Source organism: Castanea sativa, chromosome 5 (genome assembly GCF_040712315.1).
Source record: "Castanea sativa cultivar Marrone di Chiusa Pesio chromosome 5, ASM4071231v1".
Taxonomy (NCBI): domain Eukaryota; kingdom Viridiplantae; phylum Streptophyta; class Magnoliopsida; order Fagales; family Fagaceae; genus Castanea; species Castanea sativa.
Window position 1 is genome coordinate 27,961,735 of NC_134017.1, and position 129,778 is coordinate 28,091,512.

The 129,778-nt window shown below is 36.7% G+C and overlaps 3 protein-coding genes, 4 long non-coding RNA genes and 2 pseudogenes across 14 annotated transcripts; 8 read left to right on the top strand and 1 right to left on the bottom strand.

Annotated features, from left to right (window-relative positions):
- The first annotated feature begins 16,313 nt into the window (after nt 1-16,313).
- Nucleotides 16,314-18,660, top strand: LOC142634503 (topless-related protein 4-like). Of its 4 annotated transcripts, none has more exons than XR_012844193.1 (8): nt 16,314-16,454; nt 16,556-16,674; nt 16,777-16,941; nt 17,276-17,663; nt 17,772-17,829; nt 18,239-18,311; nt 18,442-18,537; nt 18,614-18,660. XR_012844193.1 is itself a non-coding variant. In XM_075808810.1 (8 exons), exons 4-7 carry the CDS (start codon nt 17,409-17,411, stop codon nt 18,509-18,511), a joined length of 468 nt encoding a protein of 155 aa, XP_075664925.1. In that variant the 5' UTR covers nt 16,314-16,454; nt 16,556-16,674; nt 16,777-16,941; nt 17,010-17,408; the 3' UTR covers nt 18,512-18,537; nt 18,614-18,660. The 4 variants fall into 4 exon arrangements, 2 of the variants coding, with proteins under 2 accessions (XP_075664925.1, XP_075664927.1); XM_075808810.1 differs by having other exon boundaries at nt 17,010-17,663; nt 17,772-17,841; XR_012844192.1 differs by lacking the exon at nt 16,314-16,454 and having other exon boundaries at nt 16,524-16,674; nt 17,772-17,841.
- A 1,297-nt stretch (nt 18,661-19,957) lies between these two features.
- On the top strand, nt 19,958-26,235 carry LOC142634506 (topless-related protein 4-like; annotated as a pseudogene).
- LOC142635020 (uncharacterized) lies at nt 21,726-53,087 on the bottom strand (annotated as a pseudogene).
- A 725-nt stretch (nt 53,088-53,812) lies between these two features.
- On the top strand, nt 53,813-56,461 carry LOC142635021 (toll/interleukin-1 receptor-like protein). Its single transcript, XM_075809240.1, has 2 exons — nt 53,813-54,306; nt 56,176-56,461. The coding sequence occupies exons 1-2, from the start codon at nt 53,813-53,815 to the stop codon at nt 56,459-56,461; spliced, it is 780 nt and encodes a 259-aa protein (XP_075665355.1).
- Nucleotides 56,462-56,887: 426 nt separating this feature from the next.
- LOC142634453 (uncharacterized) lies at nt 56,888-62,882 on the top strand. 2 transcript variants are annotated; one of them, XR_012844184.1, is made up of 5 exons: nt 56,888-57,031; nt 57,173-57,415; nt 59,555-59,681; nt 61,942-61,998; nt 62,448-62,882. It is a non-coding gene; the product is annotated as an uncharacterized LOC142634453 (long non-coding RNA). The 2 variants fall into 2 exon arrangements; XR_012844183.1 differs by having other exon boundaries at nt 57,173-57,396.
- Nucleotides 62,883-63,712: 830 nt separating this feature from the next.
- On the top strand, nt 63,713-68,745 carry LOC142634451 (uncharacterized). Its single transcript, XR_012844181.1, has 5 exons — nt 63,713-64,059; nt 64,141-64,909; nt 66,696-66,879; nt 67,808-67,902; nt 68,514-68,745. It is a non-coding gene; the product is annotated as an uncharacterized LOC142634451 (long non-coding RNA).
- An 84-nt stretch (nt 68,746-68,829) lies between these two features.
- On the top strand, nt 68,830-69,550 carry LOC142634452 (uncharacterized). Its single transcript, XR_012844182.1, has 2 exons — nt 68,830-68,994; nt 69,069-69,550. It is a non-coding gene; the product is annotated as an uncharacterized LOC142634452 (long non-coding RNA).
- Nucleotides 69,551-71,155: 1,605 nt separating this feature from the next.
- Nucleotides 71,156-79,581, top strand: LOC142637463 (uncharacterized). 3 transcript variants are annotated; one of them, XM_075811735.1, is made up of 11 exons: nt 71,156-71,545; nt 72,926-73,001; nt 73,079-73,164; nt 73,681-73,774; nt 73,871-73,947; nt 74,177-74,304; nt 75,454-75,525; nt 77,347-77,417; nt 77,522-77,597; nt 79,043-79,186; nt 79,269-79,581. In XM_075811735.1, exons 1-11 carry the CDS (start codon nt 71,240-71,242, stop codon nt 79,306-79,308), a joined length of 1,170 nt encoding a protein of 389 aa, XP_075667850.1. In that variant the 5' UTR covers nt 71,156-71,239; the 3' UTR covers nt 79,309-79,581. The 3 variants fall into 3 exon arrangements, with proteins under 3 accessions (XP_075667850.1, XP_075667851.1, XP_075667852.1); XM_075811737.1 differs by having other exon boundaries at nt 71,405-71,545; nt 72,926-72,984; XM_075811736.1 differs by lacking the exon at nt 75,454-75,525.
- Nucleotides 79,582-96,815: 17,234 nt separating this feature from the next.
- Nucleotides 96,816-99,201, top strand: LOC142633584 (uncharacterized). Of its 2 annotated transcripts, none has more exons than XR_012843936.1 (2): nt 96,816-97,193; nt 98,344-99,201. It is a non-coding gene; the product is annotated as an uncharacterized LOC142633584 (long non-coding RNA). The 2 variants fall into 2 exon arrangements; XR_012843937.1 differs by having other exon boundaries at nt 98,587-99,201.
- Nucleotides 99,202-129,778: the final 30,577 nt, after the last annotated feature.

Genomic DNA, 129,778 nt, shown 5'->3' on the forward strand with positions numbered 1-129,778 from the left:
CAGGTTAAGAGGAAATGTTAGAGTCATCATCCATTAGCTCTAGGGAAGAGTCTTCTAATACAATAATATGAGGAAAAAATTCAATGGTAACAGTTACATCATAACCATGAATAGTAAATGAATAGATAAACATTATGGGTTTCATGATAGCAAATAATGAGAAAAGCTTAACGTGAGATGAAGGGAGAGAGAGAGATCCCAGCTAGTGCAGCAAGGTCATTATGGTGCCAAAGCATGCTCTTAAGCGTAGTACATATAATGGGTAGAGAGAGACACGTGTGGGCAGCGGGCAAAAGTTTATAGTGAGCTGTTGGAACTCACTGCTGGGGAGGAGTTGAATGTTTTAAACTTGAGGTATGAGAGATGTTTTTAAGCTAGGAGTGAGGGAATTCTGTTTCCATGCATAAGAATGAGAGCTTTATGACTTAGAATCTTGCAGGGATTTTGAGAAGCTGATATGGAAAGGTTTTTGTGAGGGTTTTTCTCTATGAGTGTGTTTCTTGGCATCCTCCTTGTTCCCCGTTGAGGCATTAACAGAGGGTTCTATTTATAGTTGAGATTTCGGGGGCAATTGACAAATAACTCTTGCTAAATCTCCCCCAATCTTCAGAAAATCCTTAGGGATTCGTTTCTTGGAATGTTAGCTAAGAATGGTAAACTTGACCATTTGAAGATTCTTGCTATTTTTGATGTAATATCAACTAAGTTTCTGATCTTGCATTAATGCTGATTGGTCCTGACTTGCTGGGGTTAGAGCAGTCATTAAGCTAATGACCTTGGTTGTGCTGCTTACTAGATTCAGAGCTCCCAAAGGCAAGTTAAATCACCCCAAGCCAGGTGTCAACCTTGGAGCCTTTGCTGGGAACTCTGCTAGGCTTTCCTTGGTGCCCTCCAAACCACATTTCTCTAAGTTTCCCCATTAGGGGTTCATGTGCTTGGTCTATGAACCAGAAAATATGTATTTTTTAGCATGAAAAATGAGCTGATTTGAGCTTGCTTCAGGGCATTAATGGCTACCTTGGATGCTTGACCGAATATGTTGGAGAAGAAAGAGGGGGTGGTTGGCTGAAGTGCTTCCAGCCCCCTGTTGGGTCTTCTCAGCCTTTTGTTAAGTCCATTTCAGCTTTATGTCACCCAATGACTGATGATATTTCAGAAATATTTGACCCTTGATGGACATGTGTCTTGTTCAGACTTGATGGGACAGGCTGATGCCTGACAGCAGTGGGCTCCAGCTGCTGACTTGTGCTGGATTTTTGGCTGATTAGCTCACGTGAGCTTCTGCTGATGGTGCCTAGGTTTTGGGCTGATTTGGTCCAGTTGGGCCTCACGTTTGGGCTGCTTTGGGCCTAATTGTTCCCTCAAAATGAAGAATTTTGCCATGACACTCATGGGCTTTTATAAACTTTGCAAGAGAGGTGTTTTCTTGGAGGATAAATACTTATATCTCCCATGAGTAAGGGATTTTGTATATGTGAAATAATTGTTGAAATAATATTTAGGCTTTGTAAATACGTGCCAAAAATAGTATTTGGGCTTTTGGAAATAGTGCCAAAAATAATATTGGGTTTTTAGAAATAGTTGCCAAGATGACGTTGGGCTTTAGGAAATAGTTGCCAAAATAATATTGGGCTTTAGGAAATAGTGCCCAAAACAATATTTGGGCTTTATGAAATAGTGCCAAAACATTATTGAGCTTTATGAAATAGTTGCTAAAATAATATTGGGCTTTAGGAAATAGTTGCCAAAATAATATTGGGTTTTAGGAAATAGTTGCCAAGATGATGTTGGGCTTTATGAAATAGTGCCAAAACATTATTGGGTTTTATGAAATAGTTGCCAAAATGATATTTGGCTTTAGGAAATAGTGCCCAAAACAATATTGGGCTTTATGAAATAGTTGCCAAAATAATATTGGGTTTTGGAAATAGTTTGCCAAATTAATATTTGGGCTTTGCAAAATAGTTCCAAATTAATATTTGGGCTTTGGAAAATAGTTGCCAAATTAGTATTTGGGCTTTGGAAAATAGTTGCCAAATTAATATTTGGGTTTCGTAAAATAGTTTGCCAAATTAGTATTTGGGCTTCGTAAAATAGTTTGCCAAATTGGTATTTGGGCTTCGTAAAATAGTTTGCCAAATTGGTATTTGGGCATCGTAAAATAGTTTGCCAAATTGTAGAAAATATCGCCGTGTAGCAACGGGTTTTGAGGTGCCGTGTAGCAACGGGCTTTATAAGGTGTCGTATAACAACGGGCTTAGAGGTGACGTGTAGCGATAGGCTTTGTAAGGTGCCGTGTAGCAACGGGCTTAGAAAAGGTTTTGTTGGGCTTTTTGAGTCTTGTCAACAAGTTGAATGATTTTGGGCCTTTTGTGGAGGGAGTATAATTTTGTGGTCCAACGTTGATAGATGGGTATTTTTGCGAAAACCCATGTTGGATAATATGGGTTTTGTAGTGGGTAATATTTGTGAGATGGCCCAAGGTAATTTGTGGGGCTTATATATGTAGGAAATATTTGTGGGAGCCCAATAACATGGAGAATATATAAGTAATATGTGGGAAATATTTACGTGGGCTTCGAAATAATTATTGGGCTTGTGTGGGTATTTTTCTTTGCGTGAGCTAAAGAAGTTAGGGCCCGAAAATTTGTACCTCAACAATTGTCAAGTTTTTGAAACCATTTTGTAAGCTAAGTGTCTCAAGATACTAGATTAATTACAAAATAGTTTCAAAAACTTGACAACTAACAAAATTGTTTTGAAAATCTTGTTAAATGGCAAAAAAAATATTCGTTTGAGTTTGTTATTACTATTAGTCCTTCCATCTTTTACATCAGTTAACTATTAAAAGGCAATTTATAACTATAACAAATTATGAAAATTTATTTTTATTTTTAATGCAATATATAATAAAGAGGAATTATCAATTTATCATAGAGCATATGCCATAAATTGAAATTATATTCTATCTATAAAAAATATTTTTAAAAGTGCTACGTCCATAACATTTTTAAAACAAATCATAAGTAATTAGTTATTATTGGTTCTAGTTTGAATCTACCATTGAAATTATGTATTTGCCCCACCAATAACAACTCACAACCTGTAACAACTTAGAATTTATTGTAAGAGTATTGTGAAAATACTGTTGATATAGCATTTCTCTATATATACATTCTTGTAACATCTGTTTTTGGACTTTGATTGAATCAACAAGTGTCTCAAATGTTAATTAGTTATGAGGATAGGGTATGGGAGTTTTAAATAGCATATGGTGATTAAAAAAATGGTTTGCATACAATATGCTACAAGAAAATTTAATGTCTCATTGTATTTACAAGTAATCTATAATCAGAAAGGACTCCAACAAATTATAGTGGAATTCTTTTTGTGACCGTCAATTTATATAATTATTATATATCTTTAGGTTAGATTACAAAAAAAAACCTAGGTTTGAGGGAATGACACTCTACCTCAAAACTTAAGACAAATGATACTCTTGTTCCTTGAAGTACGAAAGAAATCCATATATTAGTCATTTCGTTAACAACGATAACACAATATTCTAAATTTTGAAAAGTTGGTGAACCGTGTTTGGTACTACAAGAATTGTAGAAGCCTAGAAGGTAAGGGAGAAATACTAGAGGTATTTGGTTTGCGAACCTGTAGACAAAGAGTTGCATTTGGAACTCTAAAGGGAAAAAGGAGAATTACCAAAATTAAGTAAAAACAATAATTAGGCCAAAATATGCTTTTGATTAATAATAAAGTATGATATGTAATTCTTTTAATGCAAAAAAAAAAATTATCACATGGACAAAAAAAAAAGCCACATCATTATTCCGTTAAATACATAAAGTATAGAATTAATAGAAGTTAAGAAAATCAGTATTGTTTAAACTTTAGAACTTAATAGCTCTCCCTTGAAATTTCATGGAGTAAAAGCATTTACTTAGCAAATTTTAAGGACCACGTTCTATTTCAACCTAAAAATATGTTGATGTAACTCAAAACATCAAAAACACAAATTGTTGTACACTATACAATAGTTGTTTTATTACAATTCTATTGGTAGAACTCACCCTTGAAAACCAGCATGCAAGGGGAGGGTGTCCAAGAACTTATAAACACATGGTAAAGCTTATACTTAATTCATGGGGGACACTAGGATCATAACATGTTTGTAGGGGTGTGCATCAAACCCATCAACTTGATGAAACTGACCCAACTCAACTCAACCTAAATCCTTAGGTTGGTCACCGTGGGTTGGTGGGTTAGGTTGATATTTTTTCAACCCATTTGACCTGACCCAATCCACTATGTACATAAATTTATAATTTTTTAGAGAAATATATATATATATATATATTTTAGAATATAACTTAAGAAAATTATATGTCTCATAATACATTATTGAATACAAATGTTTTAAATAATTCAAGAAAACTCAATTTTGACAAGGCATAAAATAGACAAGCACAACCCCTCCGATCTAATCCAACCCATGAGGGTTTGGTTGAGTTGGGTTCTACACTTGTGATGGGTTGGATTGAAAATTTCTCAAGTCGACAAGATTTGTTGGGTTGAAAAAATTCCCCAACTTGACCCGTGCACACAAGGTCAACTCTTCTACTAAGCCAATTAGACAATCGCTTAGCTAAGGCCCTCAACGGAGGAACAATATCACCATTTTTTTTTTTCAATAAGATGCCAAAATGGTGGATGATTGACTAATGTTCACAACATTTTCATAAAAATTCGAGGTGGTAATTTGCTATGGATAGTTAAAAAAATGATGATAATGGTGGATCCAAATTAAATAATAAATTACCAACTAGAATTTGTTGTGAAAATATTGTAAATATAAGACAAAAAAAGGGGAGAGGGGAATTAGCAAAGAGTAGGTGGATCACTGTCCAATAATTTCTTTGTTTGTTTTTTTTTTTTAATCTTTGTAGCTTTATATATATACTAGTAGTTTAAAAAAAATTTAAGTTTTGAGAAAAATTAATCAAGTCTTAAAATGATTCTCTAGATAATTTGTTACTAGCAAATGAACACAATATAATAATAATAATAATAATAATAATAATAATAATGTGCAATCTCAAAAAGGAAATAAAAATTTTTCAAAAAAAAAAAAAGGTTATAAAAAATGTAGATGAACACAAAGAACAAGAAATTTATTAAAAAAGAGCTAAAATTTTTTTTGCATCTAAACAAATTAGAAGAATAAAAAATATATTTTATTTAATAAAATTTAAATATATAAGAGGTCTCAATTTAAACATTGAGGGAGAGAATATATGAGTTGGTTGTCAAAAAGTGATCTAGTGCAAGGGAGTTTCAGTTCCAGCAGCGTCGATTTGAGTTCGATCATCAAATTCAACTGAAGGGGAATAAAAGTGAGCTTGACGGATCTACCTGGTAAATATGACGACATAAGGATGACGGTATTTAACATGGCTAAGGAGGACGGATCCATAGTGGACGGACGGGTATGATGCAGGGATCGTCCTTCCGAGATTATTTACAAGAAACCTTAAATAAGGATTCACGCTATATAATTAGGGCTGATGTGGCCTTGCTTGGTCTCCACGTGAACATGTATAAAAAGAATTCTTGCATCGCACGTTTAGCCCTAATGGGAGGTATCCAAAAGGAAAGAGTTCTAATCCTAGAAGGAAAGGACTTCATAATCAAGGTGTGGATGCTAACCCTACACCACTATAAATACGTTGAAACCCTCATAAATCAAGGTACACATAATTAATTCGACTCTGGAACTCTAAGGTGGTAAAAAGACTCTAACTTGACCTTCGGAGGGGTTTTGGCCAGCATTATACCGGTGCTCTCTGTTAGGTCTTCTTTTTTCTTTTTGCAGGTGTTGCTTCGATTTGGGAGTGCTTGTAGCTTACTGGTGATTTTTTTGGCATCATCAGTTGGCACCGTCTGTGGGAAGTAGATTATTTAGCCTTTGCTCTATTCCTGAGACAAAAAGTTGCATGGTACTCACTCGATCGATGGCAACAACCAACAATCAAGGTGACGAACCGCACGCCATAGCTCTAGAGAGGCAAGTCCAAACACTTGCGGCGGTGGTTGAGCGCCTCACCAAGCAGAATCATGATTTGGAAGAGCAACTGCGGCAAAGGAATGCACACCCAAGCGCACCAGAGGAAGACCAAGAAGGTGCTAGTCCAGAGGGGAGGAACGCGAAAGGGCCTGAGGGTAGCAACGCTCCGACTAGACCGGAGAGGCAGGAGACCAACTGGTCGTCCATCTCGGACACGTTACCAACTCACATAGCAGCTGAGATGCAGGAGATGAGGGAACGTATGGATGTGATGATGAACGCCCTCAGAGGACGAATCTCTAGCGACCTAGACGACCTAGTCCATAGAACAGATTCGCCTTTCACAGCGCTCGTGAGTTCATGCCCACTTCCTCCAAAGTTTCGCGTGCCTCAGGTGGAGAATTACGACGGATCCAAGGACCCATTGGATCAGTTGGAGTCCTTCAAGACCCTAATGCATCTACAGGGCGTACTGGATGAGATCATGTGTAGGGCTTTTCCCACCACTTTGAAAGGGCCTGCAAGGGACTGGTACAGTAGGCTGACACCTAATTCCATCAGCACTTTTAAGGAATTAGGCGCACAGTTCGTATCACACTTTATCGGGAGTCACTGGCATAAGAAGTCTACTGCGTGTCTGATGAACATTAGGCAACGAGAAGACGAGATTTTAAGATCATACATAGCCTGCTTTAACAAGGAAGCCCTCTCGATAGACGAGGCAGGTGACAAGATACTTGTAGCAGCATTCACGAACAGGCTGCAAAAGGGTAAGTTCTTGTTTTCTCTGTACAAGAATGACCCAAAGACTATGTCCGAAGTGTTTTACAGGGCAACGAAGTATATGAACGCAGAGGATGCCCTGCTAGCTAGAGAGGAAAAACCTAGAAAAAGGGAAAGGCAGGAGGATACACGACCGGACAAAGGACAAAAAATGCCTAGAACCAGAGAGCGACGAGAAGATCGACGACCCAAACCGCCTACGGGAAGATTCACGAACTTCACCCCCCTTACAGCCCCAATTGACCAAGTGTTAATGTAGATCTAAGATGAAGGAGCCCTGATGTTTCCTGGCAAGCTGAAGGGAAACCCGAATAAGAGGCCAAGAGACAGATACTGCCGTTTTCATGGCAATCATGGCCACGATACGACGGAATGTTATGACTTAAAACAACAAATTAAAGCCCTCATTAGGCAAGGAAGGTTGTAGAGGTTTGTGAGGAAGGAAAGGACGGATCAACTCTAGGAACAAAATCCTCGACGGGAGAACGAGCGTCCCAGACCACCTGTAGGAGATATACGGATGATTGTAGGGAGCACTACTTCTGCAGGGTTGTCTAAAAAGGCCAGAAAGACCTACTTGCGGATGGTTCAAAGTGTCCAGTTTACAGGTTCCTCACTAAAAGTGACACGACGAGACAACCCTAATATCGGGTTTTTGGAAGAAGATGCGCGACGCCTTCACCACCCACATGACGACGCGCTCGTCGTCATCATACGGGCAGGGGACTACAACATGCATCGAGTTTTGGTGGACAACGAAAGCTCAGCAGATATCCTCTACTACCCCGCGTTCCAGCAAATAGGGATTGCTAGAGAACGGCTGGTCCCAAAGAATGCACCCCTTGTTGGCTTCGGAGGGACAAGGGTCTATCCTTTGGGAGTTGTCACGTTGTCTGTGACGGTTGGGGATTATCCACAGCAAGTGACCAAGAATGTAGCTTTCCTTGTGGTCGACTGCTCCTCTGCTTATAACGCCATCCTTGGACGACCCACTCTCAATGCATGGAAGACCTACTTGCGGATGGTTCAAAGTGTCCAGTTTACAGGTTCCTCACTAAAAGTGACACGACAAGACAACCCCAAAATCGGGTTTTTGGAAGAAGATGCGCGACGCCTTCACCACCCACATGACGACGCGCTCGTCGTCATCATACGGGCAGGGGACTACAACATGCATCGAGTTTTGGTGGACAACGAAAGCTCAGCAGATATCCTCTACTACCCCGCGTTCCAGCAAATAGGGATTGCTAGAGAACGGCTGGTCCCAAAGAATGCACCCCTTGTTGGCTTCGGAGGGACAAGGGTCTATCCTTTGGGAGTTGTCACGTTGTCTGTGACGGTTGGGGATTATCCACAGCAAGTGACCAAGAATGTAGCTTTCCTTGTGGTCGACTGCTCCTCTGCTTATAACGCCATCCTTGGACGACCCACTCTCAATGCATGGAAGGCTGTTACCTCCACTTACCATCTAATGGTCAAATTCCCCATCGAATCCGGAGTTGGGGAACTGCGCGAAAATCAGGTGGCTGCCCGGGAGTGCTATATCGCCATGATGAAAATGGTTGACCACCTACAAGCAATGAGCATCGAGGAACAACGAACGGTGGCAGAACCGGTGGAAGGGTTAAAAGAAGTACACTTGGATGATTCTAGGCCTAAGCAGACCATGAGAATCGGCACCTTGGCCAGCCAAACAGTCCGACAAGCACTCACATTATTCCTCAAAGAAAACCAAGATATTTTTGCGTGGAGTCACGAGGACATGCCGAGGATAGACGCGTCAGTCATAGTTCACAGGTTGAACGTGTCACCCTCTTTCTCTCCTGTCAGACAGAAGAAATGGGTGTTCGCCCTTGAACGCGATCGAGCCATAGCAGAAGAAGTACGGAAGCTACAAGAAGCGAACTTCATATGCGAGGTGTACTACCTTGATTGGCTGGCGAACCTAGTAATGGTTAAAAAGGCGAGTGGGAAGTGGAGAATATGTGTTGACTTCATAGATTTGAATAAGGTCTACCCTAAGGATAATTACCCGCTCCCGCGTATTGACACCTTAGTAGACTCCACCGCGAGACATGAGCTCTTGAGCTTCATGGATGCCTTCTTCGGCTACAACCAAATTAAATTGGACGAGGTTGATCAGGAGAAAACCTCGTTCATCACAAGTCAGGGGCTTTTTTGCTACAAAGTGATGCCTTTTGGGCTTAAAAACGCAGGAGCCACATATCAGAAATTGATTAATAGGATGTTCACACACCAAATTGGCAAAAACGTGTAGGTTTACGTAGATGATATGTTGGTAAAGAGCGTGCGGGAATCCGATCACCTGAAGGACCTCCAGGAGACTTTCGATACTTTTCGATCATACAAAATGAAGCTGAATCCAAACAAATGCGCGTTCGGAGTAACCGCAGCAAAATTCTTAGGATTTATGGTATCCTAGAGAGGCATTGAAGTCAACCCTGAAAAGGTTAAGGCCATCATGGAATTATCTCCTCCAAGGACGGTAAAGGAAGTACAAAGCTTGACCGGGAAGATAGCAGCCTTGAACAAATTCGTATCAAGAGTGACGGACAAATGCCTCCCATTCTTCCGCACACTGAAGAGATCATTTGAATGGACCGATGAGTGCCAGAAGGCATTTGAAGAATTAAAGGTATACCTCTCCGCCCCGTCATTGCTCAGCCCATCTCTTCCGGGGGAAGAATTGTTCCTATACCTTGCTGTCTCCTCAGTTGCGGTCAGCGCTGCTCTTATCAGGAAGGAAAGGTACAAAAGCCCGTGTACTTTATAAGTCGGGCACTGAGAGGAGCAGAAGAAAGATACCCTCAGATGGAAAAACTCGCATTTGCTCTGGTAACCACAGCTCGGAAACTCAAACTATACTTTCAAGCGCATACCATAAGTATCCTGACAGATAAACCCTTACAAAGAGCAATGAGTAGTCCAGAAGCTGCTGGACGGACGGCGCTATGGGCAATCGAGCTGAGCGAGTTCGATATCCAGTATCAACCACGGGCGACAATGAAAGGACAGATATTGGCAGACTTCGTTGCTGAATTCACTACCACAAAGAATCAGGGGGCAGAGGAGACGCCCATATGGAGAGTTCATACAGAATAATCTTCCAATAAGTATGCCGGAGGTGTTGGAATTGTACTCCACATGCCAGAAGGAGACAAAATCGAATGCATGATCTGTCTGGACTTCCTTACTACCAACAACGAGGCGGAATACGAGACTTTGGTAGCAGGACTGGACCTTGCGATAGCGGCAGGAGCTAAGAGTGTGGTCGTCTACTCTGATTCTCAAGTCATGACCAGTCAGGTTAATGGGAGCTATTACTGCAAGAATGAAAGGATGAAAAGGTATCTTGAGGAAGTGAAGGGTTGTACGAATAACCTCCAACTCAAGGTGATTCAAATCCTAAGGGAGGAGAATTAAGAAGCCGACCGACTCGCAAGGGCAGCTTCGGCCAAACCCATGATCATCCCTAAACAGGTATTGTCCTTTATCCAACACTCATCATTATTAGACGATGTTTGCATGCAGGAGCTAAGCAATGAGAGTTGTTGGACGACTCCAATAGTGGCGTATCTCAAGGAAGGCAAGCTACCTGATGACAAATAAGGCACAAGGAAGTTAAAGGTTAAAGCATCCCAGTTCGTTTTCATTAAAGACGTCCTATACAAAAGAGGATTCTCTCGACCATATCTAAGGTGCCTCGGCCATGAGGAAGCGAACTATGTGATGAGGGAGGTCCATGAAGGAATTTGCGAAAACCATTCTAGATCAAGGTCTCTAGTGCACAAGCTACTCCGAGTAGGATACTACTGGCCAACAACGCAGAAGGATGCCCACACATATGTTAGAGCTTGCGACAAGTGTCAACGATTTGGAAATTTCATAAGGCAACCAACGGAAGAACTTACCCCTATAACGGCCCCATGATCGTTTGCACAATAGGGGTTAGACATCATGGATCTATTCCTAACAGCGGTGAGACAGCTGAAGTTCTTAGTGGTTGGTATTGACTACTTCACCAAATGGGTGGAAGCAGAGGCTCTGGCTACTATCACGGAAAAGAACATCCATAGTTTTGGGTAGAGAAGTATTATTTGCAAGTATGGAATTCCGAGAGTGCTCGTTTCAGACAACGAGAAAAAATTCGACAACGAGACATTCAGAGACTTTTGTTCTCAGCTTGGGATTAAAAATCACTACTCATCGCTCGCCCACCCGCAGGCCAACGGACAAGTTGAAGTCACGAACCAGTCCTTGCTGAAGATTATCAAGACCCGGCTCGAAGGGGCAAAGGGCATATGGCAGGACGAATAACCAAGTGTTTTATGGGCATACAGGACAACGACAAGAACACCAACAGGGGAAACACCGTTTCGATTGGCGTATGGTAGTGAGGCCCTCATACTGGCAGAGGTAGGATTAACAAGCTACCGTGTAGAAAGCTACGATGAGAGCAAGAATGACGAAGCTTTGCGTTTGCAACTCGACCTTGTAGACGAAGTCAGGGCAGTAGTTGCATAGAGACTAGCGCGATACCAAGACATGATGGCAAAGCATTACAACTCCAAGGTTAGGCACATGGATTTCCTGGTGAGAGATCTGGTCTTACGAAAAGTACTCGGTGCTATAAAGGATTCCTCCCAAGGAAAATTGGGTCCCGACTGGGAAGGACCGTACAGAATCATTTCATGGCGTAGGAAAGGAACATACTACTTAGAGACACTAGACGAAAGAAAGCTAAGCCATCCATGGAACACAGAGCACTTGAAGAAATACTACCATTAGACAAAGGGCAAAGATAACAGCAACATTTACCTACCTCCTCATTTCCAGTTTATTTTTAAATAGTCATAATTTTTACTTATTACAGCCAAAGTTTTTTATTTTTCATGAACAATATAGTCTACCAGTCAATCATAATAAGAGGAGTTTTATTTAAAACGTATGGAATGTGTTTTGCTCAAAATCTACCAAGTCCACATTGTGGATGGATCGTCCAAGATGGATGAGAATCTACAGTCCACATAGTAGTAGACGGATCATCCAAAATGGATGAAAATCTACGAAGTCCACATAGTGGACGGATCGTCCAAAATAGATGAAAAACCAAGTCCACACAATGGACGGATCATCCAAAATGGATTAATATCTACCAAGTCCACGTAGTGGACGGATCGTCCAAAATGAATGAAAATCTACCAAGTCCACATTGTGGACGGATCGTCCAAAATGGATGAGAATCTATAGTCACATAGTGGACGGATCATCCAAGATGGATGAAATCTACCGAGTCCACATAGTGGACGGATCGTCCAAAATGGATGAAAAACCAAGTCTACACAGTGGACGGATCATCCAAAATGGATTAAAATCTACCAAGTCCACGTAGTGGACGGATTGTCCAAAATGAATGAAAATCTACCAAGTTCACATTGTGGACGGATCGTCCAAAATGGATGAGAATCTACAGTCACATAGTGGACGGATCATCTAAGATGGATGAAATCTACCGAGTCCACATAGTGGACGGATCATCCAAAATGGATGAAAAACCAAGTCCACACAGTGGACGGATCATCCAAAATGGATGAAAATCTACCAAGTCCAAATAGTGGACGGCTTATCCAAAATAAATGTAAATTTATCCAGTCCACATAGTGGATGGATCATCCAAAATGGATGAAGAGTTATCAAGTCCACAAAGAGGACGGGTTATCAAAAAGAAAGATAAAAATACGCCAAGTCAACATAGTGGACGGGTTATGCAAAATGATAACTAAATATCAACAAGTCCACACAGTGGACGGATCATCCAAGAACTAATAGTAAAATCCACAAAATGAACGGATTGCACGATAAAAAATAAAAAACCAGCTGTTAACAAAATAAAGTTATCATCCAAGAGTCATACACTACCAAAATAAAGTTAAGAAAAGACAACGGTTGAAACCGAATAAATTGTTTTTGTTCACTACAAAATTTACATCAGTCCTGAACTACGACGGTCTCTTCGGTAGCATCAGGACATTCTGGCAATGGCTAGCGTGTATCGGCTTCGGCGGTTTCTTTTTCAGCTTTGGTGACTGTCATCACCAGGACCTTCACCAAAAAGCTCCTCTGTCCCTTCAGAGTTGACGGGGCGAGCAGGGATCTGGGCCTCGGTGTCGATATTGATGTGAGCTAGGTCCAGATGAGGAAATGAGACCTTCACTTGACGGAGACAGTTGTCAAACCCGTCACTAAAGGAGGAGCCAAGCTCGGCCAGGAGGGAGTCAGAGTCGCGGTATTCTCTTACAGCTTCAACTTTCGCTTGACGAATGTTGTCGTCGTTAGATTTTACCGTCTCCCTCAGCAACTCCACCTCTTTCTCCAAGTTCTCATGGGCCTGCTCGGATAGTTTCAACTCCACCTTTTTTGCCTTTGCCCTAACCCGCTCAAGAGCTCTTTCGTGGGCAAGACAACAGTCCATCATACCTTTGGCCATAAGCACCCCCTGAATCAATGTCAGTAAGTTAGATTAAGGTATAAAGGAACAAGACGGAGTAAATATATGACAGATAATGACTTGAGTTAAGCTGAACAAGCATGTTTCCCCCATAGCCTCGGTAGCATGATTTTCGAGATCTTCATAGTCTTCATCCGTTATTATAGACCCGATCCGACGGAGAGCATACTGGGGATCTTCCCGAAGCAAGACGGGTGGCTTCTCCTTGACGGGGTCGGGATTAGTCATTAAACCCTTACCCTTGCCTATTCCCAGCTTGGGAGGCAGCCTTACCACGTCGGACCCCTGACCGGCAGGTAACCCCGTCACTAGCTTCTGTTTTTTACTGTGACGGTCCCACTTTTCAGTGGAAGGTCTCTTTGTGGCAGGGTGAAACGGATCCGTCTTAGGATGAGCATCACCGCCTTACTTATTCTTGGCTGCTTGTTGTTTGATAATAGCCCTTCTCCTTGCATCGTCCATTTCTGCAAAAGAAGACAGTTAAAAAAGTTTCATAAGTGAAGTAACGACGGAAGGATTACAGAACTCACGTTTGCGTACTCCTGCGTCGTATCGACGAGCTGTAGTTGTGGGTTTAAGACCGTCACAATACCAGTGCAGCATGTCTAAGGTGACGAGCTTTGACCAAGTCCTCTCTAACAACTTAGTTTTTTGAAAGATTTTCTCCAAAAAGCCGAACTGCTCTGTCGTAATGGGTGGACGGTCCCTTGCTATAAAAAAAAAACGCTAAGTATAAATCAATAAAAAGAAGATGTGATGGTTAAGAATAAGATGGGCTCATACCAAACGGGGGCATTATTCCCCAAGTTTTATCTACTGGCATGAAGTCGTCATCACCTGGACGACTCATCCAATTATCTCTTCGAAGGAAGAAGTATCGACCTTTCCAGTTGCGATTGGAGTCTGGGGTCTCGGATACTAGCCTAAGTACCGGACTCCTCAACACAAAGCTATACATGCCTTTCGATTTGGTAATCTCAGACGGACGGTAACAATGAAAGAACTCTTCCACTGTTAATTGTCTTGCCCTATTGGACATCACACCGTACAAAATTTCAACACTCAGGAAAACCCTCCAAGCATTTGGTGATATCTGGGTGACAGCCAATCCTAGGTACTGAAGAAGTCGACGGTGTAAGGCACTCAGAGGAAAATGTAGGCTAGCTTTTAGCATCTGCTCGTAAACTCTGACGTCCTTAAGATCGTCGTAATAACATTTCTCTGATTTAAAGGGTAGACGAATTGGTATGGTGTCAGGTATTTGGTATTTTTGCCTTAGTGCGTTGAGGTGTGCTGGTTTGATGGAGGAAACGAAGTTGTTCACTGTCCACAAGGGGAGCAAGACGAATTCTCTAAATCCATCAGGGCCTATGACGGATTGGATCGGTGGATCGATACCATTTAGGTCGTCGTTCGAGTCATACTCTGACCTGTCCTCGTCCTGCCCTTCATCTTCCACATGGGAAGGAGAGTTGGCTGATGGTTCCCTCTCCTCGCTGGAGGTGTCTTGGTCTACTTAACCGGACGGGAACACCTCTTTGTAGCCCGCTCCCTCACGGACATAAGACTGACTACTTGACACCTCACTAGACATTTGACACCTACAGATGACGGGTAAAGAAAACCTAAGACTTTAGATCTGTACTGATGATGAACCAACAAGCAAAATCAAGAGCAGAAACTAAATAAAGAAGGTACTCACAGGTAGACAGTAGGTAAATGCGACAAATGAGCTCAGAGAACGCTGAATCTCTACCTCTAGATGCGACGGATCACACAATGTGGACGATTTCGCTCTGAACAGTAGAAAATTTTCTAAAGGGTAAAAATGAAAACGGTGGATAGTATATATAGAGGGAACGGCGCGGTAAACGAAGGGACGCATCAATTCCATCAAACAACCAGTAAAGTACCCCCACGTGTCCCTGGCGCATTTATGATAACATTCCAGCCTGTCCGTCAAAAACACACCTGTCAAGTGTCAAAAACACACCTGTCAAGTGTCAAAGCTAACCGTCATTCCATGAAACCGCAAAGGAAAGTTGACAGTCTCATGTAATGAGGGGGCAACTGAAGGGGAATAAAAGTGAGCTTGACGGATCTACCTGGTAAATATGACGACATAAGGATGATGGTATTTAACATGGCTAAGGAGGACGAATCCATAGTGGGTGGACGGGTATGATGCAGGTATCGTCCTTCCGAGATTATTTCCAAGAAATCTTAAATAAGGATTCACGCTATATAATTAGGGCTGATGTGGCCTTGCTTGGTCTCCACGTGAACATGCATAAAAAGAATTCTTGCATCGCACGTTTAGCCCTGATGGGGGTATCCAAAAGGAAAGAGTTCTAATCTTAGAAGGAAAGGACTTCATAATCAAGGTGTGGATGCTAATCCTACACCACTATAAATACGCTGAACCCTTATAAATCAAGGTATGCATAATTAGCTCGACTTTGGAACTCTAGGGTGGTAAAAAGATTCTAACTTGACCTTTGGAGGAGTTTTGGCCGGCTGCTCTTTGTTAGGTTTTTATTTTTTTATTTTTTTATTTTTTATTTTTTATAGGTGTTGTTTCGATTTGAGAGTACTTGTAACTTACTGGTGATTTTTTCGGTATCATCGTCAACAAAGCAGAGGAACTTCATTTTCATTTTGTGTAAGGCTGCTTCCATTTCCAAATACATTTAATATTATGAGTTACATCTGTAGTTAGTTGTGAACGATTGCTTTTCCAGAAATTAAGGTTGATCTTCTCTGTATTGATTCTTTGTAGTTATTATCTCTTGTCTCTGCCTTTTGATTTAGAGAACATTATTAATTCCCATTCCTTGTTTTAGTAATGCTTTCTTTTTCAGTTTTAGAAATTATCTTCTTCTTTTTTAAATATAAATAAAATAACCTAAAAGTTTGAAGGTTCTCTTGCTTCCAACAGTTCATCTATTCAGTAGACATTGATGGGAAAATTAAGGCTTGGTTAGGTGATCGCTTACGTCGACTACTTGACTGTCGTACATGGGGCCAATTTCGCAAGACCATGGCCTTCAGTGCTGACGGGAAAAGGTAGTAATGATGTTTTACTACTGATCTAACTGTTTATTTCTATCAAAAGTTCACAATGATCGTGCGATTGCTCATGTTTCTTTTATTGTGTGCATCTAAAGAAGGACCATCATACCTTTTGGAATTGGATGAACGTCAGGTTGTGCCATTTGATACAATGAAGAACCAGTTCCTGGCTACCGGTGACAATAGTTACCTCTTGACAACTACTGCTGCAGAGGTGGATTACCGATAATGCCCATGGACGCCCTTTTTCTAGATGTGCTTGGCAGTATTTTGAAGCTCTTATAATTTAACAGTCTTTACCTTGAATATCTTTTAGGCTGCTCCTTGCATTAGATTTAACAAGGAAGGGATACAGTTTGCTGTATCAACAAGTGAGAATGGAATCAAAATACTTGCAAATGCTGATTGTGTACGGCTTCTGCGTTCTATTGAAAATCAAGCTGTTGATACCTCTAGAGTGGCTCCTGCAACTATTGCAAAGGTACTACTTTCTTTTAACTTTTATAGGAACTTGTACATGCTTCTTAATTAACATTGCTTATTTTTCAGGGACCTATAATTAGCACCTTTAGTGCTTCCTGTTCAACTGCTGGAACGAGCACTTGATATTAGTTGAAGTCCACAGAAACACTAAAGCTTTTGATTTTCAGAAGAATATTCTTATCAAAATTTCTGAAGAATATTTCAGGAGCTAAAATTCTTATTTCTTGTGCCTATCATACATTTTTTTGGTAGTCTGAGATATTGATGTCTATGCGTATGCTTAGTACAGATTTCTCGATCATAATTTTAGTCTCTTTTATGTATAATTGCAGCCGCAGGCGTAGTTTGTGTTGAATTATTAAAAATAAATAATAAAGAAATAACTCAAACCCTTCACTTAATTGCTCCTTCCCTCAAATTTCCACTGAGAAGAAACATAGCTTGGAATCAGAAGCAACAGATTGAATGGAAAGGAGAGAGAAGCAGAGAATTGAAAGAGCAGAGACAGCAGAAAGGAGAGAGAGGCAGAGAAATTACACTGACGAGGATGACATTGGCATTAGCAATCTATCGGACTGTCTCCTTTGCCTCATCCTCTCCTTTCTCCCAATCTGGGACGCTATCGTCAAGAGCATTTTGTCATCCAGGCAGAGGCCTCTTTGGACTCTTGTCCCATACAACTCCTCCGATGACGTTGGAGAACGTTCAATGACCTTGCAGGTTTGAAAAATCTTACGCACGCTTATATATAAGCTTTGAAGTTGGACTATAACAATGTCCTCTAGGAAAACTTATGAGGCTAATAATCTCTATGTCACTTGATGATAGGTGTCGTTGGCGAATAATTATACTGCATCTGTAGACTGTGTGATCTGGAATCCTAATGGTGCGCTTTTTGGTATGCTACCTTGAGAGGATTTATTTATAACTAAAAACATGATTTAAAGTCACATTTATTGATTTGATTTTTTAACTTTTAATGGGAGGTAGAGTGGAAATAGGGTTTGAACTCAAAACCACTTCTCCCAAAACCTTAAGTTATGAGGAACGAGTGAAATTAATCATTTAAAATCTATTTTGACATCCAACAAATAAAAAATTCTGCAATTTATAACCAGATATAACAGATATGTGAATAATAACATATCGCATTTTTATTTTTAGCATTTTGAGTTTCCTTTTCAACAATAGGACATTTTGTAAGGCTATTTTACAATTATAAAACAAGGAAGAAAAGGAGTATATTCTTGAGAAAAAATTTGTGTCTCTGATGATCTTTCCTGCTTTCCATTCAGGTTTTGCATATTCGAAACATATAGTGCAGATATATTCCTATCAAGGGGTAACGATTTGCGTAACCACCTGGAGGTTTGTTTATGTGTGTGTGTGTGTGTTTGAATACTTATATAGTTTTTAGTTATTAGTAAAATATGATGCTAACTGGTTCTTTTAGCTCCTTTTGTTAATAATTGTGTGTCTGCCATGAAATTTTCTTCAGATTGACGCTCATGTCAGTATGGTTAGTGATATTGCCTTTTCACATTCAAGTAGACAACTATGCATCATAACTTCTGGAGAGGACAAGACTATTAAGGTTTACTTGGCATATTCTGAGTATAATGATGAGGCTGGACTACATTGTAAAAGACTGAAAGTTCATTTCTGTGCAGGGGTGGGATGCTGTCACTGGCAATAAGTTGTACACGTTTGTAGGGTATGAAGCACTAGTTTATTCTGTGTTCCCTCATCATAAGGAAAACATTCACGTATTCAGTTGTTTTATTTGCACTTTTTCTAGTCAACAGTTTTCTTTAACTTTTCTTGAGAGACATCCAATTCTTGTTTCTCATGCCTCACCTAGAGTTTTAGCAGCTTTACCTAAATATTTTGGTGCACTTATTATGCACCAAGGCAAAAGATTTCTTTTTTCTCTTTCTTTGTTGCTTTAGTTTTGTCAAATTACCATTTTTGCTTATTTCGCTTTCATTTATAATCCATATGGTTAATATATATATATATATATATATATATATATATATATATATATTGCTATTTTCATTGTACTACAAATGACACTATTCATTTCCACCTTTTTCCTTTCAACTCTTAATTGTGTTTTAAAAAAATGGGAAATGCGAATCTTAATTGTCACACCATAATAATCCATAGGGTTGCCACTTGGTCCCCCCCCCCCTTCCTTTTTCTCCTGCTGTGTGGATTTGGTTTAGATCATTAAAGATTTTTTTGCGTCCAATAGTTCATCTTTTCAACAGATACTGATGGGAAAATTAAGGTTTGGTTATATGATGACGTGAGTTGAAGAGCTGATTTTGACACTCTGGGCCAATCTTGCATGACAATGCCTACAGTGCTGACGGGACAAGGTAGTAATGTTTTACTAATGATCCAACTAAAATTCCTTAAAATTTTAACTATTGTTGGGAAATTGCTCGAGCTTTATATCATGTTTCTTTTTTATTGTGTTCATCATAGGCTATTCTCATGTGGGACTAGAGAAGGAGAACCATACCTTGTGGAATGGAATGAAAATGATGGGGCTAGCAAACGTGTATATAATGCTCTTTGGAAGCGGTCTGTGGGGGTTGTGCAATTTGATACAATGAAGAACCGGTTCCTGGCTACTGGTGATGAGTTTCAAATAAAATTTTGGGACATGAACAATGTTGACATCTTGACAACTACTTTTGCAAAGGGTGGATTATTGGTAATGCCTATGGGAGTCCTTTTCTTAATGTGCTTGGCAGTATTTTGATGCCCTTCTTATAATTAATCTTTACATTGAATATCTTTTGGGCTTGTCCTTGTATTCGATTTAATAAGGAAGGGATACCACTCGCTGTATCGACAAGAGAGAATGGAATCAAAATACTTGCAAATGCTGATGGTCAACGGCTTTTGCGTTCTATTGAAAATCATGCAGTTGGTACCACTAGAGGATAGAATACTTACAGTTCATGATGGGAGTTTCTTAGAAAGGTATGTTGTTTGTAAAGTTCATGAGGTTGAGGACGCATTTTCAAGCCCTTATTAGTTAGCAGATTGTAGAAATCAAGGACTTTGTTGACTTTATTATGCACTAAAGATTTTTATTATGTTGTGTTAATTATTTTCATGGAAAATAGTACCAACACGATGCTTGAGCAACAGCACTACAATGTTGTTAGATAGGGCATTCACATGGAGATTGATAATGATGTAAAGGGATAAAAAAATGGATAAATTTTTCTCCGTTATGGTTGTCATCTGCTTTGTGCCAAAACTTCAAAACTTGCTAGGTCCCAATCTATTGCTGTCACATTAATTAACAAGGTAATGTGACAACTATCTTCTCAAAAAAAAAAAAAAAGAAGGTAATGTGGCAACTATCTTCTTTCATTACACAATTATTTGTCCTCAAATATTGCTCTAGCCCTTTCAAAAGAAAAATGCCTCTAGCCAGCCATCAATTAATGAAAGAACATTTTTGGTACTATAGTGAAAAACACAAAAGGTTAGTACTACCACAAAAGCTTCATCAGACAACACTTACTGTCAGTATTACAAACTCACAAAAATTCCCTTGTCCAGCCATATAAACATGTAGGAGTTTTCTACTAAGGTTGCTAATGCACTGAATTCCCTGATTAGCTTTTGGTCAATGGTCTTGAAACATACGTTTTGCATTTCATACATAATTGACAACATCAGCAAAACAAATACTGCTGATACACCTATCCTCTAAGGTATAATGTTGGCCTCTCAAATCGCCAAGCAGGTTGTTATAGTCTTATCTTGTACATTCTAATTTAAACACCCGGCCAAACATTTATGCCCCTCTTTATTGCCTGCATCCTCTGCTTTTGGAGTGCCTTAAAATAATCTTCCTTCTTACACAGTATGCAAAACAAAGATCTCAATTTAATTCTCTTTGCAGGGTCCCTTACAATATTCCTTGCACAGTTTCCCCTATATAAGTTAGACTTAGTTAAAAGTTCAATGTGGACTAACACTGTGCATGAATTAAGTTACACCCATCATACACAACCCAAAGAATTTCAATAAATACAAAAATTAGATTGATGCAGGACAAGAAAGAATGTTGAAACAAGAAATTGAAGAACATGGAAAATCAAGATAAATAACCTAGGAGCCGATACATAGGCTTGCTTGAAATCAACATCAAGCGAAAGAAAACCACTAGGAGACCACCTACTGTTGGCTTAGGTCGGTATCAAACCTACTGTTGCCTAAATCTAATTGTTATAAGAGTCAACACCTATAGTTGGTTGGAGTAAACACATTATAGTTCTTTCATAGGCTAATAAACCCTAATAATTCTAATTGTTGTAAGAAACCCTCATTGAATTATTACAAAAATATCCTGACTTTAAATAAAAATACTAATAAACTATATTAAATACTATGGCCTAAAATAAAATACAGTTAAAATAAAATTTTCCCAATTAAATATATTTTCTTGTTGGATGATTTCACAACTACCATTATAAAGTTTAGGCACACCAAGCATCTGCTGGTTAGCATGGCTCATCTCAGATCTTGCAAGAGTCCGATCAGTGTTTGAAAAGACATTTAGCAAGGTACATGAAACCTAGGTTAGGAAAATGCAGTATACAATGAAAGCTTCCATTTACCATAAACCATCTCTCATGTGAAACTCCACAATAGACATTTTGACCTTTTTTTTGTTATCCACTCATATATCCCAAAGGATTTCTAGACCAAAATTTACAGGAAATAAAATTGACCAAAATTTTATCATCTTTAGCATTTAACAACCTTGTCCACATCCATAGTGTGTTCCTTCCCATTGCTATTGCTAGATGACCAATGATTAATTTTCCAATCATGTGATATGGTTGCTACGTAATGCTCATCTCCTACATTACATCTAAGGACGTACTTTTGCTTAATGTCCATTGAGTGTCTTCACAGGCGGACCAAATCTTAGTTGTCATGTCATTGGAAGCAGTTAGCAAGAAATATCCTTGTTGAGGCTCAAACTTTACTTGTGAAATCTGGTTGGAATGTGCTGGTATGGAATGCAAAGTATTTCTCTATATTAGATCCCAGATTCGACAGGTATTGTCCTCAACCCAGGTGGCTAAATGATAGCTATTGGGAGAGAAGCTAACACCCAGAATTGGTTGACATGGCCTTCCAAGGCAAGAAACTTTTCCCATTTGAAGGTCCAAATCACGAGCAATCACATCAAGTCCACAAGATGCAGCTAGTGATCCATCACGATGGAAATCTAGCCCAAAGACACTCCTACAGTAACCTTGAAGAATTAATTCCATCCCAGTTTTCACATCCCATAACCTCCAAGTCTTGTCGAAGCTAGTAGTGCCCAAGTACTTTCCTGATGGATGGAATGAAATGCATGCAAGGCAGTCCAAATGGCCCTCAAATGTCCGCAACAAAGATCCTTTAGTGCTCCACAAAACCTTGCAGTATAATCAGCAGAGGCAGTAGCTAGATGATCATGCACAGGAGAAAATGTGACATCAGTAGCATGCTATGTTTTCCCTTTAATGCAGAGACCATTTCAAAATCTTTGTGTTCCTTTGATGTAGAAACCAAACCTCTTTAACTTGCCTTGATCCCCAATAAAAATCCCTTGATGCTTCAGAGTCCAATCCAACTTTGCATTTATTTCCCTCTTCCTTTGCGCATGTGTAATATGCTTAGCTGCGCGCAGCACAAGGGAGTACTTGGCAAGGGTAAATTTTGTTACACAGTGTTTTCATAACTGAAGATGTCAATATGAAAGCTACGTGTGTAACAAGTAACAACCACCGCCCACTTTGCAACCCTGATCAAAAGTGCAAAGGCAGAGCTGATGTGATGACTACCGATTCGATCATCTCTAGTTAATCAAATTCACCAGACAGAGGAATTTCATTTTCATTTTATGTAAGGCTGCCTCCAATTCCATCTGTTGTTAGTTTAGTCTGCATGAGCACGATTGTTTCTATAGTCAACAATTTAAGGTTAATTTATTATTACTAAATTTCTGCTTTTCTTTGCTTAGCTTCCTCTTTGTCTGGATGCTTTTCTTTCTGCCTATTTTTTCTTGCACATCTCATCTCTACAAGTTTAATTATAGATGTTTGATTTCATTTTCCTTTTTCTCTGCCTGTTGATTTAGAGAATATTAATAATTTTTTTTTTAAAAATAATGCTTTCTTTCTAGTTTTAGAGAAGTGGGTTTGAAGTAATTATTAATCGTTCCACCATTTCTTTGCAAACTTCTTTCTTTCTTGTGTAACTATTGAATTATTGAAAGTAAATAAATAAAAAATTGAAACCCTTCACTCACAAATTTCCATTGAGAAGAAATAGAGCAGATTGAATGAAGAGGAGAGAGAAGCAGATAATTGAAAGAGCAGAGAGAGTGAAAAGGAGAGAGAGGCAGAGAAATTACAGTGACAAAGACGATGACTTTTTTGATTCTCTACCAGACTCTCTTCTCATCCACATCCTCTCCTATCTCCCAACTCGAGACTCCATCATCACAAGCACTTTGTCAAGAAGGTGGAGGCATCTCTGGACTCTCATCCCATTCGACTTCTTCAAGTCCAATGACCTGCCAACGGCTGTTGTTGTCAACTTGAATCAGGGTTCTGCTGTCAACACCATGGATTTTCATCCATCCCAACAAACTTTTCTTCTTGGTAAGCTCTTGCTGCTGCTCATGCTTATGCTCATACATCTTCAAGTTTTGTTCTATGAGGTAGTCAAGGGGGTTGTTGTTTAAGCTAAAATTTCTTCTATTATGTGTTTTATGTTCTATCAAATTTAGCTGGAACAAATATTGGTGATATCACAATTTGGGAAGTTGGAAGGAGGGAGAGGCTTGTTTCTCGAAACTTCAATGTTTGGGACGTTGAAGCATGTTCAATGGCCTTGCAGGTTTAACGGATATCTACCCAAACTTATTTTTTATTTTTTAAGTTGGACAATAAAAATTCACTCTAGGAAAACATATGAGGCTAATAATCTCTATGTCACTTGATGATAGGCATTCTTGGCCAGTGATTATACTGCATCTGTAAACCGTGTGATGTGGAGTCCTGATGGTGCACTTTTTGGTATGTTACTATGAGGGGATTTAGTTTAATTTTTAAATTACCTATTATCCCAAAAGTTTAAGATATTCTTGAGAAACATTTTGCATCTCTGATGATCTTTCTTGCTTTCCATTTCAGGTGTTGCATATTTGAAACATATAGTGCAAATATATTCCTATCATGGTGGTAATGATTTGCAGAACCACCTAGAGGTTTGTTTATATATATATGCATGCTCTTACACACTAGTGTGTATTTACATACATACATACATGTGTGTGTGTGTTCTTACATAGTTTTTAGTGATTGTTAAAATATAATACTTACTGGTTCTTTCAGCCCCTTTTGTTAATAATTGTGTATCTGCCATGAATATATATATATATATATATATATATATATATTTTTTTTTTTTCCTAGATTGACGTTCATGTCGGTAAGGTTAGTGATCTTGGCCTTTCACATCCAAACAGACAACTCTGCATCATAACTTGCGGAGAGGACAAGAATATTAAGGTTTACTTGGCAAATTATTTCAGTGTAATAATGAGGCTGAACTGTATTGTGAAAGACTGAAAGTTCATTTCTGCGCAGGTGTGGGATATTGTCACCGGTAATAGGCTGTACACGTTTGAAGGGCATGAAGCACCAGTTTACTCCGTGTGCCCTCATCATGAGGAAAACGTTCAGATATTTAGTTGTTTTATTTGCACTTTTTCTAGTTGACAGTTGACATCCTTTTATTTTTTTTTAATAAGTAACTTTTCTTCAGAGACATCCAAGTCTCATGCCTTAGCCAGAGTTTTAGCTTCAGGCTATTATTCATTGTTAAGCTTAGCAGCTCTACCTAAATATTTTGGTGCACTTATTATACACTAAGGCTATGCTTGCATAGGGGGCTCATGCATTAATCAGAACAAAGTTTTGCAAAAAGAGTTTGAGGAGAAAGATTTCTTTCTTCCCTTTGTTCATTTCCTTTTGTTTTTTCAAATTAACATTTGATCTTTCTTCTTTCCATCTGAAGTATTATGGTTAATATATACATTGCTATTTTCTTGGTACAAAAAATGGCACTATTCTTTTCCACTTTTTTCCTCACAACTCTAAATTGCTTTTGGAAAAAAATGGGAAATGTGAATCTTAATTGTCACACCCTAATTATCCATAGGGTTGCCACTTGCCCACACCTGCCCTTCCCCCAACCCTTCTGGTTTCTCCTGCTGTGTGGATCTGGTTTAGATCATTGAAGGTTTTCTTGCTTCCTACAGTTCATACTTTCAGTCAATATCAATGGGAAAATTAGGGCTTGGTTATATGATAATATGGGTTCAAGAGTTGTCTATGATGCTCCAGGCCAATCTTGCATGACAATGGCCTACAGTGCTGACAGGACAAGGTAGTAAGGATGTTTTATTACACATTACTTATCCAACTATTTATTTCCTTAAAATTTTCATTGTGGTTGGGCAATTGCTCAACTTCTCTTATTGTGTGCATCATAGGCTATTCTCATGTGGGACTAGTGAAGAAGGAGAATCATACCTTGCCGTATGGAATCAAAGTGAGGGGGCTATCAAGCATGTATATAATGGTCTTTGGAAACAGTCTATCGGGGTAGTGCAATTTGATACAATGAAGAACCGGTTCCTAGCTACCGGTGATGAGTTTCAGATAAAATTTTGGGACATGGACGATGTTACATCTTGACTACTATAGCTGCAGAGGGTGGATTACCGGTAATGCCCGTGGAATCCCTTTTTGATGTGCTTGGCAGTATTTTGAAGCCCTTCTTATAATTAAACAATCTTTTCCTTGAATATCTTTTGGGCTTGTCCTTGTATTCGATTTAACAAGGAAGGGATACCACTCGCTGTATCAACAAGAGAGAATGGAATCAAAATACTTGCAAATGCTGATGGTCAACGGCTTTTGCGTTCTATTGAAAATCATGCAGTTGGTAACTCCAGAGGATAGAAGACTTAGTTCATGGGGCTTTTATTGAAGTTATGTTTGATTGTAAAGGTCATGAGGTTGAGGACTCATTTTCAAGTTCTTGTTAGTTAGGAAATTCTAGAATTAAGGATTTTATTATGCACTAGGGATTTTTATTATGTTGTGTTAATTATTTTCATGGAAGAATAAAACTTAGGTACAGTACTTTAGGTTTTGTTTCTTAAGTTTCCCTCTTAAAATTCAGCCATGTGGCTACTTAACTAAAAAATACACTTCCATCTCATGAAGAAAAATCCACATAACAGAATCTTAAAAAGAGAACCTAAGGAACAACACTTTAGTATTATACCTAAGTCTTGCCTTTTATGGAATTTGAGACGACGTGTCTGTTAAATTCATTAAATTGAGTACTTAAATTCAAGTTCTCATACCAGGTGAGGCATTTAAGGCAATGTTGCATCAGTTTGGCCACATTAAGTCTTCATTTGCAAGTGATTGGCAGGGTGTGAGCAACAACTTAAACACTACAGTACCTTGATTTTTGGGTGTCAGGATTCTGTGTATTAAATTAGATCACTAGTAAAAGGAAGTTAAACATTTCATGCCTTGTTGATTATTCTATGGGCAACAGAAAACAAATTGCAAGTGTACTTGCAATGGATAGGGCATTCGCATGGAAATTGATAACGATGGAAGATAGAAGAAATTGATGACATTTTGGGAGAGTTGGAGGATGACATAGGTAAGGAAATGAAGTAAAAGTTGTGGATTGGGGGAATTAAAACAAATTGGTTGAAGAGTCCACTGGTCCACGTGGTTCTTCATCCCTCAACTTTTTAAATGAACTGTTTTTATCAAAAGACAGTATATTTTAGGTAAGGGAACTTGATGTGGGTTGTTATTATTGCTCCATGACTCCACCATATAGAAAGATCATCAAACAGAGTATATCTTATCTATGTTTGACTTGACAACGCATTAAATTGAAATTTAACAGTAATAGATGATAAAGAAAATTGAGGAACATTCTTTTATTTGTTTACAGAAATTCTCATGATTTTGGGTTCTCATAAAGGAATAATGAGAAAAATAAGGGGAAAAAAATGGTGAAGTAGAGATCATTGTCAAGAATTTTCAATGACTGAGACTTCTAAGTATCAGGATGAAGATCAATACTATTAAGGGGAAAAAAAAAACAAATAATGATTGTGCTAGTGAAAGAATCCACATAAATTACTATCTAACTACCTTTTGCTATTTGGGCAGGAAAAAAATTTTCTATAAAGCAGCTGATGGCTCCAAACATGGCCCATTGTGGATAGGCTTCTATATAAATGTTCTAAATAGAAGTCATAAGGAGATAAAATAGTTTCAATGCAAAGGCACACAAGTTACATTTGATTTGTGTTCACTAAGCTTGCGAGGAAGATGAGTCTGGACAGCCATGTCATAAGTAATAGTAGGCACACCCAGAGCTTTAACACAGCTTCATTATAAAGCTCTCTTTACTTTGTTGATGAAATTATGTTGCTTGAGGAACAATTAAAATAAAGATAGATAACCTAGATGTGGCACCTAGTGTTGTAAAAGTATATTCAAATACCAAGATTGATTGTCAAAATATGTTGGGCTTGAAAAAAATGGTGTATAGAAAATTTCACTTTGAAATTGGAGAATGCAAATAGAGTAGTACTTAGAAATTAGTATAGAAGGCGTTCTCAAATTCATTCACATTACATCAGATCTAAAGCACTATTAAATCTGTTCACATTACTAACACAATATTGTCTATGGCAGTTGAGTTTTTGCCTTATTGAGAATGCATTGAATAGAACGAAAGGCAGAAATAGAGACAAGAGTTTGGGTGGAGTGGATATGTCTCGGGTTGCTTGTTTTTTGATGATAAAGACTTGAAATAACACGGATAGCAAATGAATTGTATTTACTATTTTCTAGCCTTGAATTGAAACATAAAGTAAGTATATATAATACAACAATTAAAAATCAGAAAAAAAAGTTTTATCAATTAAATTTTTTTAGGAGCTGACACTATTTTTTGAATTAAAATGAGAGTTATATTCATTAGGAATTGGGGATGGAAAATGGAAAGATCCCTGGTAAATGTCTCACGTTGTATGGGCATGTGATTGAGGATGCTTGTAGACTAGGATCCACTTACAGTTTTGTAGTTTTCATCGTGTTAAAAGAGTGGTTAATTTGTTAGCACACTCTCTTGAATGTAGAGCAGTTTTAACTGCAGACACAGATGTTTGGGTAGAAGAACTACTTAGTGATTTGGATGATGTATTCCGGAATGATTTTGAGTTGGTTGAATAAAAATGTTATTACTTCTCCTCTAAAAAAAAAAAAAAAAAAGGAATTGGGGATGGACATTCGGATTCCACACAGAAAAGTAAGGAAGCTGCTGATTACTTAAAAAAATAGTATAACTGCTTAAAGTAATTTCTTCTTACTGTAAACATTGAATTAATTGGATAAGGATTTTGTTTCCTTAGACATTAATATTGTTTATTAACGTTACTCCTTGTACTTTTGTGAAAATTTTCTTGTTATTAAAAAAAAATGAAATTATTGTTAGCAATAAAAAAATGGGGTGTAAAAGGGCATGATAGAAAATTCATGGAAAATGGAAAGCTCTTAAATATGGGACCTTTGGGTACGAAGGAATATATTATCGAACAGTTCCATATAAGAAAGGAACAAGATCAAAATCATATTTATGTTTTGCGACTATCACCAGTTTTTTACACTTTGAAAAAGGAATTGTCAATTGAAAAACCCTCCTAAAATGAAAAGAATTACTAGCTTGTTGGATAAGATAGAAAGCCTATGACTCAAATTCCATTTAAAAAGAAAGAAAAATAAACAAAGACTCCCAACAGGCTTAGGAGCTTGGATTTAGCCTTAGGTCTAGTGTAATAGCCCTAGTTAGGGCTATTGCACCATACAATTATCTTGTGCTATGAGATGTAAAAGTTAGATGGGACTAAACGTGTATGTTGACTCGGCCACTCGGCAGCATGAGGAAACTATAAAAATAAGTAAAGCTCAAAATGGTCTTGTTAATAGGATGTTTTACTGGTGTGTCCCTTTTAAATACATAAAAGTTATCACATGAAAAAAAAAAAAAAAAAACCTCTTCGAGACCAACATTCTATTAGCGTGAAAATATATGGTTGTAGATTATTAAAAAAATGATTTTGTTAATGTGTGTCCTAAAAGCACATAATAATTAATTATTTTTTGAAATATTTTCTCAAGAATTAAAAACGTTTTCAATTCTCGAGAAGCACACATTAACCGGACCCTTAAAAAAAATCACTCAAGAGTGGTTTGTATCTCACCCAAAAAAAAAAAAAAAAAACTCAAAAGTCCCTTTAGTTGTCCGAGACAAAGAGAGTACACAAAAATTGGTGTACAGCATACAGTAGATGACAAACAAAACACAGAGTACACAGATTAAAGATTAAAGTCTGCGACCTTGACCTGAACCAGATAGAAAGTGCAAAGGCAGCGATCATCTCTAGTTAATCAAATTCACCAGATTTCATTTTCATTTTGTGTAAGGCTGCCTCCAATTCCATCTGTAGTTAGTTCAGTTTAGTTTAGTCTGCATGAGCATGATTGTTTCTTTATTCGACAATTTAAGGTTGATTTATTAAACTTCTGCTTTTGAGTTTTGACATTATATAGAACTTGAACATTTCATGCCTTGTTGACTATGCTATGGGCAACAGAAAACAAATTGCTAGTATACTTGCAATGGATAGGGCATTCATGTGGAAATTGATAATGATGGAAGGCAAAAAATGGATACAATTTTGATAGAGTTGATGGAGGATGATATAGGTAAGAAATTGAAGATAAAGGTTATGGATTGGGAAAAAAACAAATTGGTTGAAGAGTCCACTGGTCCATGTGGTTCATCATCCCTCAACTTTTTTAATGAACTGTTTTTATCAAAGGCAGTATATTTTAGGCAAGGAAACTTGACGTGGGTTGTTACTATTGCTCCATGACTCCATCATATAGAAAGATCATCAAACAGAGTATATCTTATCTATGTTTTACTTGACAATGCATTAAAATGAAATTTAACAGGAATAGATGATAAAAAAATTTATTTTGAGGCACATTCTTCTATTTGTTTACAGAAATTCTCATGATTTTGGGTTCTCATAAAGGATTAATGAGAAAAATTGGGGAAAAAATGGTGAAGTAAAGATCATTGTCAAGAATTTTCAATGACCGAAACTTCTAAGTATCAGGATGAAGATCAATACTATTTTTGAAATAAAAAATAAAATAAAAAATAATGATTGTGCTAGTGAAAGAATCCACATAATTTGCTAGCTAACTAACCATTTGCTACTTGGACAGGAAAAAGAAATTCTCTAAAGCAACTGATGGCTCTAAACATGACACAATGTAATGACAGAAGTAAAGATTTTTTGATACTATAGTCAAGAACACAAAAGGTTAGTAATATCACAAAAGCTTCAACGGACAACACCAGCTGTCAATATAACAGACTCACAAAATAGTTTGTTCGTCAACATTTGCTTTTGCAGCAAAACCACAGCCTCCTCCTCCTCCTCCTCCTCCTCATGAGAAGATTCATCAATACATGCCCTTCAGCACCCAATTTCCCATAATCGTTAGCGGCCTCTCATGTCTTTCCATCTCTTTTTCTCCAAAAAGAGTGATAGGTTCACCAAGCTTGCTGTTAGAGATGTATATTAGACATATTAGCCCAATGTAATAGGCCCAAACCTACTCCTGCTTGTAATAGTAGTTTAGGGTTTAGTCGTCTATATATACTCATGTTAGAGTTCATTGTAACAAAAGGTTATTGTACTACACTCTTACATAATAAAAATGTAGTCCTTAAGAGATTCCTCCGTGGATGTAAACCGACAAGGCTGAACCATGTAACCCTCGTGTTCTCGATGTTCCTATTCTATGTTTTTCCTGCCGCATCCACTCTAGCATATACAACATAATATAACACATCTATTGGACATTCATTCTAATCAATTATTTCCCCTCCACATGTGTTATTATTTTTTCCATCATTCCGAAACGCATTTAAGTCAACACAATTCCTTGAAACACTTCCATGAATCTCACTTGCAATTAAATCATCATCAATTTGTGCTATATTAAAACAAGAATTAAAAAAATCAATATCATGTTATACGTTAAATGAAATATGGATTACAAATAAAATAACAAATGATAGTACCTTCTTGTGGTAGTTCATTTAAGTCAAAGTAATTCATTGGAACAAGTTGATGAGTCTCACTTGCAACTAAATTGTCATCTATTTGTGCTACATTAAAACAAGAATAAAACAATCAATATTCAACATCATATTTTAGGATAAATGAAAAAAAATTATACAAATAAAATAAAATAATAGTTCATTCTTGAAGAAATTCATTTAAGTTAAAACAATTCTTTTTAACAACTTGATGAGTCTCACTTATAACTAAATTCCCATCCATTAGTGCTATACTAAAACAAGATTAAAACAATCCACATCATGTTTTAGGATAAATGAAAAAAAAAAAACATGATACAAATAAAATAAGATTAACCTCATATTCAAATATATTTTAAAAAATAAAATTATTGAACACTTGAACTTGATACATGATACAATAATTTTATTTTTTAAAATATATTTGAATATGAGGTTAATCTTATTTTATTTGTATCATTTTTTTTTTCATTTATCCTAAAACATGATGTGGATTATTTTAAAGTTCAAGTGTTCAATTATTGCTTAATCCTTCATTGAACACTTGAACTTTTCTTCATCTCTTTTTTTTTTTTTTGGAAGTGGGCTTGACAATGGTAAAGTGAAAGAAAGTGAGTTTGATATTGGTAAAGTAAAACAAGATGAAGAGTAAAATATTGATAAAGTGAAATTGGGTGGGAAATAAAAAGTAAAATGGAGGGAAATGTGTTAAAGGTGTGTTAAATGGGCATTTATGTCCTATAATTATTGAAGAAACCAAAGTGCACGTCTAACATAAACTCCAATTGAAAAGTAAAAGTTTGCTTATTTCCTATGCAGTTGAAAAGTACATGTCTAACATTCACAGGTGCTGGCTGGCACCTATTAACAAAGTCCATGAAGGAAACAAAGATTTTTTGGTTCTATAGTCAAGAACACGAAAGGTTAGTACTATCACGAAAGCTTCAACGGACAACACTTGCTATCAGTATTACATACTCACAAAATTTCCCTAGACCAGCTATATAAACATGTAGGAGTTTTCTACTAAGCACTAGATTCCCTGGAATATGGATTGAGATCAAGTGCAATTGGTATGGATGATTGAGATTTAAAGTTGCAAAAAGCAATTATAAATCTCAACCATTAAGTATAAAAAATGAAGAAAAGTAAAAAAATAAAGGTAAAAAAGTTAAAAAAAGTTTTAAAAAAAATTTGTGAAGGACTTGGGTGAATTGCACGTTGCAATTGCATTTAGCAACCCGATCCCAATCCCTTAAAACATACCTTTTGTGTCTTACTCTTTAGAAGCCCATATCAGAAACAATATCAGCCAACTAGGCTTCTTTGATTCCTGATAGATTGTAGCCACTTCTATATGGTATAATGATGGGCTCTCAAATCGCCAAACCGGCCAAACATCACTGCTGTTGGAGTGCCTTAAAATAATCTTCCATCTTACATGGTATGCAAAACACTGTGATCTCAATTTAATTCTCTTTGCAAGGTCCCTTACAAGATTTCTTGCACAACTTCCCCAATATAAGTGAGACATAGTTAAAAGTTCAATGTGGACTAACATTTCATATGCATTAAATGCAGAGATCATTTCAAGCTCTTTGTGTCCCTTTGATGTAGGAACCATTTTAACTTGATTTATGCTCCACAGCATAAAAACACCACTTAAAGAGCTGGTAGCCAAGAGAATTTTCCATGTCTTGAGAATGAACAACCAAAGAGTGGCTAGTGACCCTTCTTGCTTCATACCATAATCCAATTAAGATAATTTGAGCCTGGTTAATTAATTCAATTACCCAAATTGATTAATTAGGTTCAATTGCATGCAAATCGTGAAGACACCAACAAATCACCAAAAATACTAAATGCAGTAGTAAATAAATTTGACACAATGATTTGTTGACAAATGACGAAAACCTCACAAGGCAAAAACCCTACCAGGTGATTTTAAAGTCACCACTCCCAAGAATCTACTAATCAATAATCAAATAGTTACAAGTAAAAAGAATCTTACCACATCTCTGGCCTATCCCAAAATTCCAATCTACAGTTGAACCTTTGTTTCAATACCGAATTGAACTTGATCTTGTAGTAGCCTTCTTTCCCTTGATGCACAAATCTCCAATTTGCGACTAACCCTTTGCATGAATCTCAGTATGTGACTAATTCCAGCAACTTGAATAAATGTTGTTGACTGCAAAGTTCTTCATTTCATCAACAATAAAGATCTGAAAGCACTCGGTTTCAAAATCTTATGGCGTACAAATTCAATAGCTTCACAAATACCAATATACACAAACAAACAAACAAACAAAAATGCACACTGTTTTTGTATTATTCTAATTTGTTTCATTAAAAAAAACTTAAAACAAAACAAAAGCAAACAAACAAACAAATAAAGTATCAAAACTAGACTGACTCAAACCACAGCATGAACCATGCAAGAGATTAGAAAAGAGAAGAAATCACCTAGAGTCTTTTTCCTTCCAGATAGGAGAGCTGGATGGGGATCCTTTCTTTTGCTTGAACCTTTGTTCAGAAGGATAAGAATGAGAGTTGAAACCATTTAGGTTCGAGAGAAGCATGACCGCCTTAAGAAGTTCTCCAAGAGGGGCTAACAAAAGTTGGAGTTGATTTTGGTTCCCCAGAGATGAGATGACACACTATTGCTTTGTTCAGTGGCTAACCACTTATAGCAATTTGGACGAGTGTGCCCAGATACTCCACATTAGTGACGGAAGTGAGGCTTCTTTGGTTGAGGCTTCTTTGGTTGAGACTTCTTGTTGATGGAGCAATGATTATTTTGCTTAGTTTCTTTCTTGCCAACCTTAGGGAGTGCTTCTAGAATGGATTTTCCCTTATCGCTCCTATCTTCACTTACATTTTCGGTTTTAGGATCGGTTAACTCAAAGTTATCATTATTAGCAAGTGGAACAAAAATAACTCTATTTAAAGCATTAGAAGAGGTACTACTAGAGGAGAGAGAGAGAGAGAGGGTGATCATACCCGAGACCTATCTTATCAGATACAGAATTTTAGAAGTTTAGCATTTCATCTAGCTTGGAACTTGAAATCCTTTCCATCTGTGCTCTAACTTGAAATAGTTTAGCATCCAGTTTCTTGGTCATTTCAAGAAGAAGATTCTTCTTAAATCACAATGCTCGAATGGTCTGATTATGAGATACCGTGCCCCCGGCCCCCTTTTTTATAGGTGTTGGGCCAAACCCACGTGAATGGGTAGAGTCGTGTTATTGCCTCTCAAAATGAAGCTTCCATTAGTTATATTTTCCCCTTTAGATTAAGGGTTTTACAATGAAGTCGCCACTTATTTAACTATTGGGATAAATAAGAAAACCAAAATTAAAAAATTCCTCATTTTATTAATTTTCAATTGAATTTACATTGATCATAGGAAAACTACATCGCTTTGGTCCTAGATACAATCTAAGATAAAGTACATAACTTTGTTTCCTAGTTACAATTTAAAAATTAGAAATTATAAGGATAAACATTGGTCTATCAACCCTTACCTAAGTTCAGAGGCTATGTTACAAGGTGGGAAGGTGTTAGGCACCCACCTTGCCAGGTGAAACTGTTCTTTTAGACTATGGTAGCCAACATTCATATCACATCATCCAATATGCTATCAATTAATTTGCATGTTGAATTTAATGTGTGTGCATGTGATAGATCCTAATTCAATTTATTAAGCATTGCATTTGGATTGAAAAATAGATTCTAGTGAATGTATGTGGATGGTGATAATCTAGATTCAAGGATATGAAAGAATTATGAAACAAACATGTTTTTCATATTTTTGATGTGGATTTAAGATTAAAACTAGTGTTATGCATGAACATGTGATGAACGACCAAGAACATGTGAAGAACACATAATAACATTTAAGAATATTTAAACATATTCAAGGCAATTTAAATAGTTACTATCATGCTTTAATCCTAAATTCTCATCATGACAACACAAAAAACAAGTTAGGGAAATGGATTATACCTTCATGTAAGATCTATATGGTGGAGGAGATGACTCTTGGTAGAGGTTCTAAGGGTGGAGGAAAAGAAGAGTTAGGAGAAGAAGAGTGAGTCTCACTCAATACCTTGAGTCTCACTCAATACCTTGAGTCTCAAGGAGACCAAAATATGACAAGACTACTCAACTTTCTAGAACTCAAGAGAGGAGAACAGAGGGGGGTTTTTTTTTGTTTTTGTCTTGGAATGAAGAAGAGGAGAGGTTTATATAGTAGTGGTGAAATAAATATGAATGGAAGGTCATTAATGAGGATTGACAAAGAATCATAAACCTAGATCTCATTTTAGCCTTGGGGGAAATCTGGAGCATTAAATGTAAAGATTTGTGGGAGTGACGAGCATGCCAAAATTCGGTTTTCCCGTAACTGCTGTAATAACTTATAGAGCCAACTTCGAAAAATCATATATAAGTTCTTGTGCTCAAATTGAAGCCTCGGATGTCTAGTTTCTAGAAAAACTAACCTCATTCACCGATTCAAAATAGTCTGAGAGATATCAATGAAATAGTAAATAGAGGTCATTTGTTAGAAAATGGTTTCAGTACAATTAACATTAATAGGTTCCTAATTAGTTTCCAATTAACATTAATAGGCTCCAATCACTCCCATTTTAGACCTAATTAGTTTCAAATTTACCCTAGTTAAAAGACAATTGTACAAATTACTCATTGAATGGTTTAATGTTTAACTATCTAGTTAATTAGGTGTGTACAACCTTACCATAAAATGTAGTCCTAACCAATCAAATTATGACACATCATTGATCTCAAATTGATTATACATATAACCAATTGAAATTAATTATTTATAATTACATATGGTCGGACTCAATTTGTAATAATGCATCTAAGTCATTAAAACTTGATTTGATGATAACTTTCAATCTGGTGGTCCGATTAGAGCTTATGACCACTCAATTTGATTGTTACAACATCAAGATCATTTTGATGAAATGAGATTAAGGATCTAATGACTAGAATCAAGATACATAGTTTCAAGGCAAAATTACCCTTTTATCCTCTAGATGAGGTTAAATATGGGTTGCATAATGAGCTTAAAGAGCAAATGTCAATCTATGAAAAAGACACCTAACTTTGCAATCAGTATTTAACCATGGTAAATGTAGATAAGAATGCAAACCATCATATAGTGGATCAAAATATGGACTGAATCTCCAGGGAGATTGCCAACGTACCTCTGGGTGAGAGGATCAGGTCTAAACATAGTTCATACATGCAGCCTTTTTTTTTGTTGTTGTTTTTTGGGAAAAAAAAATGAGTACAAGACATGCTTACCAGTGGTCACAACAAAATGAGGATTTCAGTCATGATCTTGAATTTTGGACATGCTTCCCAAAGGTCCGATGAATTTGAAGTTTTGAGCGTGCTTCCCAGAGGACCGTGGATTGAAGTTTAGACGTGCTTTCTAGAGGTCTGATGGATTGAATTTTGGAGGCTTCCCAAAGGTCCGATGGATTTGAATTTGGACATGCTTCCCAGAGGTCCGATGGAATTGAATTTTGGACGTGCTTTCCAGAGGTCCGATGGATTGAAGTTTAGATGTGCTTCCTAGAGGTCCGATGGAATTGAAATTTTGGACCTGCTTCCCAGAGGTCCGATGGAATTGAATTTTTGGACGTGCTTACCAAAGGTCCGATGGAATCGAACTTTGGAAGTGCTTCCCAGAGATCCGATGGAATCGAATTTTGGACGTGCTTCCCAGAGGTTCGATAGAATTGAATTTTGGACATGCTTCCCAGAGGTCCGATAGAATTGAATTTGGATGTGCTTCCTAGAGGTCCGATGGATTTGAAGTTTTGGGCATGCTTCCCAGAGGTCTGATGGAATTGAATTTTGGACGTGCTTCCTCAAGGTTCAATGGATTGAATTTTGGACGTGCTTCCCAAAGGTCCGATAGATTTGAATTTGGACGTGCTTCCCAGATGTCCATTGAAATTGAATTTTGGACGTGCTTCCTAGAGGTCCGATGGATTGAATTTGGACTTGTTTCTTAGAGGTCCGATGGAATTGAATTTTGGACATGCTTCCTAGAGGTCCGATGAAATTTGGAAGGCATTATTCATGCCGATATTTGTGGGCCTTTTACCCTAGTACCTGCAAAATAAATATTTTCAATTAGTAACAAAGTTATTCATTGAAAAGACTTTGGCATACCTGGCGAATGCCCCTAGTTTGGGATATCTTCCATGCTTCGATGAATGCTAAGGGTGGACAATTGACTTGATCTTGCACCACTAGATAATATGGAAGAGGATCATAGATTTTTGTTCTTGAAAAAGAATTTAATGAAGATTTTTTTTTTGAAAGATTTGGAAATCCTATATTTTTTTGAAAGAATTGAAAATCTTGAATGATGCCTTTTTTTTCTTTTTTTTTTTGAAAGCCTAATTAGAAGTCTTGAAGTTTTTTGAAAAATTTTGGAAATCTTGAAAAAAAAATTTTTGAAGGAATTGAAAATTTTGATTGATGATTTTTTTTTTTTTGAAGGAATTGAAAACTTTGATTGATGATTTTTTTTTTTTGAAAAATTTGGAAATCTTGAATTTTTTGAAGGAATAGAAAATTTTGATTATTGAAATTTTTTTTTGAAAGCAACCTAAGAAGTATGAGCCCAATGCCCCTAGCCCTAAGGCTTTTTGAAAATTCTCTCTTTTCTTTTCTTCTTTTTTTTTTTTTGAAAGATATTTAAATCTTTTTTTTTCTTTTTTATATTGAAAATATTTTTTATTTTATTTTTATTTTTTTGAAAATTTTATCCTTTTTTTTTTTTTTGAGATTTGAAGATTTGTTCATTATCAAAAAATGAAGAAGATGAAGATGAAGATGGAGTAAAAGTGATGAAGATTTATTCATGATGATTTTTTTTTTTTTGAAAAACCTATCCTTTGAATGAGAATAACTTTGGCTAGAAGTTGATGCAAATTGCTGGATAAGTCCTTACTTAATTCCTGCCAAAAGATAATTTTAATTAGTAATAGATTTATTTATTGAAATGAATTGGAAGTACTTACCCAATGCCCCTAGTTTGGGGCATATTTTATGCTTAGATTGAAGCTGAATCCATTTAATGTTGTGACCATTAGGGAACATGAAAGAAGATCACGGTCCGCCATCCTTGGTTCCTGCAAAAAGGCTTCATTCTCTAGCTTGTTAGAAACCAATTATCATGAAATTTTTTTTTGCCAATGTCCTTAGTGTGGACATGCTTGCAAATAAATGGATTAATACCTCAAATGAAAACATTCTTCCATGCAAGAAGAACATATTTGCACACAATATAAATGGGCCATTGCTCCAAGTTTAAACATGCTTAATGCAAACAAATGGGCTTAACCTAACATGCACCCAAACAATTTTGTCACATTGTTTTGACTTTGTTTTCCAAGGTTGTTTGGGTGATTGGGACCGGGCCTCTGCAAGGCTGCCTACGTACCTTTTTTATAGAGAATCAGGTCAAGACGTAGTTCAAGAACTGGATTTTGAAAAAGAATGATTTTTTTTTTTTGTTGTGAAAATGAGATTTCTGTTTCTTCTTCTTTTTATTTTTTATTCTTATTTTTTATGAACAACCATCTTGGCAAATCAAAGTGTTTAAGAATCAAACAAATCTCTTCGATTATGAAATATCAAGATCATTAAACTCATGTAATCAAATTTGCTTCTTTCTTTTGAACATCATTAGATTGAGTCTCTAAAGGCAATCAAAAAATGAAATGTGATAATATTTAGGAATCACATTGTTAGGTGCAAACAAGGAGAGTGCTCCAAGTTTGAAAGTTCATTTGAGTCATTTGAGGATTTGAGAATTTTTCTCCTTGGACATATCATCCAGTGGGGTTTGACAATTTTAAGTATTTTTCCTTTTTAATTCAAGAGAAAATAATATGAGAGTTTAAGATGTGCCTACAACTAGTAAGACTTCAAGGAAGTCTTTACTCATAGGTTGTAATGTAGGCCAGGTTTGGGTTATAAAATAAAAGATATAAAAGACTCAAAATTCCCTATGATATTTCTCCCAAGTATGCATTACTCAAAAATCATGTATTGGAGGAGTTTTCCCATTTCTTCTTGGTCATCTTCTCACTTGTCTTCATTGGTCACTTGTATCAACATTTGTTTTTATGCTCATTCCTCTTGAATCATACCTCTAGACTTTCATCTTGTAAAATTTTTCCTTTTTTAGTTTGCATCCTCAAGTTTCCAACTTTGTAGGATTTTCCAATTTTCTTTTCTTTGGCCCTAATTTTTGCCTAGGCCGCCCTTACGAGTTTTCAACCTAGTGGGCTTTCTTTTCTTTTCTTTTCTTTTCTTCTTCTTCCTTCTTTTTTTTTTTTTTTTTTTTGGTCTTTCATCTCTTCATTGAGTGAACTTTTGGGGACCTTTCGCCCTCCTTATTTTTCTCAGCTTAATGATTTTTAGTCATTTTGATGCACTCTCTGGACTTCTTTCTTGCCTCGATGCACTTGCACCTTTTTTGTGCTGGATGAATCTTTTTATTTTTATTTTTTATGAAATCTCTTTTAGATGAATCTTGTATTCTTCTTGACATGATGCATTTTAGGCTCTTCAAACTTGATACACATTGGAATTTCATTTCTCTTTCCTTGATTGAAATGAAACCTCACTTTTCTTCGATGATCTCTTATCTTTAGCTTAATGAATCCTCTGCTTATCTTTCATGTCTTCTAGGAGAGCCTTATCAATTAGCTTCAAAGCTACCAGGTTGAGTCCTCTTCAACATGAGATTGAAGTATGCATATCTTGATTTTTCCCACCCCAGGTTTAGATTTTAATGGGTTCATGCAAAAAAAGGCTAAATGTTTGAAGGCTCAAATGGGCTAACAATGGATAATGAACATTCTAGATAAGAGGAAATAATTTGGCTTAACCAAAGATAGCCTCCTATCCCTCGTAATGCTTGCTTGTAAGCATAGTGACTTAAGCTCTTTTAATAAATTCATCTTAAAAGAAAAAGTATGAATGCTCCAATGTAGTGAAACAAAAGATCTTTGAAAATTGGATCGAGTACATGGATTCTTGGAATTTTTTGATGGATGGATTCTTTTTTATTGCCTTTTAAGACCATTTCTTCTTATATTCTAAGTCTAGTAGCAAAACTCTTTATATGGATCAAATGAAATTAATCATTCCTTGGTACAAGTTGATTGCTCAAACCTTTGAACATCAAGATTTAGAAAATGTTTTGTTCAAGGGATCCTCATGTACCATTTTGAAAAGGAGGCTTTTCTTTTCTTTTCTTTTTTAAATCTTGAAAGAAAAAAAATTGGGTCTTTTTGAAAAAGTCACTAGGAAGTTCAATGGCCCTAGTTCAAAGATTTTTTTTTTTAAATGACTTAAAGACCCAATGCCCCTAGTCCAAACACTTTCTTATTTGAAAATTTTTTTTGGAAAGATTTGGGAGTCTTGATTTTTTTTTTGAATTTTTTTCTATGTACATGAAAAAAGTACATCAAATGCTACATGAATTTTTAGAATTCAAAGAAACATGGAATAAAAAATAGACTTTAAGCTTAACCATGATGTTGCAAACCAAATGTAGAGTGAGGCAAAGTTGGGCCGCTTGCTTCTTCTTGGTCCATTTAGGATGCTTGAGACTTAGTATGCTTGAACCTTGATTATGATCTTTTGGTATTTGCTGGAAATGACTTGGGTTTGTACTTGGAAGGCTTAAACCTTGATTATGATATTTTGGAAGGCTTGAAATGGCTTGAACCTTGATTATAATCTTTTGGAAGGATTGAACCTTACACTTGGAAGACATGCATCTTGTGAGCTTTTGGCCTTTAATGTTGATCATGCGTATACATCTTTGATGGGCTCAAGTGGTGGGCTTAGAATGATTCAAGAAACAATTTTGGGTTTCCATACCAAGTAGAGTTCAATCATAGGCTTTTGGGCTTGAATTCATTCACAGCATATAAATTTCAAACAATTATGATGGGCTCAAGCGTTGGACTTGGACTCATCATGGTTCAAACAACGGCCAAACACATGTATAATGCAATGCAATTTACATGGACCGACCTAAGGTAGGTTCTATAGGTCGTTACAAAATAGGTAAAAGGTAGTTAAAGGTTCCCACAAGCTAGGACGTCGTACCTCCCAACTTGTAACGCCAAGAGCGCCGCGTTGGTTCGAATGGTACAATTTGTCCCTATGAACCACCATGGAATAACCATGATAATCTTTGTCGCAGTGGGTGGTAGGTTCATCGCTGGGTATGTGAGTCTTAGGAAGACCAAAATCCATGGCTAATACTACCAGACTTCCGAGCTAGCACACAAATAAAATAAATTTCATTCAAGCAAATGATGCATGACATACAATAAAATGACATATTAGACATATTATATACAAAAAGCAATAAACAAACAATGATATAGTTGGCCACCATAACCTAATTGAAGCTTAGCCCTTAATATCTCCAGTGGAGTCGCCACTGTGAAAGACCGCGCCCCCGGCCCCCTTTTTTTATAAGTGTTGGGCCAAATGCACGTGAATGGGTGGAGTCGTGTTATTGCCTTTCAAAATGGAAGTTTGACTAGTTATATTTTTCCCTTTAGATTAAGGGTTTTATAATGGAGTCGCCACTTATTTAATTATTGGGATAAATAAAAAAATCAAAATTGAAAAATTCCTCATTTTATTAATTTTCAATTGAATTTACATTGATCATAGGAAAACTACATGGTTTTGGTCCTAGATACAATCTAAGATAAAGTACATAACTTTGTTTTCCAGTTACAATGTAAAAATTGAAAATTACAAGCATAAAAATTGGTCTATCAACATTTATCTAAGTTCGGGGGCTATATTACAAGATGGGAAGGTGTTAAGCACCCACCTTGCCCGGTAAAACCGGTCTTTTAAACTATGGTGGTCAACATTCATATCACATCATCCAATATGTTATCAATTAATTTGCATGTTGAATTTAATGTGTGTGCATGTGATAGATCTTAATTCAATTTATTAAGCATTGCATTTGGATTGAAAAATAAATTCTAGTGAATGTTTGTGGATGGTGATAACCTATATTCAAGGATTTGAAAGAATTATGAAACAAACATGTTTTTCATATTTTTAATATGGATTTAAGATTAAAACTAGTGTTATGCATGACCATGTGATGAACGACTAAGAACATGTAATGAACGACTAAGAACATGTGATGAATGACCAAGAACATGTGAAGAACACATAAGAACATTTAAGAACATTCAAACATATTCAAGGGAATTTAAATAGTTACTATCATGCTTTAATCCTAAATTCTCATCATGACAACACAAAAAACAAGTTAGGGAAAGGGATTATACCTTCATGTAAGATCTATATAGTGGAGGGTGAGACTCTTGGTAGAGGTCCTAAGGGTGGAGGAAAAGAAAAGTTAGGAGAGGAAGAGTGAGTCGCACTCAATACCTTGAGTCTCAAGAAGACCAAGATATTACAAGACTACTCACCTTTCTATAACTCAAAAAAAGAGAAGAGAGGGGGTTTTTTTGTTTTTGTCTTGGAATGAAGGAGATGGGAGATTTATATAGGAGTGGTGGAGTAAATATGAATGGAAGGCCATTAATGAGGGTTGACAAAGAATCATAAACCTAGACCTCATTTTAGCCTTGAGGAAAATCTGGAGCATTAAATGTAGAGATTGGTGGGAGTGAGGATCAAGCCAAAATTCGGTTTTCCCGTAGCTGTTGTAACAGCTTGTAGAGCTAACTTCGAAAAATCATATCTGACTCAATTCTAATCGGAATTGCCTCGTTCTTATACTCAAATTGAAGCCCCAGATGTCTAGTTTTTAAGAAAATTAACCTCATTCATAGATTCAAAATAGTTTGAGAGATATCGATGAAATAGTGAGCAGAGGTCATTTGTTAGAAAATGGTTTCAGCGCAATTAACATTAATAGGTTCCTAATTAGTTTCCAATTAACATTAATAGACTCCAATCACTCCTATTTTAGATGTAATTAATTCTAAATTTACCCTAATTAAAATATAATTGCACAAATTACTCATTAAATGATTTAATGTTTAACTATCTAGTTAATTGGGTGTGTACAACCCTACCATAAAATGTAATCTTAACCAATCAAATTATGACAAATCATTGATCTCAAATTGATTATACATATAACCAATTGAAATCAATTGTTCATAATCACATATGGTCGGACTCAATTTGTGATAAAATTTGTGATAATGCATCTTAGTCATTATAATTTGATTTGATGATAACTTTCAATCTGGTAGTCTGATTAGGGCTTATAACTAGTCGATTTGATCGTTACAATATCAAAATCATTTTGGTGAAATGAGATTAAGGATCTAATGACTAGAATCAAGATACATATTTTCAAGGCAAAATTACCCTTTTACCCTCTAAGTGAGTTTAAATACGGGTTGCAAAATGAGGTGTCAACATTGATTAGCTTCATTAACCTTGGTGGAGAGTTCCTCACGTTCCAACTCCACTTCACTGAGCTTTCTCGTAGCCAACCCGTATATCTTCTCGTGCTTCTTAGAGACCTTGTACAACTTAGTGTAGGTAGTGTGGATACCGTCCTGATCATCCATCTTCTCAAACTTTGATTCCATCAGCTCTTCTTCCTCATCAATTAGGTTTACTACTTTCTTAGTAGACTCTACAATGGTTGTGAAAGCACTCACTATCTCATCTTGGTCACTTTCATTAGAATCTACTTCTGGTTACGTATCAATCAAGGTGATAGCTAAGGCTTTGCTTTTGCCAATGGATTTGAGATATGTGGGACACTCTTGCTTCATGTGTCCAAATCCTTGACACTCATAGCACTTTGGTCAAGCAAGAACATTGTTGCCTTAACCAGCATCCTTGAATTCTTTATTGCCTTCGTCTTGGGACTTGAATTGAGAGAATGCAAATTGTTTGCGATCCTTATCACCTGCTTTGACATTCGTTTTTTATAAACTTCTTGAATTGTCTGGTGATATAAGATTTTAACTTGGTATCCTCATCATCAGACGACTCATCATTATCATCATTCTTAGTCTTCAACGCCATGTTCTTGCCTTTGCCGCCCTTGCCAACCCTTACTAACCCTAGTTCATAGGTTTTCAAGTTTCCTATTAGCTTTGTCAAAGGAATAGAGTCAAGATCCTTTTATTCTTCAATGACAGTGATCTTGGCATGGAATCTCTCTAGAAGAAATCTGAGGATCTTTCTAACAATCTTGGGCTCTAAAATCTGTTCTTCAAGATTGAAGGTTGAATTCACTATGTCCTTGAGCTTGGCATAGAATTCATCGAACGACTCGTCCTCATCCATCCTTATTTCCTCAAAATTGGTAATAAGCCTTTAGAGCTTGGAGTTTTTAGCAGCTTTTGTGCCCTCATAGGTATTCTGAAGAATAGTCCAAGCTTTCTTGGCATTGTCAATGGAAGAGATCTTCTTGAATTCTTCATTGATCACAGCACTAAACAGAGCATTCAATGCTCTGCTGTTAAAGTTTGCAACTTTGATCTTGGTATCATCCCACATTGCAAGTGGCTCTTTAGGTTTCTTCCAACCTATTTCAACTGCAAGCCATACTTTCTCATCTAAAGACTACAAAAAGGCTTTCATGCGTATTTTCCAGTATGCATAGTTAGTACCATCAAATAAAGGAGGAATAATCAAGGATTGTCCACGATCCATAACAGCAGAGGTCAATGGATCACAAAATAAAGATTAAAATCTAATTAGAGTGTACTCGCTCTGATACCATTTATTGGGTTTAAAATAGCTTGACCTCGATTAGTTAATTCAATTACCCAAGTTGATTAATTAGGTTCAATTGCATACAAATCATGAAGGTACCAACAAATCATCAAAAATACTAAATGCAGCGAAAAATAAATTTGACATGGTGATTTGTTGACAAATGCGAAAAACCTCGAAATGCAAAAACCCTACTGGGTGATTTTAAGGTCATCACTCCCAAGAATCCACAAATCAATAATAAAGCAGTTACAGGTATAAGTAATCTTACCACTACCTTGGCCTATTCCAAAATACCAACCTACAGTTGAACCTTTGCTTCAATACCCAATTGAACTTGATCTTGTAATAGCCTTATTTTCCTTGATGCACAAATGTCCAATCTGTGACTAACCCTTTGCACGGATCTCAGTACGTAACTAACTTCAGCAACTTGAACAAATGTTGTTTGCTACAAAGTTCTTCATTTTATCAACAATGAAGATTTGGAAGCACTTAGTTATAAAACCCCATGGCGTACAAACACATTAGCTTCACACAGAGAAAATAAGTCTCTTGGTCTCTGTATCTGTGTGTGACAACTCTTAAAATGAGCATTATATATGTCTAAGGTTGTGAGAAAAGAAACTCTAAACAATTGCACAAGCTTGAGCCAAATTTCAGATTTGGAAAATTGAAAATTGTAAGTTTCAATAGATCAAGCTACTGTCGAGCTATCTATCAAGTTTTACATTAAGTCTCGATAGCAGACATCTATTGAGATATCTATTGAGACTTAATGAACAATTTTTTTTTCCACTTGTTTCTTGAACCAATCTTCATGTCTTTAAAGGTCTGTTTGGTTGGAGGAGTGGAAAAGTGCGAGGATAGAAAAGTGGGAGGATGGAAAATATTTAGTTTTCCCTCTTGTGGGTCCGGTTGGAAGGGTGGAAAATATAATTTATATAAATTGACTATTATACACTTGTTACATAATATGTAAGAAATAGATTTATTTGTACTCATTACATAATATAATATTTGTCACATCATATATATAAATTATTATTATTATTTTTATTATTATAATGTAAAAATTAGATTAGATCATGTTGAAAAAAAAACGTTCAGGTAATGTTGAAAAAAAAAAAAAAGAACATTCAAAAATGTTGAAGAAAAAAAAAAAGATGAGAAGAAGATGAGAAACATCAAGTGGGATGGGGGCTTTTTAGTAAAAGTGCAAAAGCCCCCATCCCAAGACACTTTTCTCCCCAATGTTTTCCTTCCAATTTAGGAGGAAAATATATGTGGGTCCGAGAGGAAAATTTTCCTCCCGGTTTTCCATTCTCCCTTTGTTTTCCATCCTCCTTATTTTCACTCCAAACGGACGGGACTTAATACTTGACTTGAACAACATGTTTCTTGAAATATTAAATTCATCTTAGATCTATCCAATTACAAATGAAGTGCATTTTGTTAAAAGATTAGTCAATTACAATAAAATATAACCCTAACACATATCTTCATTTAGATCGTCCCCTTTCCTTTGCGCAAGTGTAATACACGAAACTGCCAGCGAAACAGAGTACTTTGCAATATCAACTCTAGCATTCTTGAGAGCCAAAGTGCCTTGTTTTTAAAAGGGATATTAAATAGTTTCTTCCTCAACATTTGCTTTTGCAGCAAAAGCCACACCCTCTTCCTCCTTCTCATGAGGAGATTCATCAATAACTGCCCCTTAGCATCCAGTTTCCCATAATCTTCAGAAACCTTTATGCCTTTCCATATCCTTTTCTCCGAAAAGGATGATAGGTTCACCAAGCTTGCGAAGAAGATGAGTCTGGACAGCCATGTCATAAGTAATAGTAGGCACACCTAGAGCTTTAACACACAACTTCATCATAAAGCTCTCTTTCCTTTGTTGATGAAACTGTGCTGCTTGAGGAACAGTTAAAATAAAGATAGATAGCTTAGGAGTAGTACTATGTTCGGCTTGAGAAAGATGGTGTATAGAAAATTCCACTATGAAATTGGAGAACACAAATAGAGTAGTACTAAGAAATTGGTATTGAAGGCATTCTCAAATCCATTTTCATTACATCAGATCTAAAGCACTATCAAATCTGTTCACATTACTAACACAATAATGTCTTTGGCAGTTGAGTTTTTGCCTTATTGAGAATGCATTGAATCGAACGAATGGCACACTTTGAGTTTTTGCCTTATTGAGTTGTATTGACTAGAGACTATAGCTTTTCCTTAACAATGAACTTGACCACAATGTTGGTACTTTTCTAGCCTTGAATTGAAACATAAAGTAGGTATATATAATACACAAATTAAAAACCAGAAAATAAATAAATAAAATTTTTTATCAATTCAATTTTGTTTAAGAGCTCATAACTATTTTTTGAAGAAAAATAGGAGTTTTTATATTCACTAGTCACAGATCCGTGCGTTGCGCGTGATAATATTATTGTTTTAGTTATTATATATTAACAGTTGGTTTTTCATTATCTTTTTAAGTTAATAAAAACCATACATATACTTTTTCTTAAACCTTTATATATATATATATATATATATATTATTTACTTAATGTGAATGTTTACCTATATAAACTCTATATATTCCATTTCTCTATATACGGAAAACCATAGACTACTACTCCATAATGATAGTGGCTAATTAGTTTTATCATTTTTTATAATGCAATATGTTGAATAAAAAATATGAGAAGAAAAAAAAGTAAAAATAAAATATATTACAATGAACACCAAATTAGTTATCTCTATTAATTATATTACAATTTTATTTATTTGAATTTAAATGAAATATTATATGTTTAATTTTTAAAATAAAAAAAATAAGAAGACATAAATAATTTAATTATATGGAGGATGTGGCTTGGTTTAAATATTGAATAAAATAAGATGAAAAAAATGTAAAAAAAATATAATAATAAAAACCAAATTACCCAAATCATGTTATGTAATAGAATAATATATATTATATTCATATATATTATCTTTAATTTTTTATAATGTAATAGGATAACATTTAACAATCAAAGAGAACAAAAAAATTTAAAACACAAAACTAAATCGCATCAACCCAAAGTAGAGTTATAACGAACACAAAAATTTATCAACTTAAAGTAGAGATGCAGGAAAAAAAAAACTCTAAAAAATATTGTGTGTGTGTGAGAGAGAGAGAGGGAGAGAGAGAGGTAACCTTTTTGTGAGGGAAAACTATGCAAAGAATGGAAGAGAGAATGTCAAATTTATTGTAAGATGATGTGAATATGAAGAGACAGAATAAAGGAAGATGAAGGGAAATATGAATAGTGATATTAAGGTTGAGGGTAGTAGGGAGATGAAAAGGTAAGAGAGGGAAAGACGAAGGGAAATATGATGAGACAAAATAGAGAAAGGTGAAGGGAAAGATGAATAGTTATATTAAGCTTGAGGATAGTGGGGACTAGGGAGATGAAAACGTAAAAGAAGGAGAAAGGTTGGAAAAAGTATAATTATTAAAAAAAATTATAGAAAAAATTGAAAAGAAAAATATTAATGACATGGATGTTGATATAGCTCAATCTAAGCACAACAACAATAAATGCTACGCTTCAGTTTATATATATATATATATATATATATATATATATATATATATATATATATATATATATAGATTACTAATTGGGGATGGACATTCGTCATCCAAATAGAATTTATTGTTAATTAAACTTAGCTTCTTATATGAACTAAAAAATTACAAGATTTAAGAGTCAAAAGAAACTGACAACTATGAAAAAGCAAAGAAATTGTTGATTACTTTAAAAAAATAGTATGATTGCCTAAGGAAATTTCTTCTTACTAATGAATTGGATAAGGATTTTTTTCCTTAGACATAAATATTGTTTATTAACACTACTCCTTGTACTTTTGTGAAATTGTTCATGTTATTAAAAAAAATGAAATTATTGTTATAAAAAAAAAATTATTGAACAATTCCACATAATAAAGGGACAAGATCAAAATTATAATTATGTTTTGCGATTATCACCCGTTTTTCACACTTTGAAAAAGGAATAGTTAGTTGAAAAACCTTCCTAAAATGAAAATGATTAATAGCTTGTTGGATAAGACAGAAAGCCTATGACTCAAATTCCATTTAAAAAGAAAGAAAAATAAACAAAGACTCCCAACAGGCTTAGGAGCTTGGATTTAGCCTTAGGTAAGTGTAATAGCCATAGTTAAGGCTATTGCAGAATGCAATTATCTTATGTTGTGAGATGTAAAAGTTAAAAAGATAATGAAAATATAAAAAGTTTTTTTTTCTTTTACCATCTTTAACCTATATATCTCACACCAATCAAGGGATAATTGCATGTCCAATAGAACATATCTACTCAGGTACTCATACTCTATTCTACTACTTAATGATGCCTCAAAAAAAATAGTGGTTGTGGCAGCTTTGTTGACTTTATTGCCCAAAGAAACGTACACAAGAAAAAAGAGAATTTCATATCTTCACAATTTCCTTTTTCAATATATCACTTTAGCGCCTTTACTCTTTTCTTTTGAGAGTGTGGGATGGTGGGTGGTGGAAGTGGGAAATAAAGGTACGAATGTTGACTCGGTCACTCCATTGCTTGTGGAAACATAATAATAATTAAGGGTCCATTTGAATATAATTGAAAATTAAAAATATTGTAGTAAAATAATTTTTAAATATGTAAATAATACCATAAGACACATTTTTAATCAAAAAGTGGTTGAAAAGTGCGTGAACAGTAACTTTGTCCCCTAAAGCTGAAACGCGTGTGCAGGAAAAAAAGAGAGAGGCTAAAACGCGTCTTGACCAAAACGCGGACGCAATAATTTTTATCCAAACATTACCTAAGTTTGTGTTTCTTTAGCATTTGTGTTGAAGTTGGTGTCTGCGTTTTTTGGCTAGTCTCATGGCGCTATTTATGGACCAATCAAAATACAAAAATGCGAGAATAGTAGCAAGTGAACAGTGTTTTACTTTTTTAAAAATATTTTGTTACAGTGTTTTCAATAATAAATTTTCAATTTTCAACAAATAAGCGATATCCAAATAGATCCTAAAGCTCAAAATAGCTTAATTAATAGGTATCTTCAGACATTTATTAATAGACCATTTTAAAAAGTTATGATATCATTTTTATGGCAAATATAAAAATTTATAAAAAAAAACTTAATAATTTTTATCTTTTTCTATAAAAGTTTCTAAATACATCTATGTTTGGTTTGCAAAAGTAGAGAAATGAAAAAAAGAAAACGTGTTATTTACTTTAATACCCTCATTAATTGGAAAAGTGAGTAAAAGGCCAAATAGGCAAAATTGGGAGAAAATTGGCCTTTGCCCCTTTCACGCAAAAAATCCAGCATTTTGCCTCATTTCCCAAACTAATTAGGGAAATGCCCCTTTTTTGAAACTCGATTTTCTCAAAATCGATTTAAAAAAAAAAAAAAATCTGGAATCCTATAGTGGCGTTTTAAGGAGCCTATAGTGACGTTTTAAGGACCTATAGTGGCATTTTGGAACTCGAGCTCCATGAACTCGGGTTCCATGCATGTTTTTCTTTTCTTTTTTTTACCTATAACTCGAGTTCTTGGAGCTCGAGTTCCAAAACGCCACTATAGGCTCCTTAAAACGTCACTATAGGCTCCTTAAAACGCCACTATAGGGCTTAACTCGATTTTGAGAAAATCTAGTTTCAAAAAAGGTGATTTCCCTAATTAATTTGGAAAAGGGGGCAACATACTAATTATTTTGCACAAAATGGGTAAAAGCCCATTTTTGCCAGTAAAATTGTAATTTTGGAAGAGATAAAAAGCCAAAAAATGCGGTTGCATTTCCCTATTCCACCTTTCTCTCCATTTCTGCCCAATTTGGGCGGATTGGAAAAGGTGGGCAGAAATACTATCCCTTCTCTCCAATTTTTTTCCCCTCCCTCCTCTTCCTACCATTCCAAGCACAGCACGAGAGAGAAAAGAAAAAGCGCTTGGAATTAGACAATCAAATCAAGTACAAATACAATAATTTTTTTTGTATTTTTTATTTTCTAAAGAAGTTTTACACTATCATTATCTTGGTATAGCAGATTTTCACCATGCTTAGAAATTATCTAGAGCACGCTTTGATTATTTAATTAATTTTCTTTTCTTAATCTATCGATCACAAGGTGATAAGATTCTTCATATCGCTTCACATGCTTGGTAGGAGTTGAATGGTTCTAACAGTGGCTTTGTAACAAATTTGTTGTGCCCATGCATAATGATAGTCCCATTAAGACTCTAGTGGTACAGTGGTGACTCTAAGAATTTATTTTAGGATAGTTACTAAGAAACGTAAATTATACAAAATATAATAAATGGTTAATTTGAATATATTGTTGTCGGGGGTGAAAAAGTTTTTCCTTCTGACAAATAAGATTTGTGTTAGGTTGGGGGCCTAAACTGAAACTCGACAACGGGCTTGAGGCACGGCCCAAAGGCTATTCGTGAAGATCCAAAGAACTCACTTTATTTTACGCCTTGGGCTTAGGTTGAGACTGACAAGAATGACCCATAACAATTCCTACAGCAGACACGTCAGCATGAGTAAAAAGCATACTATAAGAAATAGTAGAGCAATAAAATGCTTCTGCAGAAAATAGTCCAGCGGTAAAATGAGACAAAACAGAATAAACCTCCAACTGTTAGCTATTTCACAGATTAAGGAAAATATCTACATTTTCAAACTCATCATCCGTTAGCTCTGGAGAAGAGTCTTCTAATACAACAATGTGAGGGAAAAATTCTATAGTAGCAATTACATCATAACCTTCAATAGTAAATGAATAAGTAAATATCATGAGTTCCATTATCACAAATAATGAGGAAAACTTAGTGTGAGATGAAGGGAGAGAGGGAGAAAGAGAGATTCTAGGTAGTGCAGCAAGATCATTATGGTGCCCAGGTATGCTCATGGATATGGTATGAGTAGTGAGTAATGAGTAATGAGGGACATTTCAGGTAGTATAAGCAGTGAGAGAGAGTGTTTAGTGAAGCTGCTGGGACTTTCTGCTGGGAGTAGCTGAGTGTTTTTAAGTAGAGGTATAAGGGGGTATTTTTGAGCTAGGAGCTGGAGACCTTAGTTTCTAAGCTTGAAACTAAAAACTTAGAGCTTTGCCAAAGCTTAGAGAAGGCTAGATAGAGAGGTTAAGGAAGACTTCTACTCTCTTGGTGTATATCTTAGTGTGGTGGTGAAACATTAATGGAGAGTTCCATTTATTGTTGGGTTTTAGGGGGTAATTAGCAAATAATCTTTGCTAAATCTTCCTCAGTCTCTAGAAAATCCTTAGAAAATCGTTCCTAGGATCTTGGCCAAGAGTAGTAAGCTCAGCTTTTAGAATGTTTTTGTTGTTTTGGGTAATAACAGCTGGGGTTCTGGCTTAGCATTAAATGCTGATTTGGACTTAGCTGATGGGATTAAAGCATGTATTAAGCTAATGATCTTGGTTTTGTTGCTGCTAGAATCAGAGTTCCCTAGGAAAGATTATCACCCTAAACTAGGTGTCAATCTTGGAGCCCTATGCTGGGAACTCTGCTGGGATCCCTTTGGTGCCCTCCAAACCACATTTCCCTAAACTTGACCCGATAGAAATTGGGTTTGGCTGCCTGAAACCCGATCTGACCCGACCAGGGAAAATGGTTCTTTAATCGGATCGATTTACTAGGTCTCGAGTCGGGTCTCGGGTTGATAAAAAAAAAAAAAAAAAAAAGAGAGAACCCCAATAAACAAAACAAAAAGAAAACTTCCAGCAAGCCAAACCCACATACCTTCCTTCCAAGCCATCTGAAGCACCCATTTTACTTCATAACTCAATAGTGCATAAACACAAACACAAGCACAAGCACAAGACAAAGCAAAGAGTAGTATAACCCAGGAAACACTCAATTCCTCTCTTTTCACACAAACAAACTCCAATTCCATTCCAAACCCACAACTCAAATAAACCCCAAAAAACATCACAAAACAAAGAAATGCCAGAAACAGATAATATTAGCTCCTCAAAACCCCTCACAAATCTCTGAAAGGTTCACAAAATTAGCTCAGGCTTTCAAGTCCAAGACCTTCGAATTCTTCACAGAAATTGAACCCATCGACGATTCTGACAGGTACTTACTCCTTGACTCAGTCGAAGAAGTCATCACAGACCAGAAAATCATGGTAATCAAGCCTAACCCAATTCATCAAGCTCCCTATTTTGTGATAGAGCCAACACCGCTACCATCAGCGATAACAAGGCAATGGAGGTAGACCTAGATGAAAATAGTGGATACCTAGGTGAGCCAAACACAGATTTCGTTTATGTGACCTGCCACCATCAACCATTCTCTGAAGGAGGCGTAGAGCTGAGGGAGGCGGAGAAAGAACAAAGAGTAGGGTTTTTTCCAAAAAAAAAATCGGGTTGAAGTAGTATATTTATAGGACCCGCGCCGACCCGAACCCGAAAATAACCCGAAATTAAGGCTCGAAACCCGACCCGAATATTTTCAGACCCGTCCAAAAGCTATTGGGTAGGGTCGGGTCGGGTTTCTAGGTGTGCCAGGTCCCTTGTTTAGTCCTATTTACAAGTGAACTACTTGCATATGATAATATAGCTCTAACCAAAGCCACAACTGTTATCACACACTCTGAAGCTTTGTAAGTTTCCAATGGCTTCCATAACCTCTAAAATAGCTTCTTCTTCTTCATTGCCCAAATGGGAGTATAATGTTTTCCTCAGTTTCAGAGGTGAGGACACCCGCAATAACTTCACAGACCATCTATATGCTGCCTTGGATCGAAAAGGAATTTGGACTTTTAGAGATGATGAAAGACTTGAGAGAGGAAAACCCATTTCCCCGGAGCTCTTGAATGCTATAGAAAAGTCGAAGTTCGCAATCATTGTTCTATCGAGAAACTATGCATCTTCGTCTTGGTGCTTGGATGAACTTGTAAAGATTGTTGAGTGCAAAGAAAAGACTAGGCTAACAGTTTTGCTTGTTTTTTATGGTGTGGATCCCTCTGATGTACGAAATCAAAGGGGCAGTTTTGCAGAGGTCTTTGCTAAACATGAACAATTTATCAAGAACAAAGAGAAATTGCGATTGTGGAGAGCTGCTTTGACTCAAGTTGCCAATTTCTCTGGATGGGATACACGGAATAAGTAAGAATTTCTTTTGCACACTTTCAGAATATATGTATTATACATCATTGCTTTGTTTCACTTGGCGAAATAAATTTTTTCAAGTTATGTTATTTAATATAGTTACTCAGCCAGATAGAAAATAAATATAATCATGGATCGCTGAATTCAATACTTACGTTGTGTCCATTACTCAAATATTAGCTACTTGATTAGTTACTAGTGTCTTACTCAAAAAAAAAAAAAAAAATTACTAGTGGTTTCTCCAAAAGAATAAAGAAAAAAAGTTACTTTATTATATTAATACGGAGCCTAAGCAAGCTTAATTTCTTTTTTGAAATGATTGATTTTATCTTTTAATACAACTGATGAATTGAACAAATAATAGATCAAGACAAGCAGCTTAACCTGTACACACGAAGCACGGTCTTAAGCAGCAGTTAGTAACTTAAATAGCATAATTCCTGGAACTCTTATTTTCCTGTGTGCGTCTCCCCTTAACATTTTTTGCAAGAGGCGAATCCAAATTTTATATCATTCTTCATGGCTTTGAATATGGCTTCTTCACCTTTAAAATTCGCAGCATGAAATCTATGATTTGTTTTGTAGTTTATATATAATAGAAATTAGCAGCTTAGGCAACTACTAGAAGTGTAGTCCAAAGCTGCTGCCTTGTATAAACCATCTGAATTCTGCTTCCCAATAATCAATATGTCAGCATAATGATCAACAATTCAAGTCAAGTTTCCAAATGTCTTGTGAATTGTAGGCATAAAAAATGAGAATAGCGTTTCCATTCTTTCCTCACTGAACTTGTTACTTGTGTATTGATCTTTTTTCCTTTTTTTTTATTAGATAATAATCTAAGCTATAAATGAATGCTTAAGCATTTGAAAACCAAATATTTTTCCACTAATCTAAAATTGAATGAGACTATCTGATAGCTTCATAAGTAGCTGAGCAATTGAATTTGTCAGTATTGAAAGAGTCCAATTGACCAAATATATATATTAATATATTTGAACCTTTTTCCATTTCCACTAATCACAACTAAAATCTCTGATTCCATATAAGTCCATAGAACATGCCCTCAATGCCTCACCATTCTCTATATGACTCCTCAAGAATGCATTGTTACTGACCTCAGTCTTGAAACTTTATTCCATTCCCAATTACACTCAGAAAGTACAGGAATTGCACAAAGGCTCCTACCTCCAAGCAGGCAAGCTCCTTTCTTTGAAAGCAAGAACCTATATTCATTCTGTGGAAACAATAATTTAAACTAAATTCGTTTGGGATCACAGGCATCTTTTCTTTATTTTTCTATTTTATTCTAAGTCAAGCAATGAAAGCCCGAAGAGATCAAAAGATGAATTGGAAATATAGTCAAGATACAATATAACATGACATGCAAGTTGTAATGAAGAATAGTTACAACAAATGAAGAATCATGTAAAATTGAAACGTTTGTTTTTTGAAGTTTTATTGAAAGTTGTTAATTCCAGATTTAAAAGGCAATAGCTACCTTCCAACTCTTCCCGAATCCCGACCAAGACCACTATACGTGCACTTTAATTTTAATGGGAAGGTACCACTACACAGATGACTTCCACCCAATGATGATCTTTTTTTTTTCCCTCTTAAACAATGGCTTACTATTTTATGTTTTCTTCAGCAACCCAAATATGTAGTACACTTTTTTTTTTTGAAAATCTATGTAGTACAAAATTTGTTTTGTCAATTTCACAAAATTTATTCTCTTTTTCATATTATGGAACTAAGAGTTCCATTTTCTATAATGAACGAATCTAAAATAGTACACTTGTTGAGCCTTCTATCTTGTTATGGCCTATCTTGACTCAAAAAATTATTGTTCTATATTCTTGGCAGGAAGGAGTCAACAATTATCAAAGAGATTGCCAGAAGATTAATTGGTGATTTGCATTGTTCATACTCAGATGAGCATGGGGATCTCGTTGGAATGGAATCTCGTCTGGAGGAAATGGAGAATTTATATTTAAGCATGGGGTTGAATGATGTTCACCAGGGATTTGGGGAATGGGTGGAATTGGTAAAACAACTATTGCAAAAGTCCTATATGATAGAATCCGTTATCATTTTGCTGGCAGCAGTTTTCTTGCAAATGTCAGAGAAAAAAGTGGAAATGGTGGTCTAGTTACTTTACAGAAACTTCTTTCTAATGTCTTCACTACAAAAAACGTGGGTCTTAGGCTGCGTTTTCAAAAATGCGGCTGTAGACAGGATAAAACATGATAATCCTTTCCTGCACATGTTTAGAAGAGAGAAGCACCAACTTGACATGATTTCATACAGACACTGATACTACCACACAGGCACAGCTACTTCATTTTGGTAACAAATAAAAGAAGAAAAATATTAACAATAGAATAAATCAGTGGCATCTCAAAATCCTAATTAACTTTTTGGGGGGTTGGATTAATGATAATGAGTGTTACAGTTGATTAATTATAGGGGTATGCTGATACCTAAATTAAAACACACGCTGATACCTAACTTAGCACACGTAACATTGTAAGGTATGCTGATACCTAAATTAAAACACACGCAACATACATTGTATAAATAGCAGAGTAAAAACCTTCCAACCTCTCCCATCGCACGTCATCAGCCTCCTTCGCTCAAGCTAGCCCTCACCCTCCAAGCCTCCATCTCTCAAGCTAGCCCTCACCCTCCACCTGTCCGATCTCGAATCGGCTTTCCCAAGGTTCGTTACTGATCTTCAGCGATCAAGCTATTTTGGTTTCTATTTGTGTGTATTTGTGTTTCTTTGATCGATCTGCATTTTTGAATGGGAGATCTTTATATTTATTGTTTTGGGTTTCTGATTTGGTTGTTTGGCCGGTAGAATCGTTGAAAACGACGAAGCAGTACCCAACCGTGAGCGCTGAGTACCAGAAGACCATCAAGAAGGCGAGGAGGAAGCTAAGGAGGATCTGAAGAGCTTCCATGGCTGAGTGATCCTCCCTCCGCCGCCGCTGATGAAGCGGAACCTCGCCGTGCTCGCCTCCACCAAGCCGCTGTTCGTCCCTCCTGACGATTACCACCGCTTCTCCTCTGTCGTCGCCGATCGTGAGTTTGTTATAATATTGTTTTTTATTATTATTTTTTAATTTTTGTTCCTCTTTTATTTGAGTTTATGTTTAGGCGCTTTGCTTGGCATATAATAGCGTAATTGTTGGCTGATAATCTGAAATAAATTATTTGTAAAATTGCTTTGATTTTGAATCTGATTTTTGGTGGCTGATAGTGATTGCAACAAATTCAAGCTTGTTTGGCGCGTTTCTCGCACTATGGGACACTGTCAAACTTTTAGAGCGAGACTTGATTTTTTTTTTTTTAAATTTGATTTTAATTTTTGCTATGATCTAGTGCTATATGGAAAATTTGAATTTGGAGTGGACTATTGTAGTTGAATTTAGTTTGGCAGCTTGAAGGGTTTGCTATTAATTCTTCAACAATTTAGTCAAATTTTATGGTGAGAATTTGTCACTAGGGGATTGTAAAGCTGTCTTTATACTATGTTGAAGAATTTGTTTGGATATGTAAGTCAAACAAATGGGAAGGTTTAAAAAGATATTTCTAATAGAATTGATGGGTACACGAAGTACTGTCTTTTTTAACATCAGGGCGTGTAACTAAAGGCTCGTTTTGAATGTTAACGTTTGCCATGGAAGATAATGGGGCTGTTGTTTTTAAGAAGCTGCTAATATTGTCACATTTTGTGAAACCCATAATTTGTGAAAAGCTTTAAGGTGGATGAATAAATGGAACATTAAGTAGCATGTGGTGGTGACTGCATGTAGGTGTGTATTGCTATTATGTATGTGGTGTTTTAGATTGATTCTGATGACTGCGTCCTAGTTGTTTGGCATGGGGTGAGTGGCTGCCTGTTTGTGTTGGGCGGGCTGCTGGTTCAAGCAAAAGTTGCCACTGACCTCTAGAAGTTGTTGTGGATATATTGTTTTCACTCATCGACAATATGAAGAAAGCTCAAATGTTCATGATAGTTCTATATTGTTCACTACAAACATACAGTTCCTAGAATTGATTTGTTAGAATATGTTAGGGACTCAAATCAATTCTTAGCAATGAGTTAGAATTGATAAGCTAGGGATTTATTGCTGAGAAGCACTGACAATTAATGTCAAGTCTGGAGGATAATAATCTAGGATTTTTTTTAATACGTATAATTTAGGATTTTTTAAATTTATTTATAAGTATAATAATCTAGGAAGTTAAATAAAAGGGGCAAAAAAAGAAGAAGTAAAAAGGTTGTCTCCATACGATGTATATGATTAAAGCTTGCATGCATTTATTTTGTTTTTAATATGTTACATTGTGTGGGCAAAGGTGCAATGAAACCAGAAATTTTGTCATCTTTGAAGGCTACTGCATGTGAGTTTACCTTCTTTGTCAGGCTCTTGGAGCCCATCAAAGAAGGGAAACTCACATGCAGTAGCCGATTTCTACCAGGTACTCCTTATTTTTTTTATATAATTTAAATTTTTAGATTTTTAATTAATCTTAATTGGGTTTTAATTAATTAATTAATTATTTTTTGTCAAAGAATTATCCCTCCTTTTAAAAGCAAGTACCAGTAGTTTCTTGAATACCAAGGGCCAGTGGTCTAGATTGGGCCTTCTTAGAAAAAAAGGATGCTTGAAAGGTTGAAGTTTATGATATCTATGTCTTAAATGTGTCATGTTACCATCCAAGTTGTGAATCCACATGGTTTGTTGCGTAGTGATAAATACATGACTCACCGTAAATGTCCTTTAGGTTTTTATTAATTTGATTCATCAGCAGTGGGAGCACAAGTGCCTATGAAAGGCCGTGACACTCTAGAGAGAAAGAACAGCAAACTATTTAGCCTATGGATCAAACTTAAACAGTTTTGGACATGCTTGAACCTTGCATGAGAAAAAACGAGTACATCTATTTGCAATTGGATTTGACATGCATCCTTCAGTCATTCTATGAAAATTTAGAAAATTTTCCTCTAGTGCAACAAAATTGGCATATTTCATATGTTCACTGAATCAAAATAAACTCAAATCATATGCTATGTAAAAAAGAATAGAACAATATTCTATGTAATAAGGATTTAAATTGTCTTTCAGCCAAAGAGAACTCCAGCCAAAAATGTAGATCTATTAAAATGAGACATGAATGTATTTAAGTTTATCTCTTATATTGAAGAATTTTTTCTTCTCTTTGGATGTTGCAGTTATATATTAAAAAGCATCAGCTCGGTGTTTGCATCATGCGTGCTCTTTTGAGCTGCTCCAGCTTGAAGAAGAATGAGCAAAAACCTCAGTATCAGGAGGCTATCATTCTTGCTTCTGAAACATCTTGTAAGTAGCAAATTTGAGCTGACTTGATCAAATTTGACTTACAAATGAAATAATCAGATCAAGGATAGACAGCTTTAAGTTATCAAATTTATTTCTTTTATATATCCTAATTAGGTCCTGCTTCAGTTTTTCTTCTTTGTGGCCTTAAGTTCTATACTTGCTCTCAGCTACACAAACAAGTGGAAATATGAAACTGAAACAGAAAGCATATTTATTCAGAGTAATGAAGTCTATATTCTAGCGTATCTAGGAAAAGATTTTTCAACTAGCTTTTTATTCGCTATGCTATCAAGTGTCTTGGTAGTTATTCTCAGCTGCCTGTAGGATACATCTCCTTTTATTAGTTAGTTAACCTGCAAGGCTAGGACAGCCACATATGCCATGCAATGCCCCGCATTGCATCGGCCAATCAGTCAATGCATTTTGAATCAATGCTACTTTACTTGATAATGGTTGGTCCATGTTAGTGCCAGCTAAAAGCTTAGCTCACTTGATTTTTTTTAAGTACTTAGCTCACTTGATAGGTTTCTCAACCTCATTCCCTGCCATTCCTTCACAATGGCCTTCTTGAATACTAATTTGTGTGGGATATAACTATGGTCCATGGAAATGTGCATATGTAACCAACTGGCTATTGTGTCAATGTACACTAGCATTGTGCTTATGGATATTTCTCCTCAAGCTATACTGATGCCATTATCAACATGGTGTTGCCTGTATTGCACCCACAATTCAAGTAGAGAAAAACTCCCTTATGCCTCTAAAGTAGATTGAACCAGGTTGTTAGTAGGAACATCAAGTTTGTTCATGCCTTTACTTTTTACCTAATACAAGTCTGCCAGTAAGTTGATTATAGGTCTACTGCTTAATGCAGCATGCTTGTTTCCATGCTGCACATGCTAGGGTGTTTCTCTCCTCTGTCTTCGAAATTGCCCTTGCATGGGTGTAGCCTTGGTGTTAGTTGATGCAAGCATTGTTGTTTAGCTCATTTTCCACTTTTCTTGCCAATATCTTGACTCCCTTGCACATTGTGTGTTGGTTTTGGCATAGGTGCAAGGTGACACCATCTACTTCTATGTCCGTCCACCAAGGGAATAACACATCTCTAGTTGAACGTGTTACAGTACATGTACTTCTAACCTACCTATAGGGAGTAAATGTTATTTCATCATAATTTTTAGAATCTATATGTTAATTTTTTAGAAGTTTTTTAGGTGAAAAAACCATTTGCTAAGATCAAAGTTCTGTTAGTAGGCATCTAGTGGGGGGGGGGGGGGGGAGAGGATCTACCCCTTAAGGCATAAGAAAAATCTGGTTTTCCTTATAAGGAACTTGTAGAGGCAATGCCGAGAGCTGTTAGGGCAGAACAAATTTTCTTCAAAGAGACTATTTGTAATGCTCATTCACTCTCTCTTGCTCTCTCACACTCTCTCATTAGCTCTTTTGTTTTATGTACAGGTTGCAACTGATTTTGGAAATCTCAGCTTAGATAAAGTTTTTGAATTTAAAATGGAAGGTGAAAATTTGCCTTCTTAACCCCCCCCCCTCCCCACAACACACACACAAAACTACTTATCTTTGCGTAACTTGAAAAAGGAAAAAGAAAAATATTCCATCAGCACCACACGCACGCCTCATCAGCCTTGGAACTTTGTCGTGAATTTTTTAGAAGTTTCTCTAGCATGTTACATCCGGTGAGGTGAGGTTTTCTGTCCTTTTTTTTTTTGTTTAGTTTAGTAAACTTTAGTCTTAAGCATGGAAATTTTCCAATTAGAAGGATTTTTTTATTTATATTTGGCATATAATTTTTCGAATCCCTTCAATTTATCAATAAATGAAAGTGTTTATTATTTTGAAATTTATCTACATAATATACCTTCTCGTAGTCAAGAAGTTTTCCTCATTCATTGGTCAACATTTGCCCTTGGTGACCTTGGGAATTTTTTTAAAGGTGAAAGATCTCTAAAGTTGTATCAAGGTTGTTAGTTGCTGCCCATCTCATTCTTATCAATAAAAAAAATGAGCAGATCTCTTACTCCAATGTAAAGTGGATGAGTTTGAAAGAACAAGTGCATTGATTGGATTTTGTTGCTTCTGTACCTTGGGCAATTAATATATATAACTTGTTATTTTAGTTATTTAGTCTCTTAGTATTCCTTGCTCATTATATGTTAATTATTTCCTTGTCCTAGGCAACTAGTCCTTAGACAGGTGGTCAACAAACTATAGGATTTACTTTGACCTCTCATTTATTTTACAGCTTGGGTACACCAACAAGCAAGAGGAAAGACATTTTCGTGGAGTCATCACTTTGGAGGTAAGGATAACAGTTGATACTGTTATATTGTCAGATCTGTGATTATTGGCTTTCAGTGTTGATTGGAATTACCTTTATATTTGTTGGAATTACCTTAAATATCACTTGTCTTATTGTTGAGATAGATGCCAAAGTGATTGTGGATGTCTTCCAAAATCCTGCCTATAAAAATAATAATAGATACAAAAGAACTCAAGTTGCCTCTCATATAGAGTTGATGAGTTATGCTAGGTTTGGTTCATTGGGAGGCTTTTTGCCTTCACAAAAATAGCATTATTGTTGTGATGTAGGCAAATAAATTTTTGGAATTTCAGTGTATAGATGCTTTGTGGAAACTAGAAAGTTCCTCTATTTTTTGACATATTGTTGTTATTATGATTGTCATATCCTGCTGTTTGAACTGTGGGCATCAATTTTGTGTAATTGTGTTCCTTTCAATCTTCTTGAAGGCAAGAGAGAAGCTGAACAACAGCTAGAGAAGCAAGTTGCCAAAAAGTAGAAGGGGGATGAGGGTGTAGAGCAGGCTGTTGTGAAGTATTCAGGGGTTATAGCTGCATTTAAAACGCGGCTATAGTTGTGGGCTAAAGCCACGTTTTTAAAACGTGGCCATTTTGATGGGCTGAAGCCGCGTTTTAAGAACGCGGCTTTAAATTTAAAGGATATCCAAGCCAATTCATAAGACGTAACTCACTTGAAAGAAAACTGAGGCCTTCAAGAAGGTGCACATTACCAATTTTAAGCAATCTTAAGTTTCTCATCTTTGAGAAGGCTTCAAAATTGACTTTAACATTATCCTCTTTATTTGGAGATGAGTTGAGGAAGATGCCTTCAACCTTTTCTGTTCCCTAGTACCCAACAACAAAAAGTAAGCACATTAAAAGTTGTTAAGAGAGAGAGAGAGAGAGAGAGAGAGAGATTACAATCCTGCATAATCAACTTAGTGCACTATCTATTAGTACATGAAGAATATCCTCCTTCAACCACAACCTACTGCGTCCACCAGGCTCGGCAGGAGATTCACGATGAACAATTTCCTTACCCAATTCTTGTATTAAATCATGCATCCACAATGTTCCATTTGAGATCATTATAAGAAATTTTTCCACAAGAACATCTATATCTATGATTGGCCTATAATGGGGAGTTTGTAGTATGTTTGCTACACGATCTTTAGTCATTCCTTTGAAGAAAAAAGCAATATCTAAAAATATTTTTTTCTCTGTTATCTTTAGGCCATCAAAACTTATTTGGAGCACCTTTATGATATCCCCTTCAGGAGTTTCTTTTAGTCAATCTCTAGTTGTTATATCCCCTTCATGACTGATTTATAGATGTTGATCTCTAGTTGTTATAATGATCACACTCCCTCGACCAAACCAACTTTGCTTGCCTGCTAATGCTTCTAATTGTTCAGGTTGATCCACATCATCAAGAATGACAAGAACCCTTTTATGACATAAACCCTTTGTTTAGTGGGGAATCAATTTGATTAGGAATAGGTATTGCTTTTTTCTTCAAAGGAATGACTAAAGATTGTGTAGCAAACATACTACGAACTCTCCATTATAGGCCAATCATTGATATAGATGTTCTTGTGGAAAAATCTCTTATAATGATCTCAAATGGAACATTGTGGATGCATGATTTAATACAAGAATTGGGTAAGGAAATTGTTCGTTGCGAATCTCCTGACGAGCCTGGTGGATGCAGTAGGTTGTGGTTGAAGGAGGATATCCTTCAAGGCCTTCCTTTAGCACTCAAAGTTTTAGGCTCCTTCATTCGTGACAGAAATCTAGATGCATGGGAATCTGATCTTGCATGGAAGGCTTTCAAGACATTTGCAATTGTTCAAATCCAACAAAATAAGATGTTTGAGATCTCCAAGGGATGTGTGAATCATAGACATTTTGGGCAAATGGATGTACCTCATTGGAATCTTTACTACCACTTAAAATGAACGATGATTCAGGAGGGTCTTTGTATCTTCTCAATTGTTTCGAATTTGTTGAAAATCAAGGCCGCTGTGACTTGTTCACTACAATGCTAAGAGAATATTTTCAGGTCTCTCTCTCAACCAGCTTTAAAGATCATGGTTTTTTTTCTTTTGTTTTTTGAGATTCATGGTTGGTTTTTATGTTTCAGGAATTGCGCTATCGAGAATCAACTAATAAAGGAATTTTTGAAGTTTTTCTTCCTGGAAGTGAAGTTCCGAACTGGTTTAGGCATCAAAGTGTGGGGGCTTCAATAAATCTGGAACTGCCTTCATATTAATTAGAGGAATTGCTCTCTGCGCTATTTTTCGACACCACCAGCATCGTGGTTATGACTGTTACTCCCTTTTGTATCTCATTAAACCCGATGGAAAGGACTTTTGTCTTTATCAACAATATTTTTTAGGGGAGTTTGATACGTTTTAATCGGATCATTGTTGGTTCATTTATTTATGTCCTAGTTTTTTCAATTTATACTTAGTATTCAGCTGTCAACTTAAGATTGAATTCATACTCTACGGCGTACGCATGATTGAGACAAAGAAATGTGGGTCCCATAAGATATACCAGGGAGAAATTGAGGAATGTAACAGGATAGAGACAAAAAAATGTGGGGCCCATGTGGTATACGAGGAAGAAATGGAAGATCTGATACGCAGCATGGGTCAGAGTGAGTGCAGCAGCAGCATCATTCCTTATAATGAGGGTGTGAAGGTGTTGATCATTTTGAAGAGGATATCAAAAGTAAGCGAAGTCGTGATGATGAGAATGGAGGTAATGGAGAAGGTAGCTCTGCTCACATACCACACCCTAAGACTTAAGAGAGTACGACCCTCTAATGGTGAGTGAGGACTCTCAGTGACCCTTAGAAATCAAATGGTGGCTTTCAGGAATCTGGACCCCCTTTTTTTGAACTCTTTGTAAGTCACCAACTCTCCCTCTTACAGATTTTTTTTTTTTTTTTGGTATCATATATCTTTCTTTTTAATAAAACTACTACACAAATGCCATTTTCAGGAATTTATTGTGGTACTCATTATTGAACAGTATGGACATTTAAGAACTTTTTTTTTTTTTTTTTTTTTGTTGAGAAACAACATTAAGAACTCAATTGGACTTTATGACTTTTGCTTATTACTATTGCTTAAAATAAAAAATCTAATCAATAATTTAATTTTATTACTATTGCTTATTGTGTTTACCTTTATGGTTATGATGTGGAGTAAGTATTTATGCCATTCTTGTATAGTATTTATACAAAAATGAGTTGTAATTAACTAATTATTTAAATTATTTTGTAGTCATATCTGATATAGTTTACTTATATATATAATATTATTTTACATTTTTTTTATACAAGATAGTCTAATTTAAGTATATATGTGTGTGAAACTCCCTTATCAAGACTTGAACCCCCCCCCCCCCCCCCCCAACAAGTGACCACCTGACCAGGGTGCGCGGTGGTAATATTATTTTACATTTAAAATCCTTTACAACCATAATAGTTGCAGTGCTTTTTTTGTACATTTAAAATCCTATTCAACCTATTTCTCACGGTTTTTGGGTAAATGTTGCAATGACTTTTAATATATTAAACTGAACTTTGGTCTTGATGGATGTGTTGATGATACAAAATCACCCTTTTTTTTTTTTTTTTTTTTTTTTTTTTTTTTGGGGGGGTGCAAATAAATGCTCTTATATTAAAACAACTAAAAGGAAATAAGGCAAATCCTCTCAGAGAATCTGCCCATACAATCAAAATACTACAAAAACTTAATACCTGAAGGGGAACATCAAAAGCATAAAATCTAGCTGCTGCAAGACGATCTGCACACTGGTTAGCTTCCCTAAAGCAATGCTTAATCTTTACTCTTCGAATCATTGTCCCAGTAAGTTCCTGCAATCCGAAATGAGAGCAGAATGAGAAATGTTCACAAGAGAAGGATCAGACATCCACTCCACCACAACTTTTCCATCCAGTTCTACTTCTATTCTATATTCTTGGCTATAATCTAATTTAGAAGTATGTTTGATTTTAACGGACTTAATAGAGACAATATCTTATAAGACAGAAGATAAACCTTAATAGGCTGATCTTCTCAAAATAGTATATATACCAAAGTTATGGTTACAATGATAGTGATTTTGTCATCATCCTGACCTTTTTGTTAAAATCAAGCTCCACTTATTGTTTGCCTACCAATGTGAATGTTTAGTTCCCTATAAAAATTTTCCTAGTTGTTTGTGAGAAGTAGTGACAGTTCTTAATGACCAAGCTTTCAATTAAACCTGGTGACTTGACCAATATTATTGGTGAAATATAGGTACTGAGATATGTGAAAAGTATTTTTTGCTTTATAACTAAATTAATGATTAAGGTTTACTAAGTTAAGGCTAGTTTAGATTTCGATTTGGTCAATAAACCTGTATTCTTGCATATTTAAGATAATTGAAAACCTCCAACACTTCTAGTCTATGTCAAATCCATATTTATCATGATAGTAAGACTTAAGGATAGGGGTTTCATTATTTTATCAAAGAATTTTGTCTAGGCTTTGCCAAAGCTTAGTACTTGAATACTTCTAATAAATGTTCCAGTTTCATGTTTGTATTGCTAAAATAAAGCATACGCAGTGCCACTTCTGTTTTTAATATTTTCTAATTCCATGTTGTGTCTTTATATGACAATGATATTGACATTATCAGCAGTCTACCGGACTGTCTCCTCTGCCACATTATCACAAGCATTTTGTCAAGAAGCTGGGGGCCTCTATAGACTCTCATCCCATCTGAGTCCTCCAATGTCCTGCTGTTATCATTGTCAACTTGAATCAGGGCTCTGCTGTCGACACCATAAATTTTCATCCATTGCAACAAGCCTTGCTTCTTGGTAAGCTCTTGCTGCGTCTGCTGTTGGTACTATACATCTTCAAATTTCTGTACTATGAGGTAGTCAAGGGGTAGTTGTTTTAGCTAAAATTCTGTTCTATTATATGTTTTATGTTCTATCAAATTCAGCTGGAATGAATATTGGTGATATCACAATTTGGGAAGTAGGTAGGAGGGAGAGGCTTGTTTCTCAAAACTTCAATGTTTGGGACATTTGAACCTGTTCAATGGCCTTGGAAGTTTGACAATTATCTACAACGTAACTAGTATATAATTTTTTAAGTTGGAGAATATGTGCTAGGAAAATTTATGAGGCTGACTTATCAAAAAAAAAAAATTTATGAGGCTAATAACCTCTATTTCACTAGATGATAGGCGTTGTTGGCCAATAATTATGATTATATGTAAACCATGTGATGTAAATTCCTGATGGTGCTGTTTTTGGTATGTTACTTTGAGGGGATTTATTTATTGGTTTTTTATTATTAAATTACCATTTGTCTCAAAAGTTTAAAGTATTAGGAAAGTGTGAATTCAATCATTTGACCATTGTTCTAACACTCTCTCTCATGTGGATTAAACCATTGTTCTAAAATTTAAAACTTTCCATATCAGGCGTTGTATATTCGAAAGACATAGTGCAAATATGTTCCTATGATAGTGGTGATGATTTGCGGTACCATCTATGATGCTAACTGGTTTGTTTAGCCCCTTTTGTTAATAATTGTATATTTGCCATGGAATTTTTTTTTCTCAGATTGATGCACATCTCGGTAAGGTTAATGATCTCGCCTTTTCAAATCAAAACAGAAAACTATGCATCATAACTTGTGGAGAGGACAAGACTGTTAAGGTTTACTTTACTTGGCATATTCTTTCGGTATAAAAACAATCTTGGACTACATTTTTGAAAGTTCATTTCTGTGCAGGTGTGGAATGCTGTCGCTAGTAATAAGCTGTATACTTTTGAAGGGCATAAAGCACCAGCTTACTCCATGTGCCACATAATAAGGAAAACCTTCATGTATGCAGTTGTTTTATTTGCAATTTTGCTAGTTGACATTTTTTTTTATTTCATTTCAAGAGAGACTTCCAGTTCCTGTTTCTCATGCCTCAGCCAAAGTTTTAGGCTCAGGCTATTATTCATAATTAAGCAGCTTCACCTAAATATTCAGGTGCATTTACGTTATATCAAGGCTATGCTTGCAGAGGGGGGCAAGGGGCTCATGCATTAATTGGTACATTAATAAGAGGCGATAGATTTCTTCATTGCTTTCGTTTTGTCAAAAAAGCTTTCTTCTTTCCATCTGATTTATTTTCCTTGCTTTCATTAATAACCCGTATGGTTAATATATATTGCAATTTTCATGGTACTAAAAATGGAAAATTTGAAGCTTAATTGTCACACTTTAAGGATAGGGTTGCCACTTGGTCCCCCTTCTCCCTTTCCCCTCTCCTGTTGAGTGGATTTGGTTTATTATTATTGAGAGTAATAGTGGCAGTGAAGCAGGATTCATGGTCTGAGCTTCCAAATGGGAAATGCAAACTTTTACTACTGATCCAACTGTTTTTTTCCTTCAAATTTTCACAATGATTGGGTGATTGCTCATTTTTCTTTTATTGTGTGAATCAAAGGCTATTCATATGTGAGACCAGTAAAGGACAACCATACCTTGTGGAATTGGATGAACGTTAGACAGCTATCAAGCTTGTATATCATGGTTTTTGGAAGTAGTCTGTGGTGGTTGTGCCATTTGATACAATGAAGAACCGGTCCCTAGCTACTAGGTTTGCATTCAAATTAAAATTTGGGGACATGGACAATGTTTACCTCTTGACAATTACTGCCGCATAGGGTAGATAACCGGTAATGGCCATGGAAGCCCTTTTCTTGATAGTAATTTGAAGAAGCTCCTATAATTAAACAATCTTTACTTTGAATATCCTATAGGCTGCTCCTTGCATTCAATTTTACAAGGAAGGGATACTGATTGCTGTATCAACAAGTGAAAATGGAATCAAAATACTTGCAAATGCTGAAGGTGTATGGCTTCTACGTTCTATTGAAAATCAAGCTGTTCATACCTCCAGAGTGGATCCTGCAACTATTGCAAAGGTACTGCTTTCTTTTAACTTTTATAAGAACTTCAAATGTGTACATGCTTCTTAATTACATAGCTCATTTCTCAGGGACCGGTAATTAGCTCCTTTGGAGCTTCCTATTCAACTGCTAGAACAAGCACTTGATATCAGGCAAAGTCAGAAACACTAAAGCTTTTGATTTTCCAAAGAATTTTCTTATCAAAATTTTCAGAAGAATATTTCAGGAGCTAAAATTTGTATTGACGTCTATGCCTATGTTCAGTTGACATGTCTAAATCTGGGGGAAAAGATGCCTTCCGTGGAAGATCTTGCTTAGGTCTAAAGCATGTCTGTTATGTAAATGTCTTTTCGTGTGCTCTCTATCATACTTTTTTTTTTTGGTAGTCTCAAATATTGTTAGCAATGGCATCTATGCTACAAATTCTCAATCAGTTTTGAATCTCTCTTATGTATCATTGCAACGGCATTCTGTGCTTCAAACAAAAAGAGCAAAGTGCTGAAAGTAGCAATTTGTTGGACTTTTACTTCCAACCAAAAAAAGGGAACGCCCATGTTACCAAAGAGTTGTATGACTATTTTTCCTAAACACTAATGCCAAAACCCAAGCCCAAATCTGCGCATCCAGGTCCACTCCCTTTTTTAGGTTGCTCAGTCAAATTTATTTAGCTTAAAATTGCAATCTCAATTGTGCATTCAACCTGGGAAATGAATGTGCAAATACCTTAAGTCAATCATAGAAGGGGAAAAGGCCAGACCCATAAATCTTTATAGTGCTTGCAACCTAATGGCAACAGTTTTTAATCTAAAAAAATATTTGGTCTTTAAATAGAAAAACACATTAATAGAAGAAGACAACAACTAAGACAAAAGGTAGAAAATGAATACGAATAGTCTCACTGGTGTAAGATTTTTTCCCCTATTTTACACGCGAAGATTAAATAAAAGAAAAAAAAACACGATTAGAAACACATTACACTCAAACACAAAAAAAAAAAAATTGATACATGTTTCAAATATTGCACAAATCTCCTCTCCATTTAGTAGGGGTGTGCATGGGTCTGGTTGAGAGAATTTTTTAACCCAACCTACCATGGTGGGTCAAAAAAAAATTCGACCCATCACATATGTTCAACCCAACCCAACCCACATGGGTCGGGTTGGGTCGGGTTGAACCCATGAATTGGACATTTTTTTAAAATTATTATTACTAAATTGAACCCATTTTTTTTATTAATTATATAATATATTTAAGTATATATTAAAGAAAGTAATAAGATTTTATATTATATATGTTTGTAGGATTTTATATTATATATTACATATGGGTTTTAACTTTAAAAAAATATTTATTAAATATATATTAAAATATGGGTGAGTCGGGTCGGGTTTGTAATTTTATGACCTAAACCCAACCCGACCCGCTTAAACGACATGTTTTAGAGCAAATATACCACCCAAAATAAAAGGATGGTAAGTGTTAAGACTTGAGAGTTGAGATTCAACCTTACATTTTTTAAAAAAGTTTTTTAGATGGTATAAATGTATATTTTTGTTGCTGAGATTAGACAATTGTACATATTCTTTGTTGAGGCAAGAGCAAGAACATATATCTTATTATTATTATTATTTGAATTGGACTTCATATCTTCCTTGATTGTTTCCTTACTTGCAAACAAAGAAAAAGCAGGAAAAAAAATTGTTTGAAAAAGGGCTTTTGACATTGATGACAGCATGGCCAAATAGGAGCATAGTAATATTAAATGTTTGAGACTATAGTAATATTAAATGTTAGCTTTCATTTTTAACATAAAAATTAAATATTTTAATAATATAATTAGAATTAAATAATACAAAATAACAAATAGAAATAAACAACTATATTTACTTCATGTTATATTGTGAATGCAATTATCTAAACAAGTTATACTGTGAAAACAAATTAAAGCTTTATTATATAGGATATGACATTAATAATTTAATATAAATAATTATGGACAAAAATAAAAATTATATCTTTTAATTCGGGCAATTGTTATTTTCATCATATAAATTTGAGAAGACCATAAATATATATCTTAATAAATAAAATAAAATGAGAGAGAAGTTTGGGATGAAAAAGTTGTGGCCTTGATAGACAATAGTCCTCATCCACGGGAATATGGAAAGTGAGAAGCAAGTGGCTCATGTTACATGTTACATGCGTTAACTTTCAACAGCTCTCTCTCTCTCTGTCTCTCTCTCCACCTTAGACACCCATAATGGCTTGGGCTCTAGTCTCTCCATCTCTCAACCTCTCACTCCCTCACACCACCAAGACCAACTTCAACCGAACACAGTGGTTCACCACTAAAACAAGTATAGCAGTAACAACAACCACTAAAACAACAAGAACAACCAGTATCAGAGCCAATGCTGCTGACCAAAAACAACCCAAAGACAAAGACGAAGACACTACTTCTGGTTTCAGTCCCTTTGCCTTTGTAACCGATAACCCATCAAGCCGCGAAGCCATTCAGCTCCCAGAGAGCCCTGCTGAAGATGGCAATGTCGGAGAAATGCTTTATGTATGTGTTCTTACTCTCACTCACCATTTTCTTCAACTGGGTATCTCTCAAACACTGTTATCGCTTATCATGCATATATAGTTTCAATCATTTATATTCATGGGAATTTTTACTTTTTATTAGAGGGTATGTTTGTTCAGTTCATGTTGTTGGGTTGGGTACTAATTTTAATTCCTTTTATCTGTTAGCAAATTCTTAAAATTAAGGACTTTGTGGACTTTAATTAGGATTTAGAGATTTTTATTCTATTATGTTATTTATTTTCTTGGAATTTTGAGAGGATGTTTATTTTGAATTCATTAAATTTTGTACTTAAACTCAACCTCTCAATTGATATTGTTCAGATTCTTGCTTATTGGTATTATCCTTGATGATTGTGTGGTTAAAATTAAGTGTTATTGTTATTTTTTGCTTTCTTCCAGGAATTTATTGTTTTCTAATTCACCAAATTCTGAGATCCAATTCTTCAGTTCCTTAAAAATTCAATCAATATTACCAATATTTGGGCAAAACTAGTTATAGTAATTGACTATTTCTCAATCTTCATATGCGTTACTTATTTTATTCTACCAAATGTTGTTAAATGCTGTAACTGTCTAATCAATAGTCCCAAAGATTTGGCTGCCCTGTGAAAGAAAGACTGAATTCAATCAGCCCTTTCTTGTAAATGATGGAATGGCCAAAACCACACTTAGAGATACTGGCGACTTTCTTGTGGTAGTAATTGTGGATGTGCAAGTAAGGGGCAGCAACTAAATAGGTAGCGAGACTGCCCTTAATTAAAAGCTTATATCTTCGAATTCCTTTAGAATGAAGTAGCTATGAAGCCCCTACTATGTTCTTTGTTTGATTGAAAAGGCCCCATATGTGTAACACTTCATGTAGCTTCCTGTTTGAGCTATTTTTTTTATGAGCACCGTTGGTTACACATGTGTTTATACATGTGTTTTATAACTAAAACACATGATTTCATGTTTGAAATCATGGGTTAAACCCATGTTTTTAGTTAAAAAACACGTGTGTATACACACCTATGTAATAAGTTTTAGCCTTATTTGATATGGGTGAAATTGTTTGATTGACCTCTAACTCAATTATGTTGATTAAGGTTTGGAAGTTGGTTTAACTTGCATTCATTGGTTTGCTACTTGCATACAATTTTCTTTTTCATTGACAATCTCAATGAAACACCATAAATGTGGTGGATGGATATTGTATTTAGTTAGGGCATCAATCAATTGAATTAAGTTCTTATTTTCTTTTTCCAAATTGGTGCCTTTGGTAAACTTTTAATGCTATCTGGTTTGTGATTTGTTGAAAGGTTTTGAATACATGTCATATCCATTGGTATCATACAACTTTCTTGGTTTCCAATTCTAGAGGATAGAAGACAAGGGAAAGGAATATGGCTCATACATCAAATCTGGAGAGTTTATATGGTTTGTAAGAGAAACTGGTAAATTTCTCTGCAGCAACATTAGTTTCTTTTATTTATCAACTTGGATTTATGAAAAATTGATTCCATCCTTGCAGGTTCTGCTGAGAGCCAACGTGGAACAATTGTTTTCCTTCACGGGGCTCCAACACAATCTTACAGCTATCGAGTTGTTATGTCTGAGGTTGTAAGGCTGAATTTTCTTTTAGATCTTACAGTATACCTCTATTCTATAAATTATTTACTATAAGTTTCCTCCTCTTGTTTACACATACAGTTCTTCCATAAACATATCAATTCTTATATTCTGGTTCAAGAAAGAATATTAAAGTCTGACACAAACTTATGATCTAGGACATGGCTTGCTGACTACTCAAAAGCTGGTAAACTATTGCCAGTAAACCAGCAAGGCGGACTCCACCAAGTTTATTTTTCCTGGTTTACTTTTCTTAGTTGTCTTGTAATAGCAGCACAAGCAAATATAGTTAAGGACCTTAAGGTTGTCTACACTTTTGTCTTTAGAACATCAACATGCCTTCAGATGTTTCTATAAGATGTTGCTATTAACCACATCTTGAATATGCCATTTTCCTATCCTTTCAGTTTGTCCATCCATTTATTGTGATTTTTTTTCCACTCTTAGCTGCCCTCAAGTGACTTCATGCTAAATGATGTTTAACATTGCTATCATCTTGTCTAGATGTCAGATTATGGGTTCCACTGTTTTGCGCCTGATTGGATAGGATTTGGTTTTAGTGACAAGCCACAGCCAGGATATGGTTTTGATTACACAGGTTTCTATATTTCATTAATAAGATCATTACCATATAATATCTGTCTTGCTCTATAATGGTCATGATTCTAAATGTTTTATGTTTACACTGTTACAGAAAAGGAGTTTCATGAGGAATTTGATAAATTACTTGATGTGCTGGGGGTCAAATCTCCTTTTTTCCTCGTTGTTCAGGTTTGAAAAATCTTGCAAAGGAAAATCCATAAGAATGGGATTTATGATGAACTGTAAACATTATATTATTTATGTTATAGAACATACAAAGGTATCCTAAATTTTCAGAGGAATATGCTGCTGGGGAAGACTTATTAAACATCTAGTCAAGTTATGAATTCAATGATCTTATGGTTTCCTTTGCAATTAAATTTTTCATCTAATGTGTTCTCTCACATTCTCCATGAAGGGGTTTCTTGTAGGTTCATTTGGATTAACATGGGCCTTGAAGAACCCTAGCAAGATTTTGAAGCTCGCAATTTTAAACAGTCCGTTGACAGTTTCATCTCCTATCCCTGGACTGTTTCAAAAGCTAAGGTTCAGTTCTTATATTAACCATCGGTGGGATACTTATATTTCACTCATCATCTTGCTGACAGAATTAGCTATGTGAATTTCTTATATTTGATTCATAGTCTTGCTGCTTATATGTGCTTCGCTCTTCATTATGGCTACCTTCACAGTAATGAAAAAGTGCAGGCTTAAGCTCTTTACTGCTAATGTAAATAGGAAAATTACCATGACAATATATATAATCTGTTCTAGACCTTTTGGTTTAATCAATTTGTCCTTAAAACTTTGGCCTGGTGAAATCATTGCATGACAATTGGGACCATGTCCTGCATAAAGGTAGTATTACTTAGCGCCCTAATGAAGTAATCAGGTCACCTGGACTGCTAATACGTCTCAAATGTCAAGCGTTAAAAACTGCATCCTTTCTATTCTTTTTCTAGAATTCCATTGTTATGTCAGCCGCCTAAGTTTCTTTCTTGTCCTTCAGCTCTATGTTTATCCATTTTTTTGGGTACTCTTTATGTATAATCTGTTCTAGACCTTTTGGTTTAATCAATTTGTCCTTAAAACTTTGGCCTGGTGAAATCATTGCATGACAATTGGGACCATGTCCTGCATAAATGTAGTATTACTTAGCGCCCTAATGGAGTAATTAGGTCACCTGGACTGCTATTATGTCTCAAATGTCAAGCATTAAAAACTGCATCCTTTCTATTCTTTTTCTATAATTCCATTGTTACGTCAGCCGCCTAAGTTTCTTTCTTGTCCTTCAGCTCTATGTTTATCCATTTTTTTTGGTACTCTTCATGTTCATGTTCCCTTAATATAGAATCCTAGCGTGTGGTTGTACTAACGTATAATAATTATATATGTCATGCCTGGAATTTTTTCAAAAAAGAAAAGTTATTTCATAAATTAATGTTTATTCTTCAAACTTTTGCTTCGATAATTGTGTTGTGTTGGAAAATACTATAAAGGTAGTTTATAAGTCATGTGCCTTAAAATGTCTGGCACAGTTTTTTTTCCTGTTATGTAACAATGAGCATTAGATTGAAGCTCTGCTCCTACTCCTTTTTTTTCATCCATTGTAACTTATCAATAAAATTACAGTTTCTTAATTTTTTTTTTCATAATTACATGTTCTCATTCCCACTTCCTTTTTTTCTTTCTTAGAATCCCTCTTTATGGTGAATTTACATGCCAGAATGCTATTATGGCTGAGCGCTTTATTGAAGCAGGTAGCCCGTACGTATCCAAAGTGTATCCAGTTCTTTGAGATACTACTTAACTTCTGATTCCTGTCGGTAATATCTTCTGTTTCATATATGCTAGGGGTTTTATATTAGAGCTTCAGTAAAGTTTTTTAGTTGATCTATTTTTTAATTTCATATATGAACTTCTGCGCAGTGTGTTTGAGCTGGACTACCTAGTCCAGAATCTAGTCCACCCTTGTTTAATTTTGTGTATTGCTTCCTTCTGTATTTAAGACTGAAACAGACTTGCATGTATTAGAAAAAATGAGAGTACCCATCAGGAACAGTGTATCACATCACTCACAGTTTTTTTAGTAGTTAAAAAGAATAGTTATCAAAACCATACCGGAGGTTAAGTCGGCCGAAAAATTGATTCATTGGTTAAATTTGTTGATTTATTAATTAATTAAATATATATTTTATAATTTTTAAAGCAACTTAAATGAAATAAAAATACTCTATTTAGGTAAATTAATAAATTATAACAATAAAAAAATTACATCATATGACATAAAGTTAGAGAGTATAAAAAAATAAACACGCCATTCACATAAATCATCTAATAACCAAGTTATATAGTCCAAAAGTCTTGAAACAACATATCTCATTAAAATTCAAAATAAATTTTTAGCTTAATCATTAAACCCTAGAGCTTAACAAAATTATTTAAATCTCCAAATACAACTCATGACTTCAAAGTCCAGTGACTTCATTGTCTTTTTGAGTTTTTTCACAGATACACATGGTATTTTTTTTTTCTTTTTTCCACAGGTTAAAAAGATTAACTGTGCAATCCATCGGTTTACATGGTTTGATAATGGGTTATTGCATATCCAGTATTTTATACCAAACCATTCTAGATAATGCTTTGGTTCACGGGTTTCACGGTTTAACCAGTGGTTTGGTACGAATTTAATTTTATTAATGTTTTGGGACCCGAAACTTCCTAAGCATTTCACTTAATTTTGTATAATGCTTCTAGAGTCCAAAAGAAGAGGAGCATATGTTGATAAATGGTAATATCATGCATTGAGTTCCCCAAGGTTTTTTTATTATCCAAAAATGAAATTAGGAAAGAAGTGTGTATACAATTTCAAATGGAACATGTAAATATAATGTTTGTCAAAAGTCATATGCTTTCACAAGATCTTAGGGTTTCTAGATTCAAAGAACAGAAGAATATGCCAGCATGCTATTGAAATGAACTTTTCTCATAGTGCAAAATGTAGTCATTCATGTGTATCCTGCCTACTATTCAACTAAGTGAGTAAGAATACATCATTTTTCATTTGGAGAACTGTAGATTTCATAGTTAAAATATTAGTAAATCCCATGTTGAATGTTTGAAACAGACAAAAATTAAGCCTCAAAATTTAGTGAGTGGTCCTTTTCTGATATCAAAGAAAACCTCACTGCTACTAATCAATTAACCAGAGAAACAGGAATGCTGATTTTGGAGACATCACTTACCATTGAACTTGCTACCTAAAACAATGAGAGAGAGAGAGAGAGAGAGAGAGAGCGAGAGAGAGAAGATCTAACTAATGTGTAATGTTAAGGACGTTACAGTCCTGATTCTTACAGGATACAGGTCTTGTTAGATTTATTGTTTGGGCACATTTGACATTTACTTTGGGCTTAGACATTGATACCTGTGCCTACTTCACAGGTAATATGATCCTGGCCCACTGGATTATACCAACATTATTCTTAAGAAGCTATTATATCCTTAGCATGTAACATTTATGTTATAGAATGAGAACTGATACTTGTGTGTTTATTGCTCTTACAAAAGAATCTATGCTTTTGGCAGTTATGTCTTGAAGCTGGAAAAGGCTGATGTGTATCGGTTACCATATTTGTCAAGTGGTGGACCTGGGTTTGGTGAGTGGTCCACTTATGCTTTTGAAAATATTTGACCCTGAAAATTGTAGTTATTTAAGTTTTCTTTGCCAGTGTTATTTAAGTTTTCTATGTTGGTGTTTCAGCTCTGCTTGAAGCTGCAAGAAAGGTTAATTTTAGAGATATCTTAAGCCAAATAGCAGAAGGCTTTGCATCTGGAAGGTATAATTTTTTTTTCTTTTTCTCTCTGTGGGATGTGTACATTTTTATGCGTTGGTTCATCTTTATATGTTTATGTTACAAGTTCTTATGCTTTAAGGTAAAAGAAAGTGATGCATGTTCTGAAATGTAATTTCTAGTTCAATACTCTTTTAGACAAAAGAACTAGAAACTCTCTCTTTATTTTTCTTCTTTTTCCTACAATATTTTAGATCCATATTTTAACCTTTTTTCTTGAGCCAATGATTGCATTCTAATGCTTAACCCGATTAAAATTTGATTAATATGATATGATGTAATACTGAAACCTGAATTAAATGAAATGTTGTTGAACTAGAGAAGAGCAATCAATCTCTGCAATTAAATGGTCTAATAAGTACTAAGCTGCTGGTTTAGCTTTTAGTTATTCTTTTATGTATCTAATATGATAGAAAACTACATGCCCAACACTTGATTTCTAAATGCCCAGGGTTGTCATCATTTAACATTCAGCTGGTTGCGAAAAGGAGATAGCATCTTTTTCTATTTTATCTTTTTCCAGGTTCCTGCAAATACAAAAGAGGCACAAGACAAGTACTCAAAGAAGTATAGAAAGGGGATCACCATAAAATAAAGATGATAAAAAGGAAAGTAAAAAATAGAATCAAATTCTGAATTTTAGGGCATCTGTAGAACCAAAAAGAGCTCAAAGAAGCTAGTAGAGGATGCCCATTTTGACCCTGCGCTTAAATGACTTCAGACCATTTTAGTATTTAGAAACCACATATTAATAATCTCCCCTTGTGCTTAAATGCCTTTTTTTTTTCCTTTATAACCAAATACTCTATATCAACATCAAACAAGTAGACATTGTTCTATGAGCAAACCGCTTCAGCTCCAAGCTTAAGTGTCTGCCTTTTGGTCAAAGTGATGTTCATAGTCTTGCATTCTAGTTCTTGATTCATGTATGTACAAGAGATTCAATATGTCCTTTCCTATTCAATGATAGACAATTCTATAACTTTTTATGGGTGACTTAATGGTAGAAAATTTCCACATTTTCTGTCCCCTGCACGATGCTAAATCTTTTTAAATTTTCATTTGAAGATGACTTGCGATGTGTCTGAAACTTAAGTTATTTAGTCTAGTAGGCATCTTAAGTTTTGCTTCATACCTTTGCAAGCTTGACTAAAATAAAATTGGGGCTTGACTTCAAAGCAGTAGTGTCAACTATGCAAACTGAAGCCAAGAACAATTGTGGTACATGCATATGCAATGTTGTAGTTACCTTATCACACCCATGGCTATATTCAATAGCAATTGTGGATGGTCTTATGAAGTTGACAATGGTCATATTTCCTTAGTTCAAACAAATGTAGTTGTGTATCTTACTAACTCTGTTTGTGTTACTAATATGGTGTTCAACTTTCTGCTTACTAATTGTGAATTAATGGATTCTGGACTTATAGATGGGATAAACCGATACTGCTAGTTTGGGGAATATCGGACAAGTATCTGCCTCAATCTATTGCAGAAGAGTTTCAGGAAGGAAATCCAACTGCCATTAAGCTTAAGTTAATAGAAGGTGCTGGTCATATGCCACAAGAGGACTGGTAAGGATTTTAGTTATAAATTAATGAGCATTACAAGTTCATCCTTTTTAACAAAATCTTGAAACTTATCTTACTTTGACAGGCCCGAGAAAGTTATAGAAGCTTTGAGAGTATATTTCTAAATCCACTGCCTAAATAAAAAAATGCAACCCAAAGATTGGCCTCTTGCAAGTGTTTATATTCAAATGTACTACCATTTGTTTTTTTTACCTATGAAGGATCTTCTCTGTAAATGTATCTCAATTTGAAGTATTCCATATTAGGTGATGAATATTGATGTAATCAATTTGTGTAACGGTCAAATTGTGTATTCGTCAAATTATTAGAAAAATTGATGTAATCTCTACGAAATTAATTTAACGAGCCAAGATGCCTCCCAACCTATTCCACGCCATTATGGTCGAAACTATAGTGATTACACAAACCTTGATATACCGAGAGTAATGACTGATGCTTATTAATTTGAACAATGTATATTTTAATTCTTTTGAGACGTTGGAGATATGGACATTTGTTCTAATTTTGAAGAAGTCTATGGTGATAACCATGGTTGTCAAAATCGCGATTCGGATCGTAAAATCGCACAATTTTACGATCCTACCTCACCAAAAAGTTTAAAATCGTAGCAGGATCGCAAAAATCTTAGGATCGTAGGTAGGATCGTGTAGGATCGTATAGGATTGTAGGATCGTATGGGATCCTACCGATCCTACCATATGGCTTGAATTTATTTTTTATTTTATTTTATTTTTTAAGTGGGATTCATTTGGGTAAACCTAAACCCACAAGTCCAACAGGTTTTAGAAGCCCAATAATGAATTGAAGTCCCAAATTTACCCCTATGTCAACATAAAATCTCAAAAAAATCTATGGTATAAATTTAACGTTTTCAAAAACAAAACCTAAACTATTTAGAAACACAAAGCTCCAGCACACACTTCTGTCCCGTGCCTCCTCAACCCTCTGTCAAAAACCAAGCACCTCTCAGCCCTGTTAATGGTGAGCCATCACTGCTTTGAAGCTTTCTTAACTTAAGTTTAATGTTTTTTTTTTTTTTTTAAAAACCCAGTCAAAAACCCAGCACCTCAATCCCACGCCTCCTCCCTCCTCTGTCAAAAATCCAGCACCTCTCAGCCTTCTCAATGATGTTGTCGTGAGTCATCGTTGCCTTTAAGTTTTCTGGTAATTTGTTTTGGTAGTTAGTACTTAGTAGTTTATCATTTATTTGTACTTTGGTAGTTTGATTCCATATTGTTGTGTTGTGTATATGATTTTGACAAAGCTTTTAAGGTTTTTATTTTTCTATTTTGTTAACTAAATTAAGTCAAATTTGAAAAATTATGAAACATGATCTTCAGTATTTGAATCTTTGAGAAATATCAGTAAACACAATTAGTAGTTTAGAATTGCACACAACCTGTTTAATGAATTCTTTGTGTGATTTTTTGAGCATGCTCTGTATCTTGGTGTCTTTTTTTTTTGCAGCTCTAGTACAAATATACAATGTCTACTTTGGCTAGAAAGAAAATTAAGTGAATTTTCCATTTGTATAGATTATACTTTGGTACTTAGTTCTAATTAAACATGTACTGAACTTTTTAGATACATTATCTCAAAAGTTAAATATATTTTGCATCATTAGAATGACATAAGAACGATGTAGTGCATGCAAATTACATTTTATGATGCAATTTTTTTTTTAATGGATGGATTCATATTTTAAGTGATTATATAACATATAAAGTCACTATCAATATGTTTTTTGCTTAAAATCTGAAAATAGGTAGAATCTTACGATCCACGATTCGATCCTACGATTTCCGATCCTACCTACCTTCCACGATCCTACGTAGGATCCCGATTTTGACAACCTTGGTGATAACGCTATTAAATATAACATGTTTGATTTTGGGGTTGATTGTGATTCTGTGTGCATGTGGCTGGTTTATTATTAGGGAAATGTTAACAAATACTTTAAGGGTATTCGTTTAGAAACTATTTTTAAAAACATTTTATAGGAAAATGATAAAGCAATTAATTTTTTTGTAGCTTTTTATTATTTTCATGAAAGTAGTATCAAAACTTTTCTAATATTGTTTATTAATAATTACCCTAAGGGCACCTGTTAACATGACCCTTATTATTAATAGGCTCGAATAAGTTTTGCATTACTTTTATCTTGAAAAAACCACTTGATCCCTCCACTAAGCATGCATGTTAAAACCATAACATGCCTTGTTTTTAGAATATGCACAACATTTTCACTTTTTTTTTTTTTTAACAAATAAAAGCCATAGTCCCCAAAGGGATCTTTTTTGTTTAATAAAATTAGTTTTTTTACATCAAAAGCAATGCTTTCAAATCTATAACAAATGAAAAGAAAACAGCGGATAATAACTTATCCATTTACTCATAAATACCAAAATAAATGTGAATTTAAAAGGGATAATTGCCTACTAGAAACTCCAACCGACGATTTTAGATGTCTACCCATCAATTAAAACTAAATACAAAATTTGCTGTGTAAACCATATCTCTAATTAGTGGAATTGTAAGAATTTCCCTTTTTAAACTTTGATGGTCAAGTGAGCCAATTCGAACCCCAATATCAGGCGAAATTTTTTAAATAACTATAAAATCTAAACTATATTATTAGTTAGCCAATGTTTGAAACTATTTTAGTTTCTAACAAATCAAGTCCATTGAACTGATTTCACTGTAGCAAATGAAGTTTTAAAGACTTGATTTCCATGAGTGCGTAGCTGACGTGGATCCACGTGGAAATTGAGTCTCTAAGACTTGAGTTCCCTCACAAAAAACCCAGAACACCCAAGCAGAAATCACCCAACCCAGAACAGCAGAAATCACCAACGCAGAAAATGAAGAACTCGCCATGTCCTCCGATCACCGCCCCCAAGCTCCTTTATCGAAACCGAGTGAAGAACTCATCGACGAGTCCGATTTCAAAAACATCATCTCTTCTGATGGCCTCGTCTCCATCTGTGGCTTTGGTTCCCTCCTTTCCGGTACAATTGATCAAACTGCATTTTCAATCACGATCTTCACCATCACGCTTTGTTTTTTTGAATTTTGATCCTACGGTCAATATTTCTTTGGCAAACCAGAAACCCAGAACAGCAACCCAGAAAACACAAATAGACCAACCAAAAATGAAAAAAAACCCAGAACATCAACCAAGAAAAAATGGAAAATGAATCAAGAGACAAACCAAACCAGAAAACATAGAAAACGAACCTTCGGTGCTGAGATCAACAAACCCAAGCCGCTCTGGTGCCGAGATCGTCAAACCCATGGCGCTTCGGTGCTGAGATCGTGAATTTAGGGTTTGGGTTTTTGCTCCGATTTTGAGATCATAATTTTTGGGTTTGGAATTTTGATAAAAGGGTTTGGATGTTTGAGGAAGGAGAAGAAGGAAGAGGAAGAACTGTCTTGGGATAGAAGATGGAGAAAGAACAAAAAAAAAAAAAAAGGAGAAAAAGAACGGAGGAGGAAGATGGGAATTCTGCGTTGGCTTTTTTCTGAGGGAACTCGAGTCTTAGAGACTCGATTTCCACGTGGATTTTTTTACTTGACGTCAGCAACGCACCTCATGGAAATCGAGTCTTTAAAACTCGATTTGCTACAGTAAAATCGAGTCTAACGGACTCGATTTGTTAGAAACTAAATAGTTTCAAACATTGGCTAACTAATAATATAGTTTAGATTTTATAGTTATTTAAAAAATTTGGCCCCAATATCGCTAGTCTTCTTAATAAGTTCACCATTAACTGGGTAGCCAAGGAACCTAGCATTTTTTTTTTTTCCCATTGGTACACTCAATTGAGTCCAGGACTCAGACACACCATACTCCTTCATCACCCATATGTGGCACATTCCACTCTTGTCAAGCATAGAATAAGAGAAAGTAATCAAAGCCAACGATCCCTTGAACAATGCAAGACATTTAAAAAAAAATAATTGTGTAAAATTTTTTGAGGCAGCATTAAACCATGAAATCTCTCGTCATCGACATTAAAGGACAAAATGAATTTGTAGTTCCCCTCATAAGTTGCTATAGAGTGCAGAGCTCCATTAAAAAACAAACAAGGTGATAGATGAATATCAATAATAGATGACTCATTTAATGAATCCAATAATATTTCAATCTTTCTCCACAAATCCATAGTCAATGTGTAATCCTCGACCTCAAAGGGCCCTCCAAAAAAAAGGCTCGAGTTCGAGAATCTTGAAGTCATTGATTTGAAGCAAATCCAATAACAAATTTAGCAACCGACAAGTATTGAAGGAAACAAGGAGCAGCTACCATCTTTAGCTTTCTAATGCTTGGGTTCCACAAATATATTTTGAGATTAGAAATGAGATGAGTCCGTTTCTATTACAATAAAAGGCCCAATAGCCAGACTGTGGGCAACGCAATTGTCATCCCAGCGAACAATCGAAATCAGCACAACCATTCACGGTAAAAGAAACGAAAAATATCATCAACCTCAACCTCTATAATATGGAGAGTCGCTTCCTTTTGACTTTGAGCATGTGCAGAATGTGCAACTACCTGCTTCTGATGACATTCTCTAACGCAAAACTGCTTCAATGGCGAGAAATAAATTAATTTTGAACTGAAAAATTATTCATTATTTTTTGACTTCTAACTTCTAGCCCAAATTCAAGGTTGAATTACAATTCGTTTCTTTTTTTTTGAAATGAGTTATAATTCATTTCAAGTAATAATTATATAGAGAAAATTACATATTTGGTCCATAATCTTTTCTCCGCATGTTAATTTGGTTTCAAACATTTTAAATGTATCAATTTAGTTTATAATCTTTTACCACCGCACACTTTTAGTGCGATGGTAGGGGGTAAGGGTCGGGGTTCAAGTCTCCAAGATGGAGTTTTATACACATATACACTTAGATTAGGCTAAAGTAGAATTCTATCTTTTATATAAAAAAAAAAAAATTAGTTTATAATCTTTTAGTGTTGTGTCAAAATGAGCATTGTCATTATAAATAGAAAAAGGAAATACTGACATGACTCACTGCGTAAATAAAAAAATTATTTTCATCATTTAGAGCATGCACTTGTTAAAAAAAAAAAAAAAAAATCCATGTGTACACAATTCTTTCAATCTCATTTTTCTTCTCTTGTATATCTTCTCTCGGGAAAAATGGGCCATTAGCCATAATTGCTCAAGAATATAGTTAATAGGTATTGTTTCGAAAGTAAATATAATACTAACATCTCGAGTCTAAGAAAATCGATTTTGGGGGCCAAAATCGAGTCTCAAAGACTCGATTTCCATGATCTATCACGTCTGACGTGGCATTTTATCCACGTGGTGTCCATCTGGAAATCGAGTCTTAGAGACTCGATTTATAAACCAAAAAAATTTCAAGTCTCTCCAAAAAAAAAAAAAAAATTAAAAAATCCCATAAACTTGGGTTGTGACCTGGGTCTCGCAACCTGGGTCGCGCGAACTGGGTCGCGCACCTGGGTCTCGACCTGGGTCTCGTGGCTTGGGTCGCGTGCCTGGGTCGCGACTGGGGTCGCGCGCTTGGGTCTCACAGCTTGGGTCGCGCGCTTGGGTCTCGCGCCTGGGTCGCACGGCCTGGGTTATGCGCCTGGGTCGGCAGCAATGGGCCTGTGGTGGTTGAGCTTGTGCAGGAAGCAGATGGAGAGGTAGTGAGGAGAGAGACATGGAGAACAGATGCACAGAGGAAATGAAACTCAGAAAAGAAGAAGGAGAAGGAAAATAAGAAAAAACAAAGTGAAAGATATAAATCGAGTGTCAGATACTCAATTTCCAAGTGGAGTCCACGTGGAAAAAATAACACATCAGACTTGATCCAACCATAAAAGTCGAGTCTTTGAGACTCGATTTATAGGCCCAAAATCGAGAGACTCGAGATGTTAGTAAAAAATATAGTTTATAAACAGTACCTACTAATTATAATGTTTAAAAATTAATGTTAAATTCTCATTTTGGCCCCTTCTCTCTGTACTTTCTTTGGAAACAAACACTTGCAAAAAGAAACTCAACCAAAATTAAGCTCCTGCTGCCAAGAAAAGAAAACATCTCAATTTCTTGGCATCCATACCAAGGAAGTTAATACCGTACCGGATGCTGTACTGGTTTGGCCACCGGTACGATATATTTCGGATACCGGTCAATACCGGTGTACCGTTTTGGGTTTACCGCTATTTTTTTTATATATATATATACACACACACACACACACATACACACACCAAAATCTCTAGAACCATGTTTATAAACATATAATATTTCACTTATATTATAGTAAATATATACATCTCAATTTCTTGGCATTCATACCAAATAAGTCAATACCGTACCGGATGCTGTATCAGTTTGACCACCAGTACGATATATTTCGGATACCGGTTAATACCGGTATACCGTTTCGGGTTTACCGCTATTTTATACACACACACACACACACACACCAAAATCTCTAGAATCATGTTTATAAACATATAATATTTCACTTATATTATAGTAAATATAAAAGTTTATCATAAAATATTACCTCAATTCAGAACAAATTATTCATAGTTTTAGATTTTAGTATCAATTAAAAGAAAAAAAAACACTATATAAAAAATAGAAAGCTTAGTTGTTTATTACATACTAAGAAAAAAAATAATACTAATAAGTTAATGTAAATAAGTTATCATTATGCCTTTACAAAAATTCAAAAATTACAAAACTAAAAAAAAAAAAAAAAGCTTTTTTTCTATATTGGCCGGTATTGCCTGAAATTGGCTGGTATGGCCGGTACGCGGTCGGTACGGCCGGTATTTTTTTCGGTACAATATAAAAGTGTACCGGTATCGGTGCACTGGCCGGTACCGGTACGGTATCGACCAACTTGATCCATACAGAATCCAAACAAACTAGAAGCACTAACACTTCTCTTTGCGTTGTAGTTTGTGTGAAACCCCACTAGAGAGGAGAGAAGTTGCTGCCTTCACTCGGGAGAAGTTGAATTGCTTCCTAAAATGCTAGTTCCAGAGACGATGGAGCCTTCGGGCACCTCAACGCTTTCTAGCCCTACCACTCGGTTTAGAATGGCCTCATCCCCCTCGACGAGATCCACCTCGTCCTCAATTGCCTCAACATGAAGTGCTCCCTCGACTTCAGATCTGCTATGTTGACTTTGACGACGAAAAAAATCCTTTCTCATGGAAGACTGACCAAGTGTTTGCCTTTTTCATATTCTCATAGTGTTCAGACTTTAGATGACAAAGTTTTTTTATTTTTTATTTTTTTATTAATGAACTCAAAATTAGCAAAGCATCTATTTTGGTTATTTATTTGTTTGTTTTCTTCGTAAAGATTGAATTATACTGGTATATAATGGTGTGTTTTACAGTTAGGCACTATACCTTGCTTTGAAAAAAAAAATTAAAATCAAATGGCCTGTTTTGGGTTCTTGGCTTTTATTTGGATGTCAAGAAAAAAGAGATGTTTTTTTTCTTAGTGGCTGGGGTTTACTTTTTTATTCTAAGTTGTTTTTTTAAGTGATCATTTCCAGAGAAATTTAATTGGAAAAATGAAAAAGTACAAAGAGAAAATGAGATAGAAGATATGTGTTGATTACACACGGATTGGTTTCTTTTTTTTTCTTTTTCTTTTTTTAAGTTTAGGACACATGGCAGTCCACATGGCAACATAGGTGGCATTAGAATGGAGTCCAAATCTTTTGTCTCACTCTTCCTGCTCCATTATATATTCCATAAATAAAAATATGTCACATGTCCATCTAATTTATTAAATGCTAAATTTATGTCTTATATTATTTCAATTTAATGTAAGTAAGGTTATTGTCGATTGCATTTGATTCGGCAAAGCAACACAAGCAGAAGGTTCAGGGCATTCAAGTTCCACTGTTACCCACTGAAAATATTTGCACTGGCCAGTGGCCACACGAGGATCGAGGAATTATTTAAATATATGTCAAAAAATTACAATAATTAAATATTCGGCATCTTTAAGATGAACCTATAGATATTAACAATTATCTCAACAAATAAAAGGGGGAACAAATTCTAATTTTCATCCCAACATTTTAGAACTTACTTGTACCATAGCAATAGAAAGATTAAAAGGTCAAAGGCTTTGTTGATTTGCTGCACCACCAAGTCCATCACACAATTGTAGGACATTTTGCTCACAGTCTCTCTATCTCTCTCCCCGTTTACCTTCTTCTTTCTTTTCTTTTTTTCTTTCGGTTCTTTCCTTTAGGATGCATTGCTATAGTTTTGTGATTTGCAATGTAAAAAGTAAAAACTAACAAAGCTTTTGTGTGATTAGACTAAACAAGACAAGCTTGAAGCTTCTGTGTAGGCCCTTTATTCTTGTGCCCTTGATCGTCTAAGCCCCCCTCTTTTTTTTTACCGCTTTCCCAATTCCTAAGTATTTTACTTTACTTTTCATTTGTTTTCTTTTCATTTTCCTTAGAATATATTATTTTTTATTATAATAATAAGTATTTATATACCATATGACATTATAAGTGTGCGTTTGCCAATAGCATTTTTGCGTTTTAAATCCTGGGTCCCACGGCACGTTCACGAACTAGCCAACTTGTGAAAAACGCAACAATAAGTTTGCTACAGTGTTTTGCGTTTTAAAAATTATTTTGCTATAATGTTTTCAGCAATAAGTTTTCAGTTTCAGCAAAATAAACGGTATCCAAATAGACCCTAAATGTACTTGATTAAAATATGCTACTATATATACATGTATTTAGTTATTGTTAATTATATTTTTTTATGCATTGAAATTTGGTAAATTTCAGTTGTTCTATTTAATAGGTGATAATTTAATTTAATAAATCTAGGTTCATGGGAAAATTTAGGACTATTGACTCATTCTTCAAATAAATAAAAAACAATGAAGATGGTAATTCAAAAAATAGTACACTTTTGGATTCTAAATATGGTCTTCTAAAGATAAATTCCTGACTTTGCCACTGGCCTGGGCCCAATAACAGAGCCACGTTGAGACCGAAGGGAGTCGTAGCCCCCCCCCCCCCCCAAATTTTTATGAATTCACAAGAACGTTATGAGCTTGATTATTTCTTGTCTCAGTTTTGTTTTTGGGAAAATTTTTCTTATTTGGTCTAACTTGTTTTCTAAAGCCCTTTGTACTTTACAGACTTTGAAGAACCCTAGCAAGATTATTGGGGGTTTATCTGTACTAGGTGTCCCTTATGATGAATTCATCCCCACCAATGAATCCTTGATAAAAGGAGTGGCAATTATTCTACACTAGTGGAAATTTTAAGGATTCATGCAAATTTATGTATTTTACTTGGAGACTCAAAAGTTAGTTGGTTTCAGTGGGTTTACTTTTTTTATCAGGGAGAAATAATTTACGTTGGCTTAGGGGAAAACTTTACGTTTTCTTACAAGAAATCATGGGCTTAATCATATTGCCCTTACCCAAAGGGCCCTAGTATGGCTAATCCAAATTTTCCCATACATCATGGTCTTGGTTGGCTGGGAGAATATATGTCCACATTGTGCCGTCGGAGGGTAGCTCATGAGTTTCCAGTGGAATATCCTTTTCTTGTAGGATATTCTAGCGTGAAAGCAAAGGAGTTTTTGGTAGCCTAAGCGGCTAAGCCCGTATGGTCTTTAGAAGTTTCAAAAGCATTATTCAACGCCCATTTGTATTTAATAAAAACACACAGAAGGGATTAATGTTATGGATTTTTCTAATACTCTAGATGAACACTTTGAATTGTTGGTGTTTATTCGCTCTGGGTATTACCAGTTTGAGTGGGTCAAGAATTGTGGTTAGAGCCATTTTATCCATATAGGTTTGCTCGACAGCTTGGATTTGATCAAGGTGTCCCTACTAATGTATCTTTTACCACCTTTTTCTGAACTGGAAGTTGGTAGTATTGAACAACTAGCTAGAGGACTGATAAGGCATTTTGTCTAGGCCCATGAAACCTGCTGCCCTTCAGGATGTACGGACTCCCCCAGTGGGTCCCATAAGGTCATGGACCCGTCTGTCTACATGGGATATATCCTACAAGGCCGTAGACCCATCGGACTACATAGGATGGTTCTCAACGAGTGGGTCTTCCTTCAGAAACCCTACTAGGCTACTATTCATGTAACTAACGAACCAGAAGGGCTAAACTTATACTAACGGATGGAAGTAGGACCACACCAACGGATAATGAGAAACCCCACAAATAGGACAGGCAAAGACCGACGAATGAAACATTAGCCCGACGGTTGATCCGTGGGTCCCACAGGCCCTTGTGTTTTCACCACTCATAAATCCCTACATGAAAATAATTTGCACGTTATGCCCAAAGACCCTGTTCCACATTTATGCCTTCCCAATATAGGAAGAAAGGCCCTAGATCTTTGAGCATTAACTCCGTATCTTACATACAAGGAAAAATCATACGTTCATAGGATCTTGGTTAGCCCTTTGCCATTATAAAAGCACCAAGCCTTCTCATACCTAAGGTGCAAAGAAAATCCCTAGCTCTCACACTATTGAGTTCTTGGTGATTATTCTTTCACTGACTTAATCTTCAGAAGGTCTTTGATCGGTACCCCACCAGTGCTCTCTACTGGTTCTTGGTTTTCTTGTTTCTCAATCACCCCATTGGAGTGCTCATAGGCAATCAGCTCACTAACAATTTTTATGCATCATCAAAGACAAAGGATGTTTTTGCGGCGTGACACTGGCATGTGTTTTTTTCCCCTAAGTATGTACATACATAAGAATGTTCTTTCTGGTATTGTCGATATTGGGTCAAGTGCTCTGCACCTTATCGAGGCCTTTCAATCCATTGTGTTCATTACTTGACTAAACATAATAATCGTAAAGGGGATCCAGTATTTGTCATTGAAAACATACGAGCAAACACTTCAGATATTAGAGGATCTATTCGATTATCAGAAATTGATTCTGACCCCACAGTGAGTAATAAAAATGCCCATCTTATGCGCAAGAATAAAGTCAAGGTTGGTAGACAACGTTCCCCATCTAATGATGATGTGAATTTTAAAAGAGTTTGTTATAAAATGTCAGAGGGATCAGATGGCACCAATGTTGGCGTGAGCTGTTAGTGATTGGAGAAATCGTAGGCCAGTTTGTTTAGAATCCCTTCTCATAAGGGTCAACCGTTATAGTAGCTGTAATTTGTGTGTAGCCTAGTTTAGCTTCTAGATCCTTCTCTTTGTATTGCTATATAACCATACTTGTCTCTGTAAAGAAAGATATGAAATATATGAGCAATCTTTTTGACATGGTATTAGAGAAAAATCCTAGGACTTGCTCTACAACCAAATCCAACCCTAAACACTGATCTGCAGCCATGGTGAATCCAACTGATGTGGTACAAACTGGCGGCAATTCCACAGACTCTATCCTAGAAGATTTGACTGCAAGAATGACTGAAGTCTTGACCAAAAATCAAACCCAAACCCACCTACTGACCTATGATGCTTCCGCTACACAAATCGGCATTAATTTGGATGACACCAACTATGCCCTCTAGTCCCAAGTTGTTGAGATGTATATCTCTGGCAAAGAAAAATTGGGATATATCAATGGTGACTTTTTGCAACCTGAACCTATAGATTCGACTTTCCGACAATGGCAAACTAAGAATGCAATTGCAAAGGGTGGCTAATCAATTCTATGGACCCGCTCTTGATTAGCAATTTCATTCGCTTCCCAACTGGTATGGGATTCTATTGCTACTACTTATTTTGATGGAACTGATACTTCACAAGTATATGATCTAAAAAGATAGGTGACTAAAATGAGACAAGCCGGAGGATCCATTGAAAAATATTACAATGACCTTCAAGGCTTGTGGAGAGATTGATTTTCGACGTCCTAACCTAATGAACCGTGCTACTGATATACAAAAATATAATGCAATCCTACAAGAAATAGAGTCTATATCTTTCTTGATGGATTGGACAATTGGGTGGACAAGATTCGAAGTGATGTGCTACAGATACGTCATTTCCCTACCGTAGAATAGGCCTATGCTCATGTTCGACGGGAGGAGATCCAGCAGGCGGTGATGCTTACGGGTACAAACACAACTGGACCTATTATGGCATATAAAGGAGTCAAGATAGGACAACAACAACCACCCTCTCTTCAGCTATCCAAAAATGGTTCTCTTTCTACGGGTGGTGGGAAACTGAATACCAACACCAGAGCCAAGGTTCAATCGGAAGGAGGAGGCTATACTCATCGTGGGAACATGAAACATAATCGTGAAACTTGTTTCAAGATACATGGGTACCCAGACTAGTGGAATGAGTACAAGGCTCGGATAAATCGTGATGCTGCCTTTAATGAAGGACCTGGTCGGGCTGCCCTGGTAACTGCAACACCTCAGTTAACTCTTACCTCACAAATAGAATCTTCAAGTGATGAAACTACTCTCAATGATCAAGGTAATTGTGGTTATGCCTTACTTAGTTCTATCCAGAATGGTGACAATGGTTGGATAATTGACTCCAGGGCCACGGATTATATGACATTCAATTTAGATTATTTTATTGAAGTTACCCAACCAAGGCGAACTGATATTGCGAATGCTAATGGGGTTACATATCCAGTTACAGGGGCTGGAACTGTTGCCTTATCACCATCTCTTTCTTTATCTAATACTTTATTAGTTCCATCCCTCTCAAATAAATTGATGTCTATAGGACAAGTTATTGAGGAACTAAATTGTGTTGCACTAATGTATCCTACCTTTTGTCTTCTTTAGGATATTCTCACCAAGGAGATCATTGGGCGTAGTACTAAGAAGGGGGGGTTATATTTCATTGATGATTTCAGCTCTGGTCGAGCTCATTGTAAGCACCACACAAGCATTAAGGAGAGACAGATTTGGCTATGGCATCGACGCTTGGGGCATCCGTCATCTAGCTATATGAAATACGTATTTCCAAATTTATTTTCCAAATTACTTGACTCTGGCTATAAATGTGATACTTGCATTCTAGCCAAATGTCATCGTGTTTCTTATTCCACAAGTTTGAATAAAAGTGATATTCCTTTTGCCTTAATTCATTAAGATGTTTTGGGACCTTCTCCAATTACCATTTCTTCTGGCATTCGCTGGTTTGTGACATTTATCATTGATTGCACTCGCATGACTTGGCTATATCTATTGAAACATAAGGATGATGTGTTTAGTGTGTTTCAATCTTTTCATACAATGATTCAAACTCAATTTTTAGCTAAAATTCAGATTCTTCGCTCTAACAATGGTGGTGAATATGTCAATATGAAATTTTAGGATTACTTTGCGACCTATGGCCTTCTTCATGAAATGTCATGTGCTCAAACACCCCAACAAAATGGGGTTGCCGAAAGGAAGAATCGGCTTATCTTAAAAACAGCTCGTGCTCTCTTGCTTGTGGCACATGTGCCGAGTAGATATTGGGATGATGCTATTGCCACGGTAGTACATCTATTGAACCGTATGGCTTCGAAAGTGTTGCAGTTTAAGACCCCATTGTAGGTTCTTCCTGAACATGTTCCCTTACCTACTATTTTGCTACTTCCACCACAAATCTTAGGTTGTGTCGCTTTCGTCCATCTCCATAAAAATCAACGAACCAAGCTTGATTTGTGTGCCATTCGTTGTATTTTTTTTTGGGCTATGCTACATACCAAAAGGGATATCATTGCTACCATTCTGCCACCAAGTGCACCTACATCACTATGGATTTTACTTTCTTAGAATCAGAAACTTTCTTCCCTTCATCGGTATCTACTTCATCTCATCAGGGGGAAATATGAGATGAAGAGCTAAATTGGTGGAATTGGCCAGGCTTTAAAGACAACCCAATACAGATGAGTGATAGTAATGAGGCAGTGGTTAGTGAAGAAAAAAGGGATAATCCTAATATTATTCAGGAAGCTGAATCCGAGTCATCTAAACCTAAAAATGAAGAACCCCACTCCTCAATACCTGAAGTCCCTTCTCCTGAGAATACTCCTGAGGTAAGCTCTCCCATCACACTTATTAATGACTCGAATAACTCTGCTGCTTATATTTTACCTTTGAGACACAATCGTGGCAAGCCACCACATCAGTACTCTCTAGATTCTGAGGAAAGAAGATCAAGATATCCGATTGCAAATTATGTGTCTACTCAGAGATTACCAGAACCGCTCAAGGAGTTTGTGCTTAAGCTGTCCTCACACCATGTTCCTAGCAGAGTACAAGAAGCCTTATTAGATCCAAAGCGGTCTCAAGCCATAAAAGCAGAAATGGAAGCTCTGGAGAAGAGTAAATCATGGGCTGTTGTTCCACCACCGAAAGGAAAGAAGACCATGAGGTGCAGATGGGTTTTCTCCATTAAACACAAGGCATATGGATCCATTGAACAGTACAAGGTGAGGCTTGTGGCAAAGGGATATACACAAAAATTCCATAGACTACCAAGAAACCTTCTCGCTTGTGGCAAGCTGAATACGATCAGAGTCTTGTTATCTCTTGCAGCAAATTTGAATTGGCCGTTACATTAGTTTGATGTAAAGAATGCCTTTCTTCATGGTGATCTAGAGGAGGAAGTTTACATGGATATTCCACCAGGATACATGAAATCTTCAAAGACTGAGGTTGTGTGTAAGTTACAAAAAGCACTGTACGAGCTAAAACAATCACCCTATGCATGGTTTGGTCGGTTTAGCTTGGCTATGAGAAAGTATGGTTTTAGCCAAAGCAATTTAGATCATACTCTATTCTTGAAACACCGACTAGGAAAGGTAACAACTCTAATTATATATGTAGATGACATGATTATTACAGGAGATGACACCGAAGAGATCTCTAGACTTCAAAGGCAACTAGCAATAGAATTTGAACCTCAGAGGACTCAAATATTTTTTAGGAATTGAGGTAACCAGATCGAAACAAGGTATATTTCTTTCTCAAAGGAAATATGTGTTAGATTTGTTGTCTGAAGTGGGACTACTAGACTGTAAACCAGCTGATACCCCAATTGTTTAGAATTATAAACTTGGAGAGTATTCAGATCATGTGCCAACGAATAAAGAGAGATATCAAAGATTAGTGGGCAAGCTAATCTATTTATCTCATACTCACCCAGATATAGCTTATGCTGTAAGCGTAGTGAGTCAATTTATGCATTGTCCTAGGGAAGATCATATGGATGCAGTAATTCAGATTCTTCGCTATCTAAAGTCCTCTCCTGGAAAAAGGGCTTATGTTCTCAAAAAATAATCATCTAGACATTGAGGGTTATACAGATGCAGATTGGGCGGGAAATGTTTCTGACAGGAAATCCACGTTACGCTACTTTACTTTCGTAGGAGGAAATCTTGTTACATGGAGAAGCTAGAAGCAAAAGGTGGTGGCATTATCCAGTGCTGAAGCTGAGTTCAGAGGAATGGCCAAGGGACTCTATGAACTTCTTTGGCTTAGAAGGTTGCTATCCGAGATTGGCTTTGCTCCTAGTTTCGAAATGGACCTGTTTTGTGACAACAAAGCAGCCATTGATATTGCCCATAATCCAATCCAACATGACCGTACTAAACATGTTAAAGTAAATAGAAATTTCATCAAACAGAATCTCGAAGAAAGATAATTTGATTTCCATTTGGTAGGTCTGAAGATCAACTGGAAGACATTCTTACAAAGATTGTTTCAAGCAAAGTCTTTTACAGCTCACTTGACAAGTTGCGCATGAAAGATATATATGCATCAACTTGAGGGGGAGTGTTGGCGTGAGCTGTTAGTGATTGGAGAAATCATAGGCCAGTCTTTGTTTAAAATACCTTCTCTTAAGGGTCGACCATTATAGTAGCCGTAATTTGTGTATAGCCTAGTTTAACTTCTAGATCCTTCTCTTTGTATTGCTATATAACTGTACTTGTCTCTGTAAAGAAAGATATGTAATATACGAGCAAAATTTTTTACAACCAATAGTGGGGACACAACACATGCATCTTATCATGACTTGTCAATCTCAAAAGTAGTTGACACTTCACACGAGATGGAATCTCAAGCACTAATCAATACACCAGAAGATGAAACTTTCATGGAATACCTTGTGGACTACGATAGTCCTAATAATCTTGCAAAGGGGGATGGCGCAAGTTTCTCCATTGGGAGTTCCGATAGTACGGTTCCCGAGCTTCAACAACTTTCTTTGCTAATTGAACATGCAGATAATGTACCTAATCGTTTGACAAGAAAGTTCATCTTGGATACCATAAACCAGGTTTCAAGTTACTTTACTATATGTCAAACACATTCTGCGACGTCTTGCGTCATCGTGATTTAATTAACAAGTCTTTGTCCAGATTATAAGGTACTGTATCCAGTGATGATTTTGGGAAGGCTATTGTAGAATGGTTTTCTGAGCTTATCCATCGTGTTTTGGGCATGGTTGCAATGATAGAGTCAGAAGACAAATCTTTAAAGGATGATCCAAAGTTTGACCTAATACCGATTAACTGAATTAACTAAGGCTCATGAAGATGTCCTTAAAAAGCAAAGATCCCTAACTTATACTTTGGATGAACTTAATGAGAAATTTGAGAAATTAATTAGTTTCTTTTTTTTTCCATAATTTGTATCTTATTATCAAAGAAATATTATTGTCATGTCTTTTTCTTTCCATCATATTAAGAACGATAATACTAAAATTTTATATATCCTAGTATTTTTTTTTTTAAATAATATGCATTTTAGTAAAAAGAGTTTTTAATGTAGCAAAAATATTGTCTCAAATTTTATATAATAATCTTTCGAGTGTTATGTAAATAATGTTAATATATTGATAAGATTTTTGTGGACGTTTTATGTAATATCATTCACTCAAGTAACATAAATAAAGTTTTATTCATTTTTTTTACTAATATTGTCTATTGATTAGCAATGATTGGAAGCAAAAACAATAATTATTTTTCCTTGATTATGATTATATTTTTGTTAAATTGTTACTTCTACCCAATATTTTAAATAAAAATACTTATGAGTTTCCATGCATCACAATAATAATAATGCTAATTTTTTTTAAAATAAACATTAAAAAAAATGCACAAGCCTATTACTAGCGGATATTAAAATTTATTTCCATCTATTCATGTCTTTTTGTACCCACTAATGACCCTTTCATACTTTGAGTACTTTGAGGACATTCTTTTAGAGACTCTCTTACTTGAACTATACAAATCTACTTTTGTCTTGAAACTTTACAATATTAAATTATTGATCAGTATCTCTAATTTGGTTAATTATTAAGCTTTGCAAGCAAAGAAGATACAACTATGATTCAGTGTACAAAATTAGATGTCTTAACATCCTACTTTTCTCTTATAAGAGCATTAGTATCCAAAGTTGAAAAACTCTAGAAATCCTATTTTACAACCCCAACTCACAAAAACCAAGCATTATCTGAGTTTCTATTTCCTAAATCTTTTACAATCTTGCTACGGTAAAGTTCTACTAATACAACTTACTATGTTAAATTAATTTTCTCTTTCTCTTTTATTGATTTTTAGGGCTTGTTTGGTATGAACATAACTCAGTTTTCACAACTTAGTACTCATAGCCCACCTCACTGACACTACACAGTGAGTTTATTGTTACTACCCGCGTCCATTTTTTTCTCTACTCTTTCTTTCATATTCTCTTGTCACACAACCTTGAAAACAGAGCTGCCCATAAGCCAAAAGCAGACCTTTCACCTCCCACTTCGATGCACTCGCACAACTAGTCCAAAGGTTCTCATCTTCTTTCAATTTCTATTTCATTTTCCCTTCATCAATACCCATTTAACGTCTCCCTTCCCAGAAACCCATTTCACGTCTCTCCCTCGTCTGAACTCAAATTGTTGCTTGTTTGGATTTGGCTTTCTTCGTTGTCTGAACTCAGATCGTCGCCTGTTTGGATCGTCCTAGAAACCACCATAAAAGGTAATTTTTTGGTGTGGCCTTAGCTCCGTCTCTGTTGCTCTGTTTGGATTTGATTTTGAATAAACCTAAGGAATGGATTTACTCTAATTTGCCTCTGAAAATATTAGGAGATTTGGGTATGTATTGTTTAACCCCATTCCCCACAACAATATGAATTAAGCTATCAATTGGTTTTGTTGGGTTTGGGTTTGGGTTCAATGTTATGTATGCTATTTGGGTTAGATAAATTCGAATGAGTACGTTGGTTGTTTGAGTTTGGGTGTATGCCTATGAATACATACATTCTTCACTCTTAAACGGGGGTTGGTCACAGTTTAGACTTCTATAATATTTAACAAGTTGTGTTCACTTATCAATTTTCAGTCGTAAGCTCTGGGTTCCTTGTAATCTTTATAATCTAATCATCATTAAAGTGTACAAAAACTTGTGCTATATATGCTGAGTACTGAGTTTGAAAGCAAAGCTAAATTATGTTATATTTCCTTTCTTCCATGCTTGTATGTTTCTTTTGATGCCTCTACTCTATGCTTTCAAGTGATGCATACAACTGCATCAATCAACAGGGTTATAAGCAAAGCTATCAAATAATTCCTCAATATGCTTCACTGATATGATTAATAACATTAGCAAGAACAAAGAATTAGTTTGCATAATTTAACACAGTTTTATCAAAATATGCATTTCGGAAATAATAATGTGTGTGGAATAGGTAACAAAAATAAGTGTATAGTCTCAGACTTTTCTTGTTAAATCTGCTTTACATGAAATAATTATATGACCACCTCCACATTACTTACATGGATATTTCCAAACTTGGACTTGCTTAAATTGGCATTAGACTGTAACAAGGCTTTCTTCTAGAATTTTTTTATGATGTCCAAGCACTCCAATAAATGAAACTTGCAGCACTTTATGTGCACAAGTGAAACTTGATTAAGCTGAAGAGTAAATTTAATAATCTGAGCATCATCTTTTATCTTATACCCTGCATATATGTGTGTGTATGAAGGTATGTGTGTATTATTTTTTATGTAATATGAAAAAAGTTTCATTAAAGAGCATCTATACTCAGATTGAAGCTATTATGCAGCCAGCTAGATATTGCACTTCTAAGAAGTCTTAAGTATTCTGGTTTTGGCAATGGGTATAGGGGCAAGTTCCTACCAATGTTGGACACAAGTAATTATTACTCCAGTATTAGTGGGCATATGTGTGACCTTGACCATTGCACCCTTAAGACGTCCCTAGAACTTCATATTTTTGGTAGGAGGTTTTATGGCTATCATTATTGGTCACTAGTGAGTACCATATCCAGTTATAGAAAAATTTACGTTTGTACAATAAGTCACCAATTTATTGTATTGCTATCTAAGTGCTCTATTTTAATAAACAGGATGATGACTGGCATGTAAGTTCTTCAAATGGTTGGACACCAACACTTGTACACGTGGCACAACAACAACACCTATTGTTATAGGAAAATTCAGGCGGTTGGAGCTTGAGCTGGAAGTTGCTAATGAAGAGTTAACGCAAGCTCGTGCCATGGAAGAAGCAGCATTAAAATGGGAACAAGTTGCAAAACGAAGGGCTGAAAGAGCCAAGGTTGCACACAATATTGAGAAAGAGAAAGCAGAGAAGTTTAAGAGAGCTCTAGTAATATCATGGGTGATGTTTGGGGTATTGCTTTTGTTCTCTACTAGGTTTGGAGAAGTTGGAATGAGGCAAAGGTGTTTGCCATAATGAGTTGCGTATGTGCATAATAATACACACTTGTATTATTACATTGGAGATCATTTGTATTGTAATTGTACAACTTAATGTTTTCTTTTGTATTGTAAGTATAAAAATTTATGATATGTATGATGTTGTACTTCTATTATATGTTGAGAGTGTTCAACTTTATTCAAAATGGACTTGTAAACTATGGGCATTTGGCACACAAATGGCGTCCCATAACATGTGGCTGGGACTATTAATGAATATATGGGAGTTGTGGTTGCTTTGAGCATTTTAATTGTAATTATATTAGCTATGGTACGCCAATATGGACCCCTAAAACTAACTTTTGAGGGGAATATATTTTGTTTTTCTTGGATGAATGACTAGAGGGGAATGAGTATTAATATCAACTCTGAAACTGTGAAGCTTGTTAGAATAGAAAGGATGCAATGGCTACTTAAAGGCATTTTGCTAGTGGATGACATTTTGTTGTACATCTTCCAATCTTCTTAAACAAAAAGAGTGGCATATCAAATCCATAATATCAGCATATCACATACACAATATCACAAGAATATGAGCATGTCCACCTGTAAGCATATCACATACACGTTTATATGGTTGTTGATAAATACTTCATTGCGAAAAGGTATTACATACAATTGCATATAAGCATGTCCACACGTACTTATATTACCAATAGGTATTACATACACCTAGTTTTACATTTCCAAAAGGAATTGCATCAGAAATGTCAATAGGTTATTGACATTAATCCATTAAATGTCAATAGGATGCATCACAATGTCCAAAAGAATGCATCATGTATCATGCTAAGTGACATCCAGTTACAATACATAAATGTCATAAGTGGAGGTAATAACTTTATACAAAAGTCCCAATAAAAAGCGATGAATCCTTATACGTCTCCACAATCAACCTTGAAGTCGCACGTACTCCTCCCACATGCAGTCAGTCATATCATCCCTAAACTCACCCATTGCTCTCTTCACCGCATCAGACATCTCCCTCACATGCCTCCTTTCGGCACTTGCACTTGCACTTGACTCAGGAGAATTCCCATTGTTTCTAGTTTGTGCATCATCACTATCAACGTCAAGGTTCTTCCATGTGTTAAACAGTACATCTCTTCGATTATTGATACGTGTAAACTTGTGTAACACACAACATGCAAAAACAACCAAATGTTAACGATATTGCATATAGTTTGTCATGCAACTTAATATGGGAAAGCAAGCCTTTAGGACTCCAAAACACCTCTCAATTACCATGCACAATGAAGAGTGCCTATAGTTAAACAACTCTTTCTCCAATGCCGGTTGCCTATTACTCCTTCTGAATTCTTAAGCATGATATTGGGTGGCCTTGTGTGGTGAAAGAAACGATGCACCAATGGGGTACCCCAAATCAACCAAGTAATTGGAACCTACAAGAATAGCATATCTCAATCAGTAATAATAATCTACAAAAATTTTCTAAGAACTATTAATGAACTAAGTTCCAAACATACTAATTGCATCTTCAATTAAGTACACTCAAAATAAAACACCAGGTTATGTATAACAGCTACTCAATAAATTGTCGAGCCCCTTTTAACATGCACAAAAAACGACAATAGTTCTTAGGCCCTTTTCCAAACATAGGTGTTACTCAAAACATATCCATTTTCTATTGCACAGGATTTCTAAGAAATCTAATACGCATGACTGCAGAATATAGTATCAATCAAAGGCAATAATTCAAGGTAACAGTCAGTCAATCACCAAATGATACCATCAAGATTCAAGGTGGAGGCCTTTTGTATCTTCAGTTCAGCAAAAAAAAAAAAATTCAATCACCAATAAGATACCATCAATAGTACTGGTGTATAAAACTCTTGTGCTTATGATTCAAAATCAAAGATCAGTTTTATAATTGCAGAAGACAATAAACCCACACTTACAAAGAATAAATCAGAATAGAAGTAGATAAATACTATAAACTTCTAGGTCTAAATGCAAAATACTAATAGCTAATTATAATAAAATCAAATATTTTGAACACACAGTCTCTCAAATTCACTAGGATTTTTATAGCCGTTGCTTGCTTGTAGCAGTGAAAATCTAATATTGCATTACATATGAGACAAAATTTAATATTGGAATACATAAGAGCTATATAGTACATGTAATATTGCAATAAATATTAAATTGAAAACTAATAATTTAATTTATTCCAGTTGTTTAAGTTTAAGTCACAGGATTATATGAGGCAGAATTTAAGTTAAAGACGCATACATTTTGGTGGCCATGGGAATCCATGCTTCGGGTCTTTAATAGCTTCTTCGAACACCCTTGAGTCGTTGGCACTTCCCTCCCAACCAAAATGAACATACGTAAACCGCATGTCATGGTCACATATGCACATAACGTTGGTTGTAACAGTGCTCTTGCGATTCCTATGAGGCTGGGCTCTTTCCACTAGAGGCCAAGCACTAATATGTGTTCCATCCATAGCTCCTTCGCTTTTCTACGTTGAAGAGAGCCAATTAGTTGTACACAACATCTCTATATGTGAATGAAGGAATACCATACAATAATATGTGGGAACAACCATTTTGGAAGAACTTATATTATGAAAGGATTTACCTCAAACCAAGGGTAGTACTTGTTGTTTCCCCACAGATGCTCTGGAAGGCCTACCACATTCGGATCGAGCTTGATTAAATGTTGATCATATGTGTGGACAGCCCGCAACACCCTACGGAACTTGTGGTCTATAGTTTCAGTGGAACGTTGAAATCTATCTGCCACAAGTCGCATCTGAGTATTATGGCCAGCGGTGTACAAGAATATGGCCACTGACTCCTGCACGTCAACATGCCTCTTCCCTTCCTTCAAGTACCCATGATGTTTCAGCCCATCAACCAAGTGATAGAACAAATCTAAAGTCATGTGGAACATGTCATGACAATTGGTAGGATTGTCATCTCTCACTTCAGCCATATAATATTTTTCACTCAAAATGCTAGTACGCATTGAGCGCTTGTCATAATGCCACTGGAAATATGCCACCATCTCGTCAACTAGTGGAAATACAAACCAAAACATTTCCTTCTCGCTGTCATAGTCCGAATCTGTGTTTGCACCAATATCCATGTCATCATCACAGTCACTGATATCCATGTCATCACCACAGCCACTAATGTCCATCTCATCATCGTTAGAGTTAAAGTAAGCATCGTCAAATCATATTGCCAGAAAGGATCATTGGGCGAGGCCATTATAGCCTATACCCTGCAAAAATCAAAGCATCAGTACCAAAGATATTGCAATATGTAAATTGACACATTAATATAAAGTACTAAAGATATTGCACTAACGTTAGCACAACTCTCCTTATAATGTAAGTAATATGAACTAAATAGCAAAAATTAAAAAATAAATATATAATACTGTAAAAAAAAACACCAAGTACATAATAGCAATTACCAAACACACATACTAATGTAAATTGCGTCAAGTAGAGAGCACCAAGTGACAAAGATCACATACTAATTTAAAAAACATCAAATCCACATGCATAGTTTACAACAATTACCATTACAATAAAACGACATTAAGTAAAAGTGTTCAATTTAATAAGACAAATAAAACCAAATGTTCAAGATTGTCCAAGCACACACATAAAGTCCTTAAATACCACTTGATGATGCGAAGAAAATTCGTAGGCTGGATGCTTCAGACTTGAAAGGACTACTTGTTGTTTTGGTGGTTTGAAAAAGAAAGAAAAGCAATCTAAAGTAACCGAGGTTGCTGGCCAAGAACCCTCCAATGGCAAAGTTAGTTTTCTCTCTATAATTTTAGAGTTCAAACTTTTTAGGAAATGTAAAAAACGTACCTTTGTTTGGTCTGAATGAGCATTTATATAGTGTCCTAATGACAGTTATCAAACTTGTAACCTTCCCTAGGTTTGAGGAGGTGTGAGGGTTCGGGGATAACTTCCACAACTGCTTAGGAGTTATGTTTTTCTCACATAATAGTCACTGGAAGTTATGCATGTAATAAGGAGTCGTGGTGCATATTTAGGAATATTTTCCAAGTGCCAAAGGCTCGTCCAGGAGTCCTCCTGTCGAGCGTACCTCGCTTCCCAGGAAGGTCGTTCCCCTATGGACGACCTTATCCAGGACGAGGGTGATGGCTCCCTTGGACGAGATGGTGAAGTTTAGTAACTTAACCCTTGACCATGTGAACCTCATCTAAACACTCTCCTGCATGGACGAGCTTTTTAAAGGACGAGGGTCCTTACATCATTTGCTTTTTCTGGTCTTATCCTGGACAACCTCCATGGACGATGCTGGAGTTATTATTTAATCATACCTCATCAGTTGCCCCCTTGTCTATGGGTCGTCTAGGGCGTACATAAGTTGATGTGATTATTGCGACGCGTGTCTTTTATTAACTGTTATGTATGCCACATGTCACAGTTTCATTGGTAATTTGTTACGTCGATTTAATTTTTCGAGGGAAATTCCACGTGGCGTATTTTGGTTGGTCACATAATTCGAGAAAACATTTTTCAACGCCTATAAATAATGGAATTCCTCTCATACCCTCTGCATTTTCTCAAATTTTCTCCTTTGACATCCTCGTCTTAGCGCCTCGTCTGGAAGTTTCCTGCGTCCGTCGTTCCCCTTCGTCTAAACTCAGGTATTTTCTCCATCCTCATCCTCAGGTTTTAAGATTTCTCAAAGAATGTCTAAAGTAGACATTTCTTCATCTAGCAATAGTGTTGACAAAGCTATAGACGAGTATCATGACCCTAGTAGTTTTAGTGGGTCTAGTGATAGTGGTAGTAGTGATTGCAATAGCAGTAGTAAGGGAAACACCATGGACGAGTATACGTCAGGTGTTCCTGGGGTTCCCCTAGAGGTATTTCAAGAAAGCCTTAGGACGAGGGCTGAGTTAGGTTCTAGGGCTAGCACAAGCGCTCCCTCATCTTCTGCTCAAGACGAGGAAGAGGTGGTTTATAGTTGTGCTATTGGAGTTGCTTCTAAGACAGACCAGAGAAAGTTAGGCATTCTTAAGACTTGGTACCAAATCCATGAAAGTTTAAATCCTAGGGTTCCTGTTCATGATGAGTGGTGTTGTCAACCCCGTTTTAGCGTTGGCATTTATGAGGCTTACCTCTTGGGGGGTCTAAGGTTTCCCCTCAATGCCTTTGCCAGGGAGTTGCTTTCTAGGTTAGGTTTAGGTATGTGCCAATTCAACCCCAATGCATGGAGGCTAATAGTCGCTATGCAAATTTTATGGAGGGAGGTGTTTGAGGGGGATCGTCCTCTTACTATGGACGAGTTCCTCTTCTGTTATAAACCCTCCGAGATTAACCAATCCCTTGGCTTTTATCAATTCACAGCCAATGGGAGAGATTATAGGTTGATAAAATCCTTAGTCATCTCAAATAGGAAATGGAAGATGGAGTTCTTCTTCGTCTATAGCTTTTGGGTTGGACGCCCTATTGAGGCTAACAAGGATCCATTCCCTCCCTACATAGGAGAGTTAGGGAACCTTTGTCCTGAAGGTATGTTTGGCTATCCCTTTACTTCTTGTTACAGTTTTTATTGTAGTCGTCTAATCACCCTCCTCTCTTTTTTGTAGGTGCTAGATGACCTCATTTGAGCAGGTTTTACCTTGAACGAGTTCAAAAAGCTTGTTTACACTTGAGAGGGACTTCCACTCTTTGGTCACTCTTCAACGCCTCGCTACTTGGGGACTTGGTCCTGAGCCTTCTCCTGAAGCCACAGCCCATGAGCGCACAGTTTGTAGACGTAAATTTTACTTAGAGTGTTCCCTTTTGTCATTTCTAGAAGTGATTCTAACAAATTTCTCTGCAGGAATGGCTACCATGAAGGAGAATAAAGGGAAGGAGATAATGGACGAGGATGTGGGGCCAAAGGTTCAGTCTCAACCTCGTCTTACCCTCGGAGAGTCTCATCCTTGTCTTATCCTTGAGGAATCTCAACCTCGTCCTTCCACTGGGGATAAAAGGAAGAGCTTGTCCCTTGGAGTTGATTTAGGGAATCTTCCAAGCAAGCGTAAGGAAAAGAGGGTTAAGCGTAGGTCGTCCAAAGCTAAGGACGCTCAAACCCAAGACGATCAACCCAACCTTTCCTTGTCCCCCAGGGTCATTCCATCCAAATTTTGGATGTTGATTTTAAACCTAAGGATCCCCCGTCCGTGCAAATCTCGTCCAAATCTGCCCCTCCTTCCTCGTCTTAGCCTTCTCAACAAGTGCCTCAAAACCTTCTTTCCAATGAGGACTTGGCTTGGGAAAGGTTTGAGAAGGTCATGATGGACGAGGACGTAACAGCATGCTATGACATGTCCTTAAAGGATTTTGAACGTTCTGGCGTTCATGACCTTTTTAAGGTATGTCTTTTTCATAATATGTATGTCTCGTCTTGTCAGCTATGTATATATGCGTATTATAATGAAATTTTAACTAGTGCAGGCAATGTCTAAGTTTATTGCCGCGTCCAAGCAGGCAACTAAATTAGACAATACGAGGATTCTGCTGGAGAGGACGGTCCAAAAGGGGAAGGACGAGTCTAAGAGGTGGGCTGAGATGGCTGCCCAAGCTAAGGAGGATGCAAAGAAGCTGAAGAGCAACGTCGAGGAGTTGAAGGCAGATGTCAAAGAGAAGGATGCTCGTCTTGAACTCCTTCAGAAGAAGAACGGCAAGCTAAGTGCCCTTCTTGCCAAGGCTAAGGAAGACGCAGTTGCAGAGTTTTAGGCATCCAAACAATTCACTAATCTACTGGGCACCAACTATGTAGCTGGGTTTGAAGATTTCAGGATGGAAGCAGTGGAGAAGTTCCCTGAAATTGACTTCAGCCTTATTAAACTTAACCTTGGTGGAGCTGCTTCAAGCTCCCTCCTCCAGACGAGCTCAGAGGACAATGCCTCTACGAAGCCACCTCAGGATGACCCTAATGCCGACGCCCCTCCTGCTTAAAGACAAGATTTTTAACTTGATCAACTGTTTATTTTTCTTTTTAATTTAGTCCCTTGTTTTTAGGATCTTTATTAAAATGTATTTGGAAACAACTCTCTCGTCCAGTGTACTTTGGATGAGCTTATTAACAATTGCCTTTTAAGGCTTACTTTGTAAGGGTTTTTGGATGGTGGTCATCTACCCTTTTTAAACTTTAATGAATGTCTATTTTCATCCATTATTGTTATTGCATGGACGAGTTTACCCTCTATATCACTGCTGTTATTGAGATTTGCATACTTTTAAGTATTAGAGGGTCGTCCATATGCTTTTCTTATGGACAATGTTAGAGGTTCATCCACGTGCTTTTTCTATAGACGATGCTTGAGGTTTGTCCACGCATTTTTTTTTTTCGTGTGGACGACCTGTTTGAGTATGGACGATTCAAGATAGCAATGATGGTCTTGTCAGACCTTTGCCTTGTCCATGGGCTTGGCATTTGCCTTTTGTCAAAGACGCTTCTAATGTTTGACTCGTCCTAGAACACCTGAGCATCTTGGTCAGATGCTCATCCATGGACTAGTGCTTCACTGTATAGCCTTTTATGCCTTAGCTTATTTTTTCTTTACCTTATCCTTATCTTAAGGAAAGCTTATGAACGTTACATCCCTATGTCTAGAGATTTTCATTCGTCTTAGGGTTCCCCCCCCCCCTTTGTGGGTTTTATTATGGAAGTTAGATTTATGCTTAAAATACACTGGAAATCCAAACCATATCATTATATAAACATTGTTCACAAATATGGCACCTACTTAGAAGCTAGTGCCTTATGAAAGTACTTAGGAAAATACTTAAGAAAAATACATAACCTCGTCTTTCACAAACTTGTCTGTAGACGATGCAAAAGTTTAAGAACTAGTGCACTTTTTATTCTTAATACACCATAGTAGTAATAAAAACACAACAGTAAATATTAGCAAACACCATAGCTATGACCTCACCCATGTTTGTAACCTCGTCCTTGGTGAATCTCGTCCAAGCTTATTACTGATAGTACCTCCTCAGATGTTCCACGTTCCATGGATGCTCTAACTTTCATCCGTCCAAAGCTTCCAAGTAGTACGACCCCTGCCTCTTGCAGTTGATTACCCTATATGGTCCTTCCCAATTGTCCCAATTTTCCATGAGTTGGATTCCTAGTTGCCAAGGAGACTCTTTTGAGAACGAGGTCCCCTACGTTGAAGCACCTGGGTTTCACCATGGCATCATGCTGCCTAGCCATAAGATTCTTGTATCTTGCTATCCTTTGCTCCACATCTATCCTTACCTCATCAATGAGATCGAGGTCAAGACGAAGTTGTTCTTCATTTTCTTTCTCCTGATACTTCATCACTTGCTGGTTAGCCATATGAACTTCTGCAGGTATAACCGCTTCACTTCCATAGGCTAACTTGAAGGGAGTTTCTCCTGTTGGGGTTCTCACAATCATCCTGTAGGCCTAAAGAACACCTGGCAATTCATCTGGCCATATCCCCTTTGCCCCCTCGAGCCGAGTCTTGATGATTTTCAGCAAGGATCGGTTTGCTACTTCTACTGTCCATTCGCCTGTGGGTGGGAGGGTGAGGAATAGTGATTCTTGATTCCAAACTGCTCGCAAAAGTCCCTGAAGGGTGCGTTGTCAAATTGACTCCGAACCTACATAGAATATTCTTCCAAACAAAATTCTTGACATTTTACTAAGTGATTTTTGCTTGAGGTTCGGCCTCCGCCCACTTGGTAAAGTAATCAATCCCTACTACTAGAAACTTCATTTCTTGTTCTCATGGGGAAAGGACCTAGGATATCTAGTCCCCATTGCGCAAAGGGCCACGGGGCCATCATTAGGGTTTGGTACTCCGACGGCTGCCTAGGGACATTACTATAGCACTGACACTGGTCACAGACTTTGACATAAGCTTTGGCATCTGCTTGTATTGTAGGCCAGTAATAACCTGCACGGATGATCTTATGGACTAGCGATCTTGCTCCTGAATGATTCCCACACACTCCTTCATGAACCTCCCTCAAAACATACTTTGACTCATCCGGAGCCAGGCACCTTAGGTAGGGCTGAGAAAAGCCTCGCTTGTATTGTGCTTCTTTTATGAAGACGTACTTGGCTGCCCTTACCCTCAGCTTCCTAGCCTCGTCCTTGTTTTCTGGAAGCCTTCCATCCTTAAGGTAAATTATTATTGGACTCATCCAATTTTCTCTTCCTCCTATTTGCTGTATATCTGGAAGGTCTATGCTTAGCAGGTATTGGACTTTGTCGTACTCGCTCGTAACTCCTCCTGCCAAAGCTACTTTTGCCAAGGCATCTGCTTCCATATTTTCCTCCTTAGGGAGTTAAACAAAACTTACCTCTAAAAACTTTCGTATGAGCCGTTTCACTTTACTGAGATATTTCTTCATCTGATCTTCCTTAGCATCATACATTCCATTCACTTGGTTGATGACTAGTTGAGAATCTCCTTTGACTATTATTGACTCTGCCCTTAGGGACTTAGCCAATTTCAGCCCTTTGAGTAGAGCTTCATACTCAACCACGTTGTTGGTGGTTTGGTACTATAGACGGGCTGCGTACTCCAACTTATCACTCTCTGGGGACTTAAGTATGACTCCAATCGCTCTTGCATATAGCGTGGACGATCCATCTACATTGATAACCCACATTTCAACTCCCTCATCTTTGTCCAGCTTATCCTAGTTGAGGGTGAACTTGGCAATGAAATCTGCCAACGCCTGTGCTTTTATCACACTCCTTGGCTGGTATCTAACATCAAATTCACTAAGTTTCATTGCCCATTGAATCAGTCGCCCTGCAGCTTCCAACTTGGTCATTGCTTTCTTTAGGGGATGATCCGTTAGGACGTTGATAACATGAGTTTGGAAATAATGCCTCAGCTTCCTGGAAGCCGTGATCAAGGAAAAGGCTAGCTTCTCCATCATCAGATATCATCCTTCCGCCCCTCTTAATGCGCAGCTTGTATAGTACACCGGTTTCTGAACTCGTCCTTCTTCTCTTACCAACGCCGAACTCACAACGTGCAAGGACACTGCCAAATACAAATATAGTTCTTCACCAGGTATAGATGGGCTCAACAAAGGTGTTGTCGTAAGGTTAGTCTTTAGGTCTTGAAAGACCCTCTGACACTCGTCCATCCACTCAAATACCTTCTTGAGGACTTTAAAGAATGGCAAACACTTGTCAGTAGCTTTCGAAACAAACCTGTTAAGAGCGACAACTCGTCTGGTAAGAGACTGGACTTCTTTGATGTTCTTCGGTGGTTCTATATTTAGTATCGCCTGGATTTTATCCGGATTTTCTTTAATTCCTCTGTGCAAAACCATGAACCCCAAAAACTTTCCCGACGAAACTCTGAAAGCACACTTGCTTGGATTTAATTTCATGTTATACCGCCGAAGTGTATCAAAGGTCTCTTGAAGGTCGTCTAGATGCTTTCCCTTGTCCAGGCTCTTTACCAACATATCATCCACATAAACCTCCACATTTTGCCCGATTTGAGGACAGAACATGTGGTTAACCAGTCTTTGGTAAGTCGCCCCTGCGTTCTTTAAACCAAAGGGCATTACCTTGTAGCAAAATAACCTTTGGCTAGTAATGAATGAGGTCTTTTCTTGATAGGCCTTGTCCATCTTTATCTGGTTGTAGCCTGAGAAGACGTCCATGAAGCTCAGCAGCCTGTGACCTGCCATTGAGTCCACCAGCTGGTCAATGTGTGGCAATGGATAACTGTCCTTGGGGCAAGCCTTGTTTAAGTCAGTAAAGTCCACGCACATTCGCCACTTGCCGTTAGCCTTCTTTACCATGACTACGTTCACCAACAAGTTCGGATAATAAACTCTTCAGATGAACTCCAAGGTAATCAACTTCTGGACTTCTTCTTTGATGGCATTGTCTCGTTCAGGAGCAAAACCCCTCTTTTTCTAACGCACTGGTTTGGAGTAGGGGCATACATTCAGGCGATGAGTAATGACACTTGGATCAATACCCGGCATGTCCTCATGACTCCATGCAAAGACATTAAGGCTTTTCTTCAAAAACTGGACCAAAGTACGCTTTGCCTCTTCTTCCATGCTCGCCCTAATTCTAGTGAACTTCTAAGGTCTGCTCTCGTCCAAGGGGACATCTTCTAACACCTCAGTGGGTTCCGCTGCGACCCTTCTCTCGTCTATACTCATTTTTTGTACGTGCTCGTCCATCGCCAACATGGCTAGGTAGCACTCTCTGGTGGCTAACTGATCTCTTTGTACTTGGCCCACTCCGTGCTCGGTCGGGAATTTGACAGACAGATGATAGTTAGAGGTTACCGCCTTCCAACTATTCAAAGTTGGTCTTCCAATAATAGCATTATATGATGATGCATACTCAACAACAAGGAAGTTTATCTCTTTGGTTATCTGTTAGGGATATGCTCCAACCACCACTGGTAATGTGATGGTGCCCATAGGCTGCACCTTCATTCCTTCAAATCCCACCAATGGCGAATTCACTGGTCGGAGTTGATCTCGTCCAAGCCTCATTTGTTGGAAGGTGGGGTAATACAGAATATTCGCTATACTGTCGTTGTCTACCAACACCCTCTTAGTCAAATAATCAGCAATGAGTAAGGTAATGACTATTGCATCATCGTGTGGGTGGTGAACTCATCCAGCATCCTCGTCCGTAAACGTGATGGCTTGTTCGTCTGCTTCCTTCGTCCTGGGAGGTCGTCCAAATAGCTGGACGTTTTGCACCACGTTCAGGTATGTTTTCCTTGACTTGGACGATTAAGCTGCCAAGGTTTCTCCGATAATGACTCTTATTTCTCCAAGTGGGGGTCGTGATGACTCCTCCACCTTGGCTTTCAGCTTTTTCATCTCTCTAATCTCATCCAAGGAAATTCCTCAACTTCCCTTGCCTGATAAGATTCTCTATCTTCTGCTTCAGATCAAAACATTCGTCTGTGTCGTGCCCATGGTTTCTGTGAAAGCGGCAATACTTGTTCCTCTTGCGCTTGTTAGGATCTCCTTTCATTTTCTCTGGCCACTTCAAGGACGGATCATCCTTGATCTGCATAAGCACTTGCCCAAGTGGCATATTTAGGGGTGTGTATTGTTGATTCCTCGCTGAGAAACTTGCCTTCTTACCATCCTTTTCTTTTTTCTCTTCTACCCAAGCCTTCTTTAGACAAGGACCCTGATCTAGATAACGCTGGTGACCTGTTTTGGAGCGCTTTGCTCTCATTCTCTTCTTGGCTATATTAGCGTCCTCAGCATTCATGAAATTTTGGGCCGAATGGACGAGTTTGGCCATGGTCTGAGGTTCATGCTCGTAGAGTTTATGAATGAACAAGTTAGAGTTGACCCCGTTATGAAAGGCAGCCAATAACAACTTGTCGTCCATTTCATCCACCGTCAAGGCTTCTCTATTGAACTAAGTAATAAAGGACAACAAACTCTCATTTTCCCCTTACTCTATAGTTAGCAAACTAGAAGAGGAACGCTTGTGGCGTTGCCTTCTAATAAAATTGTTGACGAACAACTTACTCAACTCCTCAAATGAACCTACAGAATTTGGGGGTATTTTGCTAAACCACACTCGTGCTAGTCCCTTAAGTGTGGTAGGAAAAGCTCTGTACATAATCGAGTTTAGGACCCCTTAAAGGTGCATGGTCGTCTTGAAGGTAGCGATATGATCACACGGGTCATGATTTCCATCATACGAATCCAATGAAAGCATTTTGAATTTCGGGGGTAGGGGGTGACTGTTGATGGAAGCTGTGAAAGAGGAGTCCGTTCGGTGAACTAAATCATCCACGGGGTTCGCCCGCCTCGTATTCTCCTTCATTTCATCCATGGCTTTTCTCATCTAGTCCATCTCCCTCTTCAAGTGCGGCACTCTTCTTGAAGCAATACCCCTTGTCCAATTTTCAGACTCAACATTTTCTCCTCCACCTTCCTGACTCTGGGCTCGTCTTTCCGTGTGCCCATCATGGTGCTGCCTCCTTAGATTAATCTCCTTGTTCAACTCTTGATTCTGACGGGTCAATTTCGCCATAACGGCAACCATGGACTGTATATGTTGAACAGAAGGCGGTTGAACAGAAGGCGATTGCATGACAGGCGCTGACTGACGATCGCGAAGGGGATTACTAGAAGCATCCCTGCTCTCCTGGTGGGCTGGGCTGGTAGCCCTTGATCTTGTTTGAACCATTCAGCCTTTTGTCTAGGAAAGACTAATCATTGAAAACAAGCAATCGAACGAAAAGAATGATTCCCACAGACGGCACCAACTAATGATGCGAAGAAAATCAATAGGCTGGATGCTTCGGACTTGAAAGGACTACTTACTATTTTGGTGGTTTGAAAAAGAAGGAAAAACAATCAAAGGTGACCGGGGTTGCTGACCAAGAACCCTCCGATGGCAAAGTTAGTTTTCTCTCTATAATTTTGGAGTTCCAACTTTTTAGGAAATGTAAAAAACGTACCTTTGTTTGGTCTGGATGAGCATTTACATAGTGTCCTAAAGACAGTTATCAAACTCATAACCTCCCTTGGGTTTAAGGAGGTGTGAGAGTTCAGGGATAACTTCCACAACTGCTTAGGAGTTATGTTTTTCTCACATAACGGTTACTGGAAGTTATGAATGTAATAAGGAGTCGTGGTGCATATTTAGGAATTTTTCCCAAGTGCCAAAGGCTCGTCTCCTATCGAGCATACCTCGCTTCCCAGGAAGGTCGTTCCCCTATGGACGACCTTATCCAGGACGAGGGTGATGGCTCCCTTAGATGAGATGGTGAAGTTTAGTAACTTAACCCTTGACCATGCGAACCTCATCTAAACACTCTCCTGCATGGACGAGCTTTTTAAAGGACGAGGTTCCTTACATCATTTACTTTTCTGGTCTTGTCCTGGACAACTTCCATGGACGATGATGGAGTTATTATTTAATCATACCCTATCACCACTTAAAAGCTACAGCCAAGTGATTCACATCCAAATCACAATAAACAACATAACAAAAGATGTCTCCATTAATTATCTGGCCGATAAGCATGGCGCTCCATCCACCTCCTCTTTTTATGCTATGGCATGCCCATGGATATCAAATTTTTTCTCTTTCTTTTGGAGAACCTCAGAGATGTTAACGTAGGTGTCATCATCAAGATCTTCATACGGGTTCAGTACTTCAAAAGCTCTCCCATGGGAGCAAGGATTGCCACCACCAGCAAATTGTGCAACATCGTCAGATCTACCAATAGACCTTCCCTTTTTGTTGGAAAACCTTTCCTTTGCCAACACAATGTACTCTTGAAGCAACATGGTCATCTCATTGGCCCTATCCCCTTTCTTGGCAACCTTCTTCCCCTTGCCAGTAGGCTCTTCAATGGGACATTTGTCCACACATTGGGTTTGCTCAGTAACGGGGGGATCGTCTTGGGATATGCCCTCCATGTTAGGATTGTAGCAATCATCATTACCCAACTGGGTATGACGAGCCTCATTGGTAAGCTCCTCCTTCAGTATACGCTCTTCATCACTATTTGGGGCTGGTGTGTTTGAGCAAATTTGAAGGGCATCGGTTGCAGTATTAGGGGCAAACCGTTGCCTCAGCTTGTCATAGTTAGGACATCCCTTCTTTTGTAATGTAGGTGCTTTAGGATCGCCCTGAAATGACAATATGTACATCAAAATCTTGCTAATACGAAATAGAAAATTACGAAAAAATATGCAAAGAATTAGGATAGTAAATTTAACATTCCACAACAATGTACGCCCATACCTCCTCAAAGTAGTAACCGTTTGGGTTGTCTCATCCCACCCCAACGTAGTATGCCTCAAAAGCTTACCCTACTTTTTCTGTTTTTGCCTGAGCCTATTATGCTTCTAGATCACTTACTTAAGGAGGAAACTCTTCCCAATTTGCTCATTTAGAGTTTTCGTAATTGATTGCCAAGTTGTAGCCTTAAAGATACCATGTTCCATATTCCCCATCAGTTGTTCATCCACCATAATGTCAATTAAAATGTGTTCAATGTGGGGAGGCCACATTTTGCCATCGACATCTTGAGTTTCATGTGCCATCTAATACAAATATCCCAACACAATTTCATATGTTAATATCTATAATAATAGTTTTATGATTGGGCCACTTGGATCCTTTACTGGTATACTGTGGAATAAAAGGGTGAGGTGTAAATCATCTCATCTTTAGTTGAGACTGCAAGCTAGGGGCGGGGTGTGATTGTATAGGAGTAATTATATCATGGAAAATTGTTGAAATAAAAGTGTTGGACATCTTATTTATCAAGCAGGGGCAGGGGATAGGGTGCAAGGGGTTGATCATGTGATCACGAAGCCTTAACAATCTGCCAAACAGTATCATATTCTGAGAAAAGGAATATTAATATTATACATTATTGGATAATATTTGGTGGTTATTTAAGTTTGTACAATGTATATACTTATAAAAGGAATTATATGCTAAACAGTAACATATGCTTATAAAATTATATGAAGTCTTTCATCTTTGGACAAATATATATAAGAACCACACTGACATAGATTAATTACATGGAATCTATGTTATCAATAATGTAAAGCAAGCATTAACTAATTTTAGCATTTTTTCTAACATGTCTCAATACAGCATAAGCACACAATTTTTTTTTATAAAATTGAATGTAGCCCACAAACTAACATATGTCCAAACCCACAGCTTCACATCTCCTCCGAACACATAAAGCATGTGTATAAGCAGAGTAGCTAATGCAATGACAAAAGCAGAGCATTAAATGCACGTGGACTTTGTTTTAAATGGATTGGCAAGGGCATGAGTTACCAGAGTAGCTGATGCTTGCACTGCTAATGGCATTTGCAGTGGCGGCTTGCTAATCAATAAAATAACAAACAAAAAAAGAAATATTTAAAGATAATGAAGTGAATACCTACGGTAGGAACCTGTTTGATTTTTGAGAAAAGATTGGGAAAATAAAGCTTAAGCTTTTACATTAGAAGTTAAAAGGGTCCACTTTAGTTAATTGAAAGAGGAAAACATAAAAAAATCTAGTTAATTTTTCATTTCTATAAAATCAAACAAAGGATATGTAAGGACAGATATATAAGTTGGACTGATTTGAGTTTATTTTCCTTCGATTTTCACATAGAGCAAGTAATTACTAGTATAAACAAAAAGGGTCATCAACATCAGTCCATGGAGAAAAACTCATTTTCACATCCAAAGTATAATACCAGCAAAAATTAATAAAACAGAAATTAAAACTACCCAAATCAAACAATGGACATGGAAAATGGAGGGCGAGAGAGATATATATTGCATCTGGGAGAAGATCACGAAAATAAAAAGGCTCGGTATGGACAACGGTGACAAAGCTCTAACTCGCTGGTGAAAATTCTGACATGCCTCGGTATTTTGTCTTTGATCATGGAGTGTTCATCTCACAAATGGTTCAGTGCTTCGGTTCTGATTCTTAAATGCTACTGGGGATAAAGTAGATGAAATGTGAGAAGAGGCAGAGAGAGGGAAGTGAGAAAGAGGGAAAGTGTTGAAACTTTTGGAGAAGAAATGAAATGAGGATTTGTAACAATAATATCGAAGGACTAACTCTGATTTGATGGCCAAAATGGCTAAATACCACCCTTTCATAAATTTTTTAGCAAAAAAATACTGTTTCAGAAATAAATGGGGATGTACCACTTTTTCTAGCACTTGAGTCCCCCAAACTCGAGTTCTCTATTTTCTAGTTCCACCGTGGCATGGCTGACATAGCATTTGGGGATTTAAAAATGCTACTACGTACTCGAGTTTCCTGGGCTTGAGTACTGTATGGTATGGTACCCAAGTCCACTAAACTCGAGTATCAATCTATGCTGGCCCCAATTTCTTGCATGCATCATGCCAATTGATACTCGAGTTTCATGGACTCGGGTACTGTGTTAGCAGTACTCGAGTCTACTAAACTCAGGTATCAATCTATGTTGGCCGCAATTCCTTGAGTGCATCATGCCCATTGATACTCGCGTTTCATGGACTCGAATACTGTGTTAGTAGTACCCGAGTCCACTAAACTCAAGTATAATCTGTATGTGGCCCCAATTTCTGGAGTGTTAAATCATGCACTTAAAATCTTCACATCCATTTGATTTTTTACGTCCATTTGCATGAAGTTCTTGCTTATTGTACACTCTTAAAATCCATTTGATTTTTTAATGAACATTTTTTTTTGTTTGATAAATTGATTTTGGTGAATGAAGCCAGAACTTCATGCAAATGGGTTGAATCTGCTTGATGGACAAGAGTCACAAGACCCATGAAACAATGCACAAGGTTTCCTCCATAACTAAAGATGGCTTATATTGAAACAATCAAAGCGACCACCATTTTAACTCGAGTCATTTGTAGCAAAATTCTTTAATCCATCGATTGAACTTGGCATGATACAATTATTTGTGAACAACATTATCAATTTGCAATCAATTTTAGGGCCTTCTTAGCACCTGTGCTAGACTCTTAATTCTCAGTCACTACTTACTAGTGTTGTGTCTTGAAATATTTAGCAGCCACTGTCTTGAATACAACATCCATTTTTCCTTATTTTACGAAACTCATCTAGTATTTAATAAGTATACAACCTACCAAAATAACCTATGAAAATAATTAATACTATCCATAGTAATATATTATGTTTTCATTTTTATTTTTCTAAAGAAGCAAATTAAATTCATAGAAAAGAAAATGGCACATAGCTAGTTTATGATAAGTATACAAGAGAAACCCCTTTAAAAAAGTATACAAGAGAAACCAAAAAAAACAAAAAATTCAGCTATGTGCAAAATTGGGTGGTTAAATTAACACATGAACTTTGATAATGACTAATAGTGATTAGAAATGTAAGTCTCAGATAATAAAATAAGAGCCAAAACAAAGCAGGGAAATTATTGTTTATCAGTAGCTGATGCTTCACTCAACTAGAGCAATAACTTGAGCTACATCCTGCCTTTTCTAGTACTCCTCTGTACTACCTATATCAACCACAAGAAATGAATAAAACATAAAATATGAGTTTCAAACATGAACTCAAAAAATAAACAAATTATATGTATTATAGGATTGGCAAAATCATAAAAATGTGCAATACCATCTGTCAACTAGCACGGATTAAAGATACAAATTTTGTCTTCTAGGCTAATGAAACTATACCATCCCACTTCAAACATCCATACCATGTTATCAAATTTTTCTTAGATCATCAATATTCACTTTCAAAAAGGTCATTTGACAATAAAGTTTTAACAGAAGAAGCAAAAGAAAGGCCAAGTACTAGGAAGGTAGTTTCCTTAAAACCAATGAAAGGAACAAGAGACACCAAGAAATATACACCTAGGAGTCACCAAGTCTAATCATCTAGTCATTCATGAGAGATGAAAATTGAAGAGGATGCTAAACTAGACCTATTGTAGGTTGGTTGAGATAAAAGAGGTGTGCTTTGGAAGGACAAATACATGCTGCCAATGGATATCTATCAAGTACATGGATATTATAAATAGTGGGATTTAAGGTCAGTGATACATTATGAACCAAAAGATTATCTGATGAAGAAAAGGCAAAAAAGAAAAAGAAAAGAGCGATGATGTTTTGAAACACACATGGCAGAAAAGATAAAGCACAAAATAATAATAATAATAATAATAATAATAAGGAAAAGTAAAGGGATAACGAATGTAATTGTGAAGAACTACTCAAACATTGAGTGAGGGCAAGAATACGGAATGTTGGACTAAGAATAGCGTTGATCAAGTACAATGGAGACCAATGGACTATGCATGTAGGACTTTTCAAATTCACCTAAGAAGAAGAAGTTTGCCTTTTAAGCTTATTAAGTTTTCTTAGCTTATAACCATAACCAGGCTTTGCATTTAGAGCAAAACCCATGAAAACAATTTTAACTGATCTATTACTTTGCAAAAAAATCGTAAACATGAAAATAACTTAAGAAAAGACACAATAGGAACAACAGTGAATTGAAATATACTGAGTTGTACAATAAAGCAAACATTTCTACTAGAAGTAGAAAAAAATCGAGAGAGAGAGAGAGAGAGGGAGAGAGAGGAGACAAACCAATCTCAATGAACATAGTAGGCTTATTATTGAGTGGTCCATGGTGAGTACCCTCCAAAGTAATCTACATTTCAGTACCCTCCAAAACACTATTGGAGAAAATAATGAGAAACATAGTAATTGTTTTTGGTACAAGTCAGATTACACCCTAGGGTTTTGTAGGCGCAATTATAAACAGGGGATCCCAATTTTGCTCCATCAAAAACTCATACATTAATGAATGGAATGTAAACAAAAAGAGATTATTATATTTACTCCACAAACCTGTCCATTCATTGCTTCTAGTGAAATCAATTCCAAAGAGGAGTTTGGATGCTTTTAGACCTTCTTTACTCAATGCTGCACTGGCCTGTTTAAAAAGAGAGCCCATTCAAAACTTCATAATTACAAATTCATTGAAGAAAAAAAATGAATAAGATGATGCTGCAATGTTATTCTGCCGCATACGCATTTTTGCCATAAATTGTCATAGTTTCGGACTCCAAAAATTCCAAAATGAAATGATTTGTTGAATAGGAAACATACAAATGTCATTATTGGTTACTTAAATTTTAGCACTCTGCTAGAAGCCATAGTACTCGAGCATATTTGGATTATAATTGGACTATTTCCTATGAGTGATGATCCATAAAAATCAACAAAAGCAAGAACTCCGACCACTGTGATTCAGTCAACCGTCTATAAGATGTTTAATGTCAATACAATAAACACCTTGTATTACATGTGGTATGACAGGTTTTGTATGAGAAATATAGGAGATGAGTTTGCTCAAGATCATAATCTGCATCTCAAAATTACACTAATGAGTGGACACTGTGAAAAAATTATCCTTAATTGATTTGTACCAAAGGTGACTTCTGTTTTGGCTTCTACATACATAAGTATGAAATATACTAAACGTGAACAAACATGAACAAATTTTGCTTTCTTGTATGCATCCTATAGGAAAAGTAGCTTATACTATAAATGCCATATTTGGTCCTTAAAATTTTATCCAATTTTTCTTAAGTTTTAAAAATACATAATTGAATGACATATAGCGTGCATTTTGATCTAATGGCATATATCATGCATTTTGTTTCAAGTTGCATTTAGAAGGATGCCACAGTTCAAACTTAGCGTATCTAGTCCGCGAGACCACCCCTCATTCCACTTAGGGCATGTTCTTCAGTTATGCCCCTCTTGGTCACACAACCTGCACTGCACCTTTCTCCCCCCCTCCTTCTGTGGTGTGGTTCTCAGCCATTTCCCGCCCTTATCCATCTCATTCTTGATTCATGTTGAGACAAGACGACCTTTCTCATGGATCAATCGGGGGTTAGGGAGGACCCTTCGAGTTTCTTTAGGATCCGGCCATGATAATCTATCTTTCAACGCATGAAAAATAGAAGCATAGCTACGGTACAGTGAATCCACGCTATAGCATAGGTCAATGTACTGCTCTGCATCATGCCGATACCTAAGAAAAACTGCAATGACATGTGAACATGGTATCTTGTACAGTTTCCATTTCTGACATGTGCAAGTTCTTTGAAGTAGATTAACTCCATGTGTGTGATCCCTATGTCAGCAGTCCCCGAATTATGCGGTGTATCTACTTGATATGATTGTTGTTACGCGCTCAATCTCGTCACCCTGTGATGCTCCGCCTTCGCCTTATTTCTCATGAAGATATCCAAGGCATATTTACACCATTTTTTTTTCCAGAATTCAACTACTCTATGCTCTTATTGTGATGATAATCGAAGTAAGCATTCAGTTTGAACCATGTGTATTTCACCATTGCCATAATGGACAGGATACGAGCACCCTTTAGAACACCATTGAAGCACTCGGAGACGTTTGTAGTCATCGCCCCATAACAATAACCCTTGTCAAAAGTTAGAGCCCATTTCTCTTTTGGCACATCCTTTAGATATTGGTGTGCATCTCGGTTGACATTCTCAATTAAATTGAAGGTGGCATTGAACTTTCGCTCCTGGGTAGCACTTGCTACCCTCTATACTAGATTCTTTAAAGTTTCATTGTTCCATCTAGTGTTGACGTTACTGCATAGATAACGAAGGCAGTAACGATGTTCTGTTATGGGAGGCTACAAAAAGTCTCAATTAATGTCTCTAAAGATAGCTTGTATCCCAGGGTGTCTGTTAGATATGACACACAGGTGTCTCTGGCCAGTAACATACCTTCTTATACAAGCCAAGAACCAACCCCTAGTCTCTTTGCTCTCGCTCTCAACAACGGCGAAGGCTAGTGGATAAATCTTATTATTAGCATCTGTCGCCATTGCAATCATCAATTTCCCATTATATTTTCCATAGAGATGGGTTGCATCAATGCTAATCACAGGCCTACAGTTCTTGAACCCAATAATACATGGATGAAACGCCCAAAATAAGGACTTGAATGTACAGGTTCCCTGTTCATAATTATCGTCCACTAGTAACTTATACTTTGTACCCGGACTTGCATCCTTAAGTCTTGCCAAAAAACACAGCAACTCTGCGTAAGACTCCTTAAAATCCCCGTATATAGCTGCAATGGCCTTTTGTTTGGCATCCCAAACCTTGTATGTGAACCATAATGATTACGTTAGAAATGAATAAAAGTTAAATAATTATAGTTGAAGAAAACAAATCAAGACTTGTAAGGCTATAAGATGAAGATAATATTTCTTTCTCTTTATTCCTTTTTTTCTTTTCTTTTTCAATTTCATTTTTCATAATGTAAGGTATTCATGGGTTTTGGGAAAAAAATATCATGCTTATACTTCACAGAAGACTGATGTCTCTACATTGTATTAAACAAAGAATGCAAGTTAAAGAATACCTTGTAGTGAGATACTTCGTGTTTTAAGTCTACCAAAGCAACGTGATGTAAGTTCTTTATCTTATACGCAGGGTCTTCACATATATAGCGCTTAAGTACGTATGCTAGGAACACTAAATCAATCATCGGACCATCATGAGCATTCTGAATTTTGTCTCACGTGTGGGGGCCCTTGTATTTTGCGAACTTCCAGACATTGTCTCCCTTGCAACAGATTGCACGGACTGACCATGGACAGGAATCATCCTCGCAACTCACCATAAGCCTCTCTAAGTCTGAATGCTTAGTTTTGAATCTAAAATTCTTTCGCAATGCGTACCAAGTCAACGCATGTCGCACCGCCAATTTAGTCGCGAATACCATCCATTTCATTGGTTGCTCCCTAAGCGTCCAACTTGATACTTCCGCTTGCATAACTGATGATGGATCAAACATATTATCCCAAGTGTTTTTGGTGAACCATTCTGGCGTAAGATCGGGACAGGGGCATGTGTCTCTATTCTCTTCTACAACAACATCTTCGATATAATCAACATCCTCATGTTCACCCATGGTATCTAGGAACTCCTCAAAGTCATCCCTAGTAACATCAATGTGGGTTGCATCATCACCAAGTCCGTGATCATCTTCATTTTCGGATGTGCCCCCATGCAGCTCATCATGAGATAAATGCTCTCCTTCATGCACTTCCTAGGGCCCTTCCTCCTCCTCAATTGAGTTCACATGGGGAAATGTCTGCCCGGTTCACTGCCATACCCATCTCCTGTGTTCTTCGCACACCCTTAATAAGACTGTAATAGTATTGAGTTGATGTGCTCATCTATAGTTCCATCCAAAACAATATGTTGTGAACCCTCTCCAGCCTCTACTATGGCGGGCTCAACAGTGACATGTAGCTCCGAAGCAACGAATCCTTTAACCACCATTTGTTCAACAACTTCCCACATCATCTTCACTTCAACGCCACCGAATAGCTGTAGTGAATTGTAGACAACTTGGGTGCCTACAACAAGTTGAGGTGCTCGATACACAATGGAAATGTTATGCCTAGACTGGTCTAACCCCATCGCCTTCAATATTCTTCGTTGCAAGTTCATAAGGCCTATCCCACGCTTCACTCTAACACATTTTTGCTTTTGGTTCGAGCCTTGGTATGACAACCTATGCAACTCATGATAATACGTCTCTCCATCGTAGTACACATAAAAAAAGTGAAAATCCATCACCGACCTGTTATTAACAATATTAAAAGTTGTCATAATCTATAAATAGTTACATAAATTTGGCGTATGATATAAACAATTTATATTCAAACTCAACCTCCTTGATTTTGTGTATAGACATATAAAGGTACCACATCAATTTATATAATAAAATTTGTAATATCTTTATCACTCAAATAAGTATGGGTATAACTTAAGTACAGTTTTATAGGTACAGTACATTAGGTTCCCTAATTAAATTTAAATATATTGTTGCATTGAATTTAATTGTCGTTGAAAAAGAAAACATTGTTTGTGTTTCATTGGTCAATATAACTATGTATTTGAATTTAATTTAAGTATCTAATATATTGCACATAATATTTAATTATACCTAAAAAAAATTCTATAAATATTATTCAATTAATAGTTAAATATATGAAAAACCACACTTAAAGTTATCGATTAAGAATCCAAAATGCATTATGCAGGCCCTAGTCATGAAAAGCTCGTCAAAAAAAGAAAAAGATTAAAGAAGGAGGTGAACTGCATGTTAGCATTCGACCACATATACTATTACCCTGATTTTGTGTAATATTATAATTTTGTGTGTATATATATATATATATATATATATTTTTTTTTTTTTTCCTATTCCTCTAAAACAAATTTTAATTAAATTAATTTAATATTAGTTATTCAATTTTTTTTCTTTATTATTATTTTCATGTTGAAACAGTTTGAAACTCATTACATGAGACTCATGCATAAAAAATCTCATACGAACACAATCTAAAAACTAAGCATTGAAGGCATTTAACTCATGCATAAAAATCTCATATTGCAAACACAACCTAAAACCTAAGCATTTATCTATTAACTTTATCTATTGGTCACAATAGGGTTGACTCAAAGGTTAAATGGATAGCTCGTTGGTGGATGGAGACACTGACATTGCTCAAAGACTTGCAAATGGTGACCCAACAGTAAAGTTTCTACTTCAAGTTTCTTTTGACTCGCACAAAGACTTGGTAAAAGAAAGATACTGAAAATGCTTAAAGCTGATGGGGGGAGCTTTTGTTAAAAAGTACTCGAGTACAATTCATTATGCATTTACTACGACGGTTGGCGCCAGTAAGTAGGTGTGTAATAATAAGTGTGCTACCTGGTACTCGAGTTTCTAGGACTCGAGTACTGTGTTAGAAGTACCCAAGTCCACTACCTCGAGAATAAGATGGGATATAGTAACCAAAAAGTGTGAAAATCATCCAGATTAATAATAGAGATGTATATGTAATCGATATAAAGAGATGTATATGTAATTGGTATTAAATCAATGTATAGTACCATGTCCAATTCCACAGTCAGGAGGATGTGTTCGTGTCTATTATGGCCTTCGCGGCCGATCCTCAATGTGTGAAGCCTCTAGTGGGGGGGGGGGGGTGGGTATCTTTGTCTGGATGGCACCAGGGGTGGGTAGCCCAAGGGTGGGCATGAATCTCATCTCATCTCTACCACGTACATCTGCAGGGGCAGTGCCGGTAGTCCGTGGGGGAGATGTACAGGTGGCGGGCAACAGAGATGTAGTAGAGGATGTGGGTGGGCAGGTATCATCACGAACCATGGATGGGGACCGACATGTCTCCCCATGGGCAAATGTATGGGATGGACCCGCATCATCATGTGCCATAGAGCCTATGTCATAACCAGTGTCCAAACACATCTCATCTGCTGTCTGACTTGCCTCCTCCATGGTGTGGTCATGCACAGGTGTGTGACGCCCACCAAATGTGTGACGACAACCAGTTGTGGGACGCCGACTAGATGTATGACGCTGACTAGATTGACGGCCTCCATATTCTTGACGTCCACCTGCTTGCCGACCACGCCCTACAGTTAGTTCACTTGTGTTGTCCGCAGTGCGTGCGTCGTCCAAGGTCAACCGATCGATCTCTTCAACAGATTGCAAGGCATTAATACAATCGATGTAGATCTTGGACCCTGGTTTGCACTTCGCCATAATCCTCAACTGTGATTCAATTGGTCACAAGTATACAATAGTAGTGTTAGAAGGTTGAACTAAACTATACGTAGCGAGGTACATTTATAACAAAATAGTCTCTGTAAACTTACCAAAGTGTCCCAGTACAAGGTCTCTTTTGTAATGTGCCGAACAGTGATGGAACAAAACCACACCATATACTCGTCATTGTAGCTCATCTCCCCATGAAAGGGCGGTGCATCGGCAATTGTGGCGTGTGCAGCCCATCTAGCAATATGTGTGGCATGTTCTTCAACCCAATTTTTTTCTTGCTTGCCCTGGAGTGTTATCTTGTGAAGTTCAATTGAAGTATCGACATTGACCGGTACGCCTTGCTTCATCCTAAACTGTAGGAGAGTACATTCGAGGTGATGGCCTTCAACCACCCAAAAATGTATGAGTGGCATGATGGACCTCCATATGTGTTGGCCTGTCGTACAATATGCAGGCAAGGAACCCAAATAATCTCTATATGGCTCCCAGAAAATCTACAATGATCCAATAAATGCAAACAACCATATTAACAATATAATTAGAAAAAATGTGTAACGAATGTGAACAATACATGGCAACAATGTTTAACTCTAAAATGTATTAGGTTTATTCATTCCAAAGCGAATTGTAAGTACAAAAACTACATGCCAAAGCGGTTCCCACTTGTAAGGCACGATACTTGATTTGGTCGTAGCGAAGCAAGCGACACACGATAGGTGCGTAGGACGTGTATTGGATGTTTAGTTGTTATCTTAGCCCCTTTCCATCTAGCAAACAACATAGACATAACCTTCATATTAGTTACTTACATAATTCCCATGCAAAAAAAGTTAATGTGGAAATGTAAAACGGTAACTATCTAAGATCCTACATACCTGATAGCAAGTGGACCTGGGGGCAGTGCTTAGTGTGGATGCCTCATCATAGGACATATGTGTGGAAACCTCACCCACACCCACAACTGCACTAACAGCAGTGCACCGCCAATTTGCTTGGCTGTCTTCTTTGATGCATTACAGAGGTGTCTATATAGCCAACTTAGTGCTGCACTACCCCAACTATAATTCTTTCCGTTGCTAATTGGATTGAAAAATTGTAGATACATGATTGAGAGTCGTTCGCCAGACTTGTCCATAAACAGCATACTACCCAACATTTGGAGTATGTAAAACCGAGCATACTGCTGCACAGGCACTTCAGTGGCGTCAGTGGGGAGAGGGTTGATAAAATTGCTTCTCGAGCCATTTGGCTTTTATCCTCGACCCTTCTATCATTGCAGTGTTCTTACCACGACCGACTAGTCTGTCCAGCGGACTGGGGGTACCTAGCAATTTGATGAAGAAGTCACGCTAATTGTCCACATGGGTAAATCCCACCACCGGCAAGCCATGTACAGGTACCCCATTATGACCTCTATGTCTTGTAGCGTGATGGTCATCTCACCCTGGGGCAAGTGGAATGAGTGCGTCTCTAGCCGCCATCTCTCCACTAAGTTCGTGATCAGTGCATGGTCAAGGTCCATATGTGGGACCCAAAGTAGCCCATCTAACCCCGCATTTGTGATATAAGTGGTGATCCGTGGATCTAACCCACCTTCAAATAGACCTTTCTCTCGGTGACGACAAGTCAGTACACCTAGCACTTCTTGCAAACAAAGCAGCTTAGTATTAATAATAGCATTCATTAAGCACGTAATAATTACACTTCAAACTTAAATACCAAAAATCTTTCTACTACATATATTGACAACGATTTTTGACGAGTGCATTCCTTGCCTTTCAAAGGAGCATCCCAAAGCAAACCTAAACGATGCACAGCTTGCCTCGTCAAGATAGTCTGTATAGAGGGTCCCGCTCAATGTGGGTCCATATCTAGCATAAATTAAAGGTGATTAATGGTCCATTAAGTGACTACTGGCCCTTTAGGTCAAATGCAAAGCATAAACATTCTAATTCTCTTTTTAAGGAGCATGACACATGAGGAAAATTCACATAATTGAGTTCCTACTTTTTCTTTAATAAATTTCTCTTATAAGCTTGAATTTCATTCAAGAGAGTGTGGCTATATAACTTACAAGCAGATTCAAAAGAAAGAGAATTGCATTAGGATAAAGTGAAGCCATTTGTTTTGGATGTGTTTATGCCTGGTAGGTAAACAGAGTCATGGCATTACAATGGGTAGGGTGTCTAAACTACAAGCATGATCTTTGAAATTGGTATGGCAGTTCACAATTAGAATTTGAAAGTATTATGCATCTTTTAATAGGTATTATGCAATCGAAACACACATCTTTTACTTGAACATCTAAGGGTTGTCATGCATTTGGTGACAATAGCAATCAGGGAAAAATTCACTTCAAATACATAAACTTTCTTCTTCTTCTTCTTCTTTATTTATTTATTTTTAATTATAAACATATTTGACTGAAAATGGCAATAATATATATCTAATGCAGCCTTCACTCATATCATAAGAAAAAATGAATTAAACTTTAGAATGTTAAGTAGTCCAAACATCCTACTCATTATTCAACAACATCAAGCCCTAAAAAAATTTAGGCTCAGCTATGGATCCTCTATATATTCTAAGCAAACTACTCAGTCTCACAAATCAAATATGGCCTCAATGACAACGCTAACTGTGTCCTACAATGACTAATTACTCTAATAACACATGAAAATGTTCATTAAAAACAACAAAAAACATTCAAAAATTACACCACAAATACCCAATGCTCAAACAAATATTGAGATAAGAGACATACCTTGTGATTCCAAACTAAAGATGCAGACCGAGAGTGAGAGTAGAGAGCGTGAGCAAGAGGAAGAGTACAGAGTAAGACTGAGACTGAGAGGGAGACCGAGAGTGAAAGGGAGACTAAGAATGAGAGCGAGAGTGAGAGGGAGATTGAGAATGAGAGCGAGAGCGAGACTGAGAGGGAGATTGAGAGCATGTGGGAGAGTTAGAGTGAGATGATAGTGAGATTGAGGAAGTGAGAGTGAGTTGATAGCGAGATTGAAAGAGTGAGAGGGAGACTGAGAAAGGGAGTAATGAGAGAGTAAGCTAAGTATGGGTAACAGGGGTTCACTCGGGTTTAATGGATATGGGTACTAGACTAGAGCGGTACTCGAGTCCAAGAAACTCGAGTACCAAGTGGAATTTTTAACTACCCAGATTGATATCTGAGTTTAGTGGACTCGAGTACCACATTATACAGTACTCGAGCCCAAGAAACTCAAGAACAAAGTGGCATTTTTAAATCCCTAAATGTCATGTCAGTCATGCCACGGTGGAACTAGAAAATAGGGAACTCGAGTTTGGTGAACTCGAGTATTAGAAAAAGTGGTAGATCACCATTTATTTCCAAAACTGTGTTTTTTTGCTAAAAATTTTATGAAAGGGCGGTATTTGGCCATTTTGGCCCTGATTTGACAATGCACTGATAATGGGCCCCACAAAATCACTATTTACCACTATTGGCACTAAAACTCAGTTTTCAACTTTTGAAAGCACAAAAAAAAAAAAAAATTCCGGTTTCCATCACCCAAACTCAAATTTTTGAGTTTTAAGTGATGAAAACAAATGTCAAAAATCAAGCCAAACACTCTTTCATTTGTGGGACCCATGAGTTTTGAACTATGGGTTATAAAAACAGAGTGATATCACTCAGTTTTTTGCCAATCCAAACAGCCTCTTATTCTCTCTCCTCTCTCTTTCTCTCTAGTGTGTTAAATTAATTTCCTTTTTTTTTTCTTGGGCTTTTATTCTCTCTCCTCTCTCTTTCTTTCTAGCTCTTCGTCTCTCACTCTCCCTCTTATCCTTCTCACTTCACTCATTTTCTCTCCTTCAATCATTTCTCTCTCTCTCTCTCTCTCTCTCTCGTTTAGACCTTGCCACTAGAGTGGGGTCGTAGGTCATTTTGCATGGAGATCGGTGTAGAGCGTGGCTTGTGGTGTTGAGATCGGTGCGGGTTTTTTCTAGTTGTGTAGGAGATCAGCATGGGTTTTTCTAGTTATGGAGGAGATCGGTGTGGGCTATTCTGTCGTGACTGTTGAATTTGTGTACTTGGGTGTTGCGTGTGTTTTTTTTCTTGGTTATTTGATGATGGTTCTTCTCGGTTTGGGGTTTGGCTGTTGTGTGTGTGTGTGTGTGTTTTCCCTTGGTTATTTGATGATGGTTCTTCTGGGTCTGGGGTTTGAGTGCTATGTGTATGGCTCCGTTGTACTCCATTTATGGTTTTTTTAAAATGGGTTTGCTGGGATACACAGGGGTGGTGTTGGGATATGTGGGGGGATTTTGGTTTGGTTTGATTTGATAGTTTTTTTTTAAAAAAAATGGTTTTGGTTTTGGTTTGAGGGTCCGGTGGGTAGTTATAGGATAATGGGGGTGGCAATGTGTTGTTGTGGTTGTTAGGTGGTTTTTTTTAATGGGTTTTGGTGGGTAGCATGGTGGTGGCTATTGTGGGTTCTTGGTGTGGGTTCATGGTGGCCAGTGGGTTTGCTGGGATGTGAGTGGCGGTGGTTGCTGGGTTGGGAGTTTAGTTGTAGGCGGTGGTTGCTTGTAGGAGGAAGAGAGAGAGAGAGATAGTAAATAAATAATAAAAAAATGGTAAATAATGAATAAAAAAAATATTTAAATTAAGGCGAAATTTAAATACAATATCTAATGCCCTGTAGCTTAAGTTCTCTCTTAAAATTTTAACATGCGACAACTTAACAAAATTCATATAACCGCACTATATATTAAAAAAATAGTCATTCTCCTATACTCTTTTTTTTTGTTAAGGGGTACGGTACCCACTTGAATTTTTACCATTAGATTTATTTGTTTTTAATCTAAGCTATTTATATAATTTTAATAGGATACCAGTTACCGGTCAGTCAGGTTAACATATAAAACCAAAAAAAAAATACGATCCTTCTCTCTCGCATCGCGTCTGATCTGAAGCAGGTTCTTCTCTTTCGCCATCTCTTCTTTCTGACCTTCATGCTGATGTTCTTGGGTAAATCATTGAATCTGTTTGTTGGGCCAAAATGGGCAATTAGCCACAGTTGCTGAAGAATATAGTTAGTAGGTATTGGTGTGAAAGTAAATATAATTCTAACATCTCGAGTGTAAGAGAGTCGATTTTGGGGGTCAAAATCGAGTCTCAAGGACTCGATTTCCAAGGTCTATCACGTCTAATATGGCATTTTATCCACGTGGTGACCACCTGAAAATCGAGTCTTAGAGACTCGATTTACAAACCACCCAAAAAAAAAATCCCAGAAATCTCTGGGTCGCGCCGCCTAGGTCGCGATCTGGGTCGCGACCCCTGCGAGACCTGGGTCGCGACCCAGGTGCGCAGGTCGCGACCTGGGTCGCTCGGCTTGGGTCGCAACCCCTGCGCGACCTTGGTCACGACCCAAGCGCGCAGGTCGCGACCTGGGTCGCGATTTGGGTCACGACCTGGGTCCCGTGGCCTGGGTCGCGACCCCTGCGTGACCTGGGTCGCGCTGCTGGTCGGCGGCGATGGGCTGTGGTGGCTGACCTTGTGCCGGAAGACAGATGCAATGAGGAAATGAAACTCAGAAAAAAAAAAAAAAAAAAAGAAAAAAAAAAAAAAGAAAAAAAAAGGAAAATAAGA

Coding starts and splice junctions, on each gene's coding strand:
- LOC142637463 (XM_075811735.1), top strand. CDS start 71,240: ATGGCTTGGGCTCTAGTCTCTCCATCTCTCAACCTCTCACTCCCTCAC. Junction 77,418..77,521: donor AAGTGGTGGACCTGGGTTTG/GTGAGTGGTCCA, acceptor TTGGTGTTTCAG/CTCTGCTTGAAGCTGCAAGA. Junction 79,187..79,268: donor CATATGCCACAAGAGGACTG/GTAAGGATTTTA, acceptor TTACTTTGACAG/GCCCGAGAAAGTTATAGAAG.
- LOC142634503 (XM_075808810.1), top strand. CDS start 17,409: ATGGAAAGGAGAGAGAAGCAGAGAATTGAAAGAGCAGAGACAGCAGAA. Junction 17,664..17,771: donor AACGTTCAATGACCTTGCAG/GTTTGAAAAATC, acceptor ACTTGATGATAG/GTGTCGTTGGCGAATAATTA. Junction 18,312..18,441: donor ATTTGCGTAACCACCTGGAG/GTTTGTTTATGT, acceptor AATTTTCTTCAG/ATTGACGCTCATGTCAGTAT.
- LOC142635021 (XM_075809240.1), top strand. CDS start 53,813: ATGGCTTCCATAACCTCTAAAATAGCTTCTTCTTCTTCATTGCCCAAA. Junction 54,307..56,175: donor GGATGGGATACACGGAATAA/GTAAGAATTTCT, acceptor TATTCTTGGCAG/GAAGGAGTCAACAATTATCA.